This window comes from Phocoena phocoena, chromosome 7 (assembly GCF_963924675.1).
Source record: "Phocoena phocoena chromosome 7, mPhoPho1.1, whole genome shotgun sequence".
NCBI lineage: Eukaryota > Metazoa > Chordata > Mammalia > Artiodactyla > Phocoenidae > Phocoena > Phocoena phocoena.
The window spans coordinates 49,420,693-49,564,871 of NC_089225.1; the positions used below are offsets into that span (position 1 = coordinate 49,420,693).

At 36.5% G+C, this 144,179-nt stretch overlaps 1 protein-coding gene and 1 non-coding gene across 5 annotated transcripts; one reads left to right on the plus strand and one right to left on the minus strand.

Annotated features, from left to right (window-relative positions):
* Positions 1 to 31,775: 31,775 nt before the first annotated feature.
* SCN9A (sodium voltage-gated channel alpha subunit 9) lies at positions 31,776 to 115,031 on the minus strand. Of its 4 annotated transcripts, none has more exons than XM_065880853.1 (26): positions 114,774 to 115,031; positions 109,612 to 109,730; positions 109,173 to 109,262; positions 108,478 to 108,606; positions 106,731 to 106,822; positions 105,755 to 105,964; positions 99,576 to 99,639; positions 98,005 to 98,146; positions 95,732 to 95,938; positions 93,790 to 94,077; positions 92,612 to 92,950; positions 90,429 to 90,558; positions 88,990 to 89,228; positions 86,794 to 86,967; positions 85,695 to 86,051; positions 82,169 to 82,645; positions 64,200 to 64,320; positions 54,343 to 54,497; positions 52,660 to 52,833; positions 49,838 to 49,960; positions 45,882 to 46,163; positions 45,044 to 45,101; positions 43,999 to 44,132; positions 37,907 to 38,011; positions 36,038 to 36,308; positions 31,776 to 32,968 (listed from the first exon to the last, which is right to left on the minus strand). In XM_065880853.1, exons 1-26 carry the CDS (start codon positions 115,029 to 115,031, stop codon positions 31,776 to 31,778), a joined length of 5,931 nt encoding a protein of 1,976 aa, XP_065736925.1. The 4 variants fall into 4 exon arrangements, with proteins under 4 accessions (XP_065736925.1, XP_065736922.1, XP_065736924.1 ...); XM_065880850.1 differs by having other exon boundaries at positions 43,999 to 44,136; positions 45,048 to 45,101; positions 92,579 to 92,950; XM_065880852.1 differs by lacking the exon at positions 106,731 to 106,822 and adding an exon at positions 106,941 to 107,032 and having other exon boundaries at positions 43,999 to 44,136; positions 45,048 to 45,101.
* On the plus strand, positions 38,114 to 38,219 carry LOC136126234 (U6 spliceosomal RNA). Its single transcript, XR_010656118.1, has one exon. It is a non-coding gene; the product is annotated as a U6 spliceosomal RNA (small nuclear RNA).
* Positions 115,032 to 144,179: the final 29,148 nt, after the last annotated feature.

Sequence of the window (144,179 nt, forward strand, 5' to 3'; positions counted from 1 at the left end):
TTTATTTTTGTAACTTGCTTTCATTATTTTTCTGAGGTAGAAAGGACACTGTAGAGAACCAATAAAATTGCTAGCTTCCACATTGGTTTAATATCTGCAGATGGAATTAAAACACTTTAATGTGCCCTCCAGTGCAATGTTACCACTTCCTGGCCATGTTTAAATTGGGTTTAAGTGCTTCGATGTCTGCCAATAGCAATATCCATGTTAAACAGTGATTGTGAGGCACGTAAAATGGTTCACCAATGTTTTTGTCTGAAGTCTCCCATGCTGTCTTTATAGAGAGGAACTAAGTACAAGATATTGGATATTTTCTGTGCACAATGGATGAAATATTTAAATATAGTTGTTGTTGGGAAGGTGTAACATTCAGATGTCTTAACTGCTCTGTATTTTTCTCTTTTATTTGTACACAACTATGGTGAGCTTCACTTTGCAGTAGAACACATCTCAGTTTCCTTTTATTTCATGGCTAACTGGTAGAAAGGAAAGGGCAGATGTGAATCCACCTCCCTACTTAATCCTTAGAGCATCATAAAAATGAAAACTTCTCAGTCTTACTTTGTAGTCCCTTTGATCCAAGAAGTAAAATAATTGCACACATTAAATTACTCCTCCACAAGTGGTTAAAAGGTATGAGTATCATTTGTTTAGAAATCAAGCTCTAAATATTTAATAACAGATTCAAAGATGTCTCATCAGTTTAGTGATGCTATTCTCTAACTGAAGTACAATATTTACCTATGAAAAATGGGACTGATTTATTGTCTTATTTCTTGTGTTTATAAAAAAAATCAAGCAACTATTCACTGGTTCTTGATTCTGTTCCACATGCTAAGAAAATGAAATGTTGATTTTTCTCTTCTCTACTTCTTTATGTTCCAATCGTCCTCTTTCTATGTCTAGGTTTATTAAACTCACTAGTAAAATAAAATATCTTGCTCAGTTCTGATAGTATGTGTGACCAGAATCATTCTTTAAAACATGTTCATACTGAGACTAGCTCTTCTTACTCTAAGTGAATCTTATTTTCTCAATGATTTTTTTTTGTTTCCAAGAAGACACAAGAGCTTTGGGATGCACTGCTAAGAGTAGAATAATTAAATTCATCTTACAAAGTAAGCTTTGTACTCACTATTCCTTAAGATAATAGAAACAGTTAAAACTAATACAAATATGAGAAACACATACTGTAGAAAAATTATCCTTTTTTAAACTTCATACAATTTGTGGTTTATTTATTCTCAGGTTTAAGGTATTATTCTTTTTCCAAGATAAAATTATTTGATAAATGTTTTGAAAATTTATGAGTACATCCAAATACTAAATGGAAAGAAAACAGCAGCAGTTCTAATATCTTTGTGTTTGGAGATACCTGATGAATAAGTGGGCAGCTTTTCTCACTCACTGTGTCCTTAAATACAATTCCACGCAACCTAGATGCCACTGGGGCACTAGAGATCCATGTCAGGTACAGCATTGCTATATTTTGTTAATTTTTCCCTTTTCCCCTTTACCGTGAAACAATTACCTTTCACATATAAAGCTCTCATTAAATGTAAAACAGTTAGAATGATTACCAAAATGACCTTAAAGGAGCATCCAAGCAGACAGTGAAGCCTGGATCCTGAAAGCATCCTCACCTGGCAACTGGCCCACTCTCTGCACTGAACTGATTGAGCTTCTGATCCAAAAACTCGTACTATGGGGTCAAGTTTGCCTCAAGGTTAAAGCCTCAGTATAGTATTCCAAAATTTTAAATAACCTCTTTGCTCTGTGTTCATTTCACCTGCTTTATGTCTAAACTGATTATAAAATTCATTCACCGGAATGAACCTTGTTCTACAAAACCTCACCATTGTATTCCCTGGACTATAATGTACATCAGTTCTACCAGCTGTTCTTTATTTGGAACTCTAGTTTCCATTATTCTTCTTTTGGTAAGAATGCCAGGCTTCTCTTTGGGCAAATAACCTCTCATTTTTGTGCAGTCAAGGCATCTTGTCAGGAGGAAGAGAGAATGACTCAGGTTGGGCCGACTGGGTTTTCTCTCTTTAGATTTGGAACCTTGAGCAGGTTGAACACAAGGACAGAAAAAGTGGTCAGAGTCTGTTCATTTTGGAAATGGTACTCTGATGGTACCAAAGTGGTATTTTGGCCCTTTAGAGTCTTGTTCATAGCTTTTTCTCTGAGTCCTCTTTCTTTAGCCTTCCTGTGAATTTTGAACTACAAAATACCCTTATAATACATTATTTTCTCCTGAAGTTAGCCATAGCTGATTTTGTTGCTTATAACCAAAAGATTCTAGCTGAAATATGCTGCTTTCTTGAGTGTAAGTTTGAACTGTACCTATATTCCTTATGGATTTCATCAACATAATTATTTCTGAATAATTATAACTTTTGGGAAAAGTCTGACAGTTTTAGAAATGGTTTCAGAGAGGACAGGATACCGGCTTGCATTTTAGGCCTAGTTAGAGATAAGAGTAAATTAAAATATAAGATTCCTGGTCATGTAATAAGTATTTGTTTGGGTGCCTATAAAGAGCATATTTCTAGGTTGGATTAAGAGGGGGATATAAAATAAGAAAAGATCCATATCTCCATACTGAAGGAAGGTTTAATTTAACAGTCTAATGAGGTTGTATTAGAAATAATTACAGAAAGTTAAACAAAAATGTAAAATATCTTAAATAAAAATTAAACCACAATACAAAAAATATCATAAGGCAATCACAGGATTCATTCCCAAATGAGAGACAGAGACAAGTGCTATGATGTCAGAGGAAGGTGAGACACCTATGCGTTGAGGGATTTAAGAAAGTTTCATAGAGGCCTGGAGGAGATTGGGTTGAACTGGGCCAAGAAGGATGGGGTAACCAGTAGAGGAGTATTGTTGATTCAAGAGTATCCCTCAACTCTGCAAAGCATGCCAAACAAACCACAAGAGAGGACAGCAGCGGAGGACACATAATAATTCCCAAACTGGCCTCTGGCACACTGATACCTCACTCCTTTTACATCCTCCAACTCAACTCTCACATTAGCTTTCCGACTTTCTGTTTGCTCAGATCATCTGACTTGGCAACTCCTCTGATCAAATCTCAGGGCCCTTGATTCCCGCTCCACCCCCATTTTACTCGAAGGTTGAAAATTGTCTCCTTCCTCCAATATTGATTTTGGAGTGTCCTCTTGGTGATGCCCTTCTTCCAACTGGCTCCTCTCCTGATAGAAAACTGTCCTTTTGAGTAGCACCTCCTGGGTTCATGCCCAGCTTCTCTCCTCTACAGTCCCCATAGGCTGTACTCAAAAACTGTGAGGAGTTGGACAGGCTGAGGGAAAGAGACTCCAGAGTGATAAAGTACAGGCAAAATAGCATGAGGCCAAGGGCAAAGGTAGAAAAGTTTATGATGTATTCAGGGGAACAGCTCTGACTAACTGAGGTGACAGGATTGAATGGGAGAATTGTGAAAAATTAAAATGATATAACGGGTTGGAGTTGATAACGGTGATGGAACCAGAATAATCAGTATGGATTTTATCTGTAGGTAATGGGAACACACCAATTGTTTTTAAGCAGCACCATCTATATAAACATTGACTGGATTTTAGAAAGATTAATTTGGGAAGGTTATGACCGCTAGATTGAAAACAAGATACTCTTGCAATAATCTAGATATGAAGAGATGAGTCCTTGGCTAGATGGTGACAGCAGATATGGAAATAAGTGACTGACATGAGAGGCATAATAATGTTGCTAAGACCCCAAATGGTTTTTATCATGCTGGGCTTATGCAGAATAAATTACCAGTGATTATTCTACAGACTTCAGAGCAAGCCATGATAATAAGAAAAAAATGATTCTTACTATTTTATCCAGATTGGTTGTCAACAATAGACTGATCTTCAAAATTCTTCTCCCTGAGAGGCACAGACATAGAATAATAAGTATTGTTACCAAAATGGTGGCCTAGGAGACCCCAGCCTCCATCCTCCCACAAAGATCAACCGTGAGACAACTATCCATGAACAAAAACAGCTTTGGGAGAGCTCAGGAGCCCACTTAAGAAACTTCAGCAACACAGTAGAACAAAAAACCTGAGAACACAAAATTGGAAGGAAGAACAGCTTTATTTTGTCTGTATTATTCCAAGCCCCAGGCTGGCATTGTTCAGCACCAAGAGGGAACTCCCCAGGTAGAAAGATTTTCCTTCCCTGGGAAAGGGAGAATGGGGTGAGCGACCCACTTCCCCAGCCTTTTGGGGCATGAAGGACACGCTTTAGTTTCATGGAAGAGACCAGTAAAGCTGAGATGTATGGAGATGGCTAGAAACAAGGAAGGAGAGCCGGGTCTATCAATGTCAGCCCTGTAACGGGAAAAACCATGGCTCCCAGTGACCTGCCCTGGAGAGGACCCTTGTAGCTTTTGCCACTGAAGAAACCAATGGCTAGCATAGGCACTGCAGACCTCCTGCAGATTTCACTAGTTTGTGTCCCACAGGTATTAGCATCTGCATACACCCACTGCCTGAGTCCCTTCCTGTTTCCTCTTCCCTGACGCTGCTAGAGCCCAGGATCCTCCCCAGCAGCCATCCTAGGCTTCTGCATCTGTGCGAGTGCAGGATGCCAGCCTAGACCCCCACAGCTGACTTCCGCCATCATGCCCTCACTCGAGGCTAGCCTCTAGCTGGGCTCCTGCACCTCACTGGCCTGACGCTAGTCACAGTCTGTGTTTGTCTCTGTGGTGAGACCCTGTAGCCGTGGAAGTGCATACCAGCAGCCAAGGCCACCAGAGCTGTGTGTGGGCTCGGTTTTGGTCTTAACTCCTATTATTGGCCTGCAGCACTGTGCTCAGCCGCAGCTAGCCTATCCAGCCAGGCACCTGCATGACCCCTGCCCAAATCCTGCCATTGGCCTTCACTGCTGTGCAAGTACCTGGGGTGAAATTCCGCAGTCACAGGAGTGCACACAGATAGCCAGGGCCCCCACAGCTGCCAGAAAGCCCCGAGTGACCCTGGCCTTTGAGGCTGACCCTGGTCCCACCACTATGTGCAAGTCTGCCACCAGTCCTACTACTAGCCAGGTTCTTGCAGCTAGGCTCCACAGCTGAGTGTGTACACACCACCTGCTCCAGCCACCACCACTGATTGCCATAGTCCCTCACTGCTGGACCTATAGGTGCTGCCGAGGACCCTGACGGTCCTAGCAAACCCTGCAGACTCCCCACAGTGCTCATCAAGGACCACAGATTTGTCAAAGCTGTGGAACGTAGCAGCCTGAGCTGATAAGACATCACATCTCCCCATACTTGAAGCTGCCACATGCTCCAGCACTTGGTGCCCTGCACCTCTAGACCTGGGGTCACGGTATGCTCCAGCACGCCTCCACTTACAGGTAAAGGTCTTTTCTTACTGGAGCTAAATCCATAAAGTCTGAAAGAAATGATTGCTTCAAATGCACAGACACGCACACAAAGCTATAGGGATCACGATGAATCAAGGAAACATGACACCACCAAAGGAGTACAGTAAACTCAGGAACTGACACCAAAAACATGGAAATAGATGAATTACCTGACAAAGATTTCAAAATAAAAACTAAGCCCAGGGCTTCCCTGGTGGCACAGTGGTTGAGAGTCCGCCTGCCGATGCAGAGGACACGGGTTCGTGCCCCAGTCCGGGAAGGTCCCACATGCCACGGAGCGGCTGGGCCCGTGAGCCATGGCCGCTGAGCCTGCGCGTCTGGAGCCTGTGCTCCGCGGCGGGAGAGGCCACAACAGTGAAAGGCCCGCATACCATAAAAAAAAAAAAAAACCTAAGCCCAAATTTACCAGAAGCAGGGATATAACAAAGATCAGAGGAGAAATAAACAAAATAGAGAACAGGAAAACAACAGAAAAGTTAAAAAAAAAACAGTAAGAGTTGTTTTTTGGAAAGAAACAAAATTGACAAACCTTTAGCTAAAAAAAGGAGAGAAAGAACTCAAGTAAAATTATGAGTGAAAGCATAGACATTACAACTGATATCACAAAAAAACCACAAAGAATTATACGCCAAAAATTTGGACAGCTTGTAAGACATGGATAAATACCCAGACACATACAACCTACCAAGTCTGAATTATGAAGAAATAGAAAATCTGAATAGACCAATAACAAGTAAGAAATCGAATCAGTAGTCAAAACCCTTCCAACAAAGCAAAGCCCAGGACCAGATGGCTTCACTGGTGAATTCTACTAAACACTTAAAGAAGAATTAATACCAATCCTTCTCAACTCTTCCAAAAAATGAAAGAGGCAGGAACACTCACAACCTCATTTTTACAAGGCCAACATTACCCTAATACCAAAGCCAGATAAAGGTACTACAAGAATAGAAAGGTTGGGCTTCCCTGGTGGCGCAGTGGTTGAGAGTCTGCCTGCCGATGCAGGGGACATGGGTTCGTGCCCCAGGCCAGGAAGATCCCACATGCCGCGGAGCGGCTAGGCCCATGAGCCATGGCCGCTGAGCCTGCGCGTCCGGAGCCTGTGCTCCGCAACGGGAGAGGCCACAACAGTGAGAGGCCCGGGTACCGCAAAAAAAAAAAAAAGAATAGAAAGGTAACGCCACTATCCCTGATAAATATAGGTGCAAAAATTCTGAACAAAATACTACCAAACTGAATTCAAGAGCACTTTAAAAGAGTAGTACAACATAAGTAAGTGAGATTTATCCCTGGGATGCAAGGATGGTCCAACATTCACAAATCAATAAATGGGATATATCACATTAATAGAATGAAAGGCAAAAATCATGATTATCTCAATAGATGCAGAAAAAACATTTGACAAAATTCAACATCCTTTCATGATAAAATCTCAACAAATTGGGTATAGAAGGAATATAACTAAACATAATAAAGGCCACATATTATAAATCCATAGGTAACATCATACTTAATATTGAAAGATTAAAGGTTTTCCTCTAATATCGGGAACAAAATAGGGATGCCCATTCTCATCACTCCTATTATAGTATTAGAAGTCCTAGCCAGAGCAGTTAGACAAGAAAAAGAAAGAAAAGGCATCCAAATCCAAAAGGAAGAAATAAAATTGTTCTGTTTGCTGATGACATGATCTTGTATATAGAAAATCCTGGACTTCACCAAAAATCTGTTGGAACTAAAAAAGAGTTTAGTAATGCAGGATACAAAATCAACGTACAAAAATTACTTGTATTTCTATACATTAAAAATGAACTATCTGAAGAAAAAATAAAATTCCAATAGCATCAAAAATGATACTTAGGAATAAATTTTTTTTTTTTTTTTTTTCCGTACGTGGGCCTCTCACTGTTGTGGCCTCTCCCGTTGCGGAGCACAGGCTCTGGAAGCGCAGGCTCAGCGGCCACGGCTCACGGGACCAGCCGCTCCGCGGCATGTGGGATCTTCCCAGACCGGGGCATGAACCCGCGTCCCCTGCATCGGCAGGCGGACTCCCAACCACTGCACCACCAGGGAAGCCCACTTAGGAATAAATTTAACCAAGGAAGTGAAAAATCTATACACTGAAAATGATAAGACATTGATGAAACAAATTGAAGACTCAAATCAATGGAAAGATATCCATATTCATAGATCAAAAGAGTTAAAACTATTAAAATGGTTTTACTTCCCAAAGCCATCTATAGATTCAATGCATTTCCATCAAAATTTCAATGGCATTTTTCACAGAAATAGAAAGAATAATCCTAAAATTCATATGAAACCACAGAAGACCCCAAACAGATAAAACAATCTTGAGAAAGAGCAGAGCTGGAGGCATCACTATACTACAAAATTATAGTAATCAGAAGAGAATTATATTGCCTTAAAAAAGACACACAGACCAATGGAATAGAATCAAGAGCCCAGAAATAAGCCCATGCACATATGGTCAACTGATATTTGACAATGGAGCCAAGGATACTGAAAGGAGAAAGGATAGTCTCTTCAATAACTGGTGCTGAGAAAACTGGGTATTCACTTGCAAAAGAATGAAATTGAATCCCTATCTTACACGACTTACATAATTGTCTTGAAATGGATCAAGGACTTAAATATAAGACCTGTAATCATAAAACTCCTGAAAGAAAATATAGGAGGTAAGCCCCTTGACATAGGTTTTGGCAATAATTTTTTGGACATGACATCAAAAGCAGAAGCAACAAAAACGTAAACCAGAAAGTAGGAGTACATCAAACTAAAAGCCTTCTGCACAGCAAAAGAAATAATCAACAAAATGCAAAGGTAGCCTACAGAATGAGAGAAAATACTTGCAAACTATGTATCTGATAAAGAGTTAATATCCAAAATATGTAAGGAACTAATAATTCGATGGCAAAAAATCCCCAAAACATCTGATTTAAAAATGGGCAGAGGATTTGGACAGACATTTTTCTAAAACACACATGAATGACAAACAAGTATGTGAAAAGTTGTTTAACATCACTAATCATTGGGAAAATGCAATGTAAACCACAATAAGATATCACCTCATAACTGTTAGAATGGCTATCATCAAAAAGAAAAGAAAAAATGAATTCTGATGAGGATGTGAAGAAAAGGGAATACTGTTGCCTTGCTGGGTGGGAATGTAAATTGGTGCAGCCCCTCTGGAAAACATTATTGAGGTTCCTCAAAAAATTAAAAGTAAAACTCACATATGATCCAGCAAATACACTTCTGGGTATATCTCCAAAGGAAATGAAATCACTATCTCAAAGAGATATGTGTACTTCCATGTTTAATGCAGCACTATTCACAACAGCCAAGACATGGAAACAACCTAAGGGTCAACTGATGGATGAATAGATAAAGAAAACTTGGCAAACATATCTATAGCAGAATATTATACAGCCATAAAAAGAAGGAACCCTGCCATTTACAACAGCATAGATGGACCTTGAAAGCATTATGCTAAGTGAGATGAATCAGAGAGAGAAAGACAAATACTGTAGAATCTCGTATGTGAAATCTGAAAACGCTGAACTCATAGAAATTAGAATGGTGGTTGCCAAGGGCTGAGGGGTTGGGGCAGCAAGATGTTGGTCAAATGCTACAAACTTTCAGTTAAAAGATGAAAAGTTCTGGTGATCTAATGTACAGTGTGGCAATTATAGTTAATGATACAATATTCTATACTTAAAGGTTGCTATGAGAGTAGAGTTTTAATATTCTCACCATAAAACCAAGTACAAAATGGTAATCATGTGAGGTAAAGGATGTGTTTACTAACCTTATCTGGTAAACATTTCTCAGTATATGTATATACACACACACACACACACACACACACACACACGTATCAAATCGCCTCACTGTCCACCTAAATTTACTCATGGTTATATGTCAATTATATTTTAGTATAGCTGAGAAAAAAGAATAATCAGTACTGTGATATTATAGTAACTCACATTCTAAAGTCTACTTAATGAAGTTTTCTTCCAGACAGGAATATTTTCTCCAATTTTAATATAGTTTGAAGCATTTTCTTACAAGGCTTGGCCTCTGTAGAGGGCAGTTTGGTATTACTTTTTAATGATTAAGAATACATAGTCTTCAAGTATCTTCAGGAATGTGATATGCATTGGGTAGGATGCTACTTACCTAGTCATGTTGTAGTTTTGATTCAAGCTTTTCCAGATCCATTGTTGGAGGCAAAGAAAGCACATAAGTCTCTGAAGTGAGCCCTGGAAAACAAGGTATGATTCACGTTGCTGCCATATTCAGAAAGACAAATGCCATATCATTTTCTATGAATCATTTCAATTGTTTCTGAGCAGGTGACACATGGCAAATAAGCCTTACTCCATAGGAGAGGCCTGTGTTTGCTCCTCTGTGTGCTGGTATCACCGTCCTCCACTTCTCACCTACTGTGGCATAGACACAAATGCGGTCAGGGCAAGTGCTTTGCTGAATTAATCACTTAAAACTTTTTGTTTTGTGTTATTTTTAAAATAAACTAGAAAGTATCTTTTTTATGCTGATAAAAGTAACTCATACTTCATTTTTTAAAAATTCAAGCTAAAGGTGAAATTCATAAAAGTACAAATATTCAGAAAGCACATCCAAATACCAACACTTAGAGACACTAATGTATGATGTATATGCTTCTACACATTTTTATGAATTTATACACACATGAACTTATAAGAGTTTTAAAGAGTTGAAAAATGGTTAAAATAAGTAGAAGTGTTTTCAAACACACTCCTCTTTTTGGTATTTTCAAATACATACACATATACCCATTCCAATTGTGATTATAAGAACAATACATGAATAGATATGGGAGGGTACTTATGATGAAAATTTTGAATCTCATAGGGGTCTGCCCCAGGACCAGAAGCTGATTTAGTAAATGTTTGTAACTGAACGTTTCTATACACATTTTATTGAAAAGTGCTCCCCTAGGTGGATTAATATTTGGAAGCAAGCATGTTGATAATTTTGTCTTTGCTACCACTAAGAAGCAGCACACAAAATCCAGCTTCATCCCTCTGTCCGCTGGAGTCAAGTAAATTAAATAGTATAGCCTCCATACGTGGGAGCAAGGAGTGGGGACTTTTCACCAGCATCAGTGCCTTCACTGGTTAGAGAGAGAAAGAAAGAGAGGCATGCAGAGATAACAGAGACAAAAAAGACAGAGACGGAGAGACAAAGAAAATCAGAGAAAGCTCTATAAGACAAACCATCCAGCTCACTAAAAATAACTCAATTTCGTTTCTTTTTATGGCTGAGTAATATTCCACTGAATATATGTGCCACATCTTCTTTATCCATTCATCTGTTGATGGACACTTAGGCTGCTGCCATGTCCTGGCTATTGTAAATAGAGCTGCAATGAACATTTTGGTACATGACTCTTTTTGAACTATGGTTTTCTCAGGCTATATGCCCAGTAGTGGGATTGCTGGGTGGTATGGTAGTTCTATTCTTAGATTTTTAAGGAACCTCCATACTGTTCTCCATAGTGGCTGTATCAATTTACATTCCCACCAACAGTGCAAGAGGGCTCCCTTTTCTCCACACCCACTCCAGCATTTATTGTTTGTAGATTTTTTGATGTTGGCCATTCTGACCTGTGTGAGATGATATCTCATTGTAGTTTTTTTTTTTTTTTTTTTTTTTTTTTGCGGTACGCGGGCCTCTCACCATTTGGGCCTCTCCTGTCGTGGAGCACACGCTCCGGATGCGCAGGCTCAGAGGTCATGGCTCACGGGCCCAGCTGCTCCATGGCATGTGGGATCCTCCTGGACCGGGGCACGAACCCGTGTCCCCTGCATCGGCAGGCGGACTCTCAACCACTGTGCCACCAGGGAAGCCCTCATTATAGTTTTGATTTGCATTTTTCTAATGATTAATGATGTTGAGCATTCTTCCATGTGTTTGTTGGCAATCTGTATATCTTCTTTGGAGAAATGTCTTTTTAGGTCTTCTGCCCATTTTTGGATCGGGTTGTTTGTTTTTTTGTTATTGAGCTGCATGAGCTGCTTGTAAATTTTGGAGATTAATCCTTTGTCAGTTGCTTCATTTGCAAATATTTTCTCCCATTCTGAGGGTTGTCTTTTGGTCTTGTTTATGGTTCCCTTTGCTGTGCAAAAGCTTTGAAGTTTCATTAGGTCCCCTTTGTTTATTTTCGTTTTTATTTCCATTTCTCTAGGAGGTGGGTCAAAAAGGATCTTGCTGTGATTTATGTCATAGAGTGTTCTGCCTATGTTTTCCTCTAAGAGTTTGATAGTGTCTGGCCTTACATTTAGGTCTTTAATCCATTTTGAGTTTTTTTGCATATGGTGTTAGGGAGTGTTCTAATTTCATACTTTTACATGTACCTGTTCAGTTTTCCCAGAACCACTTACTGAAGAGGCTGTCTTTTCCCCACTGTATATTCTTGCCTCCTTTATCAAAGATAAGGTGACCATATGTGCATGGGTTTATCTCTGTGCTTTCTATCCTGTTCCATTGGTCTATATTTCTGTTTTTGTGCCAGTACCATACTCTCTTGATTACTGTAACTTTGTAGTATGGTCTGAAGACAGGGAGCCTGATCCTTCCAGCTCCGTTTTTCTTTCTCAAGATTGCTTTGGCTATTCGGGGTCTTTTGTGTTTCCATACAAATTGTGAAATTTTTGGTTCTAGTTCTGTGAAAATTGCCATTGGTAGTTTGATAGGGATTGCATTGAATCTGAAATTGCTTTGGGTAGTAGAGTCATTTTCACAATGTTGATTCTTCCAATCCAAGAACATGGTATATCTCTCTATCTATTTGTATCATCTTTAATTTCTTTCACCAGTGTTGTATAATTTTCTACATACAGGTCTTTTATCTCCTTAGGTAAGTTTATCCCTAGATATTTTATTCTTTTTGTTGCAGTGGTAAATGGGAGTGTTTTCTTAATTTCACTGTCGGATTTTTCATCATTAGTGTACAGGAATGCTAGAGATTTCTGTGCATTAATTTTGTATCCTGCTACTTTACCAAATTCACTGATTAGCTCTAGTAGTTTTCTGGTAGCATCTTTAGGATTCTCTATGTATAGTATCATGTCATCTGCAAACAGTGACAGCTTTACTTCCTCTTTTCCAATTTGGATTCCTTTTATTTCTTTTTCTTCTCTGATTGCTGTGGCTAAAACTTCCCAAACTATGTTGAATAATATTGGTGAGAATGGGCAACCTTGTCTTGTTCCTGATCTTAGTGGAAATAGTTTCAGTTTTTCACCATTGAGGATGATGGTGGCTGTGGGTTTGTCATATATGGCCTTTATTATGTTGAGGAAAGTTCCCTCTATGCCTATTTTCTGCAGGGTTTTTATCATAAATGGGTGTTGAATTTTGTTGAAAGCTTTCTCTGCATCGATTGAGATGATCATATGGTTTTTCTCCTTCAATTTGTTAATATGGTGTATCACATTGATTGATTTGCATATATTGAAGAATCCTTGCATCTCTGGGATAAACCCCACCTGGTCATGGTGTATGATCCATTTAATGTGCTGTTGGATTCTGTTTGCTAGTATTTTGTTGAGGAATTTTGCATCTATGTTCATCAGTGATATTAGCCTGTAGTTTTCTTTCTTGGTGACATCTTTGTCTGGTTTTGGTATCAGGGTGATGGTGGCCTCGTAGAATGAGTTTGGGAGTGTTCCTCCCTCTGCTATATCTTGGAAGAGTTTGAGAAGGATAGGTGTTAGCTCTTCTCTAAATGTTTGATAGAATTCGCCTGTGAAGCCATCTGGTCCTGGGCTTTTGTTTGTTGGAAGATTTTTAATCACAGTTTCAATTTCAGTGCTTGTGATTGGTCTGTTCATATTTTCTATTTCTTCCTGGTTCAGTCTCAGACGGTTGTGCATTTCTAAGAATCTGTCCATTTCTTCCATGTTGTCCATTTTATTGGCATAGAGTTGCTTGTAGTAATCTCTCATGATCCTTTGTATGTCTGTAGTGTCATTTGTTACTTCGCCTTTTTCATTTCTAATTCTATTGATTTGAGTCTTCTCCCTTTTTTTCTTGATGAGTCTGGCTAATGGTTTATCAATTTTGTTTATCTTCTCAAAGAACCAGCTTTTAGTTTTATTGATCTTTGCTATCGTTTCCTTCATTTCTTTTTCATTTATTTCTGATCTGATCTTTATGATTTCTTTCCTTCTGCTAACTTTGGGGTTTTTTTGTTCTTCTTTCTCTAATTGCTTTAGGTGTAAGGTTAGGTTGTTTATTTGAGATGTTTCTTGTTTCTTAAGGTAGGATTGTATTGCTATAAACTCCCTCATAGAACTGCTTTTGCTGCATCCCATAGATGGGATCCTGTAATGATACCTTGATCATTATGTAGTGCCCTTCTTTGTCTCTTGTAATAGTATTTATTTTAAAGTCTATTTTAAAGTCTGATATGAGAATTGCTGCTCCAGTTTTCTTTTGATTTCCATTTGTATAGAATATCTTTTTCCATTCCCTCACTTTCAGTCTGGATGTGTCCCTAGGTCTGAAGTGGGTCTCTTGTAGACAGCATATATACAGGTCTTGTGTTTGTATCCATTCAGCCAGTCTATGTCTTTTGGTTGGAGCATTTAATCCACTTACATTTAAGGTAATTATTGATATGTATGTTCCTATTCCCATTTTCTTAATTGTTTTGGGTTTGTTATTGTAGGCCTTTTCCTTCTCTGGTGTTTCCTGCCTAGAGAAGTTCCTTTAGCATTTGTTGTAAAGCTGGTTTGGTGGTGCTGAGTTCTCTTAGCTTTTGCTTATCTGTAAAGGTTTTAATTTCTCCAACAAATCTGAATGAGATCCATGCTGGGTAGAGTAATCTTGGTTTCAGGTTTTTCTCCTTCATCACTTTAAATATGTCCTGCCACTCCCTTCTGGCTTGCAGAGTTTCTGCTGAAAGATCAGCTGTTAACCTTATGGGGATTCCCTTGTGTGTTATTTGTTTTTCCCTTGCTGCTTTTAATATTTTTTCTTTGTATTTAATTTTTGATAGTTTGATTAATATGTGTCTTGGCGTGTTTCTCCTTGGATTTATCCTGTATGGGACTCTGTGCTTCCTGGACTTGATTAACTATTTCCTTTCCCATATTAGGGAAGTTTTCAACTATAATCTCTTCAAATATTTTCTCAGTCCCTTTTTTTTCCTCTTCTTCTTCTGGGACCCCTATAATTCGAAAGTTCGTGTGTTTAATGTTGTCCCAGAGGTCTCTGAGACTGTCCTCAGTTCTTTTCATTGTTTTTTCTTTATTCTGCTCTGCAGTAGTTATTTCCACTATTTTATCTCCCAGGTCACTTATCCGTTCTTCTGCATCAGTTATTCTGCTATTGATCCCTTCTAGAGAATTTGTAATTTCATTTATTGTGTTGTTCATCACTGTTTGTTTGCTCTTTAAATCTTCTAGGTCCTTGTTAAACGTTTCTTGTATTTTCTCTATTCTATTTCCAAGATTTTGGATCATCTTTACTATCATTATTCTGAATTCTTTTTCAGGTAGACTGCCTATTTCCTCTTCATTTGTTTGGTCTGGTGGGTTTTTGCCTTGCTCCTTCATCTGCTGTGTTTCTCTGTTTTCTCATTTTGCTTAACTTACTATGTTTGGGTTCTTCTTTTTGCAGGCTACAGGTTCGTAGTTCCTGCTGTTTTTGGTGTCTGTCCCCAGTGGCGAAGGTTGGTTCAGTGGGTTGTGTAGGCTTCCTGGTGGAGGGGAGTAGTGCCTCTGTTCTGGTGGATGAGGCTGGATCTTGTCTTTCTGGTGGGCAGGTCCAGTCTGGTGGTGTGTTTTGGGGTGTCTGTGGCCTTATTATGATTTTAGGCAGCCTCTCTGCTAATGCGTGGGGTTGTGTTCCTGTCTTGCTAGTTGTTTGGCATAGGGCATCCAGCACTGTAGCTTGCTGGTCATTGAGGGGAGCTGGGTCTTGATGTTGAGATGGAAATCTCTGGGAGATTTTCGCCGTTTGATATTATGTGGAGCTGGGAGGTCTCTTGTGGACCAGTGTCCTGAAGTTGGCTCTCCCATGTCAGTGGCACACCCCTGACGCCTGGCTGGAGCGCCAAGAGCCTATCATCCACACAGAAAAAGAGAAAAAGGATAAACAAATATGTATCTTTGCTCCCAAAGTCCACCTCCTCAATTTGGGATGATTCATTGTCTATTCAGGTATTCCACAGATGCAGGGTACATCAAGTTGATTGTGGAGATTTAATCCGCTGCTCCTGAGGCTGCTGGAAGAGATTTCCCTTTCTCTTCTTTGTTCTCACAGCTCCCAGGGGCTCAGCTTTGGATTTGGCCCCGCCTCTGCGTGTAGGTCGCCTGAGGGCATCTGTTCTTCGCTCAGACAGGACGGGGTTAAAGGAGCCGCTGATTCGCGGGCTCTGGCTCACTCAGGCCGGGGTGGGGGGGGCGGGGGGGTAAGGGAGGGGCACGGAGTGCGGGGCGGGCCTGCGGTGGCAGAGGCCGGCATGACGTTTCACCAGCCTGAGGCGTGCTGTGTGTTCTCCCGGGGAAGTTGTCCCTGGATCCCGGGACCCTGGCAGTGGCGGGCTGCACAGGCTCCCCGGAAGGGAGGTGTGGAGAGTGACCTGTGCTGGCACACAGGCTTCTTGGTGGCGGCAGCAGCAGCCTTAGCGTCTCACGCCCGTCTCTGGAGTCCGCGCTTTTAGCCGCGGCTCACGCCAGTCTCTGGAGCTCCTTTAAGCAGCACTCTCAATCCCCTCTCCTCGCGCACCAGGAAACAGAGAGGCAAGAAAACGTCTCTTGCCTCTTCTGCAGCCCCAGACTTTTTCCCGGAATCCCTCCCGGCTAGCCGTGGCTCACTAGCCCCCTCAGGCTGTGTTCACGCCGCCAACCCCAGTCCTCTCCCGGCGCTCCGACTGAAGCCCGAGCCTCAGCTCGCAGCCCCGCCCGCCCTGGCGGGTGAGAGACAAGACTCTCTCGGGCTGGTGAGTGCCGGTCGGCACCAATCTTCTGTGCGGGAATCTCTCCTCTGTGCGGGAATCTCTCCGCTGTGCCCTCCGCACCCCTGTTGCTGTGCTCTCCTCCGCGGCTCCGAAGCTCCCCCCTCCGCCACCCGCAGTCTCTGCCCGCGAAGGGGCTTCTAGTGTGTGGAAGCATTTCCTCCTAAACAGCTCCCTCCCACTGGTGCAGGCCCCGGCCCTATTCTTTTGTCTGTTTTTTCTTTTGCCTTACCCAGGTACGTGGGGAGTTTCTTGCCTTTCGGGAGGTCTGAGGTCTTCTGCCAGCGTTCAGCAGGTGTTCTGTAGGAGTTGTTCCACATGTAGATGTATTTCTGATGTATTTGTGGGGAGGAAGGTGATTTCCGCGTCTTACTCTTCCGCCATCTTGAAGCTCCTCCCCTATGAAGTCTTGAAGAAGAAAAACGGCAGAGAATCAGGGGTGCATCTTTTAATGCCAGCCATGGCTGGTTTCATCGGTTCAAGGCTAGAGCCAAACTTCACAACATAAAAGTAAGTGGTGCAGCAGCAAGTGCAGATACGGTATCTGCTGGGGAATTTTCTGAAATGCTTCGAGAAATAATTGATGAAGGCATGTATTCACATGAGCAGGTTTTTAATGTGGATGAGACAGGACTGTACTGGAAGAGGATGCCAGACCAAAGTTACATCAGTAAGGAGAAAAAGTTGATGCCAGGCTAGGTAGCAGCAAAGGATAGGCTAACTCTGTTGTTTGGTGGCAATGCTTCCAGAGATATGAAGCTGAAGCTTCTCTTAGTTTTTCATTCAGTGAACCCAAGAGTACTTAAAAACAGCCAAGGGCTCTCTTCCTGGTGTGTGGAAGAGTAACCGCAAAGCCTGGGTTACACAGGCCATTTTCCAGAACTATTTTTTCCACCACTTTATCCCCGAGGTAGAGAAATATTGCTTGGAGAAGGATGCCCCATTCAATATTCTTTTGCTGCTTGACAGTGCTCCAGGCCACCCCCCATTCATGGACAACTTTCATCCCAATGTCAAAGTACTGCATCTGCCACCAAATACTATGTTGCTCATCCGACCTATGGACCAGGGAGTTATAGCGACTTTTAAGAAATATTATTTACGTCATACTTTTCATCAGGCAGTAGAGGCGAGTGATGAGTCAGGAGCAACCTTGCGACAATTTTGAAAGGCATATAACATCTACAAGGCCATAAAAAACATTGACTTTGCTTGACGTGAGGTTACAGCCATCGCCATGAATGGGGTTTGGAAGAAGCTTTGCCTGCAGTCTATTCATAATTTTCGTGGATTTGCAAAGGTGAATAAGGAGTCCAAAGAGGTCTTCAGCAACTTAGTGACCCTCAGCGAAAAGCTGGAGCTAGATCTGCAAGAGGACGACTTCATTGAACTCCTTGCTGTGCAACACAAGGAGCTTACTAATGAAGACCTGATGGAACTGGAGGCCCAGAGAAAGGATGAATAGAGACAAGAGGAAGAAGTAACTGAAGAACCAAAGAGATTCACAACGCAGGAAATGGCAAGGGGATTTTGTTTATTTGAGGAGGCACTGTTAGTTTTTGAGGCACAGGACCCAAACTAGGCCGATACACAAAGGTTGCAGCAGTCGTTCAGAATGCAATCCAGTGCTACCGTGTCATCTATGACGAGGAATAAAGAGCTACTACCCAGACATCAGTGGATCGTTTTTTCAAGAGGGTAGATAGAATTGAATCCAGCAAGGAAGCGGAACCTGTGCCATCACCGTCAGCTGTGAGTGAAATTGCAGCTTGCCTTCCATTTTCTATTGCTGACGATCCTTCAACTCTACCACCTCCCACCTCCTTTCCCTCTTCGTCAGTAACTCTTCTTGCCAGTTCACTCAGTGTCAGCCCCTGTACGCCAGCTGTTGTTCTGTACTACTGTACTTTTCAAGGTACTCTACTGCAAGATTTTAAATGTTTTCTTTATTTTTGTGTTTGTTTTTTATGTATTATTTGTGTGAAAAGTATTATAAACCTATTACAGTACAGTACTATATAGCTGACTATGTTAGCTGGGTCCCTAGGCTAACTTTGTTGGACTTAAAAGCAAACTGGACTTACGAACATGCTCTCAGAACAGAACTCATTCATATGTAGGGGACTTACTATATTTTTTTCCTTCTTTTTGGGTTTCTGTGTTTTTCCAGTTTCTACAAAGAACATGTTATTTTTGCAATCTGAGGAGTGAATACTAGATTTTAAGGAAATAATAAATGTGTATTTCTTTAGTGCAATGTGTTCCCCCAATACATCAGGCAATGCAGACCCCTTTGAAGTGACCAGCCTGGTGCAATGTGGTTAAGCAGCCTACCTGTGCTGACCAGACTGCACAGAACTGGTCTGTGATCAGTGACTAGAGAATGTATACTCAGACTTAGTTCACAGTTGTTGTCATTTTAGTTTATACCAAATTAGCAGCAAGTGGTGCAAAGATTAAAAACCAGATACAGACACGAATGAGTGAGTGGTTGCAGCTCCCCAGAGCCCCCCCCCCCCTTCACAGGAACACCGAAAGAGAGCTAGCTATAAGTCGAGTGAGCAAGCTGTGAGGTCACAGGAATCCAGAGCTGTAGGCTGGCTGTCTTTCGTATCTTCGGAGGCCACGTCACAGTTTAAGACTTACCTACTACCAAACAGGGCATGCCTTGCTGTCCGCAAGTTCACTTTCTGGATCCATTTCTTACCATTAATCCTGCAGGGGGAGGCTTTTACAGTGATATCTATGCAAACTGTAGTTGTCTACTGAGGTGTCCCTGACCCGTTTTCCCTCACTGTTCTAGCTTGCTTGTTCCATACCTTACTTTTCTTTTCTTAGTTCTCCTGACTCTTCAGGCTCCTTAAGTGGGACCATGACAAGAGGCCTATTTTAAGTATAGATCCCAATGCTGTGTTAGTACTTCATAAAGATGAAACGAAATCCCCAGAAAGCTGAGTACTGCTCAGGGCTGTTCTAACAACTTGCGGTGAGGAGGAGAATCCAGGCACATGACATTTATAACAGAACCACGCTAAGCCTCAGCCCCCTCCCTACCCACAAAGCTCCTTTCTGCCATATTGCTCAGAATGAACTCGGATTGTTGTGATTTTTTTTTAAACTACAAATGAGGGGATTGAAGGATAATGAAGAAAATAAGGGGACAAGAAGAAATTCGTTATAAATATTAATTGAGGGATAAATTAGATGAATAGATCATGCAGGATCTGGTGTAATTATGCCCAGCTACTACTAGCTATTGTTACTGTTGTTATTATTATTAAAGACTGAAACTGTTTTCTGTTTTGTTCACTCCTTTTTTCCGCCCAGTGCCTAGAATAGTATCTAACAAAGACGGCAGTCAATAAATATCTATTGAATTAGTTATCCTACCAAAAAATCATCGGTTATTTCTTTTCCTTGTACATTTCATATCAGAGAATGTAAGACCTTATTAGTGAGTTAGTGAAAATACTGTGTCCATTGGAGGTTCACAAGAGACTCAGTGATTATTTTGCTATTAGAGCATTTAACATCTTAATCTTTTATTCTTCTTTAGTTTCTTTACTATACTTTTGAGGTAATTTTCATATCCTTTCATTTCAATAAAACCACTTGAAATATCTCAGCAGTAAAGTATTAGAAGAGACTAAGTTTTTCACTACCATATTTGTAGGATGAAACAGTAGCAGAAGTTTTATTCTTCTTATAGAGCAGTTACAGAGCAAAAAGTATGGTACTTCTGCCCAACACTTTTCTTTTACTATTCAACTAACTGCTTGCACTCACTTTATCCCAAGAGACATATTAATAGACTCAATATGTGTTGGTGTAAATAATATCCTATTAGACTCAATATGTCTTGATGTGAATAATATCTACTGTGGCCCAGAACATTCCAATGGGTACAAAAATGAATCACAATTTCCATAACATAAATATAAAAAGTAAAAATAAAATTTCTATTCAAGTGTGTCCCTGTCTCCCTATTCTAAGAAAAGATTGTGTTCCTCTTAATAAAAAGCAAAACAACAGCTATAATGACAATAGGCTCATACTGGATTTCTAAAATACTAACCTAGCTGTGTATATTAATATTCAGTTATATTGAACCAGTAAGTTATATTTGCTAAGGCTCAGATAGACATTGAAACACAATTTTAAATGGTCTACTATTTTACTATATTGTATTAACTAAAGAATATGGATAACTTGTGCTATATTTGCCATCAGATACACTGGGCACAGGGAGAGTAAAATATTTCCATGAGATTTATATCCAAACAGTAAGTGGGTTCATAGGGTTTTTTCTCCCATTCAAGTACGCATCTATTCATTTAAAATTAATCTCACTTTTCAAGAGGTCTTCATTCCTATTAAGCTAAGCCCATAAGCCCCCAAAGTTCTCTTATACTTATTGGATCTAGATCTGCTATTGAGAATCTTTCTTTCTGCTGGATATTCCATCTCCAGGAACCACACTTTGTTCACGGGTCAGTTATCCATACTTTCTCATTGCTATTTTAGCATAAATTTCATAAAATTTCTTCCCAATTAGAATGAAAAGTTGGGTACAGAGCATGAAACATCAAGCCTGCCTGAAGTGTCAGGGGTAGCAGCAGGACTGGGCGCCGGAGGAAGAAGTACCAAGAGGGAAGGATGGGGAACAATGAAGAAGGAAATCAGAGGGAAATATGCAAATACAACACTGTTCACTTTTACATAGCAGTGTTACAGAGACTGGGCTTGATTCAAACAATAAACAAAGCAAAATTCTCAAGGAAGAAATTAAATCAAGTTTGTGGAAGCTTTCTAAATAAAAAGTCACCTTATTCTTTTCCTGACTCAGACTAGACTAGTTAATTTGTGAAGCGTGAAACCTGACTGCGTTTTGGAGCCTGAAAACTCTTTATTTCATTGACCAGTAGATGGAGCCATTATATAAAGAATTTTAAAAACTTGACAGCCAAAATGGAACCACACATTCTCTATTATTATTTTAGACCATTTTATGCAATCTGAGTAGGCTGAATATCATTTTATTCTTAACAATGGAAAGGAGGTAACATGTTTTAACCTCCCATATGCAGAGAAATAATATATTATTATATTATTATTTTCCAAGTTGTTTTTAATATACTGCTCACTATTATCTATACCTAAGAACAGGAGACAAAATAGAGAAATTAAATGTCATATTCAACTAAGTAAGGTCACACATTCAGTAAGTAGCAGAGACTGAGTGAGACCCAAAGGAGAGCTTCCTAACTCATAGTTCAGGCACAGTCTACTGGATCGCCCAGCTGGCACTCCAGCTTATACCAATCAACACACACTTGAAACAAGCTAGGACACTGAGGGAATGTGTGCTTTTCTTATGGGCCAGTTTTAGGAGGAAACACTGAGAGTCATGTGCAAAGAATATAGCATCCAAGGGTTAAAGTTCAGATCAACTTCTACTGGTTTTCAAACTTAGCTGTGCATTAGAATCACCTGTGGAGTTCTTAACATTCCCAGCACCCAAGCTGCACTCCGGACTAATTAAAGCAGAATCTCTGGGTTGGGACCTAGACATTTGTTTTAAAGTCCCCAGGTGATTGCAACGTGCAGTGAAGTTTGAGAAGAAGGGATCTTTACCAGTGCATTTCCATCTGTAATGTGTACACAAATTACCAGGTATCTGAAGCATCCCTGCTCTAATTGTGGTCACTGGATGAAAAGCCTCAGCATCATCTGGGAACTTGTTAGTAATGCAGATTTGGGGCCCCACCTTAGATCTAGTGAATCAGAAATGGGTCGTGCAACTCAGTGATCTGTGGTGATCTGACATGTACTAACATCTGAGAATCACTGGTCTAACTTAGGACCAATCTTCTTCTCTTTATTCCTGACAGGTGGAGACTCAATCTCCCAAAGGGATGGAACTCCTTCACTACCTCATTGACATTTTTACCATTGAAACTGATCCATTTTTTGTTTTTCACCAGAATTGCTAAACACATAGACACATCCTGTTACTCACTTTTTCTTTCAATGCCTGCTCCCTTGACGTCTAAGATGTTAATGTTTGGAAGAAAGGGTCAAAAAAAAAAAAAAAAGAGCTAGCAAACAAAGCAAGAAAGAGGACTAGAGAGAGAGGTTCCAAGAGTTTGTTGGTGCACTGAACTCTGATTAATCTTCCACTCTAAAGATTCTCAATCCATCTAATTGTATACTTTGCATATAATTGATGCTAGCAATAAAATTTCCATCATCTGCAAGACATCCAGGATATTCAGAAGATAACCATGACCTTAAGAAGCAACTCAACATTTAACCAAACTCTTTTGTTTATTGCTGAGGTTTTGGGTGGCTGTTTTGACTACCACTCCCTGAAACAAATGAGAGATGTGGTCTCTGGAATCAGAGAAATCTGGATTTGAATTCTCGTATTATCCTTTTCGTGATGTAGAGCCATGAGCAAGTTACCTAAGTTTATGTCCTCACCTCTGACATGTGACTATCAATTTATGGGTTACTCTAAGACAGGAGAGACTGAATAGAAATTTTCCACTCTGTTCTTGGCGCATTATGGACAGCAGTGGTGTGCCGGAGCCAGCTTGGACTGGCTGGAGGGGCCCGTGGTGCCCATCTCTTCCCACCTGTTTACAAAGTCCTTTGTGGACATCTGATTCCCCAGCTTCTCCTTTAAAATTTTTTTATAATCTTGTTCACCCCGACTGTTATCACTGCCGTGGGCAGACGCAATGTTAAATAATTGCAAACAACCGCAGGGTAAAGGCTCTTTGCACTGGCTGAGCTCTGAGGCAGGCCAAATAAGACAGCCGTGCAAGTGGATTTACCAGGGAACTGCCATGCAATTTTCTGGTAATGGCTTTTGGGGAGCTCCAAATCTGTTCTCTCCTCCAGTGTCTCTAGGCTGTAGGTTTTCACTGTGATTGTAGGACTGTTGGTTTTCAAAGGCTACTATGAAGTTTGCTGTTCTTACTGAGATACAGCCATTTTTCTTGAATAAATGTTCCTTTGGTTAATTTTGGTTAATTTTCAAAGTTCTGAAAAAGTTGATTTTGACAATTTTGCTTGTGCTCCTGTTCATTCATGGAGAACTGGATTTTCAGAAGTCCTTACTCTGACATATCCACTGATGTCCTGAAAGCCCAATTTAAATATAGGCAGAAAATGCAAGCATATACTTCATGAAAGAGGATGTTCAATTTGGCTCCTTAAGTTTCTATTCTTACACTATCTACTCTGCTACGTGCTGGAAAGGTGAATTTCGTGACAGGTGTTTAATGGTCATATTAAGCCTTAACATACTTTTCACTGATTCGTGCAACATAGCTCTTGCATGTACTATTCCTCGAAAATTTTTTGCACTAAATGACTGATACTTTTAGTTGTGTGCCAACTTTGCAGCATTGTGTAATGCTGCTCACTTTCTCTTTCTTAATACTCTCTTGGTTCTCCTTAAAACTCTCTGTTTCACGTCTCAGCCTGCATATGCTCTTCCTGGTTCACTTAGTCTGTCTTTAGATACTATCATCCCTGCAAAGCAATGACTCCTGGATATGTGTCTCTAACCCTGATGTCTTCATTGAACTACAGGCTATTATATTCAATTGCCTTCAGGACTTTTTTCTTTGACCTATAGCACCTCAAATTCAACACATTCAAAACTAACTCTTACTCACTTTTCAGTACTCAGCTCTAGTCTACCCTGGATAGATTTAACTCGTCTTCATCATGTTCGCATGGTACAATATGGAAGTAAAGCATCGTACTATCATTGTGGACTGATTCTTCCAAGATACAGTAGTTGCTCAATATTATTTTATAGAATTTATTATTGAATCCTAAATTGAGAGATACTTCAGAAAATGCATAATAAATTGTTGCCCTTTTAAGTTTCTACCACATATTTATGTATTTTGGATCTAATGAGTGCCAGTCTCTTATAGATGAAGAAGGCTCAGAGAATAGAGTACCTTGTTCAAGTTTATCGTCACACTGTTAGTAAGTGACAGAAAGATTTAAACTCATGATATTATGTAATAGGCTGCTGCTGTGTATATTTATATTTTTTGGCAATCCTTAAAGGCATAAGATGATATTGCACTCTGAAAAGCAGAGCTTAGACTTCTTTAAGTGCTTTCAAAGTCATGTCTAATTTTCTTTATTGATCTTGTAAAGAGGAAGAGATTTGTTTTGTTCGTTTTAGCTCTGAAGATGACAGATACAGGGGAGGAAAAAGAGAGTTCTCTTACTCTTGAAGGAGATAACTAGACAGGAAGAAATGCCAATGGGGAAAAAAATGCCAATGCCTGCCATTTTAAGCTGCCAGAATGATTCCCTAGCTTTGTTCGGGTCAATGGGCTTTGCTTTTCTATAGAAGCGTTGGCTTCTTAAGACCAAACTAATCATGCCTGTTATAGCTCTTGGCATGAGAGTGAAGTGAAGTTTCAGCTTTATTTCAAAGGAAAAAAATATGCTTACCCACATTCACTTCTTGCCTGCAGTCATTCTTCGGATTTCTCATATAGTCTGTCGTTTAGTATCATGAAGCTAAAGTAGATCGTTTCCTTTGTTCTCCCTGGCTCCCTCCCAGATCACTTTCTGCCCATAACCCGGCTCTACACTCGGCATTCTGGCCAAGATTTGTAGGAGGCAGACCCATTTACCTCTCAAATAAACAGACTGTGTGATTCCTTAGAGATAAACATCTTTTCTTTTAGTTGCAAGTGTCAGGGCCAAATTAGATGACTCTAAACCAATTTTCAGTCTTTGTGGGTCGAAATGAGATGGGTAGGGAAAGATGAATTTATAAAAGAAAATAAATTAGGCAGGAAAATGAAGCATGGAGAAATTCTTTTCCCACCTCTGTTTCCCCCAATTCTTCTCTTAACAGAGCTGATTTTATTGAAGGCATCAACTAGAACCAATATATCAAGACAGGCTGAGTTGTTTAGGGAGATTACAAGAAAACTATCTTTACTGTTTTCTTAAAGGGAGTCAAAAGGAGATATTGATATTTAGAAGTTTGGTAGTTGTGAGTTTCACAGGATTTTTAAGAAAAAAATATGTTTTCTGTGGAGCTTTGATACCTATGTCTCATTCATCATATTTTATTACAAAATTAGTTCTTAATTTCCAGCATTGGGAAGAACATCAGGGACAATAGTAGTATCCTAGCTTCAAACAGAAGCACACATTTTAACTATAAATTTTAATCTTTTCTCATTAAATATTTGGCCTGAACTGCCAAAGTGAAATAACTATTCTGTATTCTTGATTTTTAAATCACTTATTTGTAGGACTGAGAAGTAAAATACCTACTAGGGATGAAAAGTTAGCTCCAGAGTGATTTTCTCTGGCAAAACAGCTTATAAATTATTAGAATGAATGGCTAGAGTATTTCTACAGTTACAAAATTTGCAGTAAAAGAATCTGCACAACCTCAAGTCCCTGTCTTTAAGTTGTGAACCAAAATTATGAAGCTTTTGAGAGTGGAATGTCCTGACACTCTTTCAAAGTATCATAAAAGAAAAGAGAATATAACATAATAATAGAAGAAATAGTAAAATATAATTTAACTCATATGTACATGATTTATAATGAATGATAATATAATATTACTCTCTGATATTTATAATCATTCAGTTGTCATCATTTTTGTCTCTCCTCAAATAAAATCTCCACGAGGGAAGGGATTTGTCTGTTTTACGTTGTCTGAAACAGGGACTGGCAGATTGAGGGTGCTCAGTAGATATTCACTGAATGAATGAACAATTCACATATGACATTTAACTCTTTTTGAACATAAACTGAATTTTGCTAAGTTTGACTCCCTTGAAAGTAATTAGGAGTCACAAAAGCTTTTAATTCATGGATTTGTTTCCATAGGCTGAGGTGGAAGTGAAGGTGTCAGCAGCTCTAAAACTGTAGAAAGACAAAAGGTAGATGGGGTTTGCGTGACTTTTTGGGGAAGATTGGAAAAGTTCACTTTTTTGTTGTCTTAATTTGTCAGGGGTCTTTCCCAGACCTTGTCTTTGAATTGCGTTCTTTTCCCTCAATACTTTACAGCGGTTTTCTTTGGTAGTTCTCTTTTCAATTTTGCCAGGGGTCTAATGCAGTTAAAATCAATTTTATTTTAAATTCCCTAAGGTTATGAAATCTCAGTTTGTTCTGCGTTGAAGTATTCCCATTGGTGTCACCTGCTAGTTTGTACGGTATGTTGCCGTTTCAGACTGGTTTCTTTCACTTCGTAATACGGTTTGTCTTTGCTTTTAATTATTTTGATAGGCCCATAAAGATATCCCAAGGTGTTGCTAGTCACCTAGTGGAAATTAACTAAATAGAAGTCATATTGTCTTGTATGAATTACAATCAAAACTAGCACCTGCCAGCAAATATAGCATCTGGAACAGGAGTAATTTTTCCTCAATTCCACTAGGTTTTCAAAATTGTTAACAAGCTCTGAATCATTTCTATATACTTATTGCCTATAGTTTTATCTACGTTTTTGCCTTTAAACTGCTTATGAAAATATATATTAAATATTTGAGAATCAAGTTAAAGCACATGATACAGACATGACACATGCCTCCTAAATCTCTTAAAATTGGCTTTCTTTTCTGGGATGGATTGTTAATGTAGGTACCTAATTATACAACTCTTAGAATAATAAAGTGTAGCATGTTTGCTCTGTTGCTTGTTTATAGCTCTCAATTATTCATGTTTCTCTTCCTGTATGCATTAAGTGTTGTTGCAGCAAAGGTCTCCTCTGCTCTAATCAGTATGCAACTTTTCCCTCCCTTGAGAGAGATTATTACCGTGTGTTCTGCAGCTCATTTTGCCTGGATTATGGTATAATGTTATCTACAGCAAGGAAGAATTGAGCTGTTCTGTTGTAGGAACTTCATGTGATTGCCAATCAGGTTGAGGTGATGGTACTGTTGAGGGACTATAATTTTATTCTGCAGAGTGACTCACAACTGCCAGTACAGAGATTCCCTAGGAATATTTTATACCTTTCTACACGCCATTATACTAACACACAAGGTAGAAATAGTGGCCCAGCTCAGCAGCAATTCTTTTTAGTATATCTTGTTTAAAGACAAATAACAGGACTGGATGCTCACAGCTAAACTAAAATAGAGGTTTGGATTAACTATTTGGTTAATATGGGAACTTCTACCTCCAAATACTCTCCTGGAAAAAGCTAAACCTTTGTAAATACAGTATGCATGTTTTCTCATTTTAGCATGTTGTTTGCATTCATAAATCTAAAAAAATAGTTCAATTTAAAAATATTTTGGTGCACTGAATGCTCACTACATACCAACTGGATGCATGAGACTCTCTGGATACTATATTCACACTTACCCATATAAAATAGAAATATCATCATTTAACATTTATGGAGACTGCATTGTGCTCCTGTATGATGGAGAGGTAGCTTGGGCTCATACTTTTAGCAGCGAAGTGACTGTCACACTAACTACTATTAGTAATATAAATCCTTGATTCTGTGTTGTCAGGCACTGTTCTAATTGCTTCATGTGAATTTTCTCATTCTACCTTTATAACCATATGGCAGCGTGGTACTATTATCTTCATTTTACGGATGAGAAAGCTGAGGCACATGTTAAGTAATGTATTAAGGAAATTTGAAGAGTCCTGGCTTAACTGGTATCCAAATACAATTCTGGATCTAGAACCCAAGCCCTCGCCATTATGTATGCTATCTTACCTCTCAACACTATCACACAAAAAAGATACACACTGTCATTGTGTGGCTAAATGTTTGTATATTTTCACTTCCTGACTCAATTTTCTTCTCCTGCACAAACTCTATTGTAGATTTCAATGAATTCCTTTGGAATTCTATAGTCTTTGTCCCCATCTTTCTTACCCTGGAAAACTCCTCATGGAAGACATTTGAAGCTGTCCATTTTTCAATGAAAAGAAAAAAGTTATCAGTAGCTACAACTTATTTAGGGAGGCACTGAATTGATCTCCTTAAAGATTATTTTCACAAAAACAGAAGATACATGCCAACATGATTTTATTTTTTTGATGACTTTTATTTTTAGATTCTATTACAATGTGTAAGTCTCAAGTATAACTACAATATAATTTATGACAAACATTTTGAGCATTCATAGATATATGAAATTTGTAAAGAATTCTATGTAAACAGCATTATTATATTCATGGCTATTCACTGAATTTTATGAAGCAGTTCTTGATTATCTTCCTCAAGAATATAACATAATAAACCACAGATATTTACAGAAATTGATGGCCTCTATACATAGGTCCTAAACCCAAGCCAATTACTTGGGCATTCTAATTTAGCTGGCCCTTTTTCATCACTCCCACTAACATTTCTCTGAAATTGCTATTTAGAACTGCTTTATTTACATATGCATTTTATCTTAACTCTTTTTAACAAAGCTATTAAAATTCTATGAAATCATGCTGAACATTTTTGGTTGAGGTTTTCAACAATCAGCATTTAGAAACAGCCCACAAATCACTTATATCTTTTGCAAACTATGTAACAGTCAAAAAGGTAAAGTGAGATTCTCCCACTTTTATTCAAATTGTATGAATGGATTTGTGTTCAAATCTGTTCACTTCAGTTTTATTCCAATTTAAATTTTACAGTGTAACTGCCATTCTATATCATTAGGTTAAATGAGTTCAATGATTGTGTGACTTAAATATTAGCATGACAGTGCTTTCTGAGGGTGGTATCTTATAATCAGTACCAAACAGTAATCTACATGAAAAGAGAAGTCTAATTTTCCTTCAAGCTTGTACTGTATTAAATGAGCTTTCCTTCAAGCTTGTACTGTATTAAATGTACTGTATTAAATACATTAAATGTATTAAATTAAATAAAAAGTCACAACTAGACATTCCTGGGAAAACATACATATACAAAACCTAAGCATGTTATATTGAAAAAAATTATAGTTCAGCATGAAATAGGTTCAGCATGAAATAGAAGTGTGACTTTGTAAGTTTTTCTTTTTTGAAACGCTAAGAAGAAATTGTGTTGAGGAACCAGTTGCCAATATTTTCTTCACATAAAAATCAGGCAATGTAAAAACATTAGTAGTAAATCACACATAATAAACTTACCCACTATACATCTTTTCACACTGTATTATATAAATATGCAAAGTGCAGTTATATTTATATGGATTTAAAATGAGGATAAACTGCATTCAAATTTAAGGTAATATTAATTTCTTAATTTAATGTATTAAAATATCTTACAAATGTAATATATTTTGTATGGTTCTCTAATTAAAGTGTCAAAACCTATTTTCAACAGACTTAGCAGGGATGTGATGCAATGCTCTACATAGTCTAGGAAAACACTGCATGGTATCTTATATATTAAATAAAAAAGAGGCTCAAATAATGTAAGATGAGTGATTGAACTTAGGTGTAAAGAATCTTTGGCCCTAGGTTTAATTTCATATGTGCCTTAGGACAAATGTCTGGACGTGATAATCTCCTTCACAGATGCTGAAAACATTCTAGATAGAAAGTTCTGTGGAAATTTCGCTTTCTTGGTTTTTATCTGTCTTTCTCATTTCTGTGTTTCTTTGCCTCTCTGCCTCTCATTCTCTACCTATACTTCTTCATCTCTATAGGTATGCTTAAATCTCCTTTATTTTTAACTAGCCAGAACAACAAAAAAATTGCTTTAAATACTTCAGATAGAAATATATTTATGTTCTTTTTTCATTTAAGAAAGCAAATGAATGAAATATTGTTGTATATATTTGCTTTGAAAACTCCCACAAAATCTTCTAAATAAAATTCTTTCTACTTATGTAACTCGATTTTTGTGTGTGCATAAATACTCGATAGAAGAAAGATCTCATATTCCTGGAATAAACTCATAAAAAATACATCATGGCTGTTTCTTTTAAGCCACTATTAACAAGGATTTTTTAAAAACTAGATTCATAATCCTTGGTGGAAGGACAACAGCTAAAGCAAAATGAATGTGTGCTTGGTAAACTATAAGCTCAGGATATGTTATTGATTGATACATAATATACCTCATAGTCACAGATTTTTATGGAGAAAGTGACATCTTTCTCATTTTGTAGATGAAAGCATAAAAGTTCAAGAGGATGAATGCTATTTCATCCTTTCACACACAAGTCTGTGTTGAAAGCTTGCCATACACACTTAGGATGGTATGCAGGAGACACAGTTAATACTGTGCCCAAGTCATTATCTGCTCAAACATGTTCCATGGTATCAAATATCTATCCGCATATCTGGAAGCACTCCACGGAAGAGAAATATCAACTTTGCTTAGTGCTAAAGCATAACTCAACAATACTGAATCAGAAAGCAGAAAACGGTGACAAAAATGACTAAGAGTTGGGTTATTAATGGTATTTTGGGGCAGCACAGTCCAGTGTTACACTGTATACATAAGAGTGAATAAAGCTTTCTTCAGTTGCTTCTTTTCTCAATTACCTTCATTTTTTTCTTTCAAGGAATGTGATACATACTGAAAATATTTTTTTCATGTTCCACAGTTATTGTATGAACAAAGAAGGATATAGAAAAAGGCAGTCTATGAGGCACAATACTCTAAAGGTAACTCTTATCCTAGTTGGTATGAGTCAAGATGAATAAAAAGCATTTATTGAACTGACGAGCCTACATGTTTTTAATCCCACGGCATTTAATAGGCACATATAAATTGGTTTTGATGCAATATGAATAAATTTAAGCACCTCAAAATATAGAATGACCACTGTAGATGGATAAAAGAGTCTTGCCCCCTAATAATAACAAGATGCTTTAACTAAACATTCATTACTAGTATTCATTCCTTCCATCAGGGCACTTCACGGCAAAGCCAAGGGAAAATACTTTTGTAGATCTCCAAATGATAGATATTTGCGCGCACGCGCGCGCGTTTGTATTTGCATGGGAAACATGAATGTTTACAATCCTGTGAAAAGATGACAAGGCAGATGTGAACATTTTCTACATGGTCTTCTGATTTATTAAAAGTAAATAAAATTAAATCACCTTTGTTTGCTGTAATCAATAATCCCTGTACAGTTACTCTTAAGAATTCTTATAGATTCATTTACCAATGCAAAAATAGCCACTGCTAATGCTGCTCACTTATGTTAGAGAATCAGAGTTAGCGACTGCACTGACTTTGAGACTATTTTGATAAAAAGAGTTTTGGCATAGACCTCCTTAAAAGAGTCTTATTAACACAAATATATCACCTTCACAGGCTGTAAACAATATATCAAAGTGAAGCTCTATTTTTTGCCTTCCTTGCCATCTTTTCCTTTGTCCTCCTTTTCTGTTTTGTCTTTTTCATATTTCTCTTTGTCTGGTTTTGTTACACTATCATATGAAGGTGGAGAGATGGTGGATGGAGTTCCATCTGTTTTTTCTGGACTTGAGTTCTCATTAACGTTATCAAAAACCATATCTTCTTTATTGGGCAAATCATCATCTCTGTCACCATCTTTTATGTATATACTTGATATGTTTTTGACATTTTTCCGTAAGCGATAACGTCTGTAAGCACGCTGAATGACAGTAGCAGACACATCTTCCTGTTTTCGTTTTAGTGTAGTTGTGATGGGTTCATAGGACACTTTAGAAGGATTTGCAGACATGAACCTTTCTTCCATCTGTGAACGAAGAGAGTCCATCTCTCCACTTTCACCCAAAACACGCTTTGTAAAAGCAAATAAGATGTCGAGACAATGGATCCGGTCCCCACTGACCATGGGCAGATCCATGGCAATGAGCTGGACTTTGTTTGGTTTTGCTATGAGAAGAGGAGGATCCAGGGCAGCTGCAAAATCAGAGAGTTTGCTATATTCTATAAATTGGGTGGCATCGGGATCAAACTTCTCCCAAACCTCGTAGAACATCTCAAAGTCATCCTCACTCAGCGGCTCAGTACTTTCTTCAGTGGCAACACTGAAGTTCTCCAGAATGACAGCGATGTACATGTTCACCACGACCAGGAATGATATGATGATGTAACTGACAAAATAGAATATCCCCACAGATGGGTTCCCACAGTCTCCTTCAACTGAGCTTCCAGGATGAACTTTCCTGGGGTCACAATCAGGTGGTGCACTGTTGAGAATAGGTGCTAGCAATCCATCCCAGCCAGCAGAGGTGGTAATCTGGAACAGGCAGATCATGCTGTTGCCAAAGGTCTCAAAGTTGAACATGTCATTAATTCCAGCTTCCTTTTTAACGTAGGCAAAGTTGGACATCCCAAAGATGGCGTAAATGAACATGACCAGAAAGAGCAGGAGGCCGATGTTAAACAACGCAGGAAGGGACATCATCAAAGCAAAGAGCAGCGTGCGGATCCCCTTGGCCCCTTTGATCAGACGCAGGATTCGGCCAATCCTGGCAAGACGGATCACTCGGAACAGGGTAGGGGACACAAAATACCTTTCTATCAAATCTGCTAGAAACATACCTGGTGAAGAGGGAAGGAATACAAAGAAAATACTTAAATATCCATGCTACAGAAAATTATGACTCTAAATAGTTTTATGTGCCATCTTACCTCTTATGATTTCAGGACTGTCATTTTACATTGCAAGCAATTTCATTACAACCCAAGGATCAAGCAATCCCACAGGGAAATGGTTAGAATTACTATTGTGAAATTTTCTCTCCCTTACTAAGTTTGTAGATCTTATTTTTTTCCTCCACAACAATTTTTTTAATTGTTAAGGGTAGAAAAATTAAAGCTACACAGTAAAATGCTAAAAAGAAAATATAAATCACCTGAAATATCAACCAACCATTTACTACTGTTAATATTCTGTTGAGGATCACTCCATTTTTCTATGCAAGCACACAAACATTTACAAATGTAATCATGATATAGGAGCTTTTTTATGTCATCTGTTTTAGCTACTTCATCATATGTTATGGACATATTTTCATATAAATGACAACAGAATAATTCCTTATAGTTGTATAATGTTGTGTCCAAATAACCGTATATTGAAGAATTTTATGTTGTTTCCAATTGTTTTGGCTGAGACAAATATCCAAGCAGGTATATTTTCTTTTAGTTGCATGGGCATTTTTTTTTTTTTTTTTGCGCGGGCCTCTCACTGTTGGGGCCTCTCCCGTTGCAGAGCACAGGCTCCGGACGTGCAGGCCCAGCGGCCATGGCTCACGGGCCATGGGCATATTTTGATAATAAAAGAAGGTAGGTCAAACAGTATATTTAAAGTTTTGTTATATATTGCAAGTCTATCTCCAGAAAGTCTGTACAAATTAACACTCCTAATGATAGTCTATGAAAGCACTCCCTGCTCACCACATGCTCACCAGTGTTGTCATTTTTCTTTATAATTTTACCAAAAAAACTTTGTGATGTTTAAAACATCTCATTATTATAGTTTATTTGCATTTCTTTTGGGAAAAAATAATCCAAAAATTTTTTATTATTTATCGGACATTTTGTATACTTGTTGACTATTTTCAACTTTCTCTTTTTGGCCTAGTCTAGTCCTTTGCCCATTTTTCTATTGGGAGATTTACTATTTTCTTACTGATTTATGAGGACTATTTTTCTATTACAAGTGCTAATCCTTTGTTGGCCTTAAATGTTACATTAACAATAGCCCTGTTTCTAATTTTTCTTTCAACTTTTTTTTTTTTTTGATTTGGTGGTGGTAGTGAGTTTTCCTCCATAGAATATTTTGATTTTTATGTAGTCATATCTATTATATTTTCTTCATGGAGTCAAGTTTGTCATGAATAGAAAGGACTATTCAAGCTCATGGTTATAAATCTATTTCTACTAGAATCCATTTTTTTTTAATACATTAATTTTTACACATCAATTACTAAATCTTGATCCATGAGATCTTTTAACTGAGTAACTTAGTAATTCTCTATATATTGATGTTTAATTTTGGATTATTCATTTGAATCCATTGAGCTTCTTAGTAAACACTGTTTTACTTCATCAATGTAATAATAATCTTAATATCTAGCAATGTAAGTCACCCCTCATTACTCTAATTTTTCTTCCAGGTGAACTTTAGAATCATTAGATTTATATCACCAATTTATTATCCCCACTACACAAAAAGACGCTCATATTCTCATTGGGATAACACTGGAATTATAGATTAATCTCTTAAAAAAATGGTCATGATTACAGGGAGACCCTTCTTATCCAAGTACAAGAAAAGCCTTTCAATTATTTTAAACCTTCTTTTGTTTCTGTTAGTTTTCCTCATAGAAGCCTTATACATTTCTTGTTAAAGTTGTTACTAGGTATTTTACTTTATTTTTATTGGAATTGTGAATGAAATTTTTCTTTAGGCATATTTTCTAATTTTTTGCTCCACATATAAAACAATTACTAACATTGGTATGTACAAGTTAAAATTTGCACCTTTGGAATTCTAATTGAATCCATATTTTTCAGTTGATTCTCTTGCATTTTTAGAGTGCCATAATAAGATCTGAAAATGAAAATTTGCTCCATTGTTCAAATATAAGTACCTCTCTGTTTTCTTATCTAATTGTATCAGCCAACACTGTTACAAATAGAGGTGATAGAGGGATACACTTTTCTTATTCCTAAGTTAACTGGAATGCTTCCACCATTTTGCTTGTTGTATGTGATTCCTACCTAAATTTTAATTTGTGTTTTTTATATATTAACTTTAATCTCACCTCTGGTAATAATACTCCTTTTTCAAAAATTGATTTTGAATCCCTATTCTAACTTATACTACTCAGTATGGCAGTTTTAGGTTATGTGACTTTTAACCTTTCTTGTCCTGCCTGTTTCAGCATCTCCAAATTGAGTTTGTATTAAATAATCTCTACAATCTCTGTCTAAAATTCATAATTATGAAAATAAATGCAATCCTAAACTACTGGGCAAGGCATGTACAAATAATAAAAAAAAATAGGATAGAAAAAACAGCTATGGTAATGAAATGAGAGGAAGTATAAAATCAAATACTGTGATTCACAGATATGACTGGGGTTGGTTGAGAAATGATTACAAACTTGACAAGTATGAAGCCATAAGAAACGAAGCTGGCATTTCTTCAGACCTTAACTTTTTACTTTGAGTTCAGGAATAATTTTCACAAAGAGTCACCAATATTCTGGCTAGTTATATTATCATTAATCAAAGGATAGTTCTCATATGTATAAAAACCGGAAGTGATTTCAGATTCTACATTGGTCTTCTAAGACCTACCTACCTATAGACCCAGCTGCTACCTTTGTGAAGGGTAATCTTGGAAATCAAATATCAAGGAGTTTTATGTGCTTCCAACAAACAGAATATGTGTGGCTTTGAGGCTTGTTGTGTGAAACCTAGGAATTCTGACACAGAGGTATTTGTTTTTTTTAGTTTTGTTTTTAAGGTTCCTTCACTCTTTCAGTGTTACTAACTTACTCAAAAGTAAGTTTATATTCCAGAATTCAGAAACTTCCCTGAGTATGTGTGATGTTTAGTTTGATTCAAAATGGAAATCTGATTAATAAATGCTCTTACCTACAATGGAGAGAATCACGACCACAAAATCAAAAATGTTCCATCCTACAGTGAAGTAGTAGCATCTGAGGGAGATCAGTTTCAGCACACATTCTCCAGTGAAAAGGATAACAAAAACTACATTGATCCAATATAAAACTTCAGTCATGTATGCACTTTGTCCTTCTTTTTCTACCATCATGGTTACCATGTTGAGGCAGATAAGAACCATGATGGCGATATCAAAAGCTTGGTTTGTTACTAGGTCAAATATACATCCTTGGAATTTGTTCTGCAAAGAAACAAAAATAATAGGAAATGTACAGTAAATTTTGCAAGTAGTATCCATAAATCATTACATTAGTAAAAAAAATTTTTTTAAGGTATCAGTCTTCAAAACTTGCATAACTTATCCCTGGTCATAGGTTCTTGCTTTATACAAGAAATATTATTAAATCTTAGAGTACATGAAAACTTTTTGTTGCTGTTGACTTTCAGTATACCAAGTCTTCAGCGAGCCTTGTAAACTAACATTTGCTTTTAAGCATATCCACCCCTAGTATGTTATATAGGAGTTGCCAGGATCACAAGGTTAAGTTTAACTAAGAAAACCTCAGCCCTACTACCTCGAGTATTTCAAGGTAATAAAATGACATCTCTAAATTTCTACTTTGTCACGTTATTTTGACTAATGTGTTGGCACTGTCTTGTACTGATATTACTGCTATAATATCAGATCTATATTTTCCTATCTCTTCCATGTATAGAATATACATTTCCAAACATACCCATACTTAACACATCACCTTTCTTGTCAGTCTGACAGTATTATGCTTTCTAGGAAACCGATTTTCAAAATCACTTTATTAGTTGCATAGGCAAGTTTTAAGGCACTGTATTCAAAGTCAAGTAGTGTACTGAAAAAAGTTAAATACCAGAGCTTTAAATTCATACATTATGATTCAGTAGGGTCTGGGTGAAACCTGGCCATGTGTCCATTTAAAAAGTGCTGGGTAATCCTCATGTAGCCAGCTGGTACTAAGTGGATTCCCATCTTTAGGACGGCTCTGTCTGCAGCCATGACTTTTGGTAAGGTGTGTTATGTTGAAAAGAAATTGAAAAACATGTAATGCATTTAAAATTATTTTAATTGTTAGAGGAATACAAACTATTCTTTAACTGCTAAGACTCACTATTTACATCTGAGCCTATTCTGGTCTTTGACCCTATGGTAAGATAAAGTTTAGATTCATGACCAGTCCAACTGCTTCTCTGGCTATTTGTTGTAATATCAGAGATCTACAAGGTTAGTTTCACCTGACTGATAGAGAGCCATCATTACATCATAAAGCCATCAAGAAAATCAAATTTCAATCAAAAGTACATTTTATTTTGATTCTCTACAGGCCATTTATACTAATAGTAAGTTGTATAGCTAAGGTAGAGATAAAAGCATATATAGGGGCTTTCCTGGTGGCGCAGTGGTTAAGAGTCCGTCTGCCAATGCAGAGGACACGGGTTCGTGCCCCGGTCCGGGAGGATCCCACATGCTGCGGAGCGGCTGGGCCCATGAGCCATGGCCGCTCAGCCTGCGCGTCCGGAGCCTGTGCTCCACGACGGGAGAGGCCACAACGGTGAGAGGCCGGCGTACCGCAAAAAAAAAAAAGAAAAAAGCATATATAATTATTTTTCATTTTTATAGAAAAAGAAATTATATGAAGGTATATTACGAGCTGTGATAGTGTTCAAAATACATATGTTCAGTTTTATAAGAATTTTTCTTCAAAATATTAAAATATATGCATTCATGTTTAAGAAATAATTATATATTAAAGATGAATTCAAAATAATTTTAAAAGTTACATGCTAAATATAATTTTTTTTTTTTACCCCCGGACGAGGTATTGGCTTTTGTGGTTTCTTGGATCCCAGCTTTTTCATTGCATTATAATATTTCTTCTGTTCTTCTGTCATAAAGATATCTTGACCTCCAAGGTAAAGAAATAAAAAATAAATCTAGTTAAAACCAGAATCATTGTCTAGATCTTCCTTCAGATCATTATTCAGGTTAAAAATATATTCATATAGAAATGAAATGTTTTCTCGCTTCAGTAGCACATATATTAAAATTGGAGCCATACAGAGATTAGCATGGCTCCTGATCTAGGATGACATGCAAATCTGTGAAGCGTTCTGTAGTTTTGGTGACAGATGGTGACAGACAGTAACTAGACTTTTATAGTAAACATTTCACAATGTATGCAAATATCAAATCATTATGTTGTATACCTGGAACTAATATACTGTTATATATCAATTACACTTCAATTGAAAGAAATGAAATGCCCTTTATTATGTGCAAGGTAGCTATAAATCAAACCTGTCTTAAAGGATTACCTACGTGTAGGCACAGACTCTCCGTACGTAATGCAGTATGCATAATACATAAAATATATGGATTACATGCAATAGTGATTGGCTCAATTATCTTTTAGTAGCCTAACCTGCTATCTCATTTTATCTGCTACTTGTCTCACCAGGCATTTCATTGCTAAATAACAAATATATCAGTAGTGAATGATAATTTGGCTAACGTCTACTTATTAGCCATATTGACTCATAAAGAGTAGGGAGTAGGGGCCAAAAGTGGTAGCTAAAATAGTATTATTTTTATATTCACTTGTATTCATTTTAATATATCATATTCCCTTAGCAGAATAAATGAATATACTATATACATGTATAGCACATATCCATAAATACTGCATACACACACACACACACACACACACACACACACACATATATTTGGTATACATATAATAAATTTATTTATTAAAAAAAAAAACTCTTTAGTTACCTCTTTAATTCCAAACAAGGAATTTCAACATAAACACTTTATTGGGTGTAAACATTACATGTAATAGAGTTTCAGATGTTGAGAAAATTACCAATAATCCAGGGTTTCTGACTTGAAGGATATTCTAATTGAATATACAACATTTAAGATTCAACAGTAAATAAACTAACATCTAAATAAAGTTTTTGTTCCTTTCTACGCTGTATAAGCCTAAATCTCACAAAGGAGGCCTAGAAACTTTGCCTATTCTTTTAAACTCTGTTAATTTCTTAAAATTATCTATAATTTATACAGATTCACGCACATTCCTCATCGGTCCACAATATAAACTTTTTAGTTATGGCATAAATTAGTACAATCCATGTAACTAGGAATTTATTTTGGGGAATTTACAGTTCTGAAATCCTTACTTAACTTGTAGGGTCCTGGAGCTAAGGTGATCTGTTTATGGTTTCCCTTTGGTTTTTCTGGATTGCATTTTCTTATCAAATACCTAACGATAACCAGGCTTCCCTTTCTGTCTTATGTGTTTTAATTTACATCTCCTCTAATTGATAGGAAGTCTTTGTGCAATTTTGGCATTCATCTATCTGATCTATTGAGTGTGAGACAGAACTTTCATGCCAATGTTAAGAGAAGCCCAGACCCTTTATTCCTCAGTGATGAGGGTTGAATATCACAGCAGGTCAAGAACTTACAAGAAGTTAGGAAAACACTGGGAAGATAACTCTGAATTAGAGGTAAAAACCAAAGTAGCAGGTTTTGTCTTCCCTTGATGATACCCTGGTTGTCAACATAATGAAGGATGGGATGAATCTAATAGGAGATTACAAAATGCTCCAGTAGAGAAACTTGTGTTGTGATTTTATTTAACTGTAGCTTATACAGACCTTGTAAAATGCATCCCGTTACTAGAGAACAGACTTGATGGTGAGGGGGAAGGGTAAGCTGTGACAAAGTGAGAGAGTGGCCTGGACATATATACACTACCAAACGTAAAGTAGATAGCTAGTGGGAAGCAGCCACATGGCACAGGGAGATCAGCTTGGTGCTTTGTGACCACCTAGAGGAGTGGGATAGAGAGAGTGTGAGGGAGGGAGACGCAAGAGGGAAGAGATATGGGAACATATGTATATGTGTAACTGATTCACTTTGTTATAAAGCAGAAACTAACACACCATTGTAAAGCAGTTATACTCCAATAAAGATATAAAAAAAAATAAAAATTTAAAATTAAAAAAAAAAAAAGCTAGGTGGCAGACATTCTGTAAGTCAGGCTGGTCTTTACACTCTGTCAAGGCTGTATTACATAGTAGTTAAGAAGACCCCAGTTCTGGTGTAAGATCATCTTCGTTCAATCCTCATCTCTGTTGCCCTTGGGTAAGTTTTTAAATCTCTTTAAGGTTATATCATCTCATTATTACAAGAGTAACTACCTCATTGGTTTGTTGTGAGGATCAATTAAGATACTGTATTTCAAACGCTCAGTAATTATTTATAACTTCCGTTGTTGTTATTAACCTTCCAAACAGTTATAGTTACTGAAAAGGGTTGATGTTACTTAGAATTTACTCCTATGTACCCAGGTCTGTACTAGTCATTTGTGTAAATACATTGCATACATTTCCCTTTTATAACTTGAACTCATTAATAACTTATGTTCTAATTTTCAGAAGTATATTTTCTGATGAACTATTAAAACCCAATTATCACACGGATTTGTTAAAGATGAAAACAGTGTGTATAAGAATGATGGATAGTTGGCAAACTAGTAAAGTGGGGCTGGTGATTAGAAAGAGGTATGGGAATTTGGCAGGGTCCTAAACTGAGACCAAAGTGTTGAAGTTAAAAAGCATTAAGAGGCAACATCGCATTGTGGAAAAAATAGGCTTTGCAGTCAAACAGAACTTTGGATCCTGACTACCAGTGACCTACTACTTGATTTGAAACAAGTTGTTTATCTTCTCTAGGCCTCGGTTTATACACTTGTATAGAGACACCACTTTCATTTGTTTGTTCTATGGATTAGATGAACTCATATAGAGGCCTCTAGCAGGAGACCTCCTCTGTAGTAGATTATTAATTGACGTGTTGGTCCTGTCTTCTTTCCTTCTCTTAGTAGGTTGTAAAGAAACCCTAAACCATTCAGAAAGGGTCAGAAGATAAAAAGCAGCTTAGAATGCAAGCGAAACACTGGAAGAATGGTAGGGAATAACTGTAGCTGTCACTGCTTTGAAATTAGTAACTTTCGCCTGACATTACTGGTAATGATGTCTACCCAACCCATCTTCCTGCAGTGGCAATTCTTGTTGTAAGAATAACATTCAAGAGCAAGGGGATCAAAGCAGTTAGGGCTGTGGCTGTCCTGTCATGTCATACTGCTCTTTCTAGATCCACTATAATTTATTATATACAGGGAATGCTGGAGAACCATATGTATGTGCTTATATATCACATATACACGTATATAATGACTAAAGTAGGAAAAATAAATTGGAAATTACGGTATAATTTGTGAAATTATTTTCAAGATTAATTATTAATTATTCAAGATCCTCTGCCTAAAGGCATGAATATATGATAATGCTAGCTAAGTTTGACTGTTAGATATAAAATGTAAGAATGGAACATGGAATTTTAAAAATTCTTTGAAAAATAAACACCTGTATTTGGAAATATAAGCATAAATAATATTTAATATTTGCTACATCTTCTTTCACATGAGAATAGTCAATCACGGCCACTGATGACATTTCACTGCATGTACACCTGTCTTTTCTTAGATGCTAAGCCAGTAGCTGAAATCACTTCCTCCTGGTATTCCAGCACTCACCCTTCAAAGGTCTCTTTTCCTGTGGGTGGTGCTAGAGCCACTGTAACTCTGTTAACTTTGAGAAAACTGAGACTTCTTAGACATTTTTTTCTCCTGCAAATCACAAACAACACTGTAGACCCTACCCCCTAAAATCTCTTAACTGAATGAATCCCCTATTCTCTATTGCTGCAAATGACTAATTTGGAGAATTAAGTGTGGTCTAGGTGTCAGGTAAAGCAGGGTCTGACCTAGTCTTTGGTCTCTCCCCAGTCATTCCCTGCATCATTGTTAGGTTAAATTTTTTTTTTTTTTTTTTTTTTTTTTTGCGGTACGCGGGCCTCTCACTGTTGTGGCCTCTCCCGTTGCAGAGCACAGGCTCCGGACGCGCAGGCCCAGCGGCCATGGCTCACGGGCCCAGCCGCTCTGCGGCATGTGGGATCCTCCCGGACCGGGGCACGAACCCACGTCCCCTGCAGCGGCAGGCGGACTCTCAACCACTGCGCCACCAGGGAAGCCCTAAATTTTTAATTAAAGCTGAGTTTTCATAATCTCTGGGAAAAGAGACTCTGGAGTTAGATGCATAATGAAGCTACTTCTTAGCTATCAGACCATGTGCAAGTCACACAACCCCTCTGAAAGGTGAAGTGGGGATACTGTGCTCTGTAGACTTATAAAATGTGACGAAGATTACTGTGTAAAGTATTTTATACACGATCAGACATGTCATCAAATCTTAACAGATGTCCATGTCCTGCTTATACATTCTTCCGTACTCAAAATACCTCAATGACACATCAGATCCTACTGAAAAATATCTAACATGACTTTTCAGATCTGCTCTCAAGCAAATAAAGACCTCATCTTTTCTATTTCTCTTCTCAAAACTCCATCCAAAGTGGATGGACTGGTATTTCTCCTGCAGTGCACCTTCTTTGCCAGCATGGTCCATGTGCTCACACACTTCTCTGACCCTTCATGTGGCTTACTTATCCTTCTGCCTGCCACTTGCTTTGTGTCTTTTCATCCATCTTCCAAGGCCTGCTCAATTGTCACATATATCATAAAACTTTCTATAGCTGTATCTCGTTTTCCTCTGACTGCCCATTTACATTTTTTGTTGTTAATTTTCTTACTGCATTTATCACTATGTCATATTATAGTATTTGGGGGTACAGCATAGGAAAGGGCCTAAGTAATATACAAGGTACATGGGATCAACTACTGACTATTAAAACCCTAACACTTAACCAGGTGCATAATCATGGGTAAGTCACTCAAAATCTCGTGCCTTTCCTCATTTATCAGACAAAGTCTATAATAATAATTCCTCTCATGATTGATGTTAAGGATTAAACTGTGTCCAACCCCCCTCCTCACCCCGCCAAAAATAAAAAAGGAGATATGTTGAAGTCCTAACCCCTCGTACCTCAGAAAGACCTTATTTGGAAATAGTGTCATTGAAGATGTAATTAAAATAAGGTCATACTGGAGTAGGGTGGGCCCTTAATCCAATATGACTGGTGCCCCTATAAGGAGAGGAGAGAGACAGAGAGAGAACGTCATGTGACCACAGAGGCTGAGACTTAAGTTACCCTGCCATAAGCCAAGGAATACTTGAGCTACCGGAAGCTGGAAGATGCAAAGAAGGATCCTCCTCTAGAGACTCTGAGGAAAGCATGGTCCTACCAACACTTTGATTTTGGACTTTTAGCTTCCAGAACTGTGAAAGAATCGACTTCTGATGTTCGAAACCACCCAATATGTGGTACTTTGCTATGGCAGCCCTAAGACTGATACAGTTGATGTGAACATTAATGAAACAAAAATCTCATTGTGTCTGACCTGCAAATCTTAACTTTAATTACCTGTGTCATTTCTTCTGCTATATAAACTCCTTGAGCTCAGGAAAGTACCTTCTGTTGTCCTTTTTAAGTACCAGCCCAATACATACCACACAGAACAGTGGCTCAGAACAGAATACAGTAACTACTTATGAAACATGTTTTGAGTAAATAATTAGTTCGTTGAATTTTCTTAATCAATCCCCTATAGGGAACATTGGAAAATAAAACTGAATAGTTGATGTATTTCTTAAAAATAATTCTGACTTAGGAGATGATTATTTTCTGTGCAGAGATGAATGAGATTAAGCATATCCATCATTGTATAGTAACCAATTACTTGGAAAATGAATGAAATTCTAATGAACTAATTACTAACTGACATCAAATTAAATTTCACATTGTATTTTTGGGAAAATAATTGTTAATTTCTTTCAGTGCAATGACAAAAACTTGAAATACTTATCTTCTTTTTCTGTTGGTTGAAGTTATCTATGATGACCCCAATGAACAAGTTCAAGGTGAAGAATGACCCAAAGATGATGAAGATGACAAAATAAATATACATGTAGAGGCTGTATTCATATATGGGCTGCCTGTCTACCTATAAAATTAACAAAAGTTAGCAGTATGTTGACAATAAAATTCATCATTTTCTTTTTCACATGGTTTGACAAGGTAATTCAAACAGTGCTATCCTAGGTAAACGTGGTTTTTCAGAAGCCATAGTGTTGACAAGGTTCAACATAATCATTCTTAAAAATTTATTCAACACTAAATAAATATTTATTACATGCTTACTATGAATATAATCTTCAAATTACTACAAAGGGCTTATCCACTGTAGTACTTATTCTCAGATTGTAGGACAATTTAGTAAGTAAAGGACCTAATGCATAATTTTTATTTCCAGAAAAAAATAAAAGAAATGATATCACACTTATATAAATCTTTTTTTTTTCATTTGATTACAACGTCTTCTGTGGCTTTTGTGACAATATGAAATAGTCAGCAGTCTTCAAACTTTCTTAGTGTGTGACTAATTTCGCATAAACTCTTTCAAGGAACTTTAAAATATAAAAGCAGTAAAAACTATGAATAAAATATGTTATTTCCTTTTTATTTTGATAAACAAATATTTACTGAGCACTTATTATTGCCAAGCTGTGCTAAACGCTCTACTTAACATTTTCTAGTTGGATCCTCACTCAGAACAATCCCATGATGTAGGCGGTGAATTACTTTCTTTTCATAAATCAATAAACAGGCTCAGAGAGATAAAGTAATTTGCTCGAAGTCATATGCAAGCTTGTCTGATATGGGACAGCCAGAATTTAAGCCAAGCTCTGTTTCCAAATGCTGCACAGGTAACCACTAGGCTACCACCAGGTGGGTGTTCTTCAGTGTGTGTGCACATACCAAGGGCTCCTTGGAGCTGCTGTTTGAAAACAGCCTAACTAAACTAAGGAACTTTTCAAAATTGTAGAGTTTAGTGTTATGTTTACCAATACTTACGTTAACAGAATCAACTGCTGCATACATAATAGTCATCCATCCTTTAAATGTTGCCTGTAAATATAAAATTTATAGAATCTGAACCTCATACTTTAAACTAGTCACAAGTGAGTTTAGTGTGTTTAATGTTATAGCATTTATTAATTAATACTAAATTAGTGAGTTTTACTACACAGTCGTCCCTTGGTATCTGCAGGGGATTGGTTCCAGGGCCCCCCTGAAGATACCAAAATCTGCCCACGCTCAAGTCCCTTGCATTAGGCAGATGCGAACCCACGGATAAGGAGAGCCCACTGTATTTCAAAATACCAATTTAACATAAGATGCTGTGTCAAGGGAAAAAAGGGGAGGGACACATCACAAAGTCACATCCTAAATCTGACTCCTAGTTAATTATCGCCAGGTTGTCACAACTGCCTGTGAGTTTTGTACATGAACTTTTATTTTTTTCCAGAGTGGGGAGGAGAATTTTATGAATAACAAAGGAAACAATTTTTTTTCCATATCTTAAGGATTCTCCATACCCGTGGGAAGTCCTTCTCATTTCCCTGTAGTGTAAAAGTGCAGTCCAAAACACGACTATTCATTTTTGCACGCAGTATTCAGATGGCACAATGGCAGGGGATCAGGTGACTCCAAAAAGGTGGATAAAATGCAACAGAACCCATGTTCTGTTTTCATGTTTATAGGCACATGTTCTAAAAAGACCAACTCTATTTTTAAAGTCACAAAGTACTTTATCTTTAATTTTTAGTTAATAATTATATAAATAATGACAGCTCCTCCATCCAGTGTGCACCAAAATGTCAAGCATTCATAAAAGGGCTCACTTACAACTTGAAGCAGAGACAGGTAACCAAGTCCAACATTATCAAAGTTCACTTTCAGGTTCTTCCATCGCACATTTTGACTAACATTCATAAGTGCAAAACACTCAGAACGATTTTCAACTTCACTTGTAGGAAACGGTGACCCATCTGTGGTGTTAACACACTGATAGAACTTGCCAGCAAACAAATTTACTCCCATGATGCTAAATATTAGCCAGAATATAAGACACACAAGTAGCACATTCATGATGGAAGGGATTGCACCTATGAGCGCATTCACGACCACCTAGCATTCAAAAAAAAGAATGATTAGGATTAGTATGAATGTTAAATGGGCAACATTAATGAAACACAATACAGAATTAAAGAAATTAGAAAAGCCACCCTTACATGTTTAAGACATAAATCAACCAACCAACACGTACTTATTGAAGGCCTACTGTGTGCTCATCAGGACAAAATAAGACAGGAGCCCCTTGATCAATGAGTTTACAAAAGTACATGAGGATCACACAGTGAAACTACTAGCAACAATACAGAACATATCACTAAGATTATATGACAGCTTAAATAAATGAAAAAAATAAATAAAAAGAATAAACCAAAAACCTGATATATGTAAGGTGAAGCCATAAAATCTGCATGCTCTAGAAAAGAAAGAAATTTATAAATGTAAACAATTAAAATAAGTAAAATGTACATTTAATGGTTCATAGTCCTAGAATTACCAGTGCTAAAATTCTCCCATATAGAGAAACTACTAGTACATATAAGCTGAGTTAAGATTGGGAATCTTTTCACGGTTTGAATGCCATAGATTTAACTGGTTCTGCTAGTTGCGTGATATGTAAACTTAATTAAGACCTTGGGACCTCTGTTTCCTCATCTACAGATTGAGAGCAATCCTTTTCAAATTTATTATTCTAACTCTAAAAACACTTTATACATAAGCCCTTGGCTAAATATAGATAGTACTGGCCTCAATTAAAAACAAAAAATACAGAATAGTTTATCTTTAATACTCCCTTTATTTCTGCTTTTCAGCATTTCCAATACTATTGATCACCAGTGCCTCTTGCCACCCAGTGTTCCTTCATGGCGACCACTGTAGCATTTATCACCCTCCAGATTTTCTAAATTACCTCATCTTTCCAAACTTACTATCTTCTTACAGTTGACCTCTACTCTGAATTTGAGTGCAAAGGTGTTAAAGAATAACTTGTTAAGTAAAGAGCACGTGCTCCCTTTTTTCTTGCAATGTATCAAGCAGGATCCCTGACTACTTTTGAGATTGTCTAGAGCAGGAGTTGTCAAACATTTTCTTAAATATTTTTAGGTTTTGCAGATTATATGATTTCTGTTACCACTATTCCATTCTGCCATTGCAGCGATAGATCATATATAAACAAATGAGCATGGCTGTGATCCAATGAAACTTCCTTTATAAAAACAGGCATCCAGCCTGTAGGCTTTGGTTGTTGACCCTTGGTCAAGAACAACAGTTATTACCCTGGGGTTCATGGGTAGATATGGACCTACAGAGGTTCCATGGGGGCATGAAATCATATGAAGAACATTATTATGGGTATGCTTTCTTTACGGAGAAATGATTTCTACTTTTATGAGATTCTTACAACGTACATGACCCCCAAAGGGTTAGGAAGAACAGAATTAGAGAGTAGAATTCCAAACGGTCAGCTCTTATTCAAGCCTACATTTTCATCCTCATTTCCTGCTACCCTCCCACTATGCTCATAACCTAGGCACGCTGATTCTTATAGTCACTGCTCAAACATACCTTGCCTAGTCAACTCTGTCCTCTACCAAGTTGCATCTCTGCCTGGAATGCCCACCTGCCTGTGACTTGGGGCCCATTCTTTCAGTCATGGCTGCGAGGCCGCCTCCATATGAAGCCCCTCCCAGACCTCCCCAGGCAGCCACTTTCATCTCTACTCCCGTAGCACTGTGTGCCTACTGTTTTATAGCAGATGTCACAGAATAACTACTATTCCCCTCTCTGTCTCTCCATGACCGCTGTCCTGGCTCACTCATGGGGGACTGGGGTCTATTTACCATTGTACTCTTTTTATAGTACAAAATTTCACACAGTTTTGGTGCTGAAAGAATGTGCATAATGATGAGTCTCTGAGGGAGATGGATACATATCGTTCTGATGAGAAGCCATTTGGAAAAGTCAGTAAGTTCAAGAACCTCAAGCCTTTTTAAAGGAAGCTAACTACAAAATGCCTCCAATCATATTTCATTTATTCTTTAAAACGACCCTGCAATTTGAAGAAACATCCCTGTTTCGCACGGCTAATAAACGTAACTAAGTAGACATACTTGCCCCTCCAAATATATTAAAACATTCTCCTGCATCCAATTCACCTGTATATTAGATAAACAACAGAGAGCAAACGGTAAAATAATGGAGTGGCTTAATCACTGAGGGATGTATTAATATCTTGATGGGGAAAGTATATTACTTGATCATGAGAATGTAGTACACGCTCTGCTTGAGTCCAGGGATCAGTCATAAGTTCTGAATAGATCGCAACATTCTACTAATGCTCAAAAAGAAAAATTAATGTCAACTCCAATACTACCGTTCTGTATAAAATGAAACTTGTAATTTCAATTCTTACATGATCAAAAGTACTTGACTTTTAATTATGAAAAAAAATCTTTGTATAATCATGATCTTTCATATATTTACATGGGGGCCAACATATACCGGATACACTAACAAGTAGAGGTTACAGTCATAATTAGGTACAGTCATAATGTAATGAAGATCTGCTAGACTAAAATACAACTAACATTCTTTCACCTGAGGCTTCAGATTTCTGAGCCCCATTCCGGAGTTTATTACTCAGTATATCTGGGGTGGAACCTGGGAATTTGCATTTCTAGTAAGTTTTCAGATGATGCTGACCACATTTAAAAGATGCAGTAAGCAAATTGTTCAGAGACTACAGTTAGAGAGGCAGTCAGATAAATAAATAAGTACGATGCAATATAATGAGGATGTTATGTGTCTGAACATATAGGAAGGATGCTCAATTATACCTGGTGGTGGACAGACAAGGCACATTTAAACTGAGGCTTAAAAGATGAGTAGGTATTTACTATATTGATGAGTTAGGATTGAGATAGGGCAGGGAGAAACATTCCTGGCCAAGAGAATGGAGGAATGAGAAAGCAGGAATATATCTGGAGAAGAAGAAATTCAAGGAGAGAAGCAACAAATGAGGATATAGACTCATTAGAGAAAATAAAGCATGGATTTTATGAAGAAGTTGCTGGTTTAATACAGCCCTAAAGCTAAGTTGCTGGTAGTCAGTATTTATCTCACCTTGTTTGTTTCTGCAAAATGAATCTCTTTTCAGGTACTATGCTGCCTACTGCAAATTAAGTAAAATCAGAGCTTTAGTTTTCTCAAATATAATTTGGAGCTATTTCCACTTTCACTGAGCCATGTATTTAAAGAATGAAATTAAAAGTGATGCCTGATGCTACTTCACTTCTCTGTCTTTTCTTATGCCCCACACCCAGGGTAGTTCCTTAAATTGTTTGAGCACCTGATAAAGGCAAGTCCTTCGTGACTTGTATATGAGAGATACTGTCAGGACTAAGAGTGTCCCCTTCACCTGAGTTTCCTAGCATAGGAAAGACTGTCATTTAGGAAGGGAAAAGTCACTTATTTGAATCACTGCCTCACAATATAATATGGAGGCATTACTGTATTTGATTTAGTTTTTGTTAATCAATAGGCATTGAAATACTGCATCTATATGCACATGTATACACACTCATATACATAAACAGCCCATATATACGTATATATATGCACATGTGTGTAAATATAAACAGTCCATAATTCCTACATACCCATTTTTTCATATTTTACACTCCATTAGGAAATATGAATATTATATTGGAAGTTTAGTATTTTCTTACCCTCATTCCTTCAAATCTAGATAAAGCTCTCAGAGGTCTTAAGGCTCTAAGTGTCCGAAGGGATTTAATGGGGCCAAGGTCTGAGTAGCCAAGAGTGTTTGCGACCAAAGTAACCAAAGAAACCTAAAAAAGAAGAAAAATTTCATTAATCATTTCAATGAAATAATAAAGCAGGAAGAGAAAAAGTCAATTTCTAAGAGCAGTTCAACAAGAACAATATGATTTTATACATAAAGTTATCTACTTATTGTCTAAAAATTGGATAAGATAGATGCTTTTTAAAGGAAATAGATTTAAAGGAAAGTTAACCTAAATAAGATGAAATAATAGAAGGAAAGTAAGTTATTTCTTATATCTGAATAAAAAAATCACACATGCTTTTCACACTTCTGTAGTCAATGGTTTTGTACTTGCTTATTAATCCTGAACATTTAAGTAAAGCAACTATCAAAATTTCAATTGGAATAAAGCCCAGGGCATAACAAAGTGTGTGATTCTGAAGTTAAGTTAAAAGAGTGTGGCAATCACTCAACCAAATCGAAGTCCCAGTATAGACCTTTTTCAAAAGCACTCTGAAGACTCATGACTTTGAGATGAGGCAAATTCCCCAGAAGATTATTCTGACCTACAGTTTCTCAGAATTGGCACCAAAGATCTTCCTATCAATAATTAGTGGGAGAAAATCTCAACTGTACTGAAGAGAGCACACAAGCAGGTGATCTCACTGGCTTCACAAACAACATAGACACACAAGAACTTCGTCATATTAGACGGACCCTCCACAATCACCATCACCAGTATCCAACAGAAATTTGTGTTCTTGTCGCAAGTTATCTCAGAAGAAAGAACATGGACAGAAGTAAAATCAATACATGTTTTGGTAAGGACCAATGAGCTCTTCAATGACCCAAGATCTGGATCGGTAAATGTATTCAGTCTTTGAATAAGTTCCATTTAAAATATCCATTGTTTCACACTGCGTGCAGCAGGAGGCAATGCCTAAGAACAATGTCCGCAATGCAGTTCATTGGAATTAAGTAATGACTGAAAGATTGAAGTTTTCCAGGAAAGATCAGGAGCAACAGGAGAGTCAAGTTCCTTAACTATTGAAGAAGTAGAAAAATTTATTGCTTGCAAGTTCACTACTGCTGCTATCAGAAACACAGTGAACTGATTTTTGAATCAGGACGTGTTGAAGTGTTTTGCTCTCATACAGTTACTTCTAAATGTCTCACTAAATGTAACATAACTCTTTGTTTTTAGGTCCTCATGCTATGTATTCAGAATTACTAACTAATCCTCAGTATCACTCTTAAATTCACCCAGTCATTCAGGTCCATTATTTCCCACTTAAGTATGCTTTAAAAAATGTGTATTTTTTAATCAGAATAATAAATGTTCCTTTTTAATCAGAAAAAAATAAAGGTTTAAAATGTCTATGATAATTTGAATAACCCCTAAGGAAATGGTTAACCTGATCTCCAAACCATTGTTAAATGAGTGTTATTATATTGAATATATGTAGTCTGTAACTGAGAACATATGTATATGCATATATTTATCTATGTATGTATACATGTGTATGTGCATGATATATGCCCCTACTGATGAATAATGCTCGATCAAATAAGTTTCAACTAATCAGGAAGCTTGCAGAAATCAAACAAATCCATCCTCTGAATATCAAATCAAAAGAATATCAAATCAGGTTCTGAAACCTGAATATGTACCAGAATCATCTGGAGATCATATTACAAGAATTTTCTGCATCCCAACACCAGAGTTTCTGATTTAGTAGCACTTGAGTTTGACCTGAGAGTTGGACCTATAGAGTTGGTATCTATAACAAGTTCCCACCCACATGTGCCAATGCTGTTGGTTCAGGGATCACACTGTGAGAGCAACTGTGCTAGATAAATTTCTCAATTTTTGAGAAATAAAAAAAATCTCAGCTCCTCCCCAAAATCCACATGCCTAGATCTGCACCTCTATCAGCAACACAATTGAGTGGAGTTTTGCTCTCTCTGTTGCATTATGAAAACATTATATATATATAATTATATGCATTATGTGTGTGTGTGTATATATATATATATATATATATATATATATATACACATACACACACACAAACACACACGTATATATAATTTATTTAGTTTTTTCAAAATGTTAAATATTTCAAATTGAAGCTATATAACTTCCCTGAATTCTGCATATTACATACCCCTAAATATTGAGAAGCGCTAATTCAGATTTTCAAATACAAAAAATTTCATTATTAAATAGCCATATCTCTTTCTTAACTAAAAATAAATTCAACTCTACTTGTAAACATTTTTTTAATCTGAGAGGTGAAAAGAACACTGACAATATTTTTAAAAGTTTCTGAATATCATATATTTTATAATTTTTAAAAGGTGTAATCATATTTACAGCTTAAGAGAAAAGAAATAATCTACATTCCTTCTATTATTTCTTATTTTGGTTAGCCTTTCTTTAAAACTATTGTATTACAAAAGTGTTCATCTTACCATTCATTTTTCTAGGCACTAACTATGTAACGTATATGAAAAAAAGGTAAATCAAAAAATAATCAAACATAAAACCATTAACATACAGTATCAAAAATTAAATATCTCATAGAGGAAGTCTGAGAGAACATAGAAGATATAACGTATAGCTATGCCTGCCTTGGAAAAAAAAATTTTTTTTGCATATCACCTATCTAAATGTGATAATATTTAACATTAGTGAAGGTTTTTGAGAACACTTATTTGTAAGAATAAATCCCCTTTTAAAATTTACTCAAAAGTACCTACATCGACAATTAAGAAATCCAGCCAACACCAGGCATTGGTGAAATAGGTTTTATAACCATATGCTATCCATTTTAGAAGCATTTCCAGAATAAAGATGTAAGTGAATATCTTGTCAGCGTACTCCAGGATAATCTTAATGGTCTTTTTCTTTTCAATATATATATCTTCAAAAGCCTGTGAAAATAATATTCAGATTTAAATTTGGTACAACTTAAAGCTTATGATTCATGACAAAAACAGGAAATGAAATTCTGATAAAGAGAACACTGAGATATAATACTATTACAGGCCAGCTGTCTTTCTTCTGGTTTACAGTTACTGTGTAACACTTAGTTCTAGCCTTTGCACCAGTGCAGGGGGCTGATCACCAGAGGTCAAGAGGAAGAGAGTACAAAAGAATGAAATTATTTATAGTGCCCTAAAAGAATCATGATCTCTGACACATTCAGGGATTTCCGCTCATCTGACTCCCCTTTTATCCTCCTTCAAATTAGGTAAGTCCTAGTAATTTAAGACATGATTCCAGGGTCAGCCCCTTTTATAAATCTCTCTAACCCTGCACTCTACTTCGACACAGAAGTAGGATTTAAGCCCTCTCCTTCAGCTCTTATGTGCTTGTACATTCCCAGTGCCTAGCACCATGTCAAGAACACAGCAGGAAAGGTTTGTTAAATGAATGAATGCAGTAGCTTAATAGGGCTATAGAACACAGACAATGGTTTCTTCCTTTGAATTTTGCACCAATACTTTATCATTCATTAAAAGTTTCAGCTCTACAAATCACTGTTATATTTATTCCATCAATGTGACATCTTTTATCACTTTCCAAGAAATTTTAGTAAGTGATAGACGATGGTACTGTGGTCATAGCCACAAGGCCCGTGGGAAATAATCTGAATGGACTTAAAGAAGTGATCTCACTGAAGCCACTGAAAATGACTGCTGACCTAAACAGGTCTAAAGTATTAGATTTTTCTCTTTCAAGTTTAAACAATATTCACTTTGTTGGAGAAAATGAAAGCAAAAGGACCTGTATCCTTGGTGGTAACACTGGACTACCTGTCCATAGTCACGGGCTTGTGCCATTCTTATTCTTCTTATTCTTTAAATACTTTAAAAATGATCCTTAGCACTTTTGGAGAAATGTAATCCTCAATATTGAAGAAAACAGAGAAGTTGGAACAGAGAGAATGGACAGATCCATAAGATGCTGAGAGAATGTTCTAGCAGCTAGCAGAGGTTATGAAAGACAATGGAACTGAAAGGCAAGAACTGAAGTGCAGCCCTCAGGACTCTTCTGCTTCCCTTCTCCGAGTTCTGGAGGAACATCTACCGTTCTGAAATCCCAAGCAGACAACACTTCCTGCTCCAGAGCTTAATCATGCATATACTTCACTTACAAACACATCCCAATTCTGTATCACTTGTGCCTCTCACTTCCCTAATGCTCTCTGAGCTCCCTGAGGAAAGTATCTGGATCTTATCCAACTTTGCATTCAGGGCAGCAAGAATAATGCCAGGCATGGAGTAAATATTTACTGAGCTAACTAAAATTTTGTCCTTAGGACTGATCAGAGGGATTAATTTTTAAGTAAAACCATTTGCCATGGTATTCTTATCTTCAACTCATCTATTAAAAATAATGACTTAATTGATTTAAGCCTTAGATGTCAGATCACTTACCAGAGCACCACTGCTAAGCAAGATCATGAGAACAATGAAGCTTTCAAACCAACTGTGCTCAACTATCCTATAGCAGGTCTTCCTGATGTTCCACCAGATTTTTCCTTTCCCTGATTCTGTGTTAACTTGGCAGCATGGGAGCCTCTGCACACAACCTGGCAAGAAAGACAGGCATGTAAAATCTGGATATTCAGAATACATAAAATCCTTAACATACATTATTTAATGCAAAGCGCTCCCTACGATAGTTCCTCAACCAAATAATTTCTAACACTTACACCTGAAGCTTCAAATAGTTTCAACTTGGATGCTACCTTTTCTCATCTCTTAACTCTCCCTGGTGTTTTCTTAATACTTGTATCAGTAATTTCTAACTTGGGATGTATTCGTGTTTTCTGTTCTTCCCTAGTTTCTCATCAGTCTCCTCTACAGTGTTTAAACCACATATTGTTCTTTTTATGATTGCAGCCCTAATGTAATCCTAACACACAATGAGCAGTAAATAATTATTGGTTAACGAATGAACTAAAATCTCAAGACAAAAATGTATTTCATGGCCTTCTTGATATGAATTTAGTCTACAGTCTGGTGCTGCTTCAACTCCTCTATAAAAAACCCTTTGAGAAACAGCATTCTATTTAATACTTTAAAAATTAGTAGAAGGTCTTATAATTGAGTTCAAAAGAAACAGATCTTGATTACAAGAAACAGATGAAACTGTTTCAAGTACTATACGTTAAAAACAAATCTGACTCTGGAATCCCAGATGTAAAACACACTGCTATAAAAAACTGAAGAATATTTTATTTAAAGTTGTTTAGGTTAATTCATTCATATCCCCATCAAACATTTATTGATTAACCTTTTTACTCAGCTGTGTACATAGTTTCTTCTCCTCAAGATATCTATTACTGGTTTTTGGTTAGGCGGCTAGATACAGAAATAAATGACTATAACTGGATAATGCAACTAAAATGACAGATATGCTGGGGTTATGTTTGATAGCTTGGAAGAAATTCACCTAACCTGGCTTATTTGTTGAGAAAGTGAGGTCAGAGGAGGTTTTCTGGAAGAGGTGGGACCTGAACTGTATCAAAGTAGTAGCCAAAAAGAGTGGAGTGGAATTCCAGGCCAAGAGGCAGCAAAATGTGCCGTGTACAGGACTTACAAGTAGTTCAGAATTTTGATGAAAGCAAAGTGTACAGAAAAGGTATGGATGAGAGATAAGGAAGAGAAACTGGTCAGATTATGGAAAGCATTTTCTCCCACCTTAAGGAGTTTGGCTATATCCTAAATCCTAACGAGGAGTAAGTGAAGGGTTGTTAAGCAGAAAATTACATAGGGAGATTGTAATTTAAATAGATGTCTCGGGCTTCCCTGGTGGCACAGTGGTTAAGAATCCGCCTGCCAATGCAGGGGACACGGGTTCGAGCCCTGGTCCGGGAAGATCCCACATGCTGCGGAGCAATTAAGCCTGTGTGCCACAACTACTGAGCCTGCGCTCTAGGGCCTGTGAACCACAACTACTGAGTCCGCACGCCACAACTACTGAAGCCGACACACGTAAAGCCCATTCTCTGCAACAAGAGAAGCCACTGCAATGAGAAGCCCATGCACACTGCAACAAAGAGTAGCCCCCGATCACTGCAACTAGAGAAAGCCTGTGCGTAGCAACGAAGACCCAATGCAGCCAAAAATAATTTTTAAAAAATTAAATTAAAAAATAAAATAAATTTATAATAATAATAAAAAAATAAATAGATGTCTCCAGCAACTGTAGAGGATAAGTTGGAAGAGAAGAAGAAGGAGGGGTAGGGAGCAAAGAAAGACCCAGAGCTAGAAAACCAATTAGGGTCTGGTTCAGTATCCCCAACAAGAAGGATAGATTTGGGCAGCTCTGGTTAGGAACTAGAGCAATAACAGAGTCAAGACATATTTGGCCGGTAAAATCAACACATTTGCTGACTGATTGGATATGGGATGTAAGAGGAAGGGAGAAGCCCAGACAACTGGGTGGATATCAGTAATGAAATGAAGACCACAGGAACAGGAGCTGCTTGGGGTGGTAATGAGTTTGAGATGCCAGTGAAACCTCTAAATACAGACATCCTGTAGATATTTGGAGGTGTGAATCTGAAGCTCAGGGGAAAAGTCTGGGCTGGAAAAGAATGTGTAGGAATCATTAGCACATATGTGTCAGCTGAGATCAGGACAGTTGTTGAGGTCACACACAAAAAAGTATTTAGGATGAGGAGAGAAAAGGGTCAAGTCTGGAACATTCTGGGACAGCAATATTAAGAGACAGAATTCAGTGGTATGCTGGAGCCAACTCATGCTGGTTTTTGACAACTTATTGTTAAATTGCCAGGAAATTTTGCTAGCCTGTTGTTAAATGCAGCTGTTAGCAAAAATTAAATTGTATAAACTTAAAAGTATAACTTACTTTAAAAAGGTAATAAATACTAAAAATATATTACTCTACATTTTACTATTATCTATGCTCTTGAATATATTTAAGCATTCTGTCTGGTTGGTAGAATATGTTATACTGTTGGGCTACTATGTATCTCTTCCCAACTCTACATGCAGCAAAGTCACACCAGTAGTTTGAGATCAGCCATGGTGGGAATCTTTACAAAAGTCATCAAATGCTACAAATCCAGGCTTGTTGATTTTCTAGAGTAGAATTAAGAAAGTGATGGAGAAAATGTTAATAAAACTGGAAAAGTATGCCATATTGGTAGCCATTACACTGTGAATAGCACAAAAAATTGAGGAAATATTCCTTCATTACTCGAATTCTATTATCTGATTCAGCAAAGATTTGTTCACATCATTGATGAATGAGTCAAGTTCTGACACACAGCCTTTTTGTTTCACTCTCACCTTACTGATTAATGTAAATGAAAATACCAATCAACCTTCAGGTTAAAACTATAGTTGTTCATCAGTTGCAACCACTGTTGTTTATAAATACAAAATTTTGGCAAAATTCAACAAAAGCATTCTGTGGGAACCAATTAGCTATATGAATGTTCAATGAAGGATGTTGATTATATTACTGCCTGTAAATTGTGTACCACATATCCTTTGTATCAGTAAAATATATGGTAAACTGATGGATGTATGCATACTTTCTTTTTCTTGGAGAACTGGTTGTTAAACATTTACCTGTCTACCACTGGGAAAGGTGGAAGATGAGAAAACCCTGAAGGAGGTGACAAAGTTGGGGTGGGGAAAATGTACAAGAGGCTGCAATAAAAGAAAAGTCAGGGAAGAGTTTCATGAAGGACTGGTGAACACAGCTATGACCAAGAGAGGCTCAGAGAGATAATGATTGAAATTAAAAAAAAAATTAAAGTTGATTAAAAAATAAATCATCAAAATTACTTAAAAAAGGAAGAATTTAAAAAGAGGAACTACAGTGAATTCTTCTCTTAAAAATTTTAGATCAAAAACCTCGTTTGGAGGGAATGTAGAAGGTGGGAAAGCAAGAATGAACAGCATTTTTTAGAGACTTGTTTTAGAAGTTTGCAAGTTAGGCACTCTAAAAATAATTTACTTGTCTATGAAACAATATATTTCATTAAAAATATTGAGCCTATCAAGTAATAACTTCATATAATCATAGCTGTCTGTCCTGAAACAACAAAGGTAGAATTCTCTTGATGAAATACATTTTTTGGACAATGTCTTGTTATGGCTTCTTTTACGATTCTGTAGCGAAATTAATTCATTGATCCTTAATATGAGGTATCTCCTAGTACTTTCCTTTCCAGTTTTATAGAAATGTAGCAAGTTATGTTTTTCTCCCAAGTCTGACATTTTTGCTAACAATTTTATGTGTTCCTGTCCTTTCACTCTGGAAACTTCTAAGTTCCCAGAAGGCTGAACTGTTTCTGTTATGCCCTCTCTTTCTGCTCACAGTACTTACTACAATCCTCTACATAGATTCACATGCTGGGATAGTTGACTTAAAAGACATAACCCCCCCAAAAAGAGTTCTAAAATAATCTAAGCATTAGTCATGATCTGAAGGGTCATGTCTTTGTGAATTCTAGAATTTACACAAAATTTGGACGAAACAGAAAAAAAAAAGAACAGGGTGAAAGGAAAATATACACATGGCTTCATTTATCCAATGTTAATTACAGTTCACATGACCTCAGATCTGAAAGAATTTATCTTCATTGTATCTAAAACAATTACTTTATATCTCAAATGCATTTAGTAAAGAAAGAATATTTTATAAAATGATATGAAAAAATAGTAAAAGGTAAGGCCAAAAATTGACACCAGATCATCTTTTTCGGGGCAAAAGAAAACACCAGATAGAGTGGAAAAATTTAAGATGGAATTTTTTTTTTATTAACTTAATGCTTGAGACTTTAGAATTTATTTTAAAAACAAAGATCTTGTGCAGAACAGAATCTATCTGCATCAAGTATAATTACCAGAGGAGAAAGTTATCTCTTTGGTTAAGAAGATTTTACTATTTGGGATTTCTTTTTGTAGGTCTTAAGGTGGAAGAGAAATATTATTCTTATGATTGAGGCAGGAAAAGGCACTATATATTCTAATTAGAAAAGTAAGTAAACTTTTTATCTGAGCGGAAGGTTCATAAGCATTGTCCTCAGGATTTATCACACCTCAGAGAGTTTCTCTCTTATTTTGAGCAGGAGAATAGGACCACTGCCTGTCTAGCTTTTATGCAAAGGCATATCCCAAGAGATTCCCAACCTAGCTGGTTAGCAACGTTTTATCACACCTTCTTTTTTAAAAGGACTATTAATTAAATGTAAATACAGCACAGAATGTCTCAAACATTTTAATAGGTCCCCATGGGTAAATGCTATTTCTTTTGGGTGGTTTCATTAATTTGCTCTTGTGATCCATTAAATAAAATCTCTATTGTGTTTCATCATGTTAAATTAATGCTTTCAAATAAAAAAAGAAACCACAGGCCTCTTCTAAGTTTAGCCATTAATAAAAATATAACAGCATGATCAGTATAATATAAAAATTTATTAGGAAAACATGTCTTTTTTTAAACACTTCTTAAAAACTTCTAAATCCTTTAAAACAAGTTTTTTGTCCACATTTTCTTTCCAAAAAAAGACAAAAATAGGCACAAAGGTATTGGTTATTGTGTCACTAAACTTAGAATTAGTTGTTAGTTATTTTATAGGAAGTGGAATTCAGAACATTTTGGGGGAAAGTTGAGTTAGCTCCTCCTACTAAATTAATAGAAAATACATTACTTTTAAGAAAAAGAGTGTATCCTTCTCACACCCTAATCTTGATTTTGTGAGTTACTAATTGTATAATCCAAAAGGAGTATAATATAAAACCAAGCAGAATCAGAGTCATGTCATGTTCCTAATTATATAGATTGCAAAGACATGTAGAATTAAGGATAGCGAAGAGCAGTACCAGATCTGGGGAAGGTACCTGAAGTCTTGAATGATAAAGCTAATGAAACAGAACTAAGGAAAAACACAGAATAAGAGGGAGGAGAAAAAGGTGAAGAGGAACAAGATGCGAATGAATGAAGTGATAGTTACGAAGTTAAAAAGGATCAGTGGATGTGAGGCTATGAACAACAAAATCATTTTAGCGTTCGTCTTCACTGAAACACAACTATTCTAACTCTCCCACTTCCTTTGATTTTTCTGCTGCCTTTCAGGTAACAAAAACCTCGAGGCCAAATGCTGCTGTAAATTGGCACTGGTTCTAGCGCAACACTTGTCAACCAATCATGACTTGGTAAGGGTCATTTCCACTATGAGTAAACAAGTTCCCAATTTTCCATCCTGTCAAGCCCACTCATTTTGAACTCTTCATGTGGAAACCATCTATTTCTAGTTTCTTGAGGCCCCAAGCTTGGTGTCATCTTTGACTCTTCTGAAGAGAAGAAAGCTTTAACACCCAACATCGAATCCACCCGCAAATCCCTTCAGCTTTAACTTGAAAATATACTCAGAATCTCATACTCTCACCATTCCCAATACTCCCACAGTAGTCTATGCTCCCATCATCTCTCACCTGGATTACCGCAGGGACATCCAAGAGGTTTCCCAGCTTCTGCCCGTGCTATCCACCTATCTGCTCTTAAGATGGCATTTCGTGAGACTTCTAATTGAGATTCTTATGTTTTTCAGTGCTCTTGAGATCTGGCCTCCGCTGTGTCTCTAACCTCAACTTCTACCACCCTTTCCACCTCTCAATCTGTTCTACTCATACCGGCCTCTTGATTTTGTTTTCAAGTGTGCGTATCGCCACTTCAGGGCATGTGCCTTCATTACTCTGCTTAAAATACTCTTCCTTCATATATTTGCATGGTCCAATGTTATCTTTTTAGAAAGGCCTTCTCTGACCACTCTATTTGTATGAGAGTAGGCTTCTACCCCTCAGTCTTAGTATTCCCATTTTCACTTTACTTCTCCATAGCATGTATCACTTATCAGACCTAGTAAATATTTATCTGTTTATTTGGGTAAGAAACATTGTTTTGTTTTCCCTGCTCTCTCTGTCTAGTGCTCAGGTCTGAGCCTGGCAGACAGAAGGTATTTAACGATTATTTGTTGATTGGATAAAAGAATGATTAAGTGGATAAAGGGTTGAAGGGCTCAGAAAATTGGTTGCCCTGTTTTATCAGGCTGAGCCTCTTAGCGCAGCAGGTCCAGTGAGTATAAAGTCTCAAGTGGAGCACAGCTGCTCAAAGTGATATGACTCAGAGATGTGTGTTTGCTAGTAGATTTTCTTGTCATTTAAAAAAATATATTTATCTGTTTATTTACATTTTTATTGAGAACATACATATAGTACACATATTTTAAGTATACAGATTGATATTCTCATGTAACAGCCATGTAGGTCATGATATAACATTTCCAAGCACCCAGAAATCACCCTCATGCCCTTTCCCAATCTGTACCCGCTAAAGGTAACCACTAGTCTGACTTCTATCTTTGTAGATTGATTTTGCCTATTCTTCTCTTATTTTGCCCATTTCTTCCAGCTTTACTGAGGTATAACTGACAATTAAAAATTGTATATATTTAAGGTGTGCAACTTGATGATTTGATATAGGTTTATACTGTGAAATAATCACCACGATCAAGTTAATTAAATTGCCAACACCTCACGTAGTTACCAATTTCTTTTTTTTGGGTGCGTTGAGAACACTGAAGATCTACCCTCAGCAAATTTCAAGTACACAACACGGTATTGTTAACTATACTCATATTGTTGTCCATTAGATTTCCAGAATGCATTCATCTCGTACAACTGAAACTTTGGTTCTCAGTAAATTTTCAGTGGTCAAGACCACAATTCACTGAAAATGTGTTGCTATAATATCTCATATACTAGACTCAAATTAGAAGTTATGAAAAAAAAAGAAGTTATGAATAATCTCAAAGTCATTATATAAGTATTCTCATTGGTGTTTTATAGGATTAAAATAGCTTTTGTAAAGTTTGATCTCAGTAAGATAGCACCTACAGTCTGAAATAGCTTAGCATTAATACTTTCTGCAGAGGGTTTAAGGTTTTCTAAAGCCCTTTTCTGATATAGAGCCATAATTTGTTTGATAAGCCCAACTTCTTTCTGGTTATCCTAGAATTTTAAGTCAGGGTCATTCATAAAATGTGTGGAAGAAATCTTGGTAGCATCCGTACAAATTTAAGTTTACATGGTACTAGTCAATTTAATTTTATCGTGATGCTGAAATACATGATGATCTTAAATGCCTTTAACATGAACACTTCTAAAGAAAACTCCATGTGTTTTGCTTATGGTACTAATTTGAGCTAACACAAATTTCTATTAATTGGGTGTCACACTTTTTTGCTTCTCACACACACAAAAAATGACATTTGGCTTTTATTTAAAGAGAATTCATGCATCCGTTGTAGTTTGCAGATATCTTTATTTGCAGGTCATTTTGTTTACTGCATGAGTGTTATAGGAGACTGGTTCAGAAAATCTTGAAGAATGAAAGCGAGTCAGTGATTTCTACAAAAAAACCACAAATGCTGAGAGTTTAAGCCCACGAGTAGATCATGAGCCATTAGCATCAAGGCTACCATTGCTTCTAGATAAGACTGTTAACAAAATACTTTAAAAACAATAAGGAAACTAGAAGGAGATGAAAGACAGTACTGTGCTAATTAATTTATTAATGCTATCTCATTTAATCTCCTCAACATCCCTATGATATGGATGTAAAATGTACCCATTTTACAGATAAGGCGTCTGAGGTACAAGACTGAAATGTGCTCAAGGTCTCATAGAGAGTTAGCAGTAGGCCAATTAGAACTCATATTTATCATGCTCCAAAACTTGTACAATAAATTATCGTATTACATTGTAACCCTACTCTAGGTTTGCGTTTTTACTTAGATGACACAATACTTGCTTAGAAAACTGCATACTTTCCCAAGTCAAGTTCAAAGTTAGTGCTTTGAATAAAATCCCTGAAAAATTCCAGGAGTAGTAAGAAGTTCAGTAAGATAGAAAGTGAAAAGGAATGAAAAGAGGCACTGTTATAAAATAAGACACTGAGGCCAAATGTAAAGGGCCTTACATGCCAAGTTAAGGACTTCAGGTTTTATCCTACCAATGGTTCTCAAATTTTAGTGTGCATCAGAATCCCCTGAAGGACTCGGACCCTATCTCCAGAGTTTCTGATCAACTTCTGTGTTTTGTGATCAACCTGTGGCTAGAAAGGGAGAGGTTAGGACTGACTTAAAGTCTAGCTTGAGAGGCAAGATAGACCATGACGTCACTAAATGTGATAGAGACTGGAAGAAGCTGTAGATTACATGTGGAAACCCCACTGAAGTTTGTTTTGAACTTATTCAACTGTTGTTTAAAGACAACAGATGGAGATGAGCAATGGGGAGCTGTAGGCAGATCTGGAACTTGAATGAAGTCAGGGGTAAAGATAAAGATTTAAGAGCAACAACACAGAAATGGTTGCTTACACCACAGACATGGATGAAACCGCTTAGGGCTAGAGAATAAGAAAAGTAGATAACCAAGCATCAAAATGTGGGGAAACATCATTATTTAAGGTTTGTGCATAAAAAATAGTCACTAAAAGAAACAGGGGGGCCTTCCCTGTTGGCGCAGTGGTTGAGAGTCCGCCTGCCGATGCAGGGGACGTGGGTTCATGCCCCGGTCCGGGAAGATCCCACATGCCATGGAGCGGCTGGGCCCGTGAGCCATGGCTGCTGAACTTGCGCGTCCGGAGCCTGTGCTCCGCAACGGGAGAGGCCACAACAGTGAGAGGCCCGCGTACCGCAAAAAAAAAAAAAAAAAAAAAAAAAAAAAAAAAAAAAAAAAAAAAAAAGAAACAGGGGAAGAAACTCAGAATTCTCAGTGATGTAAAAGAAGAACAAAAATAGAGTGTGGCCTCTGAAACCAAGGGAAGAATTTTGAGACAGACTATGGTCAACTGTCTCAAATGGTTTCCTGACAGAGTAGCTCCAGCTTTTGATGAAAAGGACAACAGTACCATCTACCCCATTAATTTGTTTACTGGTTTCATGGAGCTGAGAACATGAATTAAGGACCTAAAGGAGAATATGAACATCTTTCAGTAAGTAGAGTGCTATATAGTATAACAGCGTCACCGTCATAAATTACTGTTAGTAGCATATCATAAGTGTGGAAACTGAAGCTTAGAAAGCTCCAGCAACTTGCCCTTAGTCACAGAGCCATGACTGAATCAGCATGGAATAGAGTCTTCTGACTTTTTACTCATCAACCCCCAGTAAGTATTAGGTTTTAAGACCAAAGCCAAAACACTAATAAATGGCTGCTAACTGAGGTCTCAGTTTTTCTCTTACCATCTGTAAAACAGGCCTCTGGCTCATCTGAATTTACAGGCTCAGCCTCTGCTTCCTCTCCTTCTCCTGGCACAGGGTTATCAACTGTGCTGCACTCAGAGGAACTCGATCCGTTCAGCCTCTAAAAAGAAATTCACCACCCCACCAGAGAGTTCATTTAGGGTTCATTCAAATCTTGCATTAAAACCAAATTTGATAATCAGAGTCATGCAAAGTGTTATGAAAAGAGATTAACAGTATGATGGCCATAAAAACATATAAACATACATTGAGGTCAGGTCACCTTACAATGCATCTGTGCTTGATCTTTCTATCTACACATCCTGTGAAAAATACATTTCCTTATTTTTCGTATGCTAACACGTTATGGACAGAATTAGTCTTAAGGTAATATTTTTATGTAAACTATAACATCTGCAAAGTATTGGCCACATTTTTATTTTGTTTTATGTTTAATATAAATTTGTATACACCAATAATTACTATTTTAGAACAACCAAGACCCTGATAGAAATAATATACGAGTGCCAAATTGCCAACACCTGATCATTGAAAGGTCAGATCTGACAACTGGCAGAAAAAGCTTGTTGGTACTTAAAATTTTTAAAAAGAATAAAACCAGTGTAAAATGAAATCCAAACATATTTTTTTCTATTAACGCTTGGATTTGAGAATATGTATCAGGATGATATAGATAGAAGGCCTTTCATCAAAACAAAAAAAGTCAAATACTGTATTGGAATCAAAATGTCAAAGACCATAGTAATTATCTTATCCAATACCACCTATTTCAGTGATAGAATTTCAGGATACAGTAGAAGAGATCATAAATATTATTTATAATGTCAAGAGATAGTGGCTACTAAAGTGAACACCACATGCAAACTCTGAAACAAAGACTCCATGAAACTGAACATGGCAGACCAACACATGAGAGGAATGAATCATTGTCATTATGATCATAAAACTGATCATAACACAAATTTTCCCCACCCAGAACTTTGTGATCAAACATGATGTTTACACACATACACATACACAGAAAGTTTTAGATAAAATACATACAGCAATTGTAGCAAAACTGTGTCAAATTTTCCTAATATTATTTTATAAGGGGTAGAGCAGCACATCAATGGAAGAGTTCAATTTTCATTCTCATTTGCTAAACGACATGTGAATATTGAAAACTACTAGTTATTATAGCATGTACTTCTCTTAATAAGATTACAGCTTTACTTGTTTTTTTAATAATAATTCAAACAAATGTAAGTGCTAAAAATGAGGAAATACTCATTTCATTTAAATTGATTCTTCAATCTATTGATTTGCATTAAGATCATAGGCCCAAACTAAAATATTAACTTTTAGAGAATGACTTTGGAAGCTAAAAGTATACTTTATGGGTACCACATTAAATTCTCAGTACTATTATTATCACACAGTATTCAATATCAGTAAAAAAGGCATTGATAAGAATTGAACATAAGGAATGATGTAAGCAAAGTGGTTTGTATAACTGAGGTAAAGAATTATGAACACTCTATTAAATTACTACTTCTAATCTACATTGGCATAGAAGTATTATTCCCACATAGTCGAAGAGTTTTAGAATATTACATTATTAACAGTATCAATATGAAATTTCACTTAAGAAGCAAGTTAAACTGATTGAATTATCTAAAATTACTTTAAAAAAACAAATAAAAATTAATTATAAGACAATATCCTGTAAGACCTAAGGTTTCAAAATATATATTACTCCAGGAAACAATGGGGAAACTTATAATTATTAATATGTCCTATTGTGCCAATTACCACAAAAACCCATTTTAAGTACCATATCTAAAAGACTACAGTTATTTGATGTCTTCAATTCCTGACCTTTCAGTTGCAAGTGAACTGGAAATGAAGGACAAGGCACTATGATTCTGTGGAGATGAGACCAAACATTTCCATGCTGAAAAGAAGTTATTGGCTTGGACCTTGAGGAAAAGCAGTGGGTGAAATAGCTGATAGAATACAAAGCGCCTCCCTGCTATTAGCCAAAATGCTGACAACTAGGATATAGTTATAATGATTTTTCTCTCATCTTGTAACAACTTTTAAATAAAATGTTTCAAATCTGCAGAACCCTGATGTATGTTAAATTAATGAAAGCATCTTCAACCTCAACATTTGGTTTTCTCACTCTTTAAAAGAGCATTAACAAAGCAGACTTATGCCAAGTTAATTTATAAGTAAAAATTAAGATGATTTTATGACGTGTATTCTTGCCATTGAAGCCTTTCCCGCCCATAACTTTTATGGCAATATTTTGTCAATTAAATTCGGAGTTTGGCTCGGATCTTACATCATAAATGACAGTTATTCAAAATGATTCCTCATTGGAACAGAAATTATCAAAATATTTAATATGAACTATAATTTGTATCACAAGCCAAATTCAATGTTTAGAATGTTTTTAGGAATTCAATGTTTTCCTGGGAATGCATTAAGTATTCACAAGTAGCTATTTCAGTACTGTATATAATGTTAAATATTTACGGGCATGTCCTAGCAATATAGACAGTTTAGTTTTAATCTACTCAGCTTTTAAACTTCATACGTACTAAAGCAGAAGTTTCTTTAACAGGGTCCAAAAAGGACATTTTTAAATAGAAAGGCTAACATCTATTACAAAGGTTTTCTCTAGAAGGTAAATTCTTTTAAATCTCATAGTAGGCACTGCTAGATTTAACTACTGAATCTTCTTTTATTCTTATTTAGTATACAGTGAAGATCAAGTCAATCATTTGTATCATTTTACATAATTAATTACATGATTATTTTCATTTCTGTATACTCAATCATTTACTATTTAGTTTTCTTGTGATTTTGGAAATGGAAGAATAGTTATACTATACTAAGAGCAGTGAAATAAATACTTCAGTATGAAAAAGTTCCCTTCTGGTTTTATAAATAGGTCATTTTAAAATTTCACGTCGATTTTATTTTTAGTAAAATGTGAAATATACTTTTTGTCTATTACTTCTTTGCTTGTCAACAAAGATAATTCTTAATCTGTGGTGGTCTACATATAAATAGAAATAAGTGTAAAAATAGGACCATAAAGGTAGACTCACTAGTATAGTATAGAATAGGAAATACGCTATTGTTAGCATTCCTGACTTTTTATTAAATAATATGGTATTGACTGTAGGTACTTTCTAATTTTTTTCTTTCTTTCCTTTAAATAAAACCTATACACTTGATTCAAAAATTTCAAATGTACAATAGCACGTGATGAAAAATAAAAGTCCCCTCCACTCTCGCCCTGATTCTATTTCCTTTAGGTAATTACTATACTATATATATGTACTTTTTGACATGTGTTTCTATATTCTTCAATGAGCATCCATAAAACACTGAAGTAGTTTTGAAACATCCTACTCTTGATTATAAACTTATGTAGCTATTTCACTATTGAAAATATGATCAAATTAAAGCTTAATTATTCTTCATGGATCTCCTTTTGCCTTGAAGGTGTGTTTTCTACAACACTGCATATAGGTAGAAACTCTGTTAAATATAGGTGTCATATGAAAAACTGCCCTAGGCTGGTCACTTACAAATTTGTTACTGTCATTTCCTGAAATAGGCGATCTCATTTTAAGCCTATTTGATGCTAGTATAGGATGGTGGTTAATGCTAGTTGGTCATTTATTTCGAGAGGTATGAAGTAGGATTGTCTAATAACTTGACAATCTGGCACTCAAAATCAAAAACACTATCAACATATAGCAGCACTGTAGAAAACACAGAACTCAACAAAAGCCTTATTCAAAGAGGATGGCTGGTGTTGAAAACATCCCAAAGATGTCATGTTTAAAGCACATGCTATAAGGCTGTTTGCTTCACACAACACAAGAAAGGTATTCTTTGAGTAGCAGAGTCTAGAATAGTTATTTCACCTGAACGTCCAAACAAAAAAACCCAAAGGACAGCAAGATTGAAAGAAGCAAATCAAAAGGAAAGGGTGGGCATATAAGGGCAGAAAAATTATGGGAGACATTAGTGATACACTAAGCTCCACTGTATGTCAATAAACAAGAAAGACTTCTATTAGATTCAATTCAATATCACCCATCTTTTAATTTTAGAGCCTAATTTTACAATTGATATCTATAATGAGGGCTCTGAATCTATAATGAGGAGTGAAATGGTAAAGTTTAGAATAAAGGATCAAAGAACATTTACAGAGGAATTCCACAGATAGCTACTATGCTTGTTTTTCCAAGTTTACCATTCTATTATGGGATAACTTGAATTTTAAAGCCAAAATATGCTTTCCTCTCCCTTGCAATTGTTAGGCTCTTTTTTTGCCTTCTGAAGAAATGCAAACACTACCCCTTTCAGCCTTTTAAAACTAAAGATTACCTATGGTATTACCATTTGTGGGGTTTTTTTTTTGTTTTTTTTTTAAAGAGTAATGATATTTAGTTTCTTTACATGATTTAGCTTCTGGGCCCCTCAAAGTCCCTCAAATCCTTTTCCAGTCTCTCTGGAATTCTGCTTTCTCTCAAAATTATTTTTAAAAGGCAAATACCATATGCTAACACATATATATGGAATCTAAAAAAAAAAAAAAGTGGTTAAGAAGAACCTAGGGGCAGGACAGGAATAAAGACGCAGACATAGAGAATGGACTTGAGGACACGGGGAGGGGTAAGGGTAATCTGGGACAAAGTGAAAGAGTGGCATGGACCTATATATACTACCAAATGTAAAATAGATAGCTAGTGGGAAGCAGCCGCATAGCACAGGGAGATCAGCTGGGTGCTTTGTGACCACCTAGAGGGGTGGGATAGGGAGGGTGGGAGGGAGACGCAAGAGGGAGGGGATATGGGGATACATGTATACATACAGCTGATTCACTTTGTTATACAGCAGCAACTAACACAACATTGTAAAGCAATTATACTCCAATAAAGATGTTAAAAAAAAAAGGCAATGACCAAAGTTAAAAAGTACTCCAGATACACTTCATCAATGGAAAATTAAATATTTTTTCCTCTCTTTGATCTAGATTTTCATTTCACTTCCATTTAAATTAGCAGAAAATAGTTTACTTACTAGTTACAGTAAATTCTTTTCTCACATTATGGGCAACTAAAACTCCAGCACTTTTTCATATAAAGGGCAAGAAAATGGAGTTTTTCCTTTCCTAGCGTTTTGTTTATCGCTACTAGAGAAGCTGTGTAGGCTTTTTGGGAAGTTGTTCATGCAGCAGGAAATCTACTTAACAATTCCATCACAGGGTCAGATGGTTTATAGTATTAGTTGATGGAGAAATAATGTGGTCAAATCGCAGTCACCACCAGCGAAATTCAAAATAAAGCAGTTTACTGAAAGTTCCTAGTTTTCCCAGAATCTTCTAGCTAGGGTACTTTCTATTCAATAACAGGACAATTTATGGGGCTGAAAGATCAAAATCAAGATCTTGCGTATGAAAACAAACAAACAAATGCAGCAAAGTTGGGTCATATAAGATCCGACCTACAGATTTCTCAGCCAGATCCTACAATATCATCAACTTCTTTCTAACGGAAAGGCAAATGGCATTCACCAGTAAGGTCTTGAAAGGTAAAGCAACCACTGGTAGTCAAAGGCTTTGTGCACTAACACAGAACTGCTATTTGCAGAGGATAGCTTATTTAAATAGCTGGAATACAGTGGGCCAAATCAGAAAGAATACCTTAAAAACTTCTATTTTTGAGGCCTGCTAGGAAACTCCAAGTACGGATTGGAACACAAGCAAACATGACAGGAAAATGTGAGGTAAAAGCATATACTCTATGACTCAAGGTCACTAAATATTATTTATAATAAAAAAGGAAATGACAAAAAACAAACTACCTGTACATCTGAGTGATTAATGGTATTCCCTAAAACGACCCATAATGAGGAAGGACAAGGAAAGAAATTCCAATTGGAAAAATTCCAATTGGAACGTTCCAATAGTTTTTAAATACCGGGGCTTCTAATACTGCAAGCACAATGTAAAATAAAATTTGGCACAGATAAAATATATTTTTCCTAACCTTTATGTAGGTAGCTTCTGACAAAGAAAAGTATTGTATTTCAAGCCAATTTTTTGCAACTGAATTTTTGTTTATCTGGAGAACGACCACTCCTTAATATGTACCTCAAGTTTTCTAACAGTAGTTTGGTAAAAAAAAAAAAAAAAAGTAATAATAATTTAGGAATTAAGCACACACACACATACACACACATATATATTTCTAGAAACAGTTTTCTCAAAAATTGTGTTTTAGCTGTACATATATAGATACTATTGTATATGTGTACATCTTAGGTTCTAGGGGAAGGAAATTTACTGCATTTTGGAATAAAATGGTTCTCTAAAATATTGCCTGTAAATCACCATCAATTTGAAATAGAAAAATATGTCTTTTACCTAGGAGCACCTTTAAAATTAACTGCAAGTAAACTAGAACAATTATATGTTTCTTTTTAAATTTGAAACTCCTATCATTACTATTCCTAGAGTGTATCAATTTTAGGATAGAGTCTTGCTTCCATCATTGCAAACGGAAAACAATAATACAAACATCCTAACAATGACAGAGAAATTGAAAATATGAACTGCATTAAATATAAAAAAGGCAAGATTCTTATTAATGTGGATTTTTTTCCTTCCAAGGAATTTTAGAGTTCATTCATTCAACAGGTTATACTAAAATTAAAACAAGATATTATATCTGAGTAGTATATTTCTTTTATACGTGTTAGCCAGATACAGCAATCCATATTAATCTTTCTAATTTTAGGGAAAGTGTTTCATGTCTTATTGACAGATTTAGTGTTCACTTCGTAATATGTTCCATTTAAACCTCTTATCTTTCTTGAGGCTACATGTATATCTATCTCCTCATGAAATATATTCAGTCATCCCTCGGTATCCTGGGAGGTTGGCTGCAGGGCCCCAGCAGATACCAAAATCTGCAAATGCTCAAGTCCCTTATATAAAAAGGTATAGTATTTGCATATAACATATGCACATCCTTCCATTCTCCCTTATACTTTAAATCATCTCTAGATTACTCATAATACCTAATACGATGTGAATGCTATGTAAATAGTTGTAAATAGAATGTATATGCATGTAAATAGTTGCTGGTGTACAGCAAATTCACGTTGTGGTTTTTGGAACTTTCTGGAATTTTTTCCTCAAATATTTTCAAGCCCGATTAGTTGAAACTGCTCATGCAGGACACATGGATACAGAGGGCCAAATGTACATAATCAGAAACTTAGTCTCATCAGTGTGTAAATCTGCTCTGGAATCAAATTAATCATTTCAGGCATTTACAATTCATTCCTTCATAGGCAGAGCCCAGTAAATTATTAATTGATTCATTTTATATACTGCCAAATAAAAATCAAATATTACTGAATTAATTAAAAAAATAAAGTCCTAGTTATCATTGTGCTTAAAATAATTTCAAAACATACTCAAAGTCTGGCCTAGAAGCTGGGTACTTTGGCTCTGTCTCCAACTTTCTACATGTGTACTCAGAAACTGTATGAGTCTCAATTTCCTTACCTGTGAATACACGACTAACACTAGAAAGGTCCTTTCCTGTTACAAGAATTTTATGTTTATGCCTGAAATATTTCTCCCACAAAAATTATTTCTTGAGTTTTAATTTACTGAATTTGAATGTGACAATTTTTATTTTTTCCCCCCGGCTTTACTGAGATGTAATTGACATACAGCGTTGTGTAAGTTTAAGGTAAACAACGTGATAATTAGATACATGTATATATTGTGAAATGTTTACCACAATAAGGTTAGTTAATACGTCCTTCACCTCACATAATTACCATTTCCTTGTTGTTATTATGGTGAGAATATTAAAACTCTACTCTCATTGCAGTAAACCTGACAATTTAGTATGACATACATCTATATATATACAGGTGACCCTTGAACATCATGGGGGTCAGGGCACAACCCTCTGTGAGGTCTAAAATCTGATTATAACTCGTAGTCAGCCCTCCGCATCCACCGTTCCTCAGCACCCTCTGTTCCACATCCGTGGATCCAACCAACCACAGATCGTGTAGTACTGTATCCTTTACTACTGAAAAAAATCCCAGTATTAGTGGAATCACGCAGTTCAAACCCCTGTTGTTCAAGGGTCAACTGTATAGCTTAAATTAGGAGGGGAAGTTGATAGAGGTTTTTTAATTAAATGCTGCTTCAGTGGCTTCTGTTACATACTAACTTTTATAATCCAGCCAATAAAATTTGTAGATCATGCACTTGAAATCACCTAAGGACATGAGAGATGTATCAAGGAATTAAGCAATAGAGTAACAAAAAACGATGGAATTGCCCCAGTGACATGCTGTGATGTCAATTTATCTATGGAAAAATTGTATATGTTTTAACTTTCTTGCAATGGGTCAGGCAGAGAGATTTTGTAGCTGAACAGCATGCATGACACTGAAAAAAAATATCATATACATATGTATGATTTTTTTTTAGGTAACCTGTGTAAAAGTGGTCACATAGGTCTGTGCCTGGTTAAAAGCACAGAGCTGCATCCTTGATGGATCCAGTTTGTTTTTACCCCTGTGAGAAGTAAGAAGGTCAGGTACTGAAGTCTGTAAATGCAGCATGATGGAACAGTTTAATCAACAGATTTGAAATGTTTAAAGACATATACCTGTAAGTAGAAATTAGTTATATTTGACAATGCATGCTATATGCTCAACGCAAAGCAATATATTTGAAACACAGTAATAAGATTAAATATCATTCAACACAGATTTAGAAATAATGAACTAAACAGTAATATAGTTCTGTCATTTAGGAGATGAATTTAAACACTATTGATATAATGTGCGACGGCAATCTTTTGCATTCTGCTTGCTCTTCATAACAAACATTTTAAAATAAGTGATCCTCAATACTGGAATGAGGTGAGAGTTGAGAGTATGCGGTTTTTGAAGTATATTCTAAAATTAGCATTTCTTGATTTACTTTAAATTTTGACATTTCAAACAGCATTACAGGAAAGGAATGTTTTCAAATTTATCAAAATATAAAAATTAAGAAACACTGATTTAAATGTCAGACCAAAATTTCACTGTTTTTAGACACAAGAACAAATCCAATAAAGATGAAAATAATTTCAAATAGTTTGGAACCAATCTGCAAAAAAGAAATTATCTAAGTAAAATTCTGTAGGGGTGCTTTGTTTTGTTTTTGCAAGAATCTATGCATAAAAGATAGGATCAAATGTTAGCTTCCCCCAAAGGTGTAATTGAAACTAATCCCTAAATCTTGCCAAATCAAATGCATTTCTGGAGAAGATTATTATATTTTCTAAAACGCAGTAAAGAGAAGAAATCTAAACTGCCTGCAACTGCCTCTTTTTGGAAAACACTTTATAAAAAATCTAAGGAGAGACAGACCTAATAACAATGTAATTAAAACCACCATATATTAAAAATAAATAAAATATTTAACTTTGATGATGACAAATATTTAAACAACTTTTTATAAAATCAATAAAAGGAATGAATTTAATAACAAGTAAGCATATTTAAGTTTCTCCAAAGATGATGGCTTTCAAAAATGGAATACTGAATAGATGAATAGATGAATAGGTGGATGGATAAAATGAATGAGTGAATCAGATGAACAACATGAATGGTTGTTCCTCTGCCTGGAATTTCCTTCTCCAGCACATTCACACAATGAAATGATCTCCATCCTTTAGGGTCTAGCTTAGGTGCCACCTCCTTTCATGTGCCTTCGACCTGACATAATCCCTTACTTAATACATCCTCAATGGACTGGTTTATTATTCTCTTATGGACTGTAATTTGCTCTGCTCTGTTATATTGTCAAAGTAAACTATAAGATAATAAATTACATTAAGGAGGATTAGACACTGAACACGAATCAGCAAATGCACAATACCATTAGAACAGAAAATCTGATCCTGAATTGCAACATTACAGAGATATAACAGAAAATAATTATATTCCTATCCACTCTCTTGCCTTTCTATGATATGTATTATGGTGGTTAAAGCTTGGAGCTCAAATTTTAAAAGAACCCTAGAAACATCAGTGACTAACCAGCATCATTTCTTAATCTTAGTAAATATAGATTCATATTATCCACTTTCCTGGGTTGTTTTAAGGAGGAAAGTTATATAGCTTATATGAAAGTGGCTAATGTATACATTTTCTCCTTGGTCTCTTTGGTGCTTTCTTGTGTCCACTTCTCAAGTGCCGAGTTGATCACTTGTCCTCTTCCTTTCTATGGTCCCTGTACTGCAGTGGATGCTGTGGTGCACTGCCCCAGTCCCCCTTTCAGACAAGCCACTCATTCTTCCACCTGCTAGGAGTGTTGGCAGCTGAAGGTCCACAGCTGAGTCCCTCTCTGGGAATTGAAATACAGAAGGAAGCTGCCTTACTCAAGGTTACATCCCCTCCCCTGGCCTGGAAGAGTGGAGGGAGAAACTGTATGCAGTGATGGACTGGTGTAGAGCACACAAAGTCCTGACCCCTTGCTTCAACTTGGGACTACTCCAAAGGGTCATTCCAGTGCCAGAGGTGCCTAAAGGGTCAGCTGAGGCCTCTGCTGCAACTGCAGCGCATTTCAGCTTCTCCCTCTGTGCAATCATCTCCCTTCCCTCACTTCTTACAGGTGTTAGGTGCTGAACCTGAGAACACTACTCAGAGTTGGTTTCCCAGGGAACCTGACCTCAAAATTAACATACAAAATTCCAACCTGTCTACAACTCTGACTTATCTTCTTAAAACCTCCAAATACCGACCGCTCACCATCACTTAGCTATCCTGCACATAGCTCACAATTAAGATGTCCCCAAATTAAACTCTGCCTCTATCTTACCTCCCAAGTTTTCTTCCCTCCCCCCATCCCATATATTTTTAATAGCATCAATATCCATCCAGTCGTCTAAGCCAAAACTTTTGATTATGAGTTAATTTGTATCTCCCAAAAAAGATATGTTGAAATCCTAATGCGTGGTACCTCTGAATATGACCTTATGTGGAAATAGGGTCTTTGCAGATGTCAAATTGAGAGGAATTCACTAGGGTGGGCCCTAATCTAACATAATTAGTGTCTTTATAAAATGAAAAGACAGAGACAGATAGGGAGAACTCCATGTGACAACAGAAGCGAAGATCAGAGTGATGCAGCTGCTACACATGGGAGGCCAAGGATGAAGTACCACCACCAGAAGCTAGGAAAAAGCGAGGTAGGATCCTCGCTAGAGCCTGCAGAGAGCATGGCCCTGCCTACACCTCCATTTCAGACTTACAGCCTCTAGAACTATCTAAGGATACAGTTCTGTTGTATAAAGCCCCAAGTTTGTGATACTCTGTTATGACAGCCACAGGAAATGAATATACCCTTTGAAACAGCTCACAACTCACATATCCAGACCCTGAGCCCTTATTTTTTAACTTGCGGTGTCTTACCATTATCCCACACGCCACCACCACGCCCTTAGATTTGAGCCCTCATCACGTGTGCTTCGGATGGCTTCAATACCCTTTCATCCTCTCCCCTTTATTACACCCCCAACCAAACTTTCTTTAAAAGTAGAGGTTTGAGGGGCTTCCCTGGTGGCGCAGTGTTGAGAGTCCGCCTGCCGATGCAGGGAACACGGGTTCGTGCCCCGGTCCGGGAAGGTCCCACATGCCGCGGAGCGGCTGGGCCCGTGAGCCATGGCCGCTGAGCCTGCGCGTCTGGAGCCTGTGCTCCGCAACGGGAGAGGCCACAACAGTGAGAGGCCCACGAACCGCAAAAGAAAAAAAAAGTAGAGGTTTGCTAACAACAAAGTATAACAAAACAAGACGAAGTTTCCTCTTTCTAGTAAATAAAAAGAAACCTATTTCAATCTCTTGCCCATGGTAAGTCAAGCCATTTACTCTCTGGCTCCAATTTACCTCTGTCACTTACTACTTCCCAGCAGGCCATCCTCATGTGTATTTCATGGGCTTTTGTGCATCTGGATGCCTCCACATGCTGGGCCCATTACATCTACCAGAAGGGTGTCTCTGTCTCTCTCCGTCTCTGTCTCCCTCCCTTCCTCCCCCTCTCTTCCGGGCTCCCCTCTTTCATTCTCTTTTTCCTGATGAATTGTCTTTTTACCATAAAATTCTCTTCAAGTGCATTCTCCACTGTGAAGTATTCCAGTTTATTTTCAAGATTATTAACCATATCTTTATCCTGCTTCAATATTTTTTTCTAAAAATCTGTTTTAATTCTTTTTTATATGTTTAATTATAATTTCTGATTTCCATACATGTTTCTCTTCAAAGGCAGGGACCTTGCTTTACTCTTTTATCACTTAAGACAGTGCCAGAGAGCAAGAAGACCCTGAGCCTACGTCTACTGAGGAAATGAGTACACCGATGACACCTTTCTAGTGTCCAGCAGGCATAAGGCAAAAAGCAGGTGCTTAGGAAATGTGAGTTGAAAAACTGAATAGCCACAGTTTACTGAACATGTACTCATGTATTCCTTCACAATTTTTTTCTCTCACAATGATCAAAGTGAATGGACTTTGCTTCCTTTAAGAACAAAAATTTTGCATAACTGTGTTTGCAGTGTTTTAAATGACACTCTGTTGAAGATGAGAAGTTTGATTATGTAAAATTTGAAGGTTTCATTGGTTTCCTTTCTTCAAGGACCTCAGCTAGCTCCCTCACAACTTGGAGACAGTGTTTCAAAACACTAAAGAGCTACTAAGTAAAGCTGAGTAAAGTTTCTGTGTTTGACTGGAGGAGGAATGAATAGGGGATCTTTCCGTGCAGGAAAACTTTACACAGGATGTTTTCCTTTCTGCTGAGTACACAACAGGAGCAAATTCACTTAAGCCTTGATAATAGATACATTTGTCAAAAGAGCAGTAAAGAAGATTTGGGGTATTAGATTCACAGCTTAGTAGCTTCTCTGAAAGCTGTCAGAGTTTAACCACTCCAAAATCACATGAGGCTGTTATGTTTTAAAATATTTGGAGAAGTAAACTGGATAAATTTAACGTTTTTCCCCCAAATTTACATACACTTTCAAATCAACGTCACAATTCTGTAAAATGGCTTTTTTTATCTTTAAAGCAAAGACATAAGTAATCTGTAATAACTGAAAACAAAGGGTCTCTTTAACTCTCCAAGAAAGACCTCTCCATTTAAAAAAATTTATTAATTTAGTTTTTTAGAACTTTCAATTTTGAGATTTGGCATGATTTAAAAAAGAAAAAAACTACACTTCTTAAGAATTTAGTTAAGCCAGATCACATTGAATTACTGCAGCTGGGTGAAAAAAATTTTTTCTTTTTTTTCTCTAAGCAGCTGTTAGCACAGTGCCTGGAGCATAGTAGATCTCAATAAATATTTATTGAATGAATGGGTGCATTTCATGCTTCATTTGAGGCTCATAATAATGAAGCACTTCATTGTTAATGGTGAAAATCTGCAGTGTGTTAATGTTTGCCTAGGGCTTAGAGGGCTGCCTCAGGTGGAGGCTGACTCTGAAAAGGGCCATCAGTTTAGAGTGTATTCTGAGAAGCAGTGACAGGAGTCTTACTCTCATGGGTCCCCTTGAGATGACAGTATGTCTTTCTCGATTCTGAGACAGACTCTATCTTCAGAGAAATGCTGACGTTCTATTGCCAGTTACTGCCTCAAAACTCTTTTAGATATTTTACTCAACACCTTATTTGAACTCATCTCTTTGGTCATTTGCTGGTAAGGTGTTTGATTACAAAATATTTTGACTTCAATCTGGAGTGTATATATAACTGTCTATCAGAACACGGAAACCTGCCTATCTGAGAGCCGACACTAGAAGAGGACAGAAAGTCTCCATAAAATACAATGGGAAAACAAGTATGCTAGGACATGAAAGAGCGTGGATTTGTTTTTTTGGATGGGGAAAGGGAAAGAGGAACAGGTGTCAAAGGTCAAAGATATTCTTTCCCCCTGTTCAAAATGCAGATTCTTAAACAGGTAAAAGTGGAAAATACCCCAGCCCCTGAATAAAGAAAATGATTTCTCAGAAACCTGGATCAAAATAAACCAGGGATGAATTCAGGTTCACTTCCTATGCAAACTCAATCCAGCACAGTGGCCCCTGGGAACCCTGCTGGTAAGGATTCTGAGGTTGCATCCAGACTTAGGCAGAGTTTGGAGGATATGGACCAGAACAGGCGTTTGTAACAAGCTCCTGTGTTTGTCTTTACACACTAAAATTTAACCTGTAGCAAATAGCTATTTACAGTGTGTACATGACTACTAATCATACCCATGATAATTGTTAATTGGGCACTTATTTTCCAACAGGCACTTGTTTACCTAAATCATTCAATCTTTATTACAATTCTATGTTGCATACAAGTAAACTAGAAAAAAAAAGAGGTTTTTTTTTAAATTGCTCAAGATCATGGAGTTATTAGCAAATATTAAATACAGGATCTAAGGCAAGTATTCTATCTCCAGAGGATGCATTCTTCATCATACTCCAAGGTAGTGCTTAAGACTTAAATAACTTACATATATTCAATTGGGCATTATTTTCCATTGGATAATCATGATTTGCCTCTTTGGGCAAGGTTCATCAAGAACACAGAATCATTATTTCAAAGATATCTGAGGCATGAAAAATAAGAAAGTTACATAGCAGTTAAAAAATTGGGAACTCAAGTAAGAGCTGAAGATTAGGGGAATTAGAGCAGGGAGGTTAGCCTGGAAGGGCATTAGAAACACTTTAGGTGAATAAGGAAATCTGCATTTTTTTAGTCGTCCAAATTGAAAAGTAAAACCAACAAGTCATAACTAGGATCATTTAAATCTCAAGCTACTGGAGAGACAGGCTCTAGACACAGGGTGTCACAGTTGGCAACAGCTTAACATTATCTAACAAATTTCCTGTAGAGCTTGAAATTTCATTACTTCTCAAGTCCAGTATATAGTCAAGTAGGTTTGAATGTACTCAAGATGACACATTTTGAGATATGCCGTGGAAAATGTCTTATGAAGAAGGATAAACTTTCAAAATCCATAATTTAAAATCTGAACTTTTAGAGGCTAATAATGATGATGAATTCAATAATAAACACAACACCTAACACTTTTTTAGGGCTTACCAACTCAAATACTGTGCTAAATGATTTAAAGAGACTAGCTTATGTATTCCTTATTACAACCTATGAGGTAGCCTCAAGCTCCTGAATATTATACCATGTAAACCACAGATATGAATTAGAAAAAGTGTATTTTTTCTCATGTAGTTATGACTATAATGTCACGAACAAAAACCAATGATAATTAAGAATATTAAAATGTTACCATCAAATGGTCTTTGGATAACACAGTTTAAGTGCACTAAATTTCATGCTTTTTAGGAAGGATTTATGGGCTAGGTGGCAGAGTAACTTTATGGATGGTTAAAATAGTCTATTTCAGTAACCAAATAATTTATAGACTAAATCATTAATTATAAAAGACTGCTGGATACTATGACATCACAAACTTCCTCTGGATACTACAGGGTATGTAAATTCTTCAGAAGCATGGCTCAGTATCCCAGGGGAGACAAACTGGGTATTAACCCCAATAGGAATGTGGGTTTTATCCCTGAAATAGACAAAGACAGGAGAAGGAAGGTAGACTTATGAATAACAAGACTGGGATTCTTGTCTTGGCTCTGCCTTGAACCAGCTTTATAACTATAGATAAAGTCGCTTCCTCTTAATGGCTTTCTCAGTTCGGAAATGAGGTGCTAAATGGGGCAGGTCTATTATACTCCCTTTTACAATGTTATAATTCAACATACTAAGAATATGATTTTTGCCAGCGACTAAGGAGATCCATGTAGGGAGAGTCACAGGCTTTGAGAAAAGAAAAAACGACCAGGTAAGAAATGATTCCTCCCAACTACTAAGAGGAAAGCAGTATTTGGTAAACTCAACCAAGCTACCAAAGTGCTTTAACACCCAGAATCTCAAGCGTATTCAGAAAGTCTGCCAGGCAGTTAGGGTTTTACAACTCTAATCTTTGTAGGCAGAAAAATGGGTAATTGAATTAGTTTTCATTTTCACATGAGACTAGACCCAGATTACTGTTCCTGAGCGGGGTATGTGAAATCAAATTTTCTACCTTCAAGCCAAATCAACCACACCTTTTGAATTTTGGATTACTTCTTCCATGTAAAGATTTTTTAAATAAAAAATAAAATATTTGATTCCTTACTTTGTGATCTTGGAAATAATTTTTTTGGCTACGTAAAATATATATGTTCATAATTTATGTAATCATCTATTCATTCAATAAGTAAGTATTGAACATTTACTCTGCACCTAGTACTGGTCGTATGGTGTGCATGCCCACACATACACACACACATACACACACACAGAGCTGTGTATCTTTGTTCCAAAATCCACTATAAATTCATGGAGGATAGTTCTTGATATAAGGTTAAGAAGATAGAAGATGTTTGGGAAATACCTGTCAAATACTTTCAAATATGACCTAAAGAAAGGAAAAGTATTTTAAAGTGATATCTTAAAACTTTAAAGAGATGCCATAAAAAATGCTTTGTGATAAAACTCACTTATGATTATTATATTCCATATTAATAAAAATACAGCTCAATAATGCTTTGGATATATGCAACCAGGTGTGGGGAAGGAGGATACAAAAAAAGTTTTAATAAAAGTTTCCCGTTTTCAATGAGTTTACAGTACTATTTGATGCATACAATAATTTCTCAAAAAAATTAAGATACAAGGCTAAATAATAAATCTAGGAAAAGGCATAAAATTGTGTGGGGTCCAAAATGAGATCATATCAGGCTTCCCTGGTGGCACAGTGGTTGGGAGTCCGCCTGCCGATGCAGGGGACGCGGGTCCGTGCCCCGGTCCGGGAGGATCCCGCGTGCCGCGGAGCGGCTGGGCCCGTGGGCCATGGCCGCTGGGCCTGCGCGTCCGGAGCCTGTGCTCCGCAGCGGGAGGGGGCGCAGCGGTGAGAGGCCCACGTACCGCAAAAAAAAAAAAAAAAATGAGATCATATCTGTTTGAAGAGAAACTAGGAATGATGCAACAGCTACCACTTCTGAGCACTCTGAGTACTGTTCTAAGCATCCTACATGTGTTAATTCATTTAACCCTCACCTAACCCTATGCTGTAAGGGCTAGTAATTTTACACGCGAGGAAGCTGAGGGCTATGACTTGAAGTACGTGTTTAGGATTTTGACTGAAGAAGGAAACCCCAAGCAAAATCATGCAGGTTGTGAGTGTATGTGGCCCAGAAGGAAACTGGCTTGGTTCAGGCACAGGAGCCCTAGCAAGCCCAGGAGAGACAGCTGGCCAGGGCCATGGTGTGAAGGCTTTATGTATGGTCCACAATTCAAATCTACGTTGGGGATCAAGGATACTTCAAAGGAGAAGTATGATTAAGATTGAACCTAAGTAAAATTAATCAAACAAGTGGATTAGAGTAGATGGAAAATGGAGGCAGAGACACCAGTGGGGAATCCACGCGGAATGGTTTTGGCAAGAAGTAGAGAGGGCAAAGGGAAAGGTGACGAACAAGAGCTGTGGATTCAACAGACACTGTGAAAGGTATATGACTTTACAACTGATAACAAACAGGGAATAAAGGAAGGGAAGACTTAAAGATACCTGGTACTTTCAAATTTCGCTAAATGGATTATATCAGTTATGAAGAACCAGTAAGTAAAACCTTACCATATGAACCTTCAGTAAGCTACAGTATAAGTTCACATACACACAAACTACTCATTAGTATGCAGTATTAGAATAAACTTAGGACAGCAAAAAATCTGAAATTTTAACTCATTTCGTACTAGTTAATAACATGAAACAAAATGTGTATAAAACAATCTTACCCCTTTGCTGTATTCACTATCTGAATCACTGCTAAGTTCCTCAGTATTCATAATTTCCAAATCAGATTCCCCGGGTGCAATTGGCACTGTCACTGTGAGGCTGGCATTATGAATAAATGATTGACAATCACTTTCTTCCACCAAGTATTTGTCCATGCTGTTTCCAAAACCACTGGTTTTATCTTTTTCTTTGTGAAAATTGTGATCCTTGCTCATTTCAGCAAGTGTGTGGTTAGAGATGTAGTTTTCCTTCTTATAATTTAGATCTTCTGTTCGTCTTATCTCTTTGGAAATCTTTGGTTTTGTGGAAAATGCTTTTAGAAAAAATTCACGTAAGGTTTGTTTCACATAATTTATTCCCTTCTTAATTCTAGCCACTGCAGTCTGGAGGTTGTTTGCATCAGTGTCTTCTTCAATTGCTGTAAGATTGTCTGAACTAAATGAGCTCAATAATAAAGCAAGAAATAGGTTGAGGACCTATGTCAGGGTGGGGATAGGGTGTGGAGAAAAAGGGAGACAGGAAATAAAAACGAAAATAAGTGCAGTTTTCTGAAATACAGGCCAAAATCCAAACCAGCAATGAAGAGCCCTGCACTTCTTCACCCATAGATGAGAACATATGATAGGTGTAGAGGAGAAGCTAGAGTCCTCATCAGTCTCTCCATGTCTGAGCTTCTGTGAACTCTGGAGAACAGAGATCAGCCATACCCTTAAAGGGTATGAGGAGCAAAGAGAATGCTCCCTCACCATTACCAGGATGTCATTCCTACGTTCCTTTCTACAGCAGGAATCCCTTGTCTAAATTCCCTTTTATGGGTCTAAATAGCTCTTCTAACACTACCTTTAATTGATATTTGTTACCTGTGAGAAACAAGTAGAACAAGAAAATTGTGACTAGTGTCTATTGTGCTGAAGGTAACTTAAGCCAAGATCTGTGTTCACTTTTCCCAGGAGATAAATGTCACTTATTACAACAAATGGAACACATAATACTTGCAGAGCACCTGTAATAAAATATTCTGTCCGAGATTTTTGCCAACTTGCAACTTAATGAGGCTTTTTTTTTTTTTTTTGGTTGCACCATGTGTTATGCGGGATCTTAGTTCCCTGGCCAGGGATCAAACCCGTGCCCCCTGCAGTGGAAGCATGGAGTCCTAACCACTGGACTGCCAGGGAAGTCCCTTAATGAAGCTTTTAAAGCAAAGAAAAAGACCTGCCCACTGAACCCAATTCAAATGAGACAATGGCATTATGATTGGGTGGCTTCACTGCCAATCATTTTCGCCCCAGACAACTCCAGGTCAAGACAACTCCGACTTGAAGCAAAGTTCTGTTTGTGTGCAAACTATTTCTGTTTTTCCTCCTGGAGGTAAGGGTCCAGGTGAACTGAACATTGTGGAAAAAAAAAAAAAGAATTTTTACAGAGGGCTGAAAATACGTAAATCATATTTTAAAAGTGTTTTATATAAAAAACAAAAAGATAATTGAAATAAACTTTCATTTAAGTCTCTTCATGGCCAAAAACATCTACCTCATATTTAAACAATCAAAATTAGACCAAACTGAGGAAAAGGGACTCACCCCTGATTTTGGTCACACCTAAAACAATTTCTCAGAAATGTAAGTAGAAAAGCACAAGTTAAAAATGTCTGTGTTGGGCTTCCCTGGCTCAGTGGTTGAGAATCTGCCTGCCAATGCAGGGGACATGGATTCAAGCCCTGGTCTGGGAAGATCCCACATGCCGCGGAGCAATTAGGCCCGTGAGCCACATCTACTCAGCCTGCGCGTCTGGAGCTTGTGCTCTGCAACAAGAGAGGCCGCGACAGTGAGAGGCCCACGCACCGCGATGAAGAGTGGCCCCCGCTCGCTGCAACTAGAGAAAGCGCACACACAAAAATGAAGACCCAACACAGCCAAAAATAAATAAATAAACATTAAAAAAAAAATGTCTGTGTTAATATGTCTAGTTTAAGAGAAGAATCTGAGAGGGAGGGGGAAAAGAAAAGCATAGAAAACAATTTGATGAATCATTAAGGAATTCATAATTGGTTATTTTCATTTTGGTTTTTATTGTCAATGAAAAATATATTTCACTATGAAATGCATGTTTGTTTATGTGTATGTTTTAATAGGAATGTTGATGGGAAGCCAAGGGCTCATTTTACCCTTTAGTCTCCCTAATCAATGCAAATGTTAATAGATTTCTTTTTTTCCTTCAAATTTTTAATTAGATTTCATTTTTCCAGCTTTACTGAGAGATTAATTGTCATACAACACTGTGTAAGTTCAAACATGTTGATTTGATATCCTTATATATTAGGGAATACCTCCATCATGTCTCATAATTACCATTATTTTCTTGTGGTGAGAACATTTAAGTCTACTCTCTTAGCAACTTTCAAGTTGGCATGTGGGCTGCAAGGACAAAAAAAATGAGCAACTTATATTCAAGCCAGTGGGGAGTGAAGGTACTAACCATATGGCTATTATCACAGACAACCTCCTGGGATACCTGATGAAGAGTCTGATGCTAGGTTGACCAACTAATCCAAACCAACATGGTGGCTTTGAAAATTGAATTGAGTCATTGAAGAGCATCTTATCCCAATTATCTCCTGCCTCTAAGCTTGAAAATTCCTACCAACAGGTACGTATAAGAAAGGACGAAACAAACAGTGAAGGCATACAAGCTAGGAAAACACTAATGGAGAAGCAGATCACTTGTAAAAGAGATGCTATAGAGCAGTGGTGGGCAAACTTTTTCTGTAACAGGGCCCGATAATAAATTATTTAGGTTTTGTAGGACAAAGAATCTCTATGGACACTATTCAGACCTGTCTGTGTAGAGTAAAACAGCCAAAGACAATATGTAAATGAATGAGCATGTCCGTGTTTCAATAAATTTTGCTTATGGAAACTGAAATTTGAATTTCATATAATTTCCATGTGCCAAAAAAGATTTTTCTTTATTTATTTTTAACAATTTAAAAATGTAAAAAACGTTTCAGTTTTGCAGGGCCATGCAAAAACAAGCAGTGTGTGGGATTTGGCCCATGGGCCATATTGTTTGCTGATACTTGTTATAGGTGCTAGTCTTATTTGTGACTTTAACAGAGCAGGACAAGTCCTTCCATTTGCCTTGTTCCACTATAACTTCATTTTTGTTATTGTTAATTTAATCATATTCTATTTACTAGTATAGCTTCACATTGGAATCAACACTTAAGAGACATGAAAACCACAGATGTAATTCATATGACATCACTATCAAAATGAAAGAATAAAATAGAAAACTTTCCATTAAAATAAAATATTGTGAAAAATATAAATATAGGTTATCTGGCACAGAAATGTAGACAATATTTCATTTTCTTTTCTGTTCTTCACTGAATTAAAATAGTCAATATTCCATTATAATTAACAGTTTTAGATCTAATTAATCCTATAATTATAAAAGTAACTGATCATATCATCATATAAAATTTTCTATGGAGAATTTTAAATGTATGAATATCAGATTACATACCACCAGGTTTCCAATGACCATGACCATCATGTAAACAATAAGGCACATGGCTTGACCAGCGACCTCCATGCAGTCCCACATGGTCTCTATCCACTCTCCACACAGCACTCGGAACACAATCAGGAAGGAGTGGAAGAAGTCATTCATGTGCCAGCGTGGGAGTGTGCAGTCTTCATTGATCTTGCAGACACATTCTTTGTAGCTCTTACCAAAGAGCTGCATGCCGACCACGGCAAAAATGAAGACGATGATGGCCAACACCAAGGTGAGGTTACCCAGAGCCCCCACTGAATTGCCAATGATCTTGATCAGCATGTTCAGTGTTGGCCAAGATTTTGCCAACTTGAAAACTCGGAGCTAAAAGTCAACACAAAGCTTAATATTAATTTTTATGAAAAAGTTCTCAATGTTTCCAATCTTGAATTTTGCTCCAAAATTTAGTTCTAAAATATTGTCATTATTACCTAGCTAAAATCGATTATTTCTACTTTTCATTTTGATCTACTCTCAATATTCCTGTTATTTTGTTATACTTGCCACCATATAATTACCACACAAATTTTGAAGGAACTGTAATTTTAGTTCAGGATTGTTATAGAACCTCTATCAGATATTATATCCTTTAAATTGAAAATTTATCCTTAATTCTATTTTCTGATACTTTCATAATTTTTTTCATGCTGACACAGGGAGAAAGCCTAACATGTTAGAGGAAAAAAGCATTAGAAAGTCTTTACTTTTTAATATTTTTGATATCAGATAACAATTTTGAGGGTATAATCTTTATCAAATACACAAAGTACTGAACATATTATAATGGTTGAAATTCTATAAACCATAAGCTTATTGCGATATAAATCATCGCCCTACCATTATACTAGCATACAACTGAATATGTCTTCAAGATCCTAAAATTAAGATATCTCTGTGATTTTGAGCTCTAAGTACCTGTTACTGAATGGGCTTTATTTTACTAGATATTGAGACCTAATCTTGTCTTTTGATTCAAACCTCCAAAAGTTTTAAATAATAATAATGCAAAACCAAAGAAACACCCCTTTATATACAGAATATAATGGTAAGGTTGGTCTATATTTACCAGTCTGAATGATCGTAGAACTGACAATCCTTCCACATCTGCTAGAAAAAGCTCCACTAAGCTTAAAGTCACAATAAGACTGTCAAAAATATTCCATCCTACTTGGAAGTACTCATATGGATCCATGGCAATTAGTTTTAAAACCATTTCAGCTGCAAAGATGCCAGTAAAGACCTACATGAAAAAATATAATATTTTTCTAGTATTATTAGAAGGTATGGAATCAAGCTAACGATAATAATGACTATATGTTTAGCATTTACTGTGTTTCAGACAATGTGCTAGATACTTTATAAACATATTATTATTTCATTCAATCCTACAAACCAAGTATCGCTAGTCCTATAGCTCTAATACAAGCATCGAAGGGTTATGAAGCTCTAACTCACCTATCAGCTCTTATCACCTTTAGATAGCATCATAGAAAAGCATACTAAAATTTCAGATAAATAAAACCTTAGAAAATTAACACAGGCAATCTTTGCAAAACAAGTTTTGTGGGTCAACAAGTTATTCTGGAAGATAATATAAAGGAAACAGACTGATACAAAAATTTTGAACCAGGCTTTTCTGGTCTGACTACTCTTAGGGTAATAAAGAACAAATTGACTCACTCTTTAAAGATTTATCAGTAAAGGAAAAAGTATTTAATTGATACAGTAGCAGGTAAAGTAAGACTGCCAAAGCTCTGACACAAAAGTGCATCACAAAACATCATTAATTCATGACATGGCATCAAAGGACTCATTTAAAAAGGCAACAGTGAAAGACTTATGAATCATTCGGGTACAATTTGATTCAAAGAAACTGAGCAAAGAAGGTTCAAAGGGAAATAGTTAGCTCTATAACTGCGTGAGTCATTTTTAAAATAATGCAGCATCAGGAAGACTAGCAGGGACCACCCAGACTTGGGATTGTAGTTATAGACAAGAAACATGGTGAGTCTTTTTTGGATTCACAGTGATGCAGCCAACTCAGTAAGAAGGTACTGATTTTCATAATCTGGACCTCACCAACAATTAGAAACTAGACAGTCCTGCCTTTTTCCAGTGAGGAATACAGCGAAAGAAGAATGCTAACTTAGAGCACATGAGTTTTAAACATCCTGACTGGGAATATTCATAAGAAATTTTAGAGACGATCAACTCAGAAACACTCTTTGACTTCAAAGATCAATTGGTTTGGGACCACGGCAAAAGTAAAATTATCTTATACAGACATTTGCAAAGACATCCAGAGTTTTTTATGATTTATGAAGAGTCATAAGTTGGGACCTTTTGGCTGTGAAATAGTACTTCTGCCTGGTTCATGCAGATTGTTGGAAACTAGCACTTTCTATTTGCCGTAAGGCATTAATTAACTTGAGTGTGATCAACACTGCACATTAAAGAGCATCAACTTTCCTACTAGAATCCTTCTAGTCTGCCCTTATGTCTTCTGTGTCTAGTTTAATCATTCTGGTTTCTAAATATTCTTGTTCTTAAGGCTTTTTTCTGCTGATTCATTGAAAGCATGATGGTGATGATGACAATAGGTTTGATTTGTTGAGTACTTACTATATGCCAGGATGATAAGTAGAAAGTTTTTATTCCTTTCAATAATATGATATATAAATTATTATTATCATTATATTAAAGAATTATTATTATTTTATAAAATATTATAATTATATAAATGAGAAAATTAAAGCTTATAGATATTAAAACATTTTCCCAAGGTCATATAACGAGTAAGAGGCAAAACCAGGATTCAAACTCAGGACTTTGGGCCTCCAAAGGTCTAGATTCTTTACCTATTATGTCAAAACAAAGTATCCATAGCTTTTCTGAAAACATGTAGGGTATGTACTCACAAGGAAGCTGCAGTGTAATTATAAAATGGGTAAGGAAGTATCAAATTTTCAAAGTGTTGCTGCTAAGAGACATGCCAGCAGAAGAACAGAACACACTATCAACTCCCAAGATGTGACTCGTTATGGAAATAGTACTGTTATTTATAGGCCTCAATATTACTGCAAAATTATTTAAAAATAGTAACTATCACCAGAAACTTGACTCTGTACAATGATTCATACTGTGAATTCTGGAGATGCCTAATTACCTAACTAAATATCCATCTGACTTCAAAAAAAGAAACGACAATCATGACAAACAAAGAGAGCAGCTCTGGGAACATAACTCACATTAAGAGACTTACCAAATTTCCCACAGTGAGCACATTTTTGAATTCATCAGTCATTGGGTGATGTTCCATAGCCATGAACAGAGTATTTAAAACTATGCAAATGGTAATAGCAAGATCTACAAAAGGATCCATTACAATAAAATAGATAAGTCTTTTGAATTTTATCCAATATGGAGAGCAATTCCAGATCAAGAATGTGTGTGCAAATCTGTACCACCAAGGTGGACATTTTTGTCTGGACTCCTCGAGTTCTGGGAGAAAAAACAACAGAGAACACCAAGTCAATCATTTGCATATTGTATACTTTTTATTCCTCACCAGATACAAATCAGCAGTATACTTTAACACTGAAACAAGTCTTCTGTTTAGACTTTGCAAATTTAACAGTACTGTTTCTATGAAAGCATAGCATGTTACATAAAAATCTTAGATCACACATTCATTTACTAGATCAACCAAGGAGAAGGCAGTGAAATTAATGAATGAGAGCAGATATGGATATCTCTGAGAGAAACATATACTTAACATGTGACAGTAAACAAGAGAAATGATGTTTTCTTAATGGAGATATGTATATTTTTAAGATAAATGTATGTATACCAGTATACATACTTTCCCCTGTGTCCTTAACCCATTACAACAATAACACACTTCTACTCTCTCCAGGAAAAGCTCTTGCTAGTTCACAGGTGAAAACAATCCCAGAACCAAGAGACTGGAAATAATTTATAGAGTGACTCATGCAATAGGCACTAAACAGCATTAGCCCATTTAGTTCTCATCATAAATTTAGGAGGTGGGTGAAAACTTTGACTGGGCCCATCATGGGTATGTCGGGGGATGAGGTGGTAGCCCGTGGACAAGGTAAGACCTGGGGCACATTGTGGGGAGAGAAGGTGGGAGCCAATACATTTTTAAAATTGCCACCCTTTGACCGACCACTACTATTCACATCATATTCTCTGAACTGCTTTCTCTAATTCCTTTGGATCACAATCTTAACAGATGTCATGTCACATATTACCATTTTGCAATTTTATAGAAGGTGCTCAGAGGCAGCAATGTATAAACACCTGGAAGTTTGTATTATTTTCTCACATTTTAGAAAGATGATCAATTCCAAGAGACTAGGTAAAGTTTCGAAGAATACATAGTGAGAGAACCACACAGGCCTGGGTTAACCTCCCTTTCTTCATTTAGTACCATAAAGCTATCTATCTTTGAAAGGCATATCACCCAAAGCCTGTCTTTAATCACAAATAACTTTATCCACTTTTTAAGCACATAAAGACAATTCCTTTAGTGTCCATTGGTTAGCCTTACCATTGTTTATAAACCATTTTATATTCTTTGAATTCTTTCTAAGAACTTGCTATATCTATTTAAGGCTGACAAGGACTTACCTGAATTTTGTTAAAAATCTGTATGGCAAAGAGAATATTATTGCGTACCTTCTACAGTGTTTGTTAATATGCTTGCCCTACTCATTGCCCTTTGTCTGAGATTGGGATCATTTAACATATCCTCAGAGAGGAGGTAAGAACTGGAACGTCTTTTCTTGTGTATTTGATTGTTTGTACCCTGAAAAAAAAAAAAGATGATTAATTACAGTTTTAAGAATGGAATTCTAATAAATTATAGGTAGAAAATAAAATCTTGCTCACATAGTTGTAGTGAATAATTAAAAGTAGAGTCTAGATTGTTGATTTGAATCATGGCTCTGCTACTTACAGGCTGTGTATCATAGGAGAGTTACTTAACCTCTCTGTCTCCATTTCATCATTGGTAAAATGGGGATTACCATAGCACTTGCCTTACAATCTTGCTATGAGTATTAAATGAATTAGTACTTAGGAAATAAAAAATAAAATGAGCTGCTTTCATTGTTAAATTCACTATCATTATCTATCTTTCAGGGTTTCCAATTTATTCAGATAGTTTTACTATGTAAGAATCCTACATGTAAACAGCTAAACAATTGTTGTAAGTGGCGTGTGTATAAAGGGGTAGAACCCAGATTTCTAGGTTAAATTAAATTTCTGTAGTTATTCTTTGTTAAAGTTCAGCAATAACAGAGGCAACTGTAATGATTGTTTCTCACTGCCAAGGAAGATCTCATGAGGCTATGAGGATAAATGGCTCAGTTGGAAAAGGACAATTAAGACTGATGGAAACTGTAGCAAAATGGAGAATATAAGCTCCATCTAAAAGAGGTGACCACTCTCCAGCTCTAAAGGATTGCTGCTATGCAGGAATATGAGCTCAGTCTTACCAGGTATACCCATTTTTATGTGAAGATGTCTTATTTCTAAATCTTAGCAACTAATTCAAAGTTAAAACACTATGCCAGTTCAGTGCAGGCCAACAATACACACACACACACACATGCTCACACACATATATATACATACAAACAATTATACAAGTCTACATTTATCATCTATCTATCTAGTTGTGTGTGGTATGTATGTACATGTGTATACACACGCACACACCATTCTACATATATATAGATACACAGATCTAGAGTTGTAAAGTTGTACAGTTGTTTAGATATAGTTATATTTGTGTATATATTAAAACATTGACAAGCAGGCAAAAATATGTATGTGTGTATGTATGCAGGTATGTGTATGTGCAAAGACACACACACATATCTGCAGGTGGCTTTATATAGAAATCTTTCTATAACCATGTTTTCTCTGATATACTCTCTAATTTACTGACTTTCCAGAAGCAGAGATTTCTTTTTCCCCCAAACAATCAGCTGTGTTGATTAAATAATTTGTTCTCCATGTAGACATGTCTCAGGTGTCACGTTTATATTATTTCTCATGCAATCTTTTCATCTAAACTGTACATTATTCCACACTATTATGTTTTGCATTTCTATTGAATCTTACAGTATCCACCAATTACTCAAGTTTTGTAGTTTTAGTTTCAGGATTTAGAGTGCTACTGATTTTTCTGTGGGTAAAAATAAAGTATTAAATGAAACATTTCATTTAAAAATAGGAACTAATCTCCAAATCTGATACACATTATATAATCTTTTACAGGTAATAAACATTGTTGAAAAGCAAAACACAACAAAGATCTGATTCTATGGAAATTTAACATGCTTGTTTGATAAGGAAAAACACCTTCACAGAGGGCTGAAGCTGTATTGTGCAAGCATAGAGGTCACAGGTGACCTAAAAGCACATGCATTCTTTCAAACCAAACGAAAATATGTGTGTGGCCATGGGTCTGATGGAACTTTATTCTCACTTGAAATACTACATTGTCTGCAACTGTGAATTTATGAACAGGTAGCCCAAGTTCAAAGTCAAAGCCTTGCTGATACTGAGTAATGCAGTGAAACATAGTGAGTGGCCTTAAGAGGTTACCTAGATACTCCATAAACCAGAAAGACTTTCAAGCCTCATCACACCCTTTTCTCAAACCACTCAATGATTCCTAAAGGTGTGTTTCTAACATAAAAGGTATTGCAAGATGCAGAGGCATTCACAGGACCAGAGAGAAGGCACCTCCAGCAGAGAGACTGATGGATGCAAGAGTAAGGGCCGAGCCATGCCTGAGGTATTTAAAACGTCCTTACGCTGTCATCAGAAGTTGCCTTATCTATTATCACCTCTGGCAGAAGCTGTCCATTGGGGAGCATGAGGGCTGAGGGTCCATCCACCAAGGAGACCACACCATTGCAGTCCACGGTGCTATGCATCTTCCTGTTCACCGGCAGCCCTGGGGAGGACCTACTGGCTTGGCTGATATTACTGCTGCGCCGCTCCCGAGGTCTGTGGGGCACGAACAGTGAGCCCCTTCTGCTCTCGTTGTCCCCGAAGATGCTATGCTCGTCGTCAGCAAATTCAGTCTCAGATCCAATATCTTTTCCTCGACCTTTGAAACTAAAAAGACTTGTTCTGCTGCTTCGCCTTGCAGAAAACAAGGAGCCATGAATGCTGAGTGGTGACTGCAGAGAAAATAAGAGATGACACGTATCTGCTGAAGCACCCCAAAACAGAAGTTCATTTCCCATAACTTCCACTGAGACCACTGGCTTGAGGGCAGGTGGCTCTGTACAGGTTTAAATGAAACTGCATATTCTTTGGAAGTATCTAATTGAATAAACATTAGTGCTTGCTATATACAGGACAAGGTGGTAGGCATAGTGAATAATGGAAAATGGGTATGACAGGGTCATTACCTTAAAACTAGCTTGGACTGCTCTTGTCATATTTCTTTTTATGGATATCACATGTATTCAAGTTCTGTCTCCCCAACCAGATTATGAAATCTTTGAAGGCAGGGACTTTTATTTTGTATGTATCTGGAAGGGTCTTACAGACTTAAGTAGTAGAAGATAGAAATTTTAAATGATGATGTAGATAAAAAGGATAGGAATTCTGCGTGGGTAACTGAAGAGCAGATTGGGAAGAGTGGAGAGGACAGAGGAATCTTTGTGGATGGGTGGCACCTAAGCTAATGGATAGAGAATGGGTGGTCCTATGCCAGGAGGCAAACAAGGAAGAAAATCATCCCACTTAGAGGAAACCATGTGTAACAAGTAATAAAGCAATGAAAATATAGGGCATGTAGGTGAGAGTAAACAATCATGGGGGACTGAGGGTACATGAAGGTTGAGAAAGGTAGGACTGAGGTGAAGCCAGTCCATGGCATTGGCAAGATGTGGGTCTTGTTCTGTAGTCAGTGGCTACAACAATTCACTCCTCTCCTGAGGTCCCTTCCCTCAGAACACTTTGTTCTATGATGCCACCTCTGGTGATATGCATGTGACGGTGTCAGTGGTACCTGGTTAGGGGTAGAAAATCTCTTTTCACGTGCTCGCCTATGACCTTCAACACCAAGGTGGAAACTTTTTCTCCTGATGCTCTCCTCGGATTCCGATATGGACAATTTCTCATCATCTCCCTTTTCTTCCCCAATGGAGAGTTTCTTTTGATTATTTTTCTTTCTTCTGTTTCTTCTTTCTTTAGCACTTTTAGAGCTCATTTTGGATGTTTCAGAAGAACTCTCGGAGAGGCCCATTATCTGGCTTCTCTCAATGCTTGTATATTCAGCTGCTGCCATTGCTATTGCCTGTTGCACCAAGAGGTTACACACACAGTGAGTCATTTCCAAAGTCTGGGAAACCCTATTATGGGGCACCTGTTTACTACAAATTCAGTTACACTGTTCATGTAATCACGTCCCTTGTAAGGGAAGTAATGTCATTTTCTTTGCACTCTGAATAGAGAGCTTACAAAATATATGTTTATTGCTTCTCCTGCATTGTAATAAAGCCATACTGTGCCTTGGAATTAAACTATTACATACTATTACTATATAGTAAAGCAATTTAAGTAGTATATGTGGAATTTTAAATTGTATACGTAAAAGTTTTAATTTTAGGTAATTCTGGGTCATAAAACACATAAACCATGTAAAAGTTTTAATTTTAGGTAATTCTGGGTCACAAAACACATAAACCATGTGATAATTCATTTGTATGTCTTGTTCGGGTAATTAACTCAATATTATCAATAAATTCAGGTACAGCTATACTTTAATGAAGAATGAATTGTTTGCAAATAAAATGAATTATTACAGAATAATATCTCAAGAAAATGAAAGAGCCTTTTAGGGGTTCTCTAGGAAATTCCTGGGATAGCCTAGTGCTACCCCTTTTATAAAAATTAAATTTTTATTATTAAAATAAAATAATCCTCGTAAAAATTTGGAAAATAAAGATATTGTGAATAAAAAACAAAGATCAGTCAGAAACCTACATCCTAGCAATAATTGGTGTTAACATTTCTTCCACTCTTTAATTTTTAAATTGTTTGTACCCTATATTCTATTTTGTATTCTACAACTTAATATATTGTTATATTAATACCTTTTCCTGTCATAATATTCTTAAAACACATCATTTTATGGCCAAATAATACTCCATGACGCAAACATATCATAGTCCTCTTAAGCATTTTCTAATTTTTGGAAATTTAAATGCTTTCTGATTTTTAATATTATTAAAATACTGTCCTGAACATCTTTCTGCTTCAAAGTTTCTCCGCATCACAGATTACTACCCTCCCCCAAATAGGTTAGATTGCTTGAAGAGATTTGCTAGGTCAAATCATCAAACACGTGTGGAATATTTGAAATTTTGGTTCTCTTAGTACAAGCCTCCTCAAACTTTTCCACTGAAATACCCCTTTGGAGGGAGGAGTAAGGAGAAATCCTCAAGAATTTGTGGCCACAATCATAAGTATGATTTTCTTAACATCTCACACGTTATCTTAAAATCCTTGCAACATTAACCAAAACTGATGAACATTTTGCTTTCTACCCCACAGAGTATCTAACTTTAACATCAAATAATTTTCCCTAAACATTTGTGTACAATTGTTACTCTGGGGAAATACATCATATACATTCTGGGACTTTGCATAATGCCATGCACACAGAGGAATTGTGAGTAACAGGTTTAGGAGGAAGAGTTTAGAACATTCTCCTTGCTGGAGTGAGCTGATTATGTGGGAAGGTGGAATGGGGCAGATGTCAGTTCTAACTCAATCCAGAATTGCTTCCTTTGACCACACCAGAATGAAAATTCAGTTTTCATTTATAAAAATGAAAGGAAACCAGGAAGGAAAATCTCCCCGGGGAAGGCTGAGCATAGGCCACAGGGCTTCTGCTGTTTCCGCTGCTTTTCTACTTCTAGGAAGAATTTTAAACCAAGTAACAATACCTCAGCTTCCTCTTGCTCTTTTTTAAGTCGATCTAACATCTGTTGAAATTCTAACTCTTTCTGCCTAGCTTCTTCGATGTTTGCCTGGTTCTGTTCTTCATAGGCCATGGCAACCACTGCCAGGATCAAGTTTATTAGATAAAAGGATCCCAGGAAAATCACCACAACAAAGAAGATCATGTAGGTTTTCCCAGCAGCACGCAGTGTCTAGGGAAAAATGGTAATTATTATTTTAATAACACAAAGGGTTTTTTTGGTAAATCATTTCAACTTGAATGGCATATTAGGTATGTAAATCGTACAGCTCTGTATACTCTGTTATCAAAAATATAAAGGAATAAAACTGTATCTTCATCGAAAACAATCAGTATTAAAATACACACTTTTTCAGTACAAAAGATATAGCAATTAATTAAGCTTGTACTGAAATTAAGTTTGATTCTTGACTATTAGTAAGCATAATAATAACCCTAGATTTTTTCTCCCTTAATCTGAAAATTACTCAAAAACTAGCTGCTTTACTCATTTTCAAATTATAGGACTAGACAATTTCCATAGTATCATTTACTGATAAAATCATATCTTTAAGAAGTATTAATGATTATGTTAACACAAGGTAGATAGCCTTATTATATGAATTTATGCATTCATCTTTTATGTATTTTAAATCAACATTTATTAAAAAAATTTAAATGTAATACATGGTAAAAAATTCAAATGGTACAAACAGATATTAAATGAAAAATAAGTCTCTTTATTCTATCGCTGATGCATGGTAACTCAATTGCCTTTTCTATCAGTTACTGTTGTTACTGATTTCTTCTTTTGGATAAATTCTTTGTAGTGGAATTCTTAGGTCAACAGGTATATTCATTTTAATTTTCATAGAAATTGCCATGGTATCTTCTCCAGTGGTTCCCAGAAATGTGTGAGAAAGTCTACCTCCCCACATCTAGTCAGACAGTATCTCTCCTTTGATCAACTTTTTGATTTTGGTCATTCCGACAGGTGAAAAGTTATATGTCACTCCAGTTTTAATTTGCAGTAAAGGTGAGTATTTTTTTGCATACTTAAAAAGTCACTTGTATTTCTTTTTTTTCCTGTGAAGTAAGATTTTTATATAATTTCTACATTCATTTATAATATTCTCAGAAATTAAACAGACATAAAACAGGCCAAAAGAAGAATCTGTAGCAATTTGAGAAGTGATTCGTTATTTTTTATAATATAGAATAATCATTTTTGATCTCCTTCCTCTTGGGGTTGGGTACTGATAACATATAGGTGAAAAGATAGAGCCACAATCCCAAGAGGATCACATGTAAGTTAGAGAGGAGATGTTCACATGAATGAAGAATTCCAGTACAAGAGATGGATGCTATAAACTGAAGAACAAAGGGCATGGAAGTGTAGAAGAAGGAACAAGTGAGTTGAGAGAGAAAAACTCAGAGACATGAATTGAGTCTTCCATTCTCATATTAGTTTGCTCAGGCTGCCATAACAAAATGCTATAAATTGGGTAACTTAAACAACAGAAATTTATTTTCTCAGTCCTAGGGGATTGAAATCCAAGATCAAAGTATTGGCAGGTTTGGTTTCTCCTGTGGTCTCTCCCCTTGGCTTGTGGATGGCTACCTTCTCACTGAGTCATCACAAGGTATTTTCTCTGTGTGTATGTGTATCTCTACTCATGTCCTAATGTTTCCTTCTTATAAGGACATCAGATAGGTTTAGGACCCACCCTAATAGCCTCATTTTAGTTACTGCTTTAAAGGCCCTAACTCTAAATATAGTCATTCTAAGGTATTGGGAGTTAGGACTTCAACATATGAATCTGGGGGAGATACTATTCAGTCCAGAACAACTGTACATGGGAGTGCACAAAATAAAGAACAGTGAGCACAGGAGAGCCTGGTGTTTAGGGCACTGCAGGCAGGGAGGCAAGTGTGGAAAGCATAGCGTGTGTAGGAGTGCTGTGAGAGAACATTACAGTATATTTCTTGCTATTTACCTAGGACCCCGTGGGATGCTATATTCAGAAAGGGGGAAAGAGATCTAGAGATCAAAAAGCCCAGAAGAGTAAGAAAATAATTTATGATTTAAGAACTATCCATTCTAATAGTGCTGGAAATAGAACATGTCTATTTTAGTACTAAGACAATAGAGTTTTCTCCATTCTAAATTGAATAAAACATCTCATATATAAGGCTGGTAGGGAACATACATCAGATTTTTGTGCAATGAATGCAATGAATGTTTCTCTTGGCACTCACCTGTTGGTAAAGGTTTTCCCAGTAATCCTGGGTCATTAGCCGAAACAAGGCTAAGAAGGCCCAACTGAAAGTATCGAAGCTCGTGTAGCCATAATCAGGGTTCTTGCCAACCTTCACACAGGTGTACCCTTCTGGACACTGACTACATGTGAAAAAGGATATCACAAGTCAGAGTACCTTCAGGATGCAAGCTAAAGGGTACTACAGAGAAGTCAGAAACTCAAGGTTTCCTTTCCAGGGGGACAATATTGAATAATGATTAAGAACACATTATTTGGAGTCAGCAAGAACTGGGTTTGAATCCCATCCTTACTTTTTACTAGTTGTTGACTTTGTCAAATTACTTAAATTCTCCAAGGCCGGGTTCTTTCTTTCTGTGAGACAAGATAATAATACCTACCTCCAAAGGTTAAGAGTTGAAGGAAATATATATATATATAATATATATAAATATATTATTTATATATAAATATATAACATATATTATATATTATATATAAATATATATTATATAATATATAATATATATATATAAATATATATATATATATATTCTTATATATTTTCCTTCAACCTCCAAAGGTTAGGACTGCTATTAAGTTTAAAGAAGATAATGTATGCAAATTACCTAGCCTAGTTCCTGCACATAGAAAGCATTTAATAAATGGTAGCTGCTATCAGTATCATCATCAACATCAATCATTAAGACTTGGAAACTTTCACCAGCTGTCACATAGTAGTTCTTGTACCCATAAAGATTGATATATAGGCCTCGAATAAAATTGTCTCCCCAAATTATTCTTGAGGTGAATTAGAATCAAGAACAGTCAATAGATAACAATTGTGTAAGTACATAGAGATTTCTAGTTTAAGACTCTTTTTCTCTTTAAAGTTAGTGGATTGGTATCCATGATGTCAAATAAACACAGTGTTCTGAGGTGTCTTTAGGAGCAGCAACCTTATCTTGTTTGTTTTTATGTTCCCACTGTACCCAGAGCCTCCTCCTGGGCAGGGGGCAGTGCAAGAACAAAGGCCCTGCAGCAGAAATAAAGTCGGCGTGTGGGAGAAAGAACAAAATGGGTACTTACATAAATACGACATTCTTAAAATATCTTTACCCCAGTCCATGGGATCCTTTTGTTTAGAGTGGCCAAACTGTCACTGCATTCTGTCACCTATGAACCATACTTGATGGGAGAATAATTTGGGGATGGAAAGAAAAGTTGATTTTGTCACTCTTCTTCCCAGAAAGAAGAAAGGCTGGAAACTATCCATCCAACTTTTGGTGGGGTTTTTTGGAAGTAATTTTTTTCTACTTTCTTAGGATGTATATGATTTGTATCTTGTTTTAATTCAAGCACTACCTCAAAGTATTGCTTTCAAATGTATGGTATGCATTAACCATGAAAGTTTTAAACTCTGGACTCACTGTGGGACAGAATGAGTCAAAAAATGCCATGAAATATATGAAAATAATATAGAATCAAAGGTTCTTATTAGCAAACTAATTGAGTTTGATTTTTCTTTTTTCCCCCAGCCTTTGGACTAAACTGAAAACAAATATTACGTACCCTGAATCGGTGCTGAAACCACAAAGGAGAGCATCTTTGGATCCCTCCAAGTAATAAAAATATTCTGTTCAGGAAGAAATTGAACAATATAACATTATGGAGTGTAAGCTTTAAGAGTGACACAGCAGGTCAGTTAATTAATATAGATATATTTACAAACATATTCAGGCCCAGTGCCAGGCAATAGGCATTCATTTATTTATTGTATTCTTATATATTTTCCTTCAAATATTTGTCGATAACCTCTTATGGGCCAGGCAGTGAATATGATGACAAACATGATAAATAAGATCATCAAGTTTATGAAGCTTTCTTTATGTTTAGGTGAGGGTGGAGGTTGGGAATGGAGAAAGACACTTAACAAGTAAATAAGTAAATATACAAGGTATTTTCACATTGGGATAAATGCCCTAAAGAAAATAAATTAAGACAACGTGACAAAATGTGGTCAGGGAAGTCTTTTCTAAAGAGATGACATTCGAGCTGGAACCTAGATGCTACAGAGAAGCCAGCCATTCGAGGACCCTCGTGAGACATCTTGACAGAGTGAAGAGCGAAGAGCAAAACCCCAAGGTAGAAATGAAGTTGGTATATGGAAACAAAAAAGCAAAATGGCCAGCCCAGGTATAGTGCAGTGAGTGGGGAGGATTGTGGTGTCAGAGGTAGGCCGGGGCCACGTAGCAAGGCTTTGCATGCCATGGAAAGGAGTTTGGATTGTAAGTGTGATAGGAAGTAATAGAAGTAGGAAGTAGAGATGTGAGACAATAATTAACATTTCTGAATGTTGCTGTGGCTGCTTTGTGGACTATGGACTATAGGAGGGCAAGTGTGGAAGCAGGGATACAAGCTAAGTGACTACAGTGACAGGTGACATGGCTACGATTCAGAGAGTAGCCATGGATACGGAGAGAAGGGGATAGAATCAAGCGGACGGGATGTGTTGACGGAGTGCATGTGGGGTATGTGGAAGAGAGGAGACACAAGGATGTATCAGCTGGTCAAGAGTGGTACCAGTTACTGGGATAAGGAAGAGTGGGGCACAGAATGGCCTGAAGGACAACCAGGAGCTCCGTTTTAGCTGTGCTCCACGTGAGATGATTATTAGGTATTAAATTATATTTGTCAAGTAAGTGACTGGATTGATATGAGTCTTGAGGTCAGTGAAGGTATCAACTATGGAGATACAAAGATGGGCGTCATCGTCAGGCCATGGGACCTGATGAGTTAACCCAGAAAGTGGAGCTGGGGAAGGGGAGGGAAAGAGAAGGAAAAGAGCCCCCAGCTCAGCCCCAAGTATTCCAGAAGGGGTACAGTTGGCAAGGCAACACTATAAGTGAAGGAAATTTATTTTCTGAAATTCTCTCATTGTTTACTCACCAATCAACATCTATTTAGGACTTACTAAGTTCTGGATGTTGAGGATACAGAACTGAAATAAATGTACATTTTCCCCTTTCATGGTACCCTCTGTGCCCATTTTCAGGTGTAAAGGAACTCATAACTCTTCCTTTATTTACTATAATGACTTATTCTTAATACAGGGGGCTGATCCAAACCTATACAGTAAAGGTATAAAGGACAAAAAGAATTTTTTTAATAAGAGCCCAACTTCCTATCTGGCTCAAGTCAAAATAAATAAAGATGTAATTTCTAGGAGGCTCTGGAGTAACAGCAGAACGAAGACTTTGAAGTCAGATGTACTTGGATTTGAATATTGTTTCTACCCCTTCCTATGTAGGTGAATTACTTTATCACTTTAAGATTTAGCTTCTGCATCTGTAAAATGTGGATAAGAACACCTACTTTGTAGAGCTGCTGAATTAGTATTAATAGGCTATGGCATGTAAAACACTTAACACAGTGACCCACACTTCCTACATCAATGCTAAAAGAGCAGCAGCTCTTATTAAACAACTTCAGATAAGACTAACTGACTTATATGCCATCGTTTGGTCTTATGTAGAAGATACAAATATTAGAAGACACAAATAAACCAATAAGGCCTCTTAGTTTGGGGTGAAAACTCTCAGTGTTCATTTTTGCAGAAAATCCTGTGCCTTGGGGAGGGTAGGCATGGCAGAATGAGGATGGAGGAGGTGATCATGCAACGTTTTACACATAAACCTCTGAGATATTTTTATTATGGAAGGATTACTTTAGAGTTATCCTTTAAAGAAATACCAGTTCACATTTACCAATCACTGAGGAGCTGCTTTATAAAAGTAGGCTCTAAAGCTGCCTGTACGGGCATGTTGCAGGGCTAACATAGTCAATTCAATACACGAATGGTGAAAGGTTAAGCAATGGGAGTAGCTCACTCTGGTCTTGTAGAACACTTGAAAATAATTCCCAAACAAATAAACAGTAAATTATTAGGATAATTAGCCTCAAGAGAATTTAAGGTTAACATGTAAAGGGAAAATGTAATACCAAGAGAAGAATTCCTCTTTTGCACTCCCAGCCAATGAGCCCATCTCACATTTTTCTGTGGAAATAAAAGCCACTGGGCTTGGGCTTCCCTGGTGGCGCAGTGGTTGAGAGTCCGCCTGCCGATGCAGGGGACACGGGTTCGTGCCCCGGTCCGGGAGCATCCCACATGCCGCGGAGCGGCTGGGCCCGTGAGCCATGGCCGCTGAGCCTGTGCGTCCGGAGCCTGTGCTCCGCAACGGGGGAGGCCACAACAGTGAGAGGCCCGCGTACCAAAAAAAAAAAAAAAAAAAAGCCACTGGGCTTGACTTAATCCTCCTCTGATTACGCTGGAGCCTGCTCTTCCATCTTTCCTCCTGCTTCTATGGTGGAGATGTCTCTCCCCTTCGCTCTCCCACTTTCTCAAGGACTTGCTCTCCCCTGCTCTCCTGAATTATTAATCCATATTTTACTACTCATTCATTTCTAGCACTAGAAAAATATCCCTATCAAAATCCATCTTTTAAAAAAATGCCGGCCATTGCCCCTGTTATTCTGATTCCCTTACAGCCAAATTTCTTGGAAGAATTGTCTACACATACTGTCTTCTCTTCCTTCTGACATCTTATTCACCCGTCACCACCTTCATCCAACCTTGTGTCCTACCACTCTACTAAAATCTGCTCATGAAATTCTCTAATGACTTCCATGTTGTTTAAGCTAATATACATTTCTCTATCCTCATCATCCTTGATCTTGATCTTAATCCTTGATCTTGCAGCGTCATTCAACACAAGCACTCCCTTTTCTCAACATACTTTTTTCTCTTGATTTTCCTACTTATATCTTTGCTTCTTGCTTTACTGGACACTCTTTCTCTGCATCTTTTTTGGGGTCCTCCTCTCTACCTGCCTTCTAGACATTAGGGTTGTGGAGATGAGCATCTTCTAAACACCAAATTTGCTTTAAACACCAGGTTTCCCATTGTCTACCTACTTATAAACATGAGGATTTTCAGAAGGATGTGTGTATGTGTGTACATATCTTTTCCCTTTGCTGATTACTTCGAAGTGTATATCTCCAAACTAGGCATCTCCTCTGATCTCTATGCTTAAATCTCCAATTGTCTACTTCCTATCTCCACTTGGATATCCCAATGACATCTCAATTTTAACTGGTTAATAGTGACTTTCTCCTACAAACCTGCCCACTCTTCCCTCACTTCCCATTGCCACCTATCCAGTTACTGTGCCAGAAACGTAGATGAGATTCCCCAAGCCCTTCTCTCCTCTCTAATTCATCAGTGGGTTCTATAGGTGTCATTTTGAACTCACATTTTTCACTTTCTGCCGCCACTCTAGATGAAACCACAACCTTGCCTTGTTTGGAATGATAGAAACATCATCCTAACTGGTCTTCCTTATTCTAATCTACCATCTACTCTTACCCAATCAGCTCCCCATATGGTAAAGTGATTAAAACCACTGCATTTAAAATAAAATCCAAACTCCTTTCCATGGGCTAAGACATTCTTCATGATATGACCCCTGCCTTTTTCTCTAACTTTCTCTGTTGCCATTCTGCCTCTCCTTTGCTAAAGTCTAACCACACTGCTATTTTCCCATTCCTTAAACACATGGTACTCTTTCTTGTCTCAGGGCTCTTCCACAAGCTCTTCCTTCTAATTCAAGGAACAGCTCCCATTTACACTTACACTATTTTATGGCTTCTTATTATCCTTTACGTCTCTGCTTAAATGCCACCTCCTCAGAGAGGGCTTCTCATTTAGTTGGTATCTCAGCCCCTGAGATTTATTTTCTTCACATAGCATTTGTTATAACTTGCAATATTTTTTATTTGTCTGTTCCCCTCCTTTTACTCTTTCATTCTCCCTAGAAGATAAGCTCTGTGGATGCAGAGGCTGAGGTTATCATACTCACTGCTACAGGTCCAGAAACTTGTACAATGCTTAGCTCAGGGAAGCACTCAATAAACCCATGTGATGAATACTTGAAAAAATATTGCAGTGAGACTGGGCTTCTATGACACAGAAAACAGGTAGGAAACCAAACTCGGACTGAACACAATCATCTCTGCTGTGAAACTATATTTCAGAAGAAAATCAAGAATAATATATAGGGTTGAGGGAGAAGATTGTGGTATAAAATTTCATTGTTAGCTAAGCTGTCATTCACTCATGTGTGAACCCAATATGAAGATACACTGCAAAATCCAAGAGCTTTTTCGACTCCTTTTGAAAAAAATTGCTTGAAGCAATTCCAGAAAGTTAAAAAAAAAAAAAAAAATCACTCAAAGTATGAACTCAGGAATGAGACCAAGATTCAGAATAAAAGGACTGGTAATGATGCTAGTTAAAAAAAAGTCAAGTTTAAGTAAGTGCTGTAAACTGATTCATAAAACAGAGTACAAATGTCAGCAATTACCTGTAAGCTCTATAACTTGCATGGTATATAAATTAAGAAATAAAATCCTTTGGAAACTAGAAATAAACTTTTAAAAATCAGAAGCTGAAAAAATAAAGAAAAGCAAAGGAAAATATGCTACATTCCTCATCAAATGCTGGTAGTAAAAAATATATACATTAAAAATTTTACTTTGAAACCCTTCAGTTTTCTTGTTTTAGGCTTCCTTTTTTTCAGTTTTCTTTATTTACAGTCTTTTACTATATTAGCTAGGTTTTATTTGCCTTTATATTACTCAGTGAGCAGGAAAAAACACATTGAGTAAAGTAAAAAAAAAAAAAAAATGATGTATACGACTCTTTATTATTTAAGGAGAATTAACACCTGACCTTTACTCCCTGATCTCCTTCTATCAAAGGCACTTGCATGTCCACCTTACCTCTGGATCTAATTATTAAGGTTTATGGGTTCATGTGGGCAACATCTTACAGACACACTGCAGGTGTTAGACAGAAATTACAATCTTGCTAGATTTCATTCTCACCCAAACTCATCAGCTCTGGTGAGAGAAACTGTGTTAGGCGATAACTATTTAGAAAACATGCCGTTTATGCTTTCTGTAAGATACTCTAAAATACACTTGTGAATTAAGTAGACTTCTGAGACTGTGCGTACAGATCATCGTAAATGGTATCTACAGAACTAGTTCTGATGAATTAAACTATGATGGTCATTAGCTAGATTGAGGGAAGCCATTAGAAAGAGCTGTAAAACTCATCATCGGTTATAGTATGAGGATACTGCTGATAAAGCTGAATAAACTGTTCTGCTTATACAAATCTTTAGAAATACCATCGAGACAAACATTTTAATATGTGATAATTCATTATAACATGATTAACATGACTGTACAATGTTATAGTTATAAGAAAAATACAAGGGTAAAAATATAATTATATTATTACATAATAAATTATACTATAAAATAAACATAAGTATAAATTACTCAATAAAACTACAGTATATAAATATATAACTTATGAAATTTAATGGTCAATATCATTAATTCATAGCTAAATTTATTTTTCTAGAGCAAACTTATTCTTTTTTATCTTACAGAAATTGAGAATTAATAGAACTATCCCATGTTCTTAATACCAGAACCGCTAGAAAGCTTAGATCCAGGGAAATTTATGAAAATATAACATGATCCAAATTCACATTGCAGCAGCTTTCTCTATATTTGAGTGATTTTGAAATAATTAAAATGAAAGCAACATTTCATTGCCAGAAGAGAACAATGCTCTTAGCCTTATTTCAACCTATTAATAACTATAAGGGCATTCTTACTTCCATAGTCTTCTTCATCGAGAGTATTCAATATGCTTTCTATTGTTTCATTATTTTCAAGCAGAGTCCGCACACATTTTTGCTTCAGGTTGCCCATAAAGAGCTGCAGTCCAATCAGTGCAAACACGCTCAGACAGAACACAGTCAGGATCATGACGTCAGAAAGCTTCTTCACAGACTGGATCAGGGCCCCTACGATGGTCTTTAGGCCTGAATACGAGGAGGAGAAATAGGTGTTCAAAATGAAATAAAGCCTCTGAATGAGAAACGAAAACAAAACACAAGCTTTCCTAGAAATGCATGCATTTTATCAAACCGATGATCTTAAATAACCTAGTTGGAAAAAAGTCTACCAGCTCAAAAGGGTGGACTTGCTGTTTTATATATTTTGTTTCTGTATATAAAAACTTTAAATATTTCCAGAGAATAACCAAACTGTCAAAATGAATAATTTGGTTGCTCAAACCATATCCACACTTACTTGAAAAAATAATTTTTAAAAAGTGTCAATTCAGTGAATGTTTGTCAGACAAAACATCTCTTTATAATGACACCAAAACAGAAAAGAGGCTGAGTTGCAGCACACAGTGACAACTTACTAACTTTCAGTTAAGAAATGGTTTGTTGAGGAAAGAAAAAAACATTATGTCATGCAATCCTCCCCATGCTGATATTCTGTATCTCTTTTCTTAACCATATGAAAAGCAATAAAACAAATTGAAATTTTCATTCCTGGATAAGCAAAATGGAAAATGAACTGTTAGACAGGAGGGAAAATTTCAAGTTGAGATGTGAACCAAATGGCCATCTTCATCGCCTAAGACTCATGCAACTGATTAAACTCAAAGGCTGACTTTTAATAACGATTGTGAAAAACGTAAGAGATCAAATTTAATTAAAATTGCATAAGAGAAAGTTTTTCTTGTTTTTCCTTCAAAAGATCAAAGTCAGCCCCGGTGTTTAACCCCACTCTCACCTGGAATGACTGAAATTGTTTTCAAAGCTCGGAGAACTCTGAATGTTCTCAACGCTGAGACATTGCCCAGGTCCACAAACTCTGTCACATATCTGTAATAGGGGAGTTTATACACAAACACGGTAACAACACACACACACAAACAAAGAACAACTCCCAAAATAGTTGGAGTTATGAGTGGCCTAATGCTTCACACCAATTACTTCTTACCTGGGATTACAGAAATAGTTTTCAAAGCTCTCAACACTCTGAAAGTTCGAAGAGCTGAAACATTGCCTAGATTTACAAATTCTGTTAAATACCTGTAGAATTAAATCAGAGTTATTCAGAATTTAGATAGAGTCTATGATACTTACCTGTGCCTTTAGTCAAGGTGTTTCCTACGCTTGGAACTTCTTATTTAAATTTACAGTTCTGCAAGTCTTTTGCTTCTATCATTACTAATTTAATTTGATTTGATTTGAGTCATTTGATGTGAGCAAAATACAAACATATTATTAAAATGGTTTCATACACATAAATGCCTAACTAAACAATTAAATGCTTCAATTACTAAACTTCAATATTATGGTAATATAGATATTTAATATTCTATAAAATACCAGCAGCAAACCTAGACAACTGTATGCTAATTCAAAGAAGCCAGACACAAAAAGGTCATATATTGTATGATTCCATTCGCGTGAAATGTCTAGAATAGGCAAATCCACAGAGACAGAACACAGTTGAGTGGTTTCCAGGGACTGGGGCAGGGGGAGAAGGGAATGGAAGTGACTGCTCTCTGGGGAGATGAAAATATTCTGGAATTAGAAAGTGATGATGGTTGCACAACTTTGTGAACATACTACAAAACACTGAATTTTATACTTTAAAAATGGTAAAGTTTATGGCACATAAATTTAAAAAAGGGACCCCTGAGAAGATGCAGCCTTCTTTGACACAGTGTTGTCTTAGCAGGTGGTGGGTGGCACTACAGCAGTCTTATATGACCACAAAAAGAGCCAGCCTGAAGGACAAAGAGGTGGGGCAGGTGTGCGGGAATTGGAGACTAGAAATCTCAAGACCCTTCTGTATTGTCTAAATCCCTCCAATGAACATGCATTACTTTTACAATTCAAAATGACAGAGGGAAAATACTGTATATAGGTTTGAGATTTAAAAAATAAAGAAATGTTTCTGACAAATATATTTAGGAAAAGAGCAGCAATATGAATAAATTAAAATTATATCTTAATGTGATACTTTTCCCTTGAAAATAAACTGTGGATACCTATGTAATGCATACACAATGCATTAATGTTAGGTTTAGTATGCAGTGACAGCCCTTATAAAAAGATTTATTTCTATATTTTAATATACTTATTAGCTTTTGAATAATATAGGTTAATTTAAAAAAAGAGCACCGTACTTATAATAAATGCCTGAGTTTTTTCTTATAGGTTTTACCAGATTTTAAATAAGAACTTGGAAAAAGTGTGACCCTAACTGGCACCACATATATTATCTATCCAAGTACTAAGCATGGAGGAAGACCATCTATCTTAATGATGTCATACACTTTTGAGTAGAAAATGCTCTATCTGAAAAAATATTAATATTTTTTTGATGACTAACTTTCATACAGTATCCTTTAAATGCAACCATTATATGCAGGAAAAGTCAAACCCCAAAAGTCTGTTCTTACTGGAATACTGTGCTGTCTGAGACTTTCATGAGTTTGGCATTTCAAAAAACTGAAAGTACTTACGCAAAAACAATGACAATAAAATCAAGCCAGTTCCAAGGGTCACGAAGGAAAGTGAATTCTCCTACACAGAAGCCTCTTGCAAGGATTTTTACAAGTGATTCAAAAGTATATATTCCAGTAAAAGTGTACCTAGGCACAAGAATCCATTGGGATATTAAGTGTGAAAAGAATACAATACCATGTGAATCGTTATAATTAATTTTTTCTGATCAACCAAAGGACGGCATCTATTGGAGTATGGCTGTTGGTTTATGGACCCATTCTAACTATTAGAATAAACTATAGTAAAGGTCCTTCCAGAAAATCTTAAAATGTACATATCAGAAACACTCTCAGAAAGTAGAGGTATTTAAAAATTAGTTAAGAACACAGGTATTAGGTCTGCCTAGAAAATTCCTGCATTGTTCCTATCAGAAATATACCCAAGGACAAGAGATATGTGGCATGTCTAAGAACAAAGCAGGGCATCTGATAAGGTCTTTTTTCTAGAAAAGACTGTAGCACGTATTATTCTATTGTAATATTAGCAGGTTAATATTGTAGGGGAGAGAAAAATAATTGAAAGAAAAGCAACTATGTAACATGGGAAGATAAACACCACAATATTTATAGATGCAGTAACTTCCTGGTCTAAAAAGGAAAGGATAAAAATGACCATACTAAGACTATATTAAAATGTACTTAAACCCACTTACTCTACATTCTTGGTCCAGTCTGGAGGGTTACTCATGGTCATAAATATGCAATTCGTCAGAATAGTGCACATGATAAGCATGCTGAATGCGGTAGCTTAGAATCAAGGAATATGATACAAGACCACGGTAGGAACTTTGAATATCTGATAAAGACATCTGTTGAAATGCTAACAATTTTTCCTTAGAAAAAAATTCTAAGCACGTCTATAGACTTAAAAAAAATCTCTTTGAACAAGGGAGTAATAGACAAAAGCAATTTTTCCTAAAATACTAAAATTGCCATTCTCCCAATCTACTCACAGATCTACACCAAATTATATTGAGATTGGTAAACCAGAGTCTTTTCAGGTACAAAAGGACTAAAATCTATATTTAAAAAAAATTTTTTTTAAACTGCATTTTAAAGAACCATTGTAAGTAAGCATTTTAAAAAGGATATGAGTGTACTAAAATCTTAATAGATATTCTTCTGAGAGGACTGAAAGGAGAGAGGATGTACAAAGCAGGTGTGGCATTGAAACGGAAGATTGCTTTCCCTTTGTTCAAAACTATGAAAGTCTGCAGGAGTAAAAAGAAAACAGCATGAATTGAGACTCCAAAATTTCAATGTAGTAGGTTAATATCTGCAATTTACCTCTCCATGTGGTAGGGTCATATTAAAGAAACACTGCCATCAGACTCAAGCAATGTGGTTCCAATACCATTGATGCAGCTCTTCACGTCATGCTGGCCAATGAACTCCAAGTCCATTGTCCATTTCATCAGTAAAGTTAGAAGTGAGCCATTTACGAGCAGGGTCATATTAAAGAAACACTGCCATCAGACTCAAGCAATGTGGTTCCAATACCATTGATGCAGCTCTTCACGTCATGCTGGCCAATGAACTCCAAGTCCATTGTCCATTTCATCAGTAAAGTAAGAAGTGAGCCATTTACGAGCATGTATTATTTAGGGCTTTCAAAATACAGTTTTCACTTTTTCATATCCCTTCAACATCCAAATCAGTAACAATAACTTGTGGCCACTGTAAGTATTTTAAAATACAGCTTAGTTCTTTCATTACATTGCATTTTATGCAAACCAAATAGATACTAGCTATCCTTGATTTTTATCATATCACTGAGAGAATTTTAATACTTCTTGGCTATTGTCAGGTTTAGTAGCAAATGTACCAAAATATGAGTTTTCAAAAATATTTTCATAAATTTAAGGAATATTAGAGTTGAAAGAATCCTACTACTCAGTATGATTTTCCTATTTTAGATGTTAATACCAATAACAGCTAAAATAAAAGAACATGAATTAAAGGACTTGCTTGCTACTATCCATGGCAATTTTTTGAAATAATACGAATAGAACCAAACATTTAAGAAATATGTTATGTAACCATTGCATAATGAGTGACATTTTCCATGTCTTTGGTATTTAGTTGAAAAATTTGAAACCCAAACAAACAAACAGCAATAACAACAAAACATTAAAACAACCGAAGGAGTTGGCTTGGAAATCAGAAAGACCAAGTTCAAATCCTTGTCTTATTTTTCTGTGGTTGGCAAACAAATTCCTTGTGTTATCTAGAAGACACTAATTTGGTCTTTTTGTTGTTGATTCTGAATTTTATATAAGTTTACAAGGGAGCTTCTGGTAATAAATATTTTTCACCAAACTGGAGATGTAACTTTGGGTAATCTTGCTTTTGTATGTGGCAGAGCCCCCAAGAAAACAAATAGAATCTATTATTTTCAGATGCCCTTTTATATTCCTGGTCCCTTTTACTATACCAGTTATGTATAGTAAATTAAACATAATTTAACATAAAGTTCACTTTTACATTGAAAATTAGTTTTAAAATTAATATCTCACCTTTGAGTACAACTATTGTTTTCTTAAATCTCAATACACTGTGCTTTTTAAAATTCGTTCAGCCATTATATTCTACAATTGTGCAGTGAGCAACTATGGCATAAGAGGCAATGAAAGGAATTTGAACTTAAATGAGGCACGAGTTTTGCATTCAAGGAGCTTCCTAGAAAAGTGCTAAGAACACAATAACTCTAATACAAGGCAAGATGTGACAGGTAGCATACAGAGAAATACAAATGGCAGAGCATGAGAGTAAAGAGGGGGCGTGGTCACACGTCTGTCAGAATAATCAGGGGACTTCATGAACCAGAGGTCATCTGAGCTAATGTGAAAATCATATTACTGCCTCAACTTGGCAAGATCAAGTTACCTTGTCCTTGAAATTTAAAAAAAAGAACTGGTTTACTATTTTTAAATTCAGATTCCCAATTTTCATTTTCATTAAAAACTTCTTTAGGATTGTCTAGATTTATAAACAACCAGGAGTTAATTACAGGTGGGAAAAATAGATATGCCTATGAAATTTTGGGTAGCAGAATGAGTCTCTTTAGCAAAGTCTAAAATCCTACTAGGAAACACATAGATGTCAAGGTCTGAATAATTTTTTTTTTAATATTGCTCACTTATTTAATAATTTATTGAACATAAAATTAGAGAATTAAGGTACTTAAAGAGTATAACCGTTGGAGTTGGACAGATAGGATTCTAAATACCTGATCTACCATTTCACAACTTGAGAGCTAGCACTTCATGTCTGTGAAGCTTTTAAGTTCTGGTGTATTGTAAATTCTTAGTAAATGGTAGGAACAGCTGCTGATATTCTGGGCAACATATAAGGCACCAGTGATATGAAGATAATAAGACATTGTACCTGTCCTCTTAATACCCACAGCAGAGGGTGATTGGTAATTTATTCCTTCTTAAAGACACAAACTTTCATCTATAATAAAGGCACTGCATAAAACTCTTCAAAAGCACTTAATATATTCATCACACACGAAAATGAAGCCCTAACTTCTATCATTAGTTTATTAAGTGTCCTTTTTTTAACAAAGCATTGATAATTACACTCAAATATAAGTTAAAATCTGAACCCAGGTCAAATCAGGAGTCATTTAGATTTTTAGTCCAAGCAGTGATTATAATGTAGCAGAAATAAAGTTCTTGTCAACTAGTGTGAATAACCCAAAACATTAAGGAATCAATCCACACAGAAGCCAATCCTGAAGTTGCAAGTGGAAGTCAAAACTACTTTAATCAAGAATGATTGAAGGGCTAGGACATGGCACAAAAAGCTGATCATTTAAAGCTCGAAACCAAAAAGTTACAAAGACTCGGTAATCCCTGTGGGTATTTATTCATCTGTTAATAGAGGACCATGAAAAATAGATCACTTCGTTTGACCTAGCTCTACCCATGTATACTGATGCAGATGTGCGTTAGGCTTTTAATGTGGTTGACGTCATATTTGAAAGGAGCTGGGGCCAAGGTGAGGGATTGGAGTCCCACCCCTAAATATTCTCCATTAAAGTTGTCTACCACGTACCCAAAATGATTCCATTAGTTAATCCTCCATCCAAATACAAACATTTTCTCCTTACCTCTCAAGTCACTTTAAGCCAATATTAGTTTATCCCTGAATTGGGATTTATTTCAGAAAGATTCCTTTCCTCCTTCAGGGGTTCCTGGTTAAGTAATATTCAGGCCCCCTTGAGAAATGGGAAATGCAGGAGGTATCCATGGAGAGCCAGGCATTTTTCAGGATGAAGTAGTAATTAAAATGAGAAAGTACTTTCTATATTGCCGGTTTCATTATTTACCCATTCATTCTTCCATTCATTTTTGTAAAGCTGTGAGCATGGTGACTGCTATACAACAGAAATTAAACTAAGAGATGTTATACAACAGAATATTTCAGTAGGGAGTCAAATCAACTTGAACTAAAAAATTTGTGACAAAACTTACTAGCATGTAGCATTTTGTAAGTTACTTATTTTCCCCAGGTCCTTTGTTACTTCCTGTCTTACCAAGTTATAGTAAATATGTGTGCTAATTTGTATAAAAAGTCTAGTGCCTGACGCAGAGATCCTGAATACATGTTAACATTCTTCCTTCCTGTGTCAGAATACTGATTGGTTAATTGGAATGCTGGGTAGTATCTCAAAGGCTTCTCAGGTATTCTGCTTTCTCCGTCTGTGCTGTCAGCTTGCTGAGATGCTGGCTTTAACGTGAAGCAAAATATTACATATTGCTATTCACAGCAACTATCCCAAAGGAGACGTGTTTCTACCATCAAAATTAACTTCATCACATTTTCTATTTCTTAAGACATTTCAGTGCCCTTTATTTTATTTGCTAGATGTGTTATCAATAAATAATCTCTTTTATTTACATCTTAAGTCAAAATAGTTTTTTTAATGGACTTTATCCTGCCTTTCTTGACCTCTTAAAGATAACTCTGCAGTTGCCATGCAGCAAAGCATTGTTGGAGAAAGTTATGGAACCTGCTGATCTAATCCTTTACTGTCTCCTCTTTGTCAAGTTCAATCTGGTTGTATCTGCTACTGTCTCAGAAATGACTGTAATCCCCTTCTCATTTTCTTGGTAGAATAACCATTATAGCAGTTGTTTCAAACTCTCCCCTTTCCTTAATGCAATCAACACCTTCTCAGATCTACTGCTCTCAAGATTGACTCTCAAAGGACAATTTCCACTCCTGTAGTACGGAAAATATTGATATGATTTAACATGCATTTCCTCAGATGTGCCTACCTTTACTTCAACATATCAGGACTCAAATTCATCCTCCTATTTGCCCTTCAGGGCTCACACAGTAAGGCTTCGCTCCATTTTTCTAATGCAAATACAAGCTGACCTGTGGTTTATCCCTTGTCTGTTAACATCAGCAACTAGCTACTTACTCGACCCTCTGTATTTTTCTCTGAGAATAATTTTTCTCCACTTTCAAACGTGCTATTTATACCCTACATTGAAAAGGTTTTCAATTTATTCATTGCCTCAAGTGACCATCTTTCTGGTGGAAATTTCTCAAATTTTTCAGCATGCGTCGACTGCCACCCACTTCTTCTTTTTACTTGCTATCCACCGCTATCTTGCTTTTATTTCCATCACCTAACACAAACTGCTTCCAAAAAGTTACCAACTCATCCTCCTTGTTCATTCCAATAGCCTTTCTCCAGCCTCAACTTTCTGGATAATTTTATGAGATACTCTCTTCCTTTTTTTTTTTTTGAATAATGGAAAACTTTCTGATTTATAATGTCTTGCCTCTCTGACCATCTCAGACTCTTTCTCTCCAACCCCCTAAATGAGTGGCTCTCTAAATCCCATTATTAGTTGAGTGATTTTATATATTCCCATGGATTCACCTGCCACCTCCGTGCAAATGCATTCTGGACATATCCCCAGGTCTTACTTCTCAAACTGACAATTATTTTGTTCCTACCAGGATGCACTTATGTTATGTCCCAAAAGGCAGAACATTATACTAAACGCTATTAAATTTTAAAAAATCAAAATAGTATGCCAGTGACAGAACCAGTTTTGATGAAAAATTAGTAAAAGTACATATTCTGAAAGAGCCTACATATGTATTTAACTAAACATTTTTGTCATGATGTGGCTTTTCACTAAATTCCACTTAATCTCAATTTAAAATATTTTTCTGTACAAAAGAGGTAAACAGAGACCACACCATCGCAGGCACAATAAACTCACTTTTTTGTCTGCATAGTAAGGGTCCAGGTCCTCCAGGGGCTCCGAAACCATGCCCTGAGGGATGTCCCCATAGATGAAGGGCAGCTGTTTGCCGGCTTCCAAGTCAGTGCTTGGCTTTGGCCCTTCTTCGCCATCGTCTTTCTTTTCTTCTTTGGGTTCCTTTGTTTTTCCTTCAGCAATACGTTGTTCAATGAGGGCAAGAGACTGTTTTGTGAAGTAGACAAAGCTCTGAGGTCCTGGGGGAGGCAACATTGCCATCTTTTCATCCTGTATATTTTATTTCCCCTTCAGCTCCTTACATAAGAGGCCTAAGTAGAAACAAACAAAGCCTTAAGTGGTTGCCAGCCAGGGACGGCACTTGAAAAAAAAAATAATAGTAATAGTAATAATAAAACAGATTTTGGTTTCAACTACAAGAAGCACTGTGTTCACAGAATTATCATCATGTTGAATGAGCACTTAAGTGACTACGACGTACATGACTCATTTTCCATGCTCTCTAATGATCTTTATTTAAGAATTTGAACTTAACACTTCACAGATCTTAAAGTGATAACTTAATGAAAAATGTTTAATTCCCTTTATTTTTCATCTGTATTTACTCTTAGTGCAATTCAGTTCAACTTTCCTTGTTTAAAAATCTTTATGACAGTGCTTCTGATAGCACCACTCTCCAGGTTCCCTTCTTGCCTCTCTCGTCACCTGATCCTCTTCTGTCTGACATCTCATAATATACTCACACCCTCTGCTTCTCTTTCTTGAGGAAACTCATCTCTGTGAAGTGAGGTGGTGGAAGATTGTTTTACTCTATTTTACACTTTTAGATTTTCTTACAATAAATACATATACCTTTATGAATCAGAAAAAAATATATTTCCATTTTGAATTAAAAACAATTTAGGCAAATGTTCCAGAAGAACAAAGAAGATAAAAGGAATTTGGGAAAGGTTTGGCATAGATTCCATTTAAAAAGTAAAAACACTATAATAGGCATTCAAATTATGACTTCCCTAATTAACTTACATGTGTATACAAAACATTACAAGAACTACAGGAAAGAAAAATACAAAATAAAAAATACAAACTTCTATATATTATTATTTTGGAATGTTCTAAATAAAAGAGCATAAAAAATAACTGTTCCTATTTTTAAAATAACAGACTTATTATTTCAATGAGTCAAGATAACTTCATAATTCCTCCACTGGAAAATAAAAATGAGTCCTTCTGCATTAGGATTGCCTGAGAGTTGGGACACACCAACTTCTAGTATGTCAACCCACTGTGAACAACTTGAAAGGTTGTATATTAAGTGATATCATGACACACAGAGGGAGGATAAGCTAAGAGAAGCCACGGTCTGTTCTTTTATTTTCCAATGCGAAACATAAAAATTAAGCAAATCACAATAGTGACAACACAGGTTATATAGATTCAGAAAAAGTAGTGAAAAGAAGCTGAAACTAATTATTCTTTTACAGATTTCTCCTATTCCCATGTCAAACAAAATTTACTTCAATTATGTTTAGAGCAAAATGGATGACTTTTCCCCTTAGTTATTTGGGTATGGTATAAGAATAACCCTTATCAGAAATCTATGTATTTTTTTAAGGTGGAAAACCAGCTTAAAAACAACAGAAACTCATTTTGCAATGTAAAATTATAGAAAGGATTATAATGCAAATTTAGCTTTTCTGAAAAAATGCATTTTTATGTTTTTATCACATAAATGAGTCTGGATTTTGCCATGGTATGTATCAACATATTTCTTTTTAAATCTGCTAACCCATATTCATTTAAAATGTTTTTACCAAATAGTTAATCTGGGCATGTTCCTATATCAGATATTTAAAGCTGTGAGAGTAAAGAGAAAACACAGTTTTTGTCATTAAGGACCTTACATTCTAAAAAGGAATACCAATCATACCAAATCATACAGCAAAGACAAGCCTGGTTTGGCCATACTACAGGAGAATACAATCAGCTTAAATAACTCACAGCCTTCCTTTATATCCTGATGTAGACACGGAGAAAGAGATATAGGCATGTGCCAGGAGTGAGGGTGCCATAGGTAATAGGGAGTAGCAAGTTCCTGTGATTCAAGTACAAAATTTCAAACATTACTGACATAAATTCCAGGACTCTTTTAGGAGCCTCTCCAAACACGGAGAACTCAAAACATCTTATAAATACTAGATATATAGCAATAGTTCATGAGAGAAAATTTGCTGAAAGCCATGCAATGGCATATTTGGAAATAAGAACACATCTCTACCTATGGATTCAGAATTATGGAATTTTATAATTATGAAAAAGAAGAGCAAAGTCAGTCCATTCTGCTGGCCACAAGCAGCTAAAATTGTTGCTTTTGAACAAAATTCATATAGTTAATTGACTATGTGTCTGCTGGTTTGCCCTGGGTTTTAAAGTATTTGACTAAGATTATTTATTGTTATTTCTATAAATTCAAACCAGTAAGAAGAGGTATAGATTTTGATGGAAACGAAAGTTGAGAAGAATTTCGAAGAATGTAGTGAAAAATAAGGGACGCTGCATCTGCACATTCAAAAGCAGGACAGAGTGACTCATGAAAGAATGAATCATGACTCAGCATTCCACTACTAGGTAAGTACTCAACAGAATTGAAAACATGTCCCCGCCAAACTTGTACCTGAATGTTCAGAGCAGCATTATTCTTAATAGCCAAAAAGTGGAAACAATCCAAATGTCTGTCGACTGACAAAATGGGGCGTATCCACACAACGGAATACGACAATAAAAATAAATAAAATACAGATACATGTTACAACATGGATGAACTCTGAAAACCCCGTGAAGGTGGCCAGACCCAAAAGGTCACATACTGGATGATTCCATCTGTATGAAATGCCCAGAACAGGCATACCCTCAGAGACAAAAAGTACATTGCTATTGCCAGAAGCTGGGGGGAGGGGGTAGTGAGGAGAGACCATTAATGGTTATGGGGTTAATGGTTAATAGGAATGAAGTTTCTTGGGGAGGTGATAAAAAGTTCTAAAATTAGATAATGGCAATGATTGCACAACTCTGTGAATATGCTATAAACTACTGAATTTACACTTTAAAGGATGATTTTTATGGTATGTGAGCTATACCTCAATAAAATTATTATAAATGCTTTCTAAAAAAATTGAATCATGAAATCTGTGAAAATTGCCCTAAGCTGAGAAGAGAGGTTTAGGAAAATGGAAACAAATGCACATACTCAACACCCATCACTGTATAAGTCTCTGTAGTCTCAGTATAAACATGGGATTGCTCTTGGTGTAAGATTAATTCAGGAGAAGCTAAGGTTTAGTTCTAGCACTTGAAGGCCAAGCCTGGTACAGGTTTTAAAACTGTGGTCACAAATCAATCTGAGAAGCAAGGCAGTGAGTGTAGTTGCCACTTGGGCTTAGGAGATTCCTCAACACTTTTGGAAATCACAAAGGCGAGGAGGGGTTACTTGTGCCAACTGACTTTCAGTGTACACATACATGGTCTCTTGCGGGAAGAGATGGCTGAAGAACTGGTATTTTTGTACATCTTACATTCAAATGAAGGTGTCACCTCTTTCAAGAATTATTTGACAGAAATCCAGGTAAGTAGATGTCATGAACTCAGATGTCCAGTCACCAGCTCCACTCTTTCAATATTCTTACTCTCTTTTTCCCTCTTTTTCTTCTCCTTGCTCATGCACATTCTCAATATACAGTTTCTGAGTAACTACAGTACATGGAAATAGCAGGGATGGTGGGTGATTCAAGTCAGTGGTACCACTGGGACATATTTTCCTCAGGCTAAATTGAAGGAAGACACTAAGCACCTGCTTAACATCAGGGCCTTGAAAAGTTAAGTTGAAGAGACTCCAGTCAGATTCCATAATCATCCTCTAGTTTGGAGGGTAGAGGGGAAATCACTGCTTCCTGTCTGGATGATGGGAAAAAATAATGTGTACCAAATTTTGAGGGTAATTTTGCAATATCTATCAAAAGCCTCAAATATGTTGATTCATTTTTATGGCCAAACAACCTCCCTTCTAGGAATGTAACCAAAAGCAATAATCTCAGATGTCCTCAAACATTTATGAAGATGTTTACTGCAATGTTTTTATAATATTGAAAAATTGTAATCAATACAAAAGTCTAAATGTCAGGGTTTCATTAAATGAAAATAAACATACAATGAAAAACTGAGTGGCATTTCAAGAGTGCTTTTAAAGACTATTTAATAAATTTAAAAAATCTTATAAAGGATAATTAATAGAATACAGGGTACATGTACACAAACATATATTTATATTCATCTTAATTTTTAAAAATGTATAGAAAGAAACTCTGAAATTAAATACACTATATATTTAATGAAGGTCATTCCTAGCTGAGGGCTTATGAGTTATTTTTATTAATTTATTTATACTTATTTTTCAAATTTTAACAATAAAAATGTCATGCTTTTTTATCCAAAAAAGCGTACTTTAAAAAGAAGCACTTAAATTTATTTGACCAGATTTAATATATTTAATGAAATCAGCCTCTGTTTATTCTTTCCATATTTAGTTTACAATTCTGAAAATTACCATGTTTCCACTTATTAATATCACTATGACTGCATCTTCTTCAGAGTAAGATCACAATATTGCACATGAAGACAATATTTTTGTGTTCTCATGACTATTTTGCCGACCTACCATTAATCTCATAATAGAAGATACTTAACTTCTGAAAATAAAAACTGAAGGTATTATCCTTGTATCTAGGATTTCTTACAGTTATAATAGGTATCAAAATATTTATTCTGAACTCTTATTTTCCAGCTATTATCTATGTATGTATGCATTTCTCTCTCTCTCTCTCTCTCTCTCTCTCTCTCTGTCTGTCTATCATCTACCTATTTTTATCTCATACATCTTTTCCAGTCAAAGCAATGTCAACTTCCAGTTCATGACAATGGTCTTGACCCATGTGTTTACCACCCCTTGGCTTCCAAATTCCCACTGCACTGAAAACAAAGATGCACTGTAGGGAAGAGTTTCATGACATCATTGAACACCAAAAAAGACACTAAACAGTTTTCACAAATCTGAAGAAGAGATAGCAGATGGGGGGGGGTTACCCCAGTGAAGAGATCAGAGCAGAAGGCACAGCCTAAAACACTCATCTGAGAATGTCAGAACAGAGAAAGAAATACTTCTTCCCAGCACAGAAGTCATAGAGTTGGCACACAGGGCAAGTATGTCAGAAAACAAGCTGACTAACCCAAGGATTGTCGATTTAACAACTTGCAGGTCACATTTCCCACTACTCCCTCTGTATTCAAGTATAAAGCAGCAGAATTTATCCCCAGGCTAAAACCAAAAAGTTAATCTTTGAATTAATTGAGATAAGACCCTTAGGGTGTCCATTTCCATTTTAGCTGAAAGCAGAGTGGAGACTGGGGAAAGGTGGACTCTTCTTCTTGCCCATACATCCTAAAAGGAAGCCAGCCTATCAACACACCAGACACACACAGAGAGCTTGCCGTCATCCCTCTTTCAAGGGAGTATTTGTTTGGAAAACAGGCCTACATAAAGGCAGGAGAAATCCTGACCAACAACAGCATAGACTTTCATTTATAACTATTAATAGATAATTAAGGATAAATTGGTAATCAAAGACTACCAAACATGAAACTGAAGGACTAAGACAAACAGACCAAACTCCTAACTCTAGAAAAAAGGAAAAAGCAAACATAGGGGAATATTAAGAGTTTAAAATTAGTATTCCCAGAGAAACCTGAGAGGATAGAGAATCTATTACAGAAAAGAATAGGCTACAAAAAAAAAAAAAGAGGTATCAAAACAACAAAAATTCCTAATAATTAGAGGCATGATGGTCAAAATAAAAATTTCAATAGAATGTTTGCTGAAAAGAACTAGAAGTCAGAATTTTAGTTACCTTTCAAGGGTACTTTACCAGGAAGGGGCATAAGTGAGCATTCTAAGGTGTGGAAATGTTCTGTATCTTGATCTGTGTGATGGTCACATGGGTACGTACATATGTAAAAATTAATGGAGTTCTATACTTTGGATTTGTGTCAAAAAATTCTCCTAAAAAGTAGTGCAAAAGAGCAAAGGAAAGCTCAAAATAAAATTCAGGAGATATAGAATAATCCAGGGAGTCCCAACATCAGTCTCATTTGAGCTTCCAAAAGAGGGAGCAGCAAATGGAAAAGAGAAAATAATAATTTTAAAAAGATAGAAGAAAATTAATCAAGAGTCATCTTGAAAATACAAAAGAGGTTCAATTAAAAAGGTCGATTCTAGTGAAAATTTAGAATTCCAATAAGAAAGACAAGATTTTGAAAAAAATCCATATATTAGATCCATTGTTTTGTTCTCTTTAGGGTAAACTGGAGACAATCTGAAATTTATTTTATTAATATCTTCCTTTCAAGGGACCAATGTGTCACACTGCAAACTCCCACAGGGTAAGGAATGTCTCTTCGACTTTCTTTGCTTAGATGAATACAGAAAGCTTTATTAGGTGCCACCTATGGTTGGCTTGCTGAATGTATGATTTCCAATGGTATCAATTTTCATTGAATCTCACACCAATTCTTCCATAACTAGGTATGGATACTGGCATCATGTTAAACAATATCAAGAACCCATATTATAAAATTAATGAGTCTTATTCCCTACTATTTTCTTAAATACTACTATTTTAAAAGCTCTTTTCACTTAGGTAACAGTAAAAAGGTGGCTAAGGACTTCCCTGGTGGCGCAGTGGTTAAGAATCCGCCTGCCAATGCAAGGGACCTGGGTTCGATCCCTGGTCCAGGAAGATCCCACATGCTGCAGAGCAGCTAAGCCCTGGAGCCACAACTACTGAGCCTGCACTCTAGAGCCCACGCACCACAACTACTGAGCCCGCGTGCCACAACTACTGAAGCCCGCACGCCTATAGCCTGTGCTCCACAACAAGAGAAGCCACCGCAATGAGAAGCCCACGTGCCGCAACGAAGAGTAGCCCCCCTCGCTGCAACTAGAGACAGCTCGCACACAGCAAAAAAGACCCAATGCAGCCAAAAAAAAAAAAAAAAGGGCAGCTAAGTGTCATTTTTCCCTATTGCTGCCAAAAAATGTATGTCAGAATGAAGGTATACTCTGTTTTGGTTCCCAACCTGGGTGTATAAAAGAATCATCTGCATAACTTAAAAACTACAGCTGCCAGGGCTTATCCAAGTAATGCTGAAATAAAATTTTTGAGGGAGGGTTTAAGTTTATCTACTTTAAAAAAGCATAAAATATTGATGTGATTCCCCTTTTAAGAACCATTTTTAAAGCAACAAATGCACTAAATCAAAAACAGCAGATGAATACATATAAATTAATGACCGGGTTTTATTATTCAATAAGATAAATCAAATGCAATTAAAAGCACACAAAAGTTTTTGGATTTTGTTTTATTTGAAGAGTATGTAGTAGGAATGTAAAATATGAAAGTTTAAAGTCTCCATTTTAAAATTGAAAAGATAAACATAAATTCCATTCAATAAAAACAACACATTTTTTGAACTGGAAATCTATATTATGCTCCGTTAAAGAAAGAAGATTTGGAATGAGGGGAAAAAAGGAGGAAATGAAAAAGGTTGAATGAGAGAAGGAAGATGATAAACAAACTGAACAGGAAAGGAGAGTGTAATAGGGTAAAAGGGAGAGAGACTAACAAAAATACCCTTGGTCCCTTAGCTCCCTTCCGGCTACAAAGTCCAAGACAACAAAAAAAACAAAGCAAGTTCTTCACCATATTAATTTTTATTTTTAATTCTCAACATTTTAAGCATCATTCATGTCATTCATGTCATATTACTTCATCTCTATTAAGACAGGAACCCCAAATATCAAATTATTATGTTGTACACCTGAAATTAATATAATGTTATATGTCAATTATTCCTCAATTTAAAAAAAGCTGATCTTTCAACTTTTAGGAATAAATGACAGCGCTGTAAAAAAAGAAGACAAAGATATTAAAAGAAACATGTTTATCAGCTTAAGAACTAAAGGTATGTATTAATTTATGAATGCTAAATATTTAGCAATGTACACACTTAAAATTTTTTTTTTTCATTTTACATAAGTTTCTCCAGTTTCTCTTCAAATTTGAGTTTCTGCAAGACATTGAAAATATGGCTCAATTTCCAAAAATGTAAAATGGACAAAATCCTTCATAATATATACCATGAAGTGCACTTGTATTCAATACAGAAAAACTCAAACTGGTTTCAGTAGCTCACAGATCAGTCATCATCTTGACCTTTCCCATCACAATCCACGTTCCACATTTTATACCTATTGACCCTTTACAGATGACTTAATTTCTCTGAGCCTCAGTTTCCTAGTTTGAAAATGGTGTTAATAATCACTGCCTCCAAGAGTGGTTAGGGTTGGCATGGTTAAGTGTATATAAAGTGTTTAGGAGAATTTTACACATAGTAACCATATATGGTGCCATTAATATTATTAACTTGTCTCATGTTTCCATTTGAATTCCTTGCTTTGGTCATTTACATCATACATTTGTAATTAAGATCTACTAATTACAATAAACGAGGATATTTCAATTTATAGAAATTTATTAGCCTTTTAAACAAGAAACATAGTTCACATATATGTACAACACAAGCAGAGATTTGATTTAGAGACATGATTCAAGTGCAAGTTCAGGAGCCAGAAATCCTAGAGTTTGAATCCTGGGTTTACTAGCTACTAGTTATGTGATCTTGTATATCCAAGTTATGCAACCTATCTGAGCCTAAAAGACACTGAAGCATTTACAACAGAACCAGTTACTTTGTAAAACATAATGTTAAACACTACAAATATCCCCAGAATGAATCTTCATTGCTCAGAGATTTAGACGGCTGCTGAGTTTCCTTTGTCTAAGTAAATTCCCATTACTTTGCCTTTGCTGCCTTGAACTTTATATCAACATTTGTGAGATAATTTTTTATTTAGATGAAATTATGTGGTTCAAGAGCTATCATTAAGATTTTTTTTCTTTTTTTTAATTGAAGTGGTATTTCTGTACAGGCTCAAAAGGAAGTGAATTCTACCACTTGGTTCATCTTCTGAGAAGCATTTAAGTATCATTAATGGAGTCTCTGAACAGAGTACAGGAATGATCCTTTCCTTCAAGCAAAGAAATATCAGTCTCTACAAAGTTTTAGGGACTCTGGGTACCTTCTATGGCTCTGAACATACTGTTCCAAAAACTGTATTCTTGTAGTCATGTATCAGCAGCAGCCATGACAAAGCTGCTTTGGGGGATTCCTTTAGTCCTCGGGGTCCTATGAAGCCCCTCACATAGGGATAATTTCTGAGAGTGAGATGGGTGTGGGTTCCCCTAGATGTTTACAGTCCAAACTGGGAATCTCCCAGAAATCAATGAAGTGAACCCCAACACCAGTTTTTACTTAAATGTGGAAAAGGGAAAAAATGTGGTCTGTGCCCATTATCTTATGCTGGTAAAGGTCTCAGTGGCCTCTGTTACCTTAGCCCCACAGAAGGTGCCTAATACTGGAACTCTAAATGGCAGTTCCCAATTGATTTATTAATGCCAGAGTGTCAACTCTATTGTGGTTCAGGTAGGATATGTGTATATCATGTCCAAGTAATTTTGTAATAAGAAATGGGCTTTTGTAATGATTATCAGCATACTTTGTCTTACCCATGTAATATATATTTAAAAATAGAATTATTCTCTTAAAATATTTCCTATGGAATACTTCAGCAGTTAGTTTCATTTGACAAGTTTCAACATTTCTTGCAGAGATCAGGTAATATTTGAATTTCTTATTTCTTTGTGATTAGACAATTAAAGATATGATATTCCCTCATTTCAAGGAACAGGAGAATAATTACATGTTCATAATTCTATAATAAACTCAGGCTCTGTTTTATATTCCATCACTGAGTCTCTTACCTATAGCTTACTTAAATTTATATAAAATTAAAATAGATCCAATAAACCATTTTGAAGATCTGCCAAAATCTGAATCAACTTTGGTCAAATCTAAATTATTTCAGACAGTGGGCAAATGTAAAAATAAGTAAAATAGGATGTTATATTGATCTCACTGTTCTCAAATGAAAGACTGCTTTGAAAATGTCACTTGTCTGGAAACAGACAGTGATATTTTCTCACAGGTAAAATTTTAGCTGGAGTACCATTCTTTTTTTTTTTTTTTTTTTGCGGTACGCGGGCCTCTCACTGCTGCGGCCCCTCCCGCTGCGGAGCACAGGCCCTGGACGCGCAGGCTCAGCGGCCATGGCTCACAGGCCCAGCCGCTCCGCGGCATGTGGGATCCTCCCGGACCAGGGCACGAACCTGTATCCCCTGCATCGGCAGGCGGACTCCCAATCACCGCGCCACCAGGGAAGCCCTCGAGTACCATTCACTTTTAAAGCCTTCTCAAGACACCATGGAATCCATACACAAGCATTTTAAAGGGCAATTTAAAATAAATCATACCTCACATCAACAGTGATAACTCATGTTGATGATATGTTCTCTTGATATATGATGAGAATGGTGCTTTACTTGTATAGTAGTCCTCCCCAAAATTCAAAACTTTGATCCTAATCATGAGAAAAACATCAGAAAACCCCAAGTCAGGGACATTCTACAAAATACCTGACCAGTACTCCTTCAAATCACCAGTTATCAAAAACAAGGCAAGTCTGAGGAACTGTGACAGCCTATAGATGTCTAAGGAGACATGATGGCTAAATGTAATCCTGGTATCCTGGGCAGGATCTTGGATGAGAAAAAAAAGACAGTGGCGAAAACCTAGGGCAATCTGAGTAAAGTATTATTACTTAATAATAATAATGTATCATTATGGTTTCATTAATTGCAAGATATATACCATAAAAATGTAAACTGTTATTAATAGGGGAAACTGGGTATGGAGTACATGGGAACTCTGTACTACCTGCATAATTTTTCATAAACCTAAAACAATTCCAAGATAAAAAGTTCATTTAAAAAAAAAGAGACAACACAGGTATAAAATTATACTAATATTATGTAAAGTTAACAATGTATCAGTAATTTTATCAAGTAAATACATTGCCATTATTTAGAATATACCTAAGTGATAACAGACCTACAAAACTGAGCTACTTTAATTTAAATGGGTTATAATTAATACATAAAAATATTTTGCATAGTAAAAAATAGCATCACTTTGATAAACAGGAGATCCATTAGAAATGCTGAACAATTTTTAAGTTATTATGCTTGGGAGGGTAATTTTTATAAATGTGCCCTCTTGGGTAAGGAATAAGCTTACAACTTATAAACATAGAATTAGACTGGAGTCACAATGTCTGAGTCCTGATTATACTTGAGATCATTATGACTAAGTAGGCTAAAAAATTCATCTATAAGGGATTCATATGTGTTTTCTTTTAGATTAAGGGTAATTTAGCTCACTCGGTAGTGTTAAGCATACCAAGTATTTTTTAAGTTGTTAAATTAATGCATTATTATATGTCTGTCATGATGATGCAGTTAAGCTATAAAAGGCTCTCTTTTGGTTTCTGTATTACTTTAGAAACTGTGGGGTAACACTGCGATGAAGGAAATCTATCTGACTCAGAAATTCTCATTTTACTGACTTCTAAACACCTGATAATAGTCAGGGATACACTTAATTAACCATTTCTTATAACGAAAGTCCTCTGTTGCCACCATGGCATTTTAAAACCCTCATCTATGTTCAGTGACATCCCCTTTACAATTTTTCTACTCATAAAATCTAAAATCTCATGATAAAAGAGAAAGTCATCATCAGGAGATGCGAGAGGCAACCTTTACTTCCAGTACGAACTGTTATGATATAAGCTCTCTTTTATCAGAACTACAAAACTTCAGATGAGTCTGGAAGTTCTGCTCTACATCTTGGCACCAAAGGAAACACTTGGATCCTTCCTATACCCAGCTGCAGTACATGAGAGGAATACCTAGATCATACAAATCCTATCTGTCAGCGACAAGGAAGATGAAGCTGAAACACTCAAAGATAAGAGGAAGTGTACATTAATCATCCAGTAGCTCTACTATTTAGATAAGAAAGTGAAAGCTGCTGGAGGACTGAATCTGGAGAGTATAGGGAAAAAAACAGTAACTAAACCAGGTTTGAGTCCATTCCTGGCTGCTCCCTGAATTGTAATTAGAAGGCCTCTCAATAGACGTTCATTTTGCTGATACGTGAACACCTGATAACATCACTGGAGGAAGGCAATAGACAGATATGCCCTGGCTGTACAAATTTTGTTCCATTCATGGCAGGATGACCATGGCATTTATGTTGCAAAGCAAGATTTTTTGTCAAGAATAAATGCTACATCACATCAGACACCAAGACATAAATTGGGACTGTTCTGGGCAAACTTCGATATGTGCTCATCCTACTTTTGAGACAGCCTAGAAGTTATCAAAAAGGACCTAAGATCCTTACAAGGCATTCCTTTGTAATACTTTCCTTTTTATGGGAGCATATAAGACTAACTGTCTTGATCACTATTTGTCTAGGTGTACCACAGCTACTGTGTGCTTTGCTGAAAGACAGACGTTATGGCTGCACAGAAGTACCAAAATAAACATAGGCAGAACTTAAATCTTAAATCCTTAAGATTTAATCATAATGACATTGCTACTCTTTGGGAATCCTACATCTTGCTTAAATGACATCCCAGGGAGTCTTCTAGCCTGGGACCTCAGATAACTAAAGATTCCCAGCTTCAGGTGCAGGCTGGAAGCACCATGGGTTATATTCAAATACTGCTTGGCATTGCATTTAATATGCAATAAAAGGTCTATAAAAACCCTTTGACTAATCTTTTAATTTGCTGTCTTGATATATCTAATTTTGATCAAAATAAATACATAATTTTAGCTCTAATTTGGGCAGAACCTCTAACACTTCCTATCAGTTTATCATTTTTGAAAATTGTACGAATTTTCAAATTGTTCTACCTCTGTTGCTTTATCTTCCTCTGTGCCAGGTCACGGTTCAGTAAAACCAGTGGTTGTAATCCATTATGTTTAGGGATTTAGGTGATGGCCATATTATTTGTTTCGTTATCTGAAATTTAAAAATTAACCAAAAATTTTTCACTTAAGTAGGCAGTAAGGAGACTAGAATTAAGACAGCCTTTATGAATCTATATGCAATCATCTATTTCCTCAATTTGCTTTGAACTTTATATAATTTCTTACAATGTCATCAGTAGTCACTAAATATAGTACACTTTACTATTTAATTGCCTATCTTCATTGTGGATTTATCTTGTGCATATCCTAGTAATTCCTCACATCTAGCTGGTACTAAGGAGCCTTCCCTTACAAGATGGGTTAGATGAACTAATATGTGTCATCATTGAACTATAGCCCATAAATATATAGCTTCACTTGACTGTTAGAATTAGGTGTCTCTAGGAATCTTTAAGATTATATGATCCTAGAGTCTGTAATTGTGCTTAGAACAAAGTAGACCTGCCACTTGGTTTTGCAGTCTCGTGGTCACTGACAATCCAGAACATTAGAAGGTATAAAAATATCCTTCTAGAGTGAACAGTTCTGTGTTTTTACCCCATTGCTGGTTGAGTGGTTTGTTTAGTTTGGAGAAATTCATGGAACTATATATTTAGGATATATGTACTTTTCTGTAAGTATACTGTACTTCATGGAAAGTTTAAAAAGATGAATGTGAAATTTTAAAACTTTTTTCAGAAAACACAAACTGAGAGAATTCATCACCATATGAAAATATACATTAAACATTAAAGGAAGTTTCTAGGCAGAAGGAAAAGATCCTAAGGGAAGAAGAGTGGAAATACAGAGAGAAATGAAGAACATCGGAATGGGTATGTGTCTGTGTATATAAAAGGAAAAACTGACTCTACAAAAATGAATGACTATACAAAGCAATAATAATTCTATATCACGGATTTTAAGACGATGTAGAATAAAATGCATGAATGAATTCCAGTTTATATATTTTCTTGAATCCATCATTATGTATACAAACTAGATTTCCTTTAATCTTATTTAATTTTTACTTATTTCAGCCTGTAACATTTGAGTTTTATTATTAAGGTAGTTGTTCTCAGGTTTCAAAAAAAGAAGATGGAATTTTCTTCTCTGTTATGTAGAAAACACTGTCCATGAAGACCTTAGTGCATACTGTTGTATAAATATTACTATTTTCAAAGTAGCCTTATTTTGAAAGAGCCTTCAATAACTGAAAATTAGAAAACGAATCTTAAATGACCAGCCATCAGTTAAAGTATTTTCAACGTGATTATTTGTATTAAAATTTATTTTTAAATGCCATCACAATAAACTGTCAGCAGAATTAACAGGATGTGCTTTGGGGATTTTTCTTTATTAAGCTACAAAAGACTAAAGCAAGAAGACCTAAACATTATGAATTCCTTATTGGTCAAATTATTAAGACAAACTGAAGGTAATCCTGATTTTAAGATCACCTCCCAACAGGTTATACAAATAATAATTGTTACATGTGTGAAATCATATGATGTTAATATTCCTTTAATATGTCCATTTCATTTTACTTACTGTTCAACAAATATTTTTAAACTGATTACTAAGTGTCAGACACAATACCACGTTCTGGGGACACAAATACAAAATAGGTAGCCTTGGTCCTTGTCCTCTGGGACCTACAGTCTATTGGGGAATATGGGAAGGCAAACAATTGCAATCCATCTATCATATGACAGTAATGAGAATATATGGAAAAGGTACCTGACCTGGACTCTGGAAGGAAGATTTTGGTCAAGGAGGGAAGATGGGTAGAGGTTGGGTGGTCTGTACTATGACTTGCAGCCCCGATAAGTCCTCTGCCTTGGCACTCTTTATTTGTAAGACTGTTAAGTGCCTACTATGGTCCAGGAGCTGTCTTTGTCATTTTTTAGGTTTGTCCCTAGCCTGATGGTCTTCTCCACACTCAGCTTTTCTAAACAATAAAAAAGTCATCTCTGGGGCTTCCCTGGTGGCGCAGTGGTTGAGAGTCCGCCTGCTGATTCATAGGACATGGGTTCGTGTCCCGGTCCGGGAAGATCCCACATGCCACGGAGCGGCTGGGCCCGTGAGCCATGGCTGCTGAGCCTGCGCGTCCGGAGCCTGTGCTCCGCAACAGGAGAGGCCACGGCGGTGAGAGGCCCGCGTAACCGCAAAAAAAAAAAAAAAAAAAAAAAATCATCTCTGGCTTTGTCCTTCCATGGACTCTGAAATGTATAACTTCATAAGCTCTTTAGAGTCTATTCCTGGATTTATCTAATCTCAGGCTATTCTAACTTAAATTTTTTAAAAGTTTGCACAAAGCTTGTAAAGATTAAATCATAATTTAGCTGTACTGTGCATAATATCAACCATCACTGCATTCCATAAATTTTTTGTTTTAACCTCAGGTTTGGAGAGTTAATCTCCCCAGATCATGCCCATCGTCACCACTGGCCATGCAAAGCCTCTATTATTATTTTTTTCTTTACTCAGCTCGGTATGCCAGTCCTGTTTACTCCAGCCCCTTCCCATTCCCATTCTCATCCATATGCAACCATCCTAATGGGTTTACTGTGCATCTTTGTGTTATGTTTTCTTAAAAATTGAATATTACCTTGGATGCAAGTATCTTAAATTTTTATAAATTTTGTGTTATACACCTCATTCCGTTTCTATTTATTTTAAACTAAGCACTATGATTATAAGATCCATCTGTGTTACAATAAGTACATCTAATATGTGCTTCTAACTACTTCTAATATTCCAAAGTATATTATCAGACATTTTACCTATCTGCTCTCTTAGTGAGAACACTTGGGTGCCATCTAGGCCCCCCTACCTCTCTGGGGACCCAGAGACAGATCCAGGTTATTTAAGCCTGTAGCCTATACAATTTTTTGGCAGGAGGATTGAGGGAAAAATGCAAATACAAATTAGATACAGAAATTAAATGTATTTCCATTAAAAAAAAAACTAACCAATACCACAAACACCATAAATTCCAAAATTTAATGAATTAACTCCCTAGTACACCTCTTTTAATACTTTTCCTCCATTTTTGGCTTCATTCTCGTTGACCATCTCTACACAGGGTAACAATTTTTTAATGAGGGAAACAGAGGCAATTTAGTCTTTCCTTTAGTATAACTAATTGGAATGTGTCTTGGTAATGGCATGTACATTTTTAGTATTACTGTCAGATTTGGGAAAACCTCCACCAAGTTCCTTTCATATTTGAGCTTTAAGATACCAGAGCATTTGAGTGTCCTTGTTCAACGGCTAATCTTATATACTCTGAATTGACAACACTCACTAACCACTTTGTCATCGACGTCCTCAACGTAGTGATATACAATGAATTTCATGTTATCTCATGTGTTTGGGTATTTCATGGCCAACCAGCAAGAAATTTAAGTATTTTTTCCCCAACATATTTATATGATTCACTCTTCTTTAACTGGATTATCAAACAATCCAAGAGACTATTTAATACTTCTATTAGAAATTCACCTCTTCCTTTTAGTGAAATACTGTTTCTTACTTTTGCTTCTGATATGACAAAATGCTTGCTATATTTCATTGTTCAATGTTAATATATAATGATTTCCTTGCTTTTTACAATTTTTGTTTCATATTCCACTAATTTTATATCTAAATTTTCTCTCAGTACTCTAATACAAAAAGTTAAAGATGAAAAAGAAAGTGCCTTTCATATATATACATATATTATATATATTTAGTTAATGTGTCATTTTTAACTTAGAGTATTCTTATATATCTTTCTAAATTGCAATTAAACTGTCATATTTGAGCTGTATTGTGTTTGTGGATAAATATCTTGTACCTCATTTGTAACTGGGTTTCTCAAGAAACCCAAAATATATATTAAGGATATATTTTGGAATTTCACTGTACCTATTTCATGTAATTTGGGAAGCTTTATAATAGGCAGAGTAAATAAAAGAAAATTCCAAGTTGGCATCTGTGTATCAAATATGACATCTATGAAATGTGACCAGTAAAAAACAAAACAAAACATGTAACTGTTGAAAAATACCACAGTAATCACAATTTCAGTTACTGGGAAGCTTCTCTGGCAAGATTAAAGAGCTGAACATGGCACCTATTCTATATACTTAGTGTTTTTATAAGAGTGTGTGTGATAAATGTACATGGAAGTAACTGTAAACCCCATAAATAAACTCAAATTAAATGTATCTCCAACTCAACTCCTCTTTGCTACAAACCAGATATGGTCATGGCTACTCCAACACTACTTGATAGCAGGGAAAATCATGGTAATATCGATAGTTAAAATATCTTACTTTTGTAAATCTTACCAAAATAGGTAACATGTGAAAACATTGCTAAAGCTCCTCCTAGATTAAACTTGATTATTTCCTCATTAAACTCATTTCTGTCACCACCACAAAATAACGTTGTCATGAACAACTTTGTATGTGTCCCTTTAGGGAGCTGTGTAAGAATTCTCTGGCAATCTCCCGAGGTAGGGAGCATAATTGTTGGGTCCTAGGGTACATATATACATAATTGGACTAAGTAATGTCAAGTTCCTCTCCAGAATGGCTGCACTTTTCTATTCTCCCACCAGAGAAGGTTCTATATCTCTACATCCACACCAACATATGGCATTATTCAGTTTTTTAACTTTTATCAGGCTAAGAGGTGAAAAACCTATCACTTTTCAAACTGAGTTACCATTGCTCTGGTCTATAATGATGTTGAGCATCTCTTTGTATGCCTACTCACTTTCTGGGTTTCTTCTTATGTGAATTCTTTGTTCTTATCCTTTTTCCAATTTTTCTATTATGATTGTTGTCTTTTACTGGTTGATTAGCAGGTGTTCCCGTATAAACTAGACTGTAATACCTCAGTTTCAGAATTGCAAGTATCTTCTATTCTATCATTAACTTTGTCAGTGGTATCTTTTCTTCATTGAACAGGTATCTTTAATTGGCCTTATTTTAATGTTCTGAAAGTCTTGCTTCATATAAGCTTCTTCACCTCTCCTCCTACAAAGATTTTTTATAGTATGTTTTCATCCATATTGAGACATGTCCTCTCCTTTTCTACTTGAGGTTAACTTACCTATACATGATCATTTAGTCTTCTACTTTATCAATTTTTCCAAAAAGCCAATTGACACATTGAATAATTTATGAATGATTTATACCTTTGTAATATTTGTCTTCCCATCTGAAGAGGTTAGATAATTTTATATGTCCCTTATTAGAGTTTAAATTTTTCTATGTAAGGATTTGTATATTACTACTTAAATTAATGAATTAATTCTAGACACTGTATAGTTTTATGTTGCTATTGTAAATGAGGTCCTATTTTAAAAACACATACATTCTAGTTGGTAATTGCTACTGATTGGACTTTATATCCTGTGATCTTTAATTTTCACTTCTAATAGTTTGTCAATTATGCTTTCTGAATAGATGATCATATCTTCTGGAAATAATGACAATTTTTTCTCCTTTTATTTCTTTTTCTTTTCTTGGAGCACCAATATAGAGTATGAATAACCACTTTATGTCAGATACTGCATAAGATCTGGGAATTCAATGATAAAAAAGACAAAATGCCATGCCCTCAACTTTAACTGCTTCTTTTTAATATAACTTACTTTTAGTGCATTACCTTTCACACTTATGTTATCTTTTCATAATATACTACTTCATAGTTCACTTATCAAATTAGAGAATAGGCATAGTTGGGTATAAATCACTTGGGAATTCTCTGAACTACAGAATGATAACTTCACAAATTAGAAAAGCACCACAAATTATCTATTACCTTGGGGAGGAGGGACATCCATTGCCACCAGATGACTTAAACTCAAATGTAAAATGATACTTTATTTAATCGTTATACTACTTGAGGTAAAATGCCTTCTTTGCTTCAAGTATATAAGGTATATCTATTCTAACCATTCAGTCACTCAATGTCTGACTGCACATACCTGATCAATCTCGCATAATCAGATATTAATCTACTTCATTTTTAAACCCCAAAGCAAATTATAGGTGTGTCTATGCATATGTGTGTGTATGTATATATATTTATATTTATATCCAGCAGCCAATCTTCCTTCTTAACTGGGGTGAACAAGGATCTCCCCTTGGGAGTAGTGGTGATGGAACTCGAGCCCTACCTCTTGCTGTGGAAATCTAAGGTGAATTATCCTTCCTTTCTACTCTTGTTAGTATGGCAAGGCCGCATCTCCTAAACTAATCCGAATGGATTAACTTTCCCTTTACTTGGATCCTGGAATGAGTGAAGCCAAAATGAAGAAAGGTCTAGTTGGAATTCCTTTGTGCAACTACAGTAGAGTCCAATTCCGGCAGAATCATCCAGCAGTTCCGTCCTGGCCAGATGAGTCTGCCGAACAGCCTCTAGCCCTCCTGCTGGTCTGCTCATTTCCCCAGTCAGCTCGTCCAGATACCCAAAGCCTTCCAGTGACTGTGTGAGGATCCAGAATCTTTCAATAAATCTCCCTTTGGCTTGAGATAGCCAACGTTTATTTCTCTTGCTGTCAACCAATATTCTTGTTTAATAAGGGAAAATTACTTCTTACTCACTGTGTGGAAACTGGGTTATGATAAGAACACGCTAATTTTAGACAGGGCAGTTTTGCTAAGTGATTAAAATACTTCAAAATTAAATTGTCTTTTAAAGTTACATTTTTAATACATTTCAAAATAAAATATTTGTAGTTTTTCATCCTCAGGAAAGTCTGAGACATACAGGAATATTGTGATTATGAGAAATATAATGACTAATAATCAAGTAATTTAAATAATCATAAGAATGCTATATTATTTGATCTTGGCCTAAATTAGTGGTTCTCTCAACAGGGCAATTCTTCCCTACTCACCTCTCAGATAGGGTTCCCAAAGTTAGGAAATAAAAAATCACAACATTCAGTTAAATTTAAATTATTTCTAATTGCCTATGCACATTTTGAGATAAATAAAACATACACAGAGCATACTTATTCTAAAACTTCATTCATTGTTTATTGGAAATAAATGATCAGTATCTAAACTATATATATATATATATATATATATATATATATATATATATATATATATATATATCTTTCCTGAATATCTGATGATTTGGCTTTCATTAACAGCTCCTTGTTTTGCAGAATTTTCTCATAAAATTTCTTGCAGTTAGAGTCTATGTTCCATTTACACTGTAACACATCTGCCATAGTGGTCACATCCACTTATTTCATTCTTTTGTCCAATGAACATTCATTAATGAGAAAACATGGTCAATATTAGTCTTACAAGCTGGGATACTGAACACTTATGTATATAAAGTTAGAAACAGCAAGGCTCAGAGTTGTTATCTTTCATGACATAACTTGCTTTTGTATTTTTCAGGACTAAGTTGTATCTCTTGATCTACAACTTTTTAAAATGTTGCCTACTGACAAACAAGAGCAATGTCATGAATTTTTATTCTCTGACTACACATGACTCCAATTAATCCCATTCTGGAAGAGTATTTAGCAATATTCATATACAAGAATCAAATTCTTCAAGAGGTAGAATCCATTTCAAAATACAGTCATGAAAACTGTTGTAAAAATCATTCATTTCAAATGGATTTTTTTCCCCACGTGTTCCTAAATAATGTCCCTTTTAAAAACAGCCTTGGCATTTAACGAGTAACATTGTCACTCATGTTTTTCATTCAATAAGTTCTTTAAAGCAGTGGAGTACTTCAATAATACTTTCTACTCTTCTTTCAAACAGCATAATCCTACTGTAAAGAGAAATTGAAAACCATAAAAAGGGAATAAGTAGGCTTCACACAATGAGCTATTTAAAAAGTCAGCAAGAATTTGTGGGGCCTTTTCAGAATTAATGTATGATTTCAGTGCTTCAATAGTCGAGGATTCTCTCTACCTCATTTGTTAGAGAAAAACTAACTTTCAGAATGCAAGAGAACTGAAGAATAATGAATGCAAACAAAAACACAAAAATCCTCTAATCATTCTGTTTGAACAGAATCCTAAAATAAGGAAACAATTTCATGGCAATTACTTTACTGTCAATATAAAGGACATCAGATGTTGTTCATCATGTACAATACAGCAGAATAGCCAACACCACCCAGAGGCTCATTTATACTTTGCGTCAACTTTGAATACAAAACACACCTTTAGGCAAACATTCACCAAATTATATTTGTATTGTCTCCACCAAAAGAAGTACAGTTTTTTTTTGTTGTTTTTTTTTAAACAACTTTATTGGAATATAATTGCTTTACAATGGTGTATCAGTTTCTGCTTTAGAAGTACAGTTTTTATGATTAACTCCTAACTCAATAAGAGGGAGGAGTGTTTGTTATGGACAACTGGTAGGAAGAGTCTAGGAAGGCTGCTAACAGGAAAGCCTCCTACAGTAAAGAATTATATGGCCCAAATGTCAACCTTCCTGAGTTGAGAAACCTATGCTTAAACCACAATTTCATCTGTAGGCCTCTCTGATTTAGCCCTGACCAGGGTTCTTAGTAACTTACTTGCTAATTTGGCTCTAATTGATTTTTACATTATCTACTTGCTGTTTACATTGTAAACACCTGGAGCAGATGGCTCAGTTTTTAGTTCTCTTATCTCTTGAAGGGTATTGTAGGCTGTCAATAAATCCAAAGTCTCCACCATTTTCATTTATAATCATTACATTGTCGTTACCTTTGGTCCAACCTTTGGTACTCCTATGGTAGTACTCTCTATAGAGAATATCTGTGCAGAGCTATAGACCCTAGACACTGACACTAATTCACTTGGGAAATATTGACCATTTTCATTATATTTAAAGGAACTATGTCCTTGAAATAATAAAGTGGAGAGAAAGGGGGCTGGAGAAGAAGGTAGATGCAATGACTGTGAATTGATTTAAGCAGGAAAATGATCAAATCTGTATTTTGTAAAGCTCAGGTCTCCCACTGTGCAGAGGGTGAACTTACAACAGAGATCAGCTGGTGAATGAATGTGAAACTGTAGCATATCATGATGTAGAGGTGTGGTCATATTTGAGAGACAATGAAAAGTTAGAATTGACACTGGAATGTGGGACCCCAGGAAAGAGATGAGAATCAAGGATTACTTTCAAGTATCTGACTTGGTCAACCAAGAAATGCTCTCATAATTTCTTATGGTAGGAAAACTAGAAGGATGAGGCTTAAACAAGGGAGGAAAAATGATGGTTCCAGTTTTGGTCATCATGTGTCTGAGATGCCTGGAGACATAAAGTATACACGTCCAATAAATAGTTAGCCATGTTGTTCTAGAACTCAATCCATGAGCCTGGGTTGGAAATAGTAACTTTGGAGTCACCAGCACAAAGAACTATTTGACACTGACCAGGAAAATTTCTACTCTTAATAGGTTAATAGCCTTTAAGACTTACATGCAAATTACCATAATTCAAGGGATGATATAATTACTTGAATGGAAGTATTTCGAAAGTACTTTAGAAACACAAGGAAGCAGAAGTGGGTTTGAGCTAGTACAGGAAAGATAAGTCAGAATTCTGCAGAAGTACATGGTTGAATGTGTATTTCTCAAGGCTGGACTGTATGAGCCAGGATACCTTCTTTTTAATCCTGACTTCAAGACTTAGAAGCTGTGTCACCTTGGTCAAATTGCTTAATTGGGCATTTCAATTTACTCATCTGTAAGATGAGTATGAAAAGGATGATGGAGAATTAAACGAATCAACAAATATAAACTCTTCAGAACTGTATCTGAAACAGTAAGACCTTAATAAATGCCTATGATGACTGCTGTTATTATCAATATTAATCAGGCAGAGGGAACAAAGTGAACCAGGGCATTGATGCATCAAAACATGCAGAACAAGTTAAGGAAATGAAGAGAGGTCTACGGAGTACTTGATAGCCCTAAACCCAGGAATAGATGGTAAGAACCAGAACTTGCCAACAGCAGAGAAGTGGTGACAGGCATTCCCCTTCTAAGGGAATCTTTTCAGCAATTTTTATGCCATCATGTAGTAGGAAGAGTACTAGTAGGAACCTTAAGAAACCTATATTTCTGTCCTGGCTCTTACTTTTGTCACTTATGAGACCCTGAGCAGGTCACTCAGCTTACCCTGGTGCCAGTTATCCCACCTAGAAAACACAGAATTTAGATGGTGATCTCTAAGTTCTTTTCTGGTCTAAAAAGTTAATTTAAATAGCTTTTCTGAACCAGTAATACTACCAGAATAAGTTTAACTTGTTCTGAATAAAGAGCACCGTGTCTATAAATGATTATTTCATAAACCCTTCAGTATTACTTGATAGTGAGACTGCTTTTGAAAAAATAAAAAAACCCCAAATGGGTCCATTATTTGGAACAAAAGAGGAAATGTATGTGTTCTAATATTCATTCTCACTTTTTTTCTTTCCACGAGAATCCCGGGTTATCCGCCCAACTGAAAAACCATATTTACTCAGTTTTCCTCATAGGTAGGGGTGTGACTAGTTTTGACTAAATAAAGGTAAGAAATGTTAATGGAACTTCCTTGCAGATGCCTGGAAAGGGAGAATTTGCATCTTCCCTTCTTTCTGTTGCCTTGAACTTGGATATTAGCACTCCAACAACCGTCCTGGACTAAAATGTGAACTTCTGGTTGGAAGTCAGAAGTAACAGAGGAGGACGAAGGATCTGGGTGGATATCCACTGACTTTGTGCAGCCACTGGACCAGTCCTGGATGTCTATCTTGGCCTTCCATGAAGCGAAAGCATAACAACTTGAAAGTTTGAGCTACTGTGTTCAGGTCGCTATTATTAGCAGCTGAATCTAATTCCAAATGACAGGAAAGCAATATCAAATACCTATCCAATCAAGTGGTATTAATTTGATTCATAAACTGATTAATGCTGAATGAAATTATTCTTAATATCATATACAACATTGAAACACATTTTACATGCTTCTGTTCTTTTACATTTATCAAACTTTATTTAATTTTTCATAATTATTCCTAACTTTTAAAAATCATCTTAGTGTTTGACATGTTACCACACAGGTTGGTTTCCTCAAAAAGCACAGTTCTTACGAAATGCAGAGGGCTATAAAACCAATCGCATAATCGAATAACTTTAATACCATATTAATATTATTTTTCCAAAGAGAAGAATGAAGCACAGAGCAACTAGATCTTAGGTGCCATTTGAGAGGAAGTTCAAGGTACAGCAACATATCAGTTTCACTTATAAGAAAATCTCAAGGACTATACCCATGAATCCAGAGGTAATATTTTAATAAGATGCCAAAAATTATAGTGCATACAGACCTTGGTTCAAATGGTCTGCATGCAAATGGCTATATTAAAACAATTTTTCCTAATTGAAATTTTCCAAGACCAACAGTGCTAAAACCTATTTTATAGCTTAGAAATAAAAAGCCAATTTGAATACTTTAAGAAGACTACATTAATTACTATCTACTGAGGCTCAACAATTATTAACCATCTTGATTTAACATGCAAATCTCAGATGGCAATGATCAGACTCATTATTCTGAAAGGAACAGGGTGCAGTAAAGGCAACATTAAAATTTAACCACTGATCAGACTTGTAGGATGCAGCAAATACTTAAAAATGCACCTCACCTTAACAGGGCAAAATACTATTTAGTGCCTTGAACACATTCTGCTTTTCCATGACTACATTTAGGTTAATCAAAAAACCCTATATCATACATATTCCAGGCATGAATTATCCTGGTTTGTGTTGGGTTTGTTTTGAGGCTTACTGTTTGGGGACATGGTGTTTTTAAGGCTGTGACAATTAAAATTCTGTAATGGGAACAGGCGTTAAGTTTTCATTTGCAAACCAACCACTATAAACAGAGTGGGAAACATGGGTAAGATTCTAGAGAAGTTCTCACAGTTTTTGGCCATGACCCACAGTGCAGACTATGTTGTACACTGTGGCTGAGCATATACATGTTCACTTATATTTGAAACAAAGTTTCACAAACAATATATATTCTTATTGTTAAGAAATACAGGAGGTTCTCTCTTCTAGTCTACCCTCACTGTCTCTGTGTATGTGTGTGTGTTAAATCTACACACTACAACTCACTAATCCCATTTAAAAATACTACTCTACAGTGACTGGAGCTTAGAGGAAATCTAAGTCAGACCTCTCAATTCGCAAACATGGAAACTGAAGTGTCATCTAGAGGGTGACTTTGTCCAAGATGACAAAGCTGTGTAAAGCAGAGTCAGGACGAGGACGAAGGTCTGCTCACCCCCAATGTAGAAAAAAAAGATAACATTAGATAAGGGATGTTCATGTTTTTAAAAGTTCAAAATGTAGAAGTATATGGCTTAGAGTATGTACCCGTCACAGAGGTCTTGGCATCTGAATCACCGGTTTTTAATTGATGACTCATTTGGCTTTGTTCAGCAGGCTTGAGTCTAGAAACTCAATCAGCAAGTAGTTTATCTAGTAAACTGCCTTTGTAATTAAATAAAACAATCTCCAGAAACTTAATTGAGGAATGTCTACCCATCAGTAACACCTAGAAGCTACAATTCGTTGGGGTGCTTCTGTCACGTTTCTGTCACACTGCTCTTTGAAAATCAAATTTAAAATGACAGGCAGGTTGCTCTTAACTTCCTTAAAGGCATGCACAAGTAATTGCAAACCCTCTGATACTTGATGTGTCAAAGAAAAGGCTCATTTCGTAGGCAGTAATCTTTTATTGATAGGAACATAACTTGGGAATTTCTAAATTTTTAATTTGAACTTTAATTAAAGATTAGTAAATACGCAAAAATAGGTGAGGACAAGAGAATATTAAAGAAATACCTTGGGAAGGAAACATATTTTGTTGAAGTACAACAAATCTATTGGTCCTTGTATTTTTACAGGCCCCCACCCCTAAGTGTAATGAATTTATGAAGATGGAAGAGAAGCTTATTAAATCTATTACTTTTCATCCCAATATTTGATATCGAGTCTCTATATTTAAATAAAAAAGAAATATATTAACAACAAAATTGAGTCCCTTGCATCTAAGTGTCTACTCAATAAGTATTGGTTAATGAATTGTAAATTCACCACTGCAACGAAGAAACTTGATGTTAGTATAAAAATCATCTTAAGATGACTTTTATTCAAATAACCTCTATATAATAATATGGCAGGGCTTCCCTGGTGGCGCAGTGGTTGAGAGTCCGCCTGCCGATGCAGGGGACGTGGGTTCGTGCCCCGGTCCGGGAGGATCCCACGTGCCGCGGAGCGGCTGGGCCCGTGAGCCATGGCCGCTGAGCCTGCGCGTCCGGAGCCTGTGCTCCGCAATGGGAGAGGCCACAGCAATTAGAGGCCCGCGTACCGCAAAAAAAAAAATAATAAAAAAAAAAAAAATAATATGGCAAACATTTTAAATGAGAACGTTAGTGCGGAATATAAGTACATACAACATCTCTTATGATATTTCTTTTTGAAACTAAAGTCCACTGTCTAGAGAGGTAGCATATTACAGCTAGCAAATCATAAGCGCTCTTGTCACAAAATCACAGGTCCAAATGTTGGCTTCACACTGTCGTATAAAGAGCAAGTAACTTATTCTCTCAGATACTCAGGAATTCTACATCCCATATCAGTGGTGAGGAACTTATCTGGCTAATCTGTTAGGAAGAAGGCATGAGATAAGCATGTCGACAAACTGGTTAGTTTTATTCTACAGCATTACAGCAAAAAGAAAGAGAGAGAGAAAGAGAGGAAGAAAGGAAGGAAGGAAAGAAGGGAGGGAGGGAGGGAAGGAGGGAGGAAGAGAGGGAAGAGAGGGAAGGGAGGGAGGGAGGGAGGGAGGAAGAAAGGAAGGAAGGAAGGAAGGAAGGAAGCAAGCAAGCAAACAGGAAATCTGTCTCCTTAATGAAAATGAGTGAAAATAAAATTCCCCATTAATACAAACTGAAAAGAATGTACTTTTAGAAATTTTATAATTTATATCGACTGCATTTGACATGGGTTTTCTCCCAAGCTATACAATTTTAACACTGATACATATGACTTAAAAGCAAAGACATATGCATTTTACCAAATATTGTTTCCACACCTATTCCACCAAGACCTCTCATTCAGTTTTATTTTCTTTCAACTAGTACTACTGATTCTTGGTTTTCTAAATTTTTTTTTCTTCAGTATTTAAAAAAAATTTTATTGCTATATAGTATTCCATCATATGAAAGGTTTACCGTTGTTTTTTAACATCTTTATTGGAGTATAATTGCTTTACAATGGTGTGTTAGTTTCTGCTTTATAACAAAATGAATCATGTATACATGTATCCCCATATCCCCTTCCTCTTGTGTCTCCCTTCCACCCTCCCTATCCCACCCCTCTAGGTGGTCACAAAGCACCCAGCTGATCTCCCTGTGCTATGTGGCTACTTCCCACTAGCTATCTATTTTACATTTGGTAGTGTATATATGTCCATGCCACTCTCTCACTTCGTCCCAGCTTACCCTTCCCCCTCCCCGTATCCTCAAGTCCGTTCTCTACGTCTGAGTCTTTATTCCTGTCCTGCCCCTAGGTTCTTCAGAACCTTTTTTTTTTTTTTTTAGATTCCATATATATGTGTTAGCATACGGTATTTGTTTTTCTCTTTCTGACTTACTTCACTCTGTATAACAGTCTCTAGGTCCATCCACCTCAGAACAAATAACTCAATTTGTTTCTTTATATGGCTGAGTAATATTCCATTGTATATATGTGCCACATCTTCTTTATCCATTCATCTGTCAATGGACACTTAGGTTGCTTCCGTGTCCTGGCTATTGTAAATAGAGCTGCAATGAACACTGCGGTACATGACTGGTTTTCTAATTTTTTTTTTTTTTTTTAAACATCTTTATTGGGGTATAATTGCTTTACAATGGTGTTGTGGGGCCTTTAGGGACTTTCCACCCCCTCACTTGTTCCCGTAAACCAATTCTTCTCCCTATCGTGCGCCACTCCTTCTCCCTATCGAAACCAATTCTTCTCCCTATCGTGCGCCACTCCTTCTCCCTATCGAAACCAATTCTTGGAGTTTTTCAGTTGACGGGGACTTGCCAGACAGCGGGTAATTTTCCAGTTGCCCGTAACAGGTATACGCCCTAACCGCCACAATGAACAGACAACTATAACGGCCAGAAGGTGGGGCAAAAGTTCCTAAGCCAATGAATTCAAAAGTCACCACATTTACCCAATCATTGTGAGAATATACCCGCCCTATGAGTAAATAAACCTATAAAAAGTATGTGATTCCGCTTTTAGGGGTTCCCCATCGGCCTCCTGCGTGAGGTTCAGGGAACCCCGGTGCATCGGCTCCTAATAAACCTCTTGCGTGTTGCAGCGGCTCTCGACTCTTGGCGGTTCTTGGGCGAGTTGGAATCCTTCATAGACCGTTTGGGTCTAACATTTGGGGGCTCGTCCGGGATCCCCACTCGCCCCCGGGTCACAAGAACATCGGGAGTCGGAGGTATCAGGTAGGCTCGAGCCCAATTGTCTGTTTGTTTGTCGTTTGTTTGTTGCTAGCCGCCATTAGGAAAAAGCCGTGCGAACCGGCTTGCTGTGGAATCTGTATTGGACTCCTGGCTAGGCAGACGTGCCGAAAGCTGGTGTCCACGGGCCCCGGGGGACGCCCTGGTGGTCCATCTGGAAGGAGAAACAAATTTTGTCTCCCCTTCATCTGGTTCTGGCAGGTTATATAAGCTGCCATCTGAATTTGAGTTGGTTTCGGGTTTAAGTTCGCGGCGGCTGGTTCTGGCAGGTTATATAAGCTGCCATCTGAATTTGAGTTGGTTTCGGGTTTAAGTTCGCGGCGGCTGGTTCTGGCAGGTTATATAAGCTGCCATCTGAATTTGAGTTGGTTTCGGGTTTAAGTTCGCGGCGGCAATATCAATGTGTGTCTTTTGAAATTTTATTGTTTTTCTGTACTATTATCTTTCTTTTGACGGACGACAATGGGACAAACTATGACGGCTCCTCTTTCTCTTACCCTAAGCCACTGGACCGAAGTTAGGGCTAGGGCCCACAACCTTTCGGTAGAAGTAAGGAAAGGAAAATGGCAAACGCTGTGTACCTCTGAGTGGCCTACATTTCAGACAGGGTGGCCACCCGAAGGATCTTTTTTGTTAGATAAGGTTGGGCTAGTCAAGTCTAGGGTCTTTAACACAGGATCCCACGGACACCCAGACCAGATACCATATATCCTGGTCTGGGAAGATCTAGTTCTCTCCCCGCCTCCGTGGGTCC

Excerpts from the sequence above, each read along its gene's own strand:
- SCN9A (XM_065880850.1), bottom strand. The coding sequence starts at position 115,031 with ATGGCAATGTTGCCTCCCCCAGGACCTCAGAGCTTTGTCTACTTCACA. Across the intron at positions 109,731-114,773 it reads CTTACTATGCAGACAAAAAA|ACTTTCATAGTTTTGAACAA; the intron begins GTGAGTTTATTG and ends TTACTCCTGCAG. Across the intron at positions 86,052-86,793 it reads TTCTACGATCATTCAGACTG|CTCCGAGTTTTCAAGTTGGC; the intron begins GTAAATATAGAC and ends GTTGACTTTTAG.